Raw genomic sequence first — 144,179 nt, 5'->3', positions numbered from 1 at the left:
AAAGACCCATGTGTTAAAGGCTTTGCCCCAGGGTGTCACGACTGAGGGTGGTGGAACCTTTGGGATGTGGGGCCTAGTGGAAGGTCCGTAGGTCCTCAAATGTGTGCCCTTGGAGTGGATTTTGGTATTCCAGCCTGTTCAGTCTCTTTCTTTTCTTCTTGGATGATGAGGTGGCAATTTGGGTCTAAAGACATTTCCACCATGATATACTGCCTCACCACAGGCCCAAAGCAAAGGGGCCAACTGAATACAGATTGGAAACTTCAAAACTGTGAGCTGAAATAAACCTTTCTCTTTATAAGTTGATTATGTCAGGTATTTTGTCATAGTAATGGAAAATATCTAATACAAGAACAGAGAGCAGAGAACAATTCTAGAAGGAGAGATGCTGGTGAGATTGTTTGTTCAGTCGGTCTAAGAGGCATAAAATACATGTTCCTTGGAATTTTCAGAAATCATGGAGAAGTCTTTGATACTGAGTAAAATTATGATCCAGGGTTATAGTTTATGCACTGCTTATGACAGAGGAGTGTCCTCAGCTGGGCCTCTGACTTATTCTATTAAAGTAGTGCATTTTTCATTTAGTAGCTTATTTCTGTTTCCAGCCATATAAATAACCAGTTCCTTTCATTTTTCTACTTCCATGGTAGAATCTGTGTATTGACCAGATTATTCTTCTATCCATGAGATACCTGTTGTCAAAGTTGATCAAATATAGTGTATCCCCCTTGGTTCAGTTCCTAGCACCACATACAACACACATACACAACACAGTGCATGTATACACAAATACAGAGTATATATTCTTCCTCATCCTTTCTCTTTGATATTACTTTATGTGTTTTTCTTGGTTTTTATATTGTTATCCTATAATCTCAGGGATATGAGAAATATTTTCTTTCTTTTTTTAACAACTTTTTTTTTTTTTTTGTCTGAGTGCTATTCCTACCTAACAGGTAAAAATTAAATTGCAGCCATTTTTAAGGTTGTGTCAAGGTTCTTGGGGCTTGTGACAGATTGTCAAGGTAGGGGTGAAGCCATCTGGGTCTCAAGTCATGGGTGTGTCCTGGGAGGTCCATTGTTCCCCTTCATGTGGCCTTTTCAACCCTGTCCACTCTCTGAATTATCCCTGTTGCCTTCACATACTGGACTCGCCCAGGCTTCCTTTGATCCTGTGTGTCTCAGAGTAGCCTTGTAACCGGGAGTGTGCTGCTTCTCTGGGCAGCTCAGGAAGTGGGCCCAGAAGCCCTCTGCTCTAGGATGCAGTCCCACTGTCTCCTTTCTCCAGTGGGGGGAATGTCTTCCTTGCTGGGATCTTTCTCCCACCAGGTTCCCAGACATGAACTTTCTTCATGATCACCAATACTCTTCCCAATCTTAGGACTTCAACTTTGAAAGTAAAATCAGAAGAAGGATTTGGGCGACTTCAGTTGTCTAGGCCTGGAGTTTTCTTTATGGAAAACTCTTTAGCCATGCGCTCAATGTCTGTAATAGACACAGAGCTATTCAGGGTCTCTCTTTCTTCTTGAATGAACTATGATAGTTTCTGTCTTTCAAGGAATCTTCATTTTATTGAAGTTGTCAAATTTATTAACATAAATTTGCTTATATTCCCTTATTATCCTTGTAATGACTTTAAAAATCTTTTTTTTTTTTTTCAGCCTCTTTCCTGGAATTGATGCTTCTTTTTTTTTTTTAATTTATTTATTTTTTTACGTTTACATAGGGTAATGATGTTTATTTTTTTTCCCTTCCCCCCCACCCCTCCACCCTTTTCCCTCTACACAGTCCTTCTTTCCTTCATTCTTACCGCTCTCCTTAGCCTAACTCTAAACCTAACCCTAAACCTAATGCTAACCCCTCCCACCCCCATTATATGTCCTCATCCGCTTATCAGCGAGATCATTCGTCCTTTAGTTTTTTGAGATTGGCTTATCTCACTTAGCATGATATTCTCCAATTTTGACCATTTGCCTACAAATGCCATAATTTTATCATTCTTCATTGCGGAGTAATATTCCATTGTATAAATATGCCACAGTTTCTTTATCCATTCATCAACTGAAGGGCATCTAGGTTGGTTCCACAATCTGGCTATGGTGAATTGAGCAGCAATGAACATTGATGTGGCTGTATCTCTGTAGTATGCTGATTTTAAGTCCTTTGGGTATAGACCAAGGAGTGGGATAGCTGGGTCAAATGGTGTTTCCATTCCAAGCTTTCTGAGGAATCTCCACACTGCTTTCCAGAGTGGCTGCACTAATTTGCAACCCCACCAGCAATGTATGAGTGTTCCTTTTTCACCACATCCTCGCCAACACCTATTGTTGCTTGTATTCTTGATAATCGCCATTCTAATTGGGGTGAGATGAAATCTTAGGGTAGTTTTGATTTGCATTTCCCTAATTACTAGGGATGTTGAACATTTTTTCATATATCTGTTGATTACTTGTACATCTTCTTCTGTGAAGTGTCTGTTCATTTCCTTAGCCCATTTGTTGATTGGATTATTTGTATTCTTCGTGTAGAGTTTTTTGAGTTCTTTATAGATTCTGGAAATTAGCGCTCTATCTGAGGTATGGTTGGCAAAAATATTCTCCCACTCTGTAGGCTCTCTCTTCACATTTCTGATAGTTTCCTTTGCTGAGAAAAAGCTTTTTAGTTTGAATCTATCCCAGTTGTTGATTCTTGCTTTTATTTCTTGTGCTATGGGAGTCCTGTTAAGGAAGTCTGATCCTAAGCCAACAAGTTGAAGATTTGTACCTACTTTTTCTTCTATAAGATGCAGGGTCTCTGGTCTGATTCCAAGGTCCTTGATCCATTTTGAGTTGAATTTTGTGTAGGGTGAGAGATAGGGGTTTAATTTCATTCTATTGCATATGTTTTCCAGTTTTCCCAGCACCATTTGTTGAAGAGGCTATCTTTTCTCCATTGCATATTTTTGGAACCTTTGTCTAGTATGAGAAAATTGTATTTATTTGGGTTTGTGTCCATGTCCTCTATTCTGTACCATTGATCTACCTGTCTATTTTGGTACCAATATTGTTACTATTGCTTTGTAGTAGAGTTGAAGATCTGGTATTGCAATACCCCCTGCTTCGCTCTTGCTACTGAGGATTGCTTTAGCTATTCTAGGTTTTTTATTCTTCCAGATGAATTTCATAATTGCTTGCTCTATTTCTGTAAGGTACATCATTGGGATTTTAATTGGAATTGCATTGAATCTGTATAGCACTTTAGGTAGTATAGCCATTTTGACGATATTAATTCTGCCTATCCAGGAACATGGGAGATCTTTCCATCTTCTAAGGTTTTCTTTAATTTCTTTCTTTAGTGTTGTGTAGTTCTCATTGTAGAGGTCTTTCACCTCTTTTGTTAGATTGATTCCCAAGTATTTATTTTTTTCGATGCTATTGTGAATGGGGTAGTTTTCCTAATTTCTCTTTCTGAAGATTCATCACTTATGTATAAAAATGCATTGGATTTATGAGCATTGATCTTGTAACCTGCTACTTTACTGAATTCACTTATGAGTTCTAAAAGTTTTCTGGTGGAATTTCCAGGTTCCTCTAAATATATAATCATGTCATCAGCGAACAGGGATAGTTTGAGTTCTTCTTTTCCTATTTGTATCCCTTTAATTTCTTTGGTTTGTCTGATTGCTCTGGCTAGAGTCTCAAGGACGATGTTGAATAGAAGTGGTGAAAGAGGGCATCCCTGCCTTGTTCCAGTTTTTAGGGGGAACGCTTTCAGTTTTTCACCATTTAGAATGATATTAGCCATGGGCTTAGCGTAGATTGCCTTTATAATGTTTAGGAATGTTCCCACTACCCCAATTTTTTCTAGTGTTTTGAGCATGAAGGGATGCTGTATTTTATCGAATGCTTTTTCTGCATCTATTGAAATAATCATGTGATTCTTAACTTTAAGTCTGTTGATATGGTGAATTACATTTATTGATTTCCGAATGTTGAACCAACCTTGCATCCCTGGGATAAAACCCACTTGATCGTGGTGCACTATCTTTTTAATATATATTTGTATGCGATTTGCTAAAATTTTGTTGAGAATTTTTGCGTCGATGTTCATTAAGGATATTGGTCTGAAATTTTCTTTCCTCGATGTGTCTCTGTCTGGTTTAGGTATCAGGGTGATATTGGCTTCATAGAATGAGTTTGGGAGGGTTCCCTCCTCTTCTATTTCATGGAATAGTTTGAGGAGTATTGGAATGAGCTCTTCTTTAAAGGTTTTGTAGAACTCGGCTGAGAACCCATCTGGTCCTGGACTTTTCTTGTTGGTAGGCTTTTGATGACCTCTTCTATTTCATTGCTTGAAATTGGTTTATTTAGGTTGTGTATGTCCTCCTCGTTCAGTTTAGGTAATTCATATGTCTCTAGAAATTTGTTGATGTCTTCGAGGTTTTCTGTTTTGTTGGAGTATAGATTTTCGAAATAGCTTCTAATTATGTTTTGTATTTCACTCGTGTCTGTTGTGATGTTTCCTTGTTCATTCCGAATTTTAGTAATTTGAGTTTTCTCCCTCTTTCTCTTTGTTAATGTGGCTAAGGGTTTATCAATTTTATTTATTTTTTCAAAGAACCAACTATTTATTTTGTTAATTTTTCCAATTGTTTCTTTTGTTTCGATTTCGTTGATTTCGGCTCTGATTTTAACTATTTCCTGTCTTCTACTACTTTTGGTATTGGTCTGCTCTTCTTTTTCTAGTGCTTTGAGCTGTAGTGTTAAGTCGTTTATTTGTTGATTTCTACTTCTTTTTTTGAATGCACCCCATGAAATAAATCTTCCTCTAAGTACTGCTTTCATAGTGTCCCAGAGATTTTGATATGATGTGTCTTTGTTCTCATTTACTTCTAAGAATTTTTTTATTTCCCTCCTGATGTCTTCTGTTATCCATTCATCATATAATAGTGTATTATTTAGTCTCCAAGTATTGGAGAAGTTTCTGTTTTTTATTCTGTCATTTTAAAAATCTTTAGAAGTATATTTTCTTTCACTCCTGAAAGTAGTGATCAGTCTTGGTCATTCTAGCTAGATGTTTATCAATTTTCTTGGTCTTAAAGAGTTGCTTTTTATTTTATTTTTTTCTGCCACTTTTCCATTTTCTATGTATTGGTTTTCACCATTGCTTATTTTAGATTTTATTTGCTCTGCTTTTTAAAATTTCTTAATGTGGGAGCTTAGATTATTGATTTTATTTTTTTATATTTTACTATTATTTGTAGTGCTAGGTATCAAACCCAGGACCTTATACATGCTATGCAAGTATTCTATCACTGAGCTAGGTCCCCAGCCCAGATCATGGATTTTAGATCTTTCTTCTTTTCTAATATAAGCATTTAAGGTTGTAAAAAGTTCCTTGTAGACACAACTTTACCTACATCCCACAATCAAAAAACATACTTTGATTTCTTTCCTTCGAATTTGTGGAGGATTATATTATGGTCCAGAATATAGTCTTCCTTGATCTAATTTCTCTTTATACTTCAATGTGTATTCATACGTTTTGTGCAATGTTTTGTGGTAAAACGTTATGTGCATGTTAATTAGGGCATGTTAATTGACAGCATTGTTTGAGTCTTTAATGTCTTTAGTGATAGTTTAGATTGGTTGGTTTTGTAATTGTTCAGAGAGGAGTGTTAAAATTTCCAGTTATGATGGAGAGTTTGCCCATTTACCTTTTCAGTTCTATTAGTTTTTCCTTCATGTATTTTGGAACCTGTTGTAGGTACATACAATTTTAGAATTATTATGCTTTCTTAAGTTAATTATGAAATGTGATACTTTATACACGGTAACATCCCTTATTCTCTCTCCTATTTTGTCTGATACTGATCAGGACCCTTGCGTCATAGTTTTGAGTAACTTTTTCCCTCTGTATTTTACCTGTCCTTTTACATTCAAATAATCTGGGCCTTTGAATTTAATGTTACTTTCTTATAGTCAGCACAATGCCATATCTTGATTTTTAATCCAATTCAATAACCTCTGTCTTTTAATTGGCGTGCTCAACAATTTATATTTGATGTAGTTTTCATAATGGCTATTTAAATCTGTTATCACTCCATTGTTTCTAGAAAGTAGAAACAATATCTCCTCTAGAGATATTCCTTGACTTACTAGTGATATCCCTCTAGTTTTTTTAAGTGGTGCTCTGGAATTTACAGCATACATCTGTAACATCACTTACTAGCTAATATTATATCACTTCACATAATGTAGAAGAACCTTCCAACAGCATGTTTTTGTTTCCCCTTTGTCTTTTTACTATTTTCATGTATTTTACATCTACATATGTTATATCTCCTAAATATGGTTGTTACTATTTCTGCTATAAACAATTATATTTTTTTCTTGGCAGTGCTGGGGATTGAACTCAAGGTCGTATTGTACTAGGCAAGCTCTGTACCTTCTGAGTTCTATCTCTACTCCTGGTTGTCTCTTCAGTACATTAAAATTAAGAAAAAGGTATTTTATATTTAGTCACATATTTCACATATTTGCCATAACCTGTGCTATTCATTTCTTTGTTTACATTCAAATTTCCATGTGGAATCTTTTTTTTTTTTGATCTAAAGAATTATTTTCAACATTCATTGTAAGCAGAGATCTGTTACTGATTAATTACTGAAATTTTTTGTTTATCTGAAAAGGTCTTTATTTCACCTTTAACTTTGAAAGATATTTTCTTTCAGTATAAAACTCTAACTCCAAGAATGCCAAAAATGGTGTCCCTTTATCTTCCAACTTCTACTGTTTTGGGTGAGAATTCTGCTGTGGTCATTCTAAAATTTGTTCTTTGCCCATAATGTGATAGTTTCCCTACAGTGACTAAAGGTTACATTAAAAATCAAGTCCAAATTTTGTAAGTTACATGGGAAACTGGCTTCAAGGGCTGTGAAGTCTCCTTTGCAGATTGGGGATATGGTTCAGTGGTAGAGTGCTGGTCTAGTTCACGTGCACACACACACACACCAAGTCTCCTTTGCTGACGTCAGGACACTGGGAGTGACCTGGGGACATTTAGGTGGGTACACTTGATAATAATAGGGTATCAGAATCTGTTGAACAAGCCAACCAATAGGAGTAGCTCCTTCCACAGACTCCCACTGCCTGGTGACCATGCAGAATTGTCACCTGAAGCACATTGCACAATGATGCTTATCCATCTCAAAATCTGCCTTTGTTTGTCATCATTGCTTCTAGACATATAAACACATTTGGTTCTTAGAAAGATCTGAACGGGAAAGCAAAGCATTGTCTCTGGAATGAGATAAAAGTGGATAATCCTCCTTACTCCCAAGCCTGTAGAACTTGGGTAATATGTAACAGTCAAAATTAGGAGAGCAAGCATAGGAGTGAATATGGAAGATATTGTGTGAGTGGGCAGGGGAATGGAATGAAATCTGAACAGGGGAGAGTTCATAGATACGGGGATTCACATCAGTATGAGTCTTCCATGACTCATGATTTAACTTCCTGGTCAGAATGACTGTGGGCAATCCAAATATACAGCTGGACCACATCCTTGAAACTTAGAGATAATGATGGCCCAAGTGAACTGAGATAGTTTTTAAAACTGACAGACACAATACTGGAAAGAGTTCCACAGGTTTAGAATGCTAGAACAGACTCACCATATAGGACTTGATTATGATCGCCCACCGCCCGGGGGGACAATCACAACGCGTACGCTCTTCTTGATCACAGGAACCAAAAGGAGTTTATTCTGCAAGTCTCAGACTTATATCAAGAACATCAGCCTATCAGAGAGTAGACTACCAGGAAAGTCAGCCTATCAAGGAACAGTCTCCAGGCAGATACCAGGATTGCCTCATGTACAACAGCCAACCAGAGTTACTTCCTAAAACTTGTTTATGAGTGCAGCTATGTCTGGCAAGCTGCCAGGCGCCATCTTAGAGATCAGGCCAGGGTGTGGCTCTGGGGCCCTCAGAGCCCGCCCCTGACACCTGATGACTTGCCAGCTCACTATGTTCTCTTGGAGAACATTCCCTTCTCCAAACTGATAAGAAATGAAAGCATTTCATAGGAATCACACTGAGAAGTACACATATGGAAACATGCTCTATCAGGTTGCAAAGATTAAGATAAAAATGAGATATAACTGAATATATCATAAAACTTTATTCATAAAAAGTCTGACAATCCCTTTTGTCCAACCATACCTTAAATCTTCCTATGATCTTTTTTGCCCCCAAATTTATTGAGGGACAGTTTTCAACTGAAAATTTTTTATATTTATAAGGTATACAACTTGATAATTTGATACATGTAGACTTTGTGAAATATTGACCACAATCAAGCTAAGTAACGTCATAACTTCATATAGTTACCTATGTGTGTTGAGAAGACTTGAGACTTACCTTCTAAGCACATTACAAGTATGTAATATTGTTGACTATAGTCACATTGTTGTACGCTAGATCTCCACAGCTTATCCTACACACTGAAATGCTGTGCTCCTTAACCACCCTCTCCCCATATTCTCCTCCTCCCAACCCCTGATAATCACCGTTCTACTCTCTAATTCTACAAATTTGACTTAGTTTTTCAATGCTGGAGATTGAACCCAGGGCCTTGCACAAGTTAGGCAAATGTACCACTAAGCTACATCCCCGGCCCCAAATTGGACTTTCTCAGAATCCACATGGTAGTAAGATCATACAATATGTGTCTTCCTGCATCTCATTTATTTGACTTATCATTATTGTACCAATTTGCATTCCCACTAACAGTGTTCAAGGATTCCTTTGTCTCTGCATTCTCCCAATCTGTTGCTATCTTTCATCTTTCTGATAACAGCCATTCTGAAGATGTAAGGTGGAATTCTCTTGGGATTTTGGTAGCATTTTCCTGATGATTAGTGAGGTGGAGCAAATTTTTTCATAGGTCTGCCAGTCATTTGTATGCCTTATTTTGAGAAATGCCTTACTGTTTTTTCTAAGTTCAACCCCTTATTAGACATATGGTTTGCAGTTTGCCTTTTCATTCTGTTGATTGACTGTCTCTTTTGCTATGCATAAACTTTGTTTTTTTTGTTTTTGTTTTTGTTTTTTGGTTTGGGACTGTACCCTCTCTCTCTGTATCCTTTTTTATGTTATCTACACTTATGGTGTTACATTAAAAGAAATGCCCAACTAATGCCAAAAATTTTCCCTTTATTTTTTTCTAGTAGTTTATGGTTTTAGGTCTTATATTTAAATCTTTAATCTATTTTGAGTTGATTTTTGTATATTGTGTGAAAAGAGGGTCCAATTTCATTCATTTGCACGTGGAGAACCACGTGGAGATACCCTTTACCATTGTGTATTCTTGATACCCTTGTTGAAGATTAATTGAACATAGATGTGTGTATTTATTTCTGGGCTCTCTATTCTGTGCCATTTGTCTATATGTTTATTTTTCTGACAGTGCTGTACTGTTTGGGTTATGGTAGCTCCTTTTTCTGTAATATATTTTGAAATGGGGAGTGTGATGCCTCTAACCTTGTTCTTCTTTCTCAAGATTGCTCTGGTTATTCAGCATCTGTGTGCTTTCACATGAATCTTAGAATTATTTTCTCTATTTCTATAAAGAATGCCATTGGGATTTTGATAGTGATTGTGTCACATCCATAGATTGCTTTGAACAGTATGAACATTTTAAAAATATTATTTCTTCTAGTCCATGAACATACAATGGCTTTCCATTTATCTGTCGTAATGTCTTTCATCAACATTTTGTAATTTTCAGTTTATAAGTCTTGTGCATCTTTGCTCAATTTTATTTCTAAGCAATTTATTGTTTTTCTGCTACTATTAATAGCATTATTTTATTGGTTTTTATTCTTTCTTTTTTGGAAAATTCTTTGTGTAGAGAAATTCAATTGACTTTTTAATGTTGCTTTTGTATCCTACAATCTTACTGAATTTATTTATTGATTTAACAGTTTTTGTTGTTATTGAGTTTCAGAGTTGTCTACAAAGAAGATTATGGCATGTGTAAACTGAAATAAATGTGCATCTTGTCTTTCAGATTTGGGGCCTCCTCTTTCTTTCTTTTTTTTTTTTTTTTTGGTTGTTTGTTTGCTTTTTTGGTTTTCATTTAATTGCTCTGGCTAGGACTTTGAGCAGTACGTTGAAAACAGTGGCAAGAGTATGTACCATTGCCTTACACCAGATCTTTGTAGTGAAAACTGAAAAGTTTTTCATTTTCCCCCACTGATTATGATGTTAGCTGCATGCTTTTATATATATGGACGTTGGCATGTTGAGACAAATTTCTTCTATACCTAAATTGTTGAGATTTTTAATCATAAATGAATGTTGAACTTTGCAAATGTTTTTTCTGCACTTGTTTATAGGGTCATGTTGCTCTTGTTCTTTTTCCTTTCATTTTGCAATTGACTGATTTACCAATGTTGAACCATTCTTGTATCGCAGTTATAAATCCTACTTGGTCATGGTGCATGATCCTTTGACTGTGTTGTTGAATTTGATTTGCTAGTATTTACTGAGGATATTTGCATGTATGTTCATCAGATTGCATGTATGCATGTATGTTTGCATGTATGTCCATCAGGAAATATTGGCCTGTTTTCTGTAGTGTCTTTGTCTGGTGTTGGTGTCAGAGTTCTGTTGACCTCATATAATAAGTTTGGAAGTGTTCTCATATATTTTGGAAAAGTTTAAGAAGGCTTGGTATGAAGTTTTCTTTGAATGTTTGGTAGAATTCGTCCCTGAAGTCATCTGATCCTCAGATTTTCTTTATTGGGAATTTTTTTTAAAAATTGATAATTCAATCTCCTAGCTAGGTATGATGGAGCATGCCCGTAACCTCAGCTACTCAGGAGGCTGAGACAACAGGATCACAAGTTTGAGGCCAGTCTGGGCAACTTTGCAAGACCCTGACTCAAAATAAAAAATAAAAAGGATTGGGGATATGACTTAGTGGTAGAGCTCTTGCCTAGCATGTGCGAGGACCTGTGTTCCATCCCTGGTACAAACAAGCAAATACATATATAATACATACATACATACATACATATATACATACATAAATCAGTCCTCTTATTTGTTATTGATCTGTTTAAGCTTTCTATTTCATCTCGATTCACTTTGGGGAGATTATTTCTCAGAATTTATCAATTTAGTCTAGGTTATGCAGTTTGTTCTCATCTAATTCTCAAGTTCGTCTCTTTGCCTTTTTTTTTTTTTTTTTTTTTTTGCAAATTTTCTTTGATAATAAGCAGTTAGCTCTTTTCCATGCTGATGGCAGATCTTTGAATGTAGTAACAGGGCCTTTGGTTTCCAAACCATAGAACTTGTTTGGTGACTCTTTAAGCCTCATTATGTTTCCTGGACAATCATACATAGCTAAAATTTCTTATTCCTTTGGCCCAGAAAGCTTTGTTAAACCTGGTATCAGTGTGCATATCTGGAGTCCCCATCTCCTTCATGGCAAATTTCTAGATCTGAGTGCCTAAGGGAACACGTTTTGAAGTCCACTCCGTTGCTGTGCTTGTGAATGGTGATGGTGTGTTCTCAGGTCACTACCTCAAGGGTGGCATAATGACCCTTCTCACCATCCATTTTTTTGGGGGTCATTCTGCCTTACACAGGTTGAAAAAAAAATAAAGTTTATGTTTCTTTTTATTTCTGAGGTATCCATTTTAGTTCATTCTCTTTTATTTCTGATATTTAAAATTTTGAGTCTTCTTTTTTTCTTAGTCTAGCTAAAGGTTTGTCAGTTTCATCTTTTAAAAAACCCAACTCTTGGGCTGGGGATGTAGCTCAGTTGGTAGAGTGTTTGCCTCACATGCACAAGGCCCTGGGTTCAATCCCCAGCACCAAGAACACCCAATTCTTTGTTGATTTTTTTCTTTTCTTTTTTTTTTTTTTTTTCATTCTCTACCTGATTTATTAATGCTCTCTAATCACTGTTCCTTTCTCTATTCTGAAGAGTTTGGTCTTAGTCTGTTGTTCTCTTTCTGGTTCTTCGAGGTGTAGTTCTTTGTGCTGCTTGAGATCTTTCTTTTTTAAGTATTTATTACTCTCAACTTTTGTCTTAGTACTACTTTTGTGCATCCCATAGGTTTGTTATGTTGTGTTTTCAACTTCGTTTCAAAATATACTTTAAATTCTCCTTTGAGTTCCTCTATGACTCAATAGTTGTTCAAAAGTTTGTTGGTTAGCAGAGTTAATGTTCTATGGAACAGTGGGTTGACTATAGTTCTCAATAACCTATTATATATTTTATGAATAACTAGAAGAGGGGAGCTTGAAGCCTCCAAAGGCAATGTAGTCATAAGGAGATAGAAACATTGATTACCTTGATATGATCTCTTTTGTTCTTGACTTTAGACAATTGGACTCTAATGTGTCTTGAGGAAGATTTCTTGATTTTCATTCTAACTGGGGTTCTTGGGAATCATGGATCTGGATATTTATTTCCCATCCTAGTTTTAAGATGTTTTCAGTCATTGTTTGTTTAAATAAACTTTGTTTCTTTCTCTTTCTATGATCATTCTGGAACTCTCATATTATGTATTGTTCTGTGTCTTACAAGTCATATAGGTTTATTTCAAACCTTTTTCATTTTCTTTTTGCTTCTCTCATTGGATACTTTCAAATGATCTGTTTTCATTTTTGTTTTTGTTTTAATTTACTGGTTCTTTCTTCTGCTTGATCAGGTTTGTTGTTGAAGTTCTCATTGTATTTCTCAGCTCCAGAATTTTCATTTAGATATCTATCTGTGGTCTCTTGTAGTTCACTGAGCTTCTGTAAGATAAAAATTGTGTACCTTTGGTGATAGCATGTTTTCTTGATTTTATTTCTAATAGCCTTGCATTGATGTCTGCATATTTGAGGGAACAGTTGTCATTTCCAGACTTTATGGACTGGTTTTGGTGGGGAAGGAACTTTACCTATGCGTGTGAGTAAGGGTGCTGGCTGCGTGCATGTAGCAGTTCTGACATGTTCAGAAGCATTGTTTCCACGTAGCTGTATCAACTGAGGTTATTGTTTACAAAGATTTTGGAGCCAAAGCTGAAGGTGTCCAAGACAGTGACAAGAGCTACTGACATCCTCAGAGGCAAAGTTTTCCATGATATTCCTATTTTCTTTTTTTTTTCAGTGGGGAGCAACTGTAGCTTTAGGAACCAGGACACAGGTTTAAACATGGCAGCAGTGACTCTGGAAGTACAGTATGCCAACTGAGGCAGTGGCATCAGTTTCTGAGGTTTGGATGCTCATGAGTAGCAGTAGACTGGGGTCTGGAGTAAAACTGTGTGAGAAGCAGCTGTGGTTCCAAGGTCCAGGTATGCACATAGATGCAGGTAGTGTGCATGTGTACAGGGGTGACAGCGCTAGCCCAGAGTAAGCCAACAGTGGCTCCTTCTCCAGAGAGGTACAGTAGCCTGTCCTTTTGAAGTGGAGGTTCATGGCAGTTGACATGGCTGTTGAGGCTCTCAGTGCCAAAGGTTGCCGGGGTACCCTACAGATCAGGCTACTGGGGATTGCAGCAGTACCTGCTGCATGGCAGATACGGTAACTTATCCTTCTTTCTTCCCCCAAATTCTGAAGAAGCTGGTTATTCACTCTATTCTTCTTTTCCTTCTGAGGGGAACATATGGGTCAGGGGTTTCCCTCTCAGCACTGAGCAGTGCTAGCCTACAGGATGGGATAATGAATGCAGTTGAAATGAAGCTGTTCTTACCCTTTCTTTAGTTAATTTTCTTTTTTTCTCCACTATTGCTACAACATTTTATCTGGACTCCTGAGCTCTCCTAGAGCTTGTTTTGTTCATAGATATCTGTCTGTTATTTTACACGGGAGAAATAAAGTTGGGATCTCCTACTCTGCTATCTTGTAGATGTCACTCAAATATTCCTGAGGTCTTTGCCAAAGGTAGTAAAGTCACATGTTTGATTCAATCTTTACATTCAGGGCATTATTGCTCACTTGAAAATCTTTTGCAAGATGGAGAGATATTTTTACTTTCCATCCTGTGAAGTCCTGGTTCCTCTATATTTCCTCTAACTTGTGTTTTTGTTTTCTTTACCTTGTCATGCATGACTTGAAGGTAACAGACATTTTCAACATTCTGTCTTGAAACCTCCTTAATCATATCTGAATTACATTTGGTGTTTTTTTTTTTTTTTCTCTTTCAAGTCAGTGCAGGAGATATTACTGCCCATTGTTTAGTTGCTGAATAACATGGGTCATCATTTTTTCCTGCTGCTATATAGCAATTTTCTCTTTGCTCCACTCTTCATTAACACTTCATTTGCCACTTTTTTGAGCTTCACTTGCAGATTCTTTACTACATTTTCAACCTCTGCCTACTACCCAAATCTCAAAGCCTTTGCCACTTATTTTGAGTTTTTGTGATGACATCTTAACACTTTTGGTACCAACTTATATATCAACCATCTATCACTGTCTAACAAACATCCCTAAAATCAAGTAATTTCCAACAACAACCATTTTAGTTAGCTCAAAATTCTGTACATCAGCAATTTTAGCTGCATGGTCTTTGTGGTTTGGGGAGGGCTCAGCTGTTCTCAGATGGGCTTATTCGCATATCTAGGTTACAGTGCTTGACTCGACTTGGATATATGGAGTATCTGGATCTTTTGCTCAGTTTCTCAACTTCTAGTAGGCTAGCTTGAGCTTGCTGTTACAGTAATGGAAGCATCACCAACAGCTAGAGGGAAATTTCCAATATACCACTTTTTCTTGTCTCTGCTTCTGTCAAGTATGTTATTGTCCCATTCCTTAAGTCACATGAGCAAAGGAAGTGAATACAAGGATGGAATTATAGTGGCTGTGTCTAAACAATCTACTATAAAACAATGTTTATCTTTGTAGTAATAATCTGTAGGACAATTTTTTAAATCAGGTGAATGTCCTTTTTTTAACCTTCATACCTGTTGGTTGTAGCATCCATTAATAATCTTTGGTTATATTTATTATTACATTGGGAGTTCCAAAGTGGTGATTTTCTCTTTTTTTATTTAAAATATTTTTTTTAATTTTTAATTTGTTCTGCATGACAGTAGAATGCATTTTGACACATTGTATACAAATGAAGCACAACTTTTCATTCCTCTGGCTGTACATAGAGCAGAGTCACACTGGTACTGTAATCACACATGTGTATAGGGTAATAATGTCTGTCTCATTCTACCATCCTTCCCATCCCCACACCACCACCCTCCCCTCACTCACCTCTGCACAATCCAAGTTTCTTCATTCTCCCTACCCCACCACTACCATTATGGATCAGCATCTGCTTATCTGAGAAAACATTCAGCCTTTGGTTTTTTGGGTTTGGCTTATTTCACTTAGCATGATATTCTCCAGCTCCATCCATTTACCTGCAAATGCCATAATTTCATTCTTCTTTAAGGTTGAGTAATATTCCATTGTGTATATGTACCACATTTTCTTTATCCATTCATTCATTTAGGGGCATCTAGGTTGGTTCCATAGTTTAGCTATTGTGAATCGAGCTGCTATATATAACATTGATGTGGCTGCGTCACTGTAGTATGCTGATTTTAAGTCCTTTGGCTATAAACTCAGGAGTGGGATAGCTGGGTCAAATGGTGGTTCCATTCCGAGTTTTCTGAGGAATCTGCACACTGCTTTCCATAGTGGTTGCACCAATTTGCACTCCCACCAGCAATGTATGAGTGTATCTTTCCCTACTGTGCCTAATAGAAGAAAAAGTAGGCCCAAATCTTCATCATGTCAGCTTAGGACCTGACTTCCTTAACAAGACTCCTAAAGTGCAAGATGTAAAATCAAGAATCAATAAATGGGATGGGGCCAAACTATAAAGCTTCTTCTCAACAAAGGAAATAATAACGTGAAGAGAGAGCCTATGAAATGGAAAAAAATCTTTACCACATGCACCTCAGATACAGCATTAGTCTCCAGGATATATAAAGAAGTCAAAAACCTTAACACCGAAAAGTAAATAACCCAATCAATAAATGGGCTAAGGAACTGAGCAGACTCTTCACAGAAGAAATACAATTGATCAGCAAACTTGAAAAAATGTTCATCATCTCTAGCAACTAGAGAAATGCAAATCAAAACTATTCTAAGATTTCGTATTCAGTCATAATGGCAATTATTAAGAACAAGCAATAATAAGTGTCGACAAGTGGTGATTTTCAGTTATCCTTCCTGCTACATTTACTAGCTGGTATTCAGTAAAGAAAAAAAATTCTTCATTTTACTTTCTTTTCTCTATCTCTTTGTATGTTTATCATTATGTACTCATGAATTAAGAAAATTCAGTGAGTTACAATCCATAACTTTTCTTTCTTTTAGTTCCTATTTACTTATTTATTTATTTTGGTGGTTCTTGTTTTATTTTTGCCCAAATGTCTCAAAATTTGAAGTGGAATTTCCTTCAAACTGGCTTCTCTTTCTTTTTGACATGATCTCATTAGACTTTGAGCTCTTCTGTCTTTTTGGAACAAATTATTAATGTTTCATGTTTACCTTTGACTTTCCCTGCCTTGGGTTCTGGGATCAGCCAAAGGATTTCTAATTTCTCCAAGGATCCCCAATTCTTTTTAATGAGCAATGTTATTTAGAAACCAAGAGCTGGGCATTAGATATATTCAGTATTCTGGAATACTGTTTTTAGGTCCTTTCTGTAGATGGAGCTAGGAAACAAGCACACACACACAAACACACACACATACATCAAGGATTTATACTGAAACCTCCAACTTAAAATGGACAGGATTCCTCTCCACTTTCCCCCATTTCATATCTAAGCACATGAGGGAATTTAGTATGTGATAAAAATAGTACTTCAGATTTGTGAGGACAATATGGTTTATTCAATACATCATATAGAACATTTGGCTATCAATTTCAAAATAAATCTGCACTTAACACTAAACAAATTCCAAACTGGTTAAGGAGCTATGAAAATAAGGATTAAAAGTATTAGAAGGGGTGGGAGGAGTGGGGGAAGGGAAAAAATAACAGAATGAATCAAACAACATTGCCCTATGTAAATTTATGATTACACAAATGGTACGCCTTGACTCCATGTACAAATAGAGAAACAACATGTATCCCATTTGTTTACAATAAAATAAAAAAGAATAAACAATATGTCCCCAGTTTAAAAAAAAAAAAAAGTATTAGAAGAAATAATGGAGAAAGACATACAATCTTGGAGAGGGAAAACCCCTCCTCAGAAAGATAAAATCCAGAAACAACAAAGGAAAAGCTGACAGGATTGGTGATGAACATCACTACACAATATTCTTGTGCACAGGTGCTAGAGAATCCCTGGTTCAAACTCATTGTGGGTTTCCATTTTTGAGACAGTGCTGGGTTGCATTCCAAATAGGAAACACGTGTTTAAACTTAAAGAAAAAAAACCACCAGCAGGTAACTAGGTGTCTCCTTAAAGGTCTTGAAGGGACCAAGGGACAGATTCCAGACAACCACTTTAAAATGATGCAGAGCAAGATCTGCATGCAGCTGGCAGCAGGGGGAGTATCCTGCAGAATTAGTTGACCGTCCTCTGGTGTCTTAAAGTCTTACTCCTGTTCCAGGCCTTTGTCACCTGTTCAGATCTCAGCCTCTAGGAATTTGAATATTCTTTCCTGAGTCTGCTCAGTATCCCTGGAATGGAAAAGGCTTTGGGTCCATCACAGCAGCTATAGGGAGCTGAAGGCACAGCACAAAGGAAATACTAGAGATGCTGAACACATTTCAGAGAAGGAAGATGGAATCCCCCCTTTTTTATTCTAACAGGATCAGCCCTGGGTTGAGGTAGAGTGATGGGACCTTGGAACCCATGCCAACTTGTGCCTGTGGCCAAGAATCTACAGGACATATGGTGGTTCCTCAAAAAATTAAACATAGAATCACCATTTGATCCAGCAATGGGTAGGACATTTTAAGTTCTTTTAAATGAGGTCTGGAGCTCTGCTGTCACTGAAAGTCCCCCTCCCCAAGAGGGGGAAAGAGTGAAGAAAAAAAATGTTTGCAGCTGGAGCCTGAATTAGCAGTTTTGTCTCCCAAGACAGGAAAACACCTGGTCCCAACAGACTTTCTATTGAATTTTACACAGCTTTCAAAAATAGACTAATTCTTAGCTGACTGGCAAGAGTTAGTTATGTTTGGTTGTCTTCCACAATTTTATCTAAGCTCAAGCAATCACACAATATTTTATTTTATTTTTTTTAGCAGGAAGAGGGATATACAAAATTACTTTTTTATCTTTCCTAGATCAAGTTGTCATTTTGATAACTCAGGAAACTTATGACAGCAAAGCACATATGTTTTAGTCAACTTTTATGTTGCTGTGGCCAAAAGACCCTAGAAGAACAACTTAAGGGAGACAAAGTTTATTTTGGTTCATAGTTTCAGATGTTCCGTCCATAGTCATCCACCTCCATAGTTCTGGGCCTGTGTTGAGGCAGAACATCATGGCAGAAGCCTACGGCAGAGGAGAGCAGCTCAGAAATGACACCCTGGAAGCAGAGAGCTCTATTAACCAATGACAAAATATAAACCCTAAGGGTGTGCCCCCATAACCTTCTTCCTCCAGTCACACTGTACCTGCCTATGGTTACCACCCAGTTAATCTGTGTCAGTGGACAGATCCTTTATTAGGTTATACCACTTATGATCTAATCATTTTTACTTCTGAAAATTCTTGCATTGTTTTACATGAGTTTTGGGGGGACACTTCATATTTAACCCAATATTAGAAAACACTTGAAGCAGGGTACACAACTGAAATGGACTTGAGACCAGGCAACCCTGCCAGTCGGAGCACCGCTCTTGTGCTAGTAGCATATTCTGTTAGAAATGCACACTCTTCACCCTCAGCCCAGACTTGCTGAATCAGAACCTGCATTTTAACAAAATACCTAGGAATGTTCATTAAAGTTTGAAAAGGACTTCAGATGTCTCTCAGCTGAATTGCCTGAGTACTTATTAAAAACATATTTTCTTGGAGTCTGCCCAGCACCTGTGGAAATCACCTCGCATGACTCAGACAAATGAGCTTGGGAAATGCTGCTGTAGATGTCTATTTAAAAAGCTACTCTGGTGATTCTAATATCTATTCCCATTCCCTTTGGGAACCACAGTTCTAAGAACACGAGATTTCCCGATAACCACAACCTGTGGGAGAGCTGACTAAGAGAAGTGAAACCCTCTGTGCTAGTGGGACTTGAGGGGCCTCTGTCTCCCCACCCCTAGGTCAATAGGGATTTTAAGGACTGTCTATCATTCTCACTTCATTCTTTTTGTCTCAATTTCTCTTTCCTCCTGCCAACACAAATATAATAGAGTTTCCACAAGAAAGGAACTCAGAGGAAGACAATTTTTGCACTTAAATTTTCTGAAGGATCACCTCTGAAGTGACATGAAGCTAAGACCTTTCACCTGGCTTATCTCAGAGTAGCTGCCTGATGTGTCATCAGAACTAGGTGTGGCTCTAACGGCTTTCGCTCTCCTGTAAATGACCTGGCAGCTTCTTCCTGCAAGGGTTAGCTTTGGATAGCAGCATATGTGTGTGATGACACCCAGAGGCCTGGGGAAGAATCTCTCACTGGCTCTCAGTCATGTCTGCGAGTCCAGCACTTGAGCGCTCTGTCTCCAGGTTTCACACTGGGCTGGGTGGATTTCTGGGAGCACCACTCTGCAAGCTGTGTCAACTAACACTGTGATGGGAATGTGTTGATTCAGGTCTTTCTGATCCAGGAACCTAGTGGAGAGCATAGTCCTACTGGCCTAAAGTAAAGGTCAGGAATTTTGAGAGAGTGGCTTGCAGCATTGGGATACAGGGACAGAAAAGGGAAAAGGAGTGAGAGATATCGCTTACTCCTTAGGGTCTGAAAATCAGCTTTGGTAGGTTTAGATGAAGGCAGGTAATGGAGATCTGATCTCCCTACCCCATTTGCTCCAACTACCTGTGGAACCTGGGTAAATAGCCTAAAGTTAACTGAACTGGATGCTGTAGCTGGATGGGACTGTGTATGATGTGTGTTTGTCCTGCCATTTACTCTGCAGATGAGGATCCTGAATCCCTCAGAAGGCCAGGCAACCTTAATGAATAGAGTGAAATGGTGGGGTCTGTCTAGAACTATGACTCTGAACTCACAATGCAGTGTTCTCTCAAACACAACTTTCTTTCTTCAGCTAGGAAGCTAGAAAACTGGGTCCGTAGGAATAAGTCCTAGTCTTGCAAGTTATAGTAAACTTTGTATCTATAGCCACATCACAGGCAGCATAGTATATTAATTAAAAGAAGAGCTGCTATAGTTGATATCTTAAATATCCTTCCAAAGACAGTGTTAAAAGCCTGGTCCCCGACCCATGGTGCTTTGGGGGAAGTGATGGGATCTTTAAGAGGTGGAGCCTAGTGGAAGATCTTCTGGTCATTGGAGCCGGGTCCATCTTCCTTTCTCTTGGCTTCCTGGCTGCCATGAGATGAGTGTCTTGCTCCACCACACATTCCCTGCCATGATTGCTGCCTCCCCTAGACCCAAAGCAACAGGGTCAATGTAGCATGGACTGAAACCTCTGAAACTGTGAGCCAAAGTTAACCTTTTCTCTTTATAAGATATTTGTTATAGTAATGGAAAGCTGACTAACACAAAGGGTTTTAGTGTCAGATACACATATGTTTATGGATTCAAATAAGTCCTACTTATTTGCTCATGGATTATACAGCAAGTGATAATTCTGAGTTTCAGTTCCTACATCAGCAAAGTGAGGATAACACTATCTGAATTGCAGTGCTGTTGGAGGATCAATGAAGTTACATGAGTAATGTTTGGCATCTCAAACTAGAATGAGCTTATGAATCACCTGGGGGTCATATTAAAGTGCAGATTCTAGATTAGTGTTCTTGTGGGATTACTGAGGATCTATCTGCATTTTCTCAACAAGTTCCCAGGTACCTACCAATTGGGAGACTTATATTTATTATTTTTAGGTTAACACTTTTCAGTTTTGAAATACTTTTGTATGTGTAAAGCAGTTGGAAAGAGGACTGGGGTGTAACTTGGTGGTAGAACCCTGGATTCAATCCCCAGCACACACACACATACACACAAGGAGGAGGAGGATAAGAGTTGCATAAAATATAGTACAAATAATTCCCAGAGAACCTTCACCCAGCTTCCCTAAATGTTAACATGCTAGATATAATCATAGGTCAATGATCTAAACAAGGAAGTTGGCACTAAAACAACATCATTAATCTTCAGTCATTTTTCCAATTTCATTAATTTTCCCACTAATGTTAGTAGTCCTGTGATCCCAGTCTCGGATCTGGGATAGATTTCAGTGAAAGACACCTATCACAATAATGATAACTTGGATTCCTTACACTTGTTTGAATTCAAGTGGTTCTCAAACAATATTCTTAAGACTTACCCAAGGAGCTTATTTTACATGTTCACTCGCAGAGAAACTTACTCTGTAGGGTTTGGTGATGTTAGAGAATGGGTGATTTACTAGCATGCCAGGGGATTCTGACACCGGTGATCAGGGGACCAGGCTTTGAGAAGCCATGTTCAAGAGTGTCTGGCAGAGCATTATAAACACCTGCTGTGATCTCTCCTTCCTCAAGGACAAACTATCTCTTTTTTTGAAAACTCTTCCTGGAGGCATTACATGCCCTGGTAATGTTTCTAGAGATAGTCTGTGTCTCTCCCTACCTATCCCCAACCACCTCTAAAACACAAGTGAAGAACAACAGCTCACCCTGCTTTGTCCTTTGCCATGTTGCCTGACATATTCTTTCATTTTCCACCTTTTCTGAACATCCATGTGGTTTAGCACTTTCCGGGTTTGCCACTAGGGGGTACCCGTGCTGTCCTCCTCCCACTAAGTGCTTACTGAAGTCACCAAAGTAGCAGACAGTGAGCAAAAGCTTGGAGAAAGAGAGTCTTAGAATGTTTAATTAGCCAGTTTACCACGTTTGGCCTCAGAGATCTGGGTCTTTCCCCTTCTGATTAGGATGAATTCCAGAGCTGCCGATTCAGGGCCACCTTTCTATTGCTGATTATTCAAGAGAAATGGTTGCATGCAGATGCCAGGTGGGCAGGCTTGGACCAGGCCTGGGAACTTCTGCACAAGAGGTTTGGTCTGAGCTGTCCTGGGTGGAAAGGACAGTTCCATGACCAGCGCAGCAGCTGTGTCAAGGTTGGAACATAGAACTGCAGGCTTGACACACTTCCCCCACCAGGTCTTTGTGATCCTTTTTGCTTCCTTTTATCATTTGCATCTGAAAAGTCCCCCAAAGACTCATGTGTTGAAGGCTTGGTCTCCAGCATAAAAATGTTCAGAGGTGGGGCTTTTGGAAAATGATTGGATCAGGAGGGAACTGACCTCTTCAGTGGCTAAATCCATCAATGGATTCATAATTCTTATTTTTTTTTTTTTAGTTGTAGATCAACACAATACCTTTATTTTTCTTATTGATTTTTTATGTTATGCTGAGGATCAAACCCAGTGTCTCATGCATGCTAGGTAAGCACACTTCCACTGAGCCACAACCCCAGCCCCCGGATTCATAATCTGATGGCTTTAATAGGAGGTGCTAGAAACTGTAGAAGGTGGGGGCTGTTGGAGGAAGAAGGAGGCATGTTACAGAAGGCGGAAGGGTATCTCTTGTCCCTGGACTGACTTTCTCTCTGTCTCTCTCTCTCCATGCTTCCTGGATGCCATAAGTTAAGCACTTTCCTCTGCCAAGATCTTCCACCATGATCTTCTGCCTCACCTCAGGCCCAAAGCAATGAAAGCAGCTGCCAATGGACTGACACCTGGAAACCAGAAGCCAAAAATATTTTTTCTTTAAGTTTTTTCCTCAGGTATTTTGTCACAGCTTCTTTTAAGCTTTTTACTCTAAAAAAAGCCAGTGAACAGAAAATCGAAAGTGCTCATATAAAAAGGGATTAGTTTACCATTCAGTGGTAGAGAGGATCCAAACTTAAATCTATGTGATGTGCTGGTAAATGTTTAACAACCAACTCTCCAAACAAACAAGCTGTTTTTTGTGTTAACCAATTTTTATAGAGGTAAATACTCCCTTCACACTATCAAAATGATGTCACTGAATGCTGAGCTGGAAAGAGAAGTACAGAAATCTACCGGGTGTCATTAATCCCATCTACATGAGGTGAATTAAGTTCAGATTGCATACAATTCCACTGGGACAGTGAATCCAGTGTCAGCTGAGAGGATGTTCAAGTATTTCAAATGGAATGCTCAAACTGTTGATTAGATCCAGGTTACAGGTTTTGTCCAGAGCTTCAGCCTGTACTAATGTCCTTAGAAAACTATCTAGTTTGACACCCCCAGCTGCCATATCATTAGGCATATGATCAGGTACAAAAAGACCTCTCCCTAGCTACTGCTTTGTCTTGTCACCAACTTCCATGATATCGGTATTCTCCTGTAAGAAGGGGCCACTGGATTGATGCTGGAGACCAGAGTTTTAGATGATTCTTCGGCACACTGTGCTGTACTAACGTCAGTAGCTGGAGGGTGACCGTGGGCAGGAGTCTGAAAACTATTGCTCTTGCCATTAGACAGGCAGCCAAACATGCAGCCCAGTGTCCCCAGGAACTTTGTTTTGGCCCCCGTCTCTGTTACCTTCTACCTGCAGAGGGACTTGCCTGTTTTATATGATAAATCTACTTTTAAGTTTTTGAGAAACTGTCATACCATTTTCCGTAGCAGTGATGCCATTTTACATTCCCACCAATAGCATAGAAATGTTCTAGTTTTCTCCATCCCCACTAACACTTATTTCATCATCCTTTTGTTTTTTGCTTTTGTTTCTGTTTTTAAACAGTGGCCATCCTAAAGGGTGTGAGGCAATATCTCATTGTGGCTTTGATTTGTATTTCTCCACTGATAGGAATGTTGAGCATCTTTTCATATGCTTTTGCCATATTTTCTTTGGAGAAATGTCTATTAAGGTCTTTTGCCCATTTTTAAAAATTGGGTTATTTTGCTTATGATAATGATGTTGAGTTATAGGAGTTCTTTATATCTTCTGGATATTAACCATTTATCAGATATATGATTTGCAAATGTCTTCTCCATTTTTGTTAGTTGTCTTTTAACTGTTGACTGTGTCCTTTGATGCATGGAAACTTATTTTCAAATGTAGCCCAATTTATTTTTCTTTTATTGCTTCTGCCTTTAGTTTCATTTCTAAGAAATTGTGCCACATCAAAGAAACTGTCCCTTTATGTTTTCTTCTAAGAGTTGTACATTTAGATCTTTGATCCAATTTGATTCTTTCTTGTATACAGTGTAAGTTCCAAACATTATTATTTACTAGCACATACACACACACACACACACACACACACACACACATAATTATTCCATTATCACACTGGTTTGATGATTGTTAGTTTATAATAAGCTTTGAAATCAGAAATCTGAATCCTCCAAATTGGTTCTGTTAAGATTGTTTTGGCTATTTATGGTCCATTGAGATTTATTTCTATTTCTGCAAAAGCTGTTTTTGGTATTTTGCATTAAATCTGTGGATCACTTTGAGTAGTGTTGACATCTTAATGATAGTAAGTCATCCAGTACTCACATTGTTCATGAACATGACATGTCTTTCTATTTGTGATTTGCATAATTTTTCCAAAAATGTTTTGTAGTTTTTAGTGTATAACTCTATGATGTCCTTGGTTAAGTTTATTCCTATCTTTTTTTTTTTTTTGGTACTATTGTAAATGGGATTGTTTTTGATATTTCCTTTTCATATAATTCATTCTTGGTTTATAGAAACACAACAGATTTTGTGTTGATTTTTTTTTATCTTGCAACTTTGCTGAATTATTAGTTCTATGGCATTTTTTAAGTTTTCTATATGTAAGATCATTTTATCAGCAAGTATAGATGATTTCCTTTTTATTTCTAAATTGGATGCCTTTTATTTCTTTTTCTTTCTGGATTGCTTTGACTAGGACTTCCAGTAATTTATTTTACTGTAAGTTTATGTAATTCACTTCTTTTAAAAAAATAATGACTGCTTACCAGTTTGTAAAATTCCTGAAAATTTAACAATTTTACTCTCTGATTCTCAAGAGTAAGCTATAAGCATGCTACTGGTTGGACTTTTCATGTCTCTTGTCCTTCTGCAACTTGAACCTGAATAAACTGAAAGAATCACTTAATTTCTCATAATGATATAAGAACAGGAAATGAAGGATATATACAGCCATAACAATTTACTTGGCAAAAACACAACAAATTTTAAACTGTGGATTACTTGTTTGGTCCCCATCTGACTGCGTTATCTCACCAGCATGAAATTCCTTTTCTGGAGAAAGACACCATGGTTGTTTTGGGTTGTAGTTTGTTTTTTGACATTGGCATGAATGAGTACTACTTGCATATTTTCATTTAATCCTCCCAACATTAAACAATATAGTTATTATTGTTTTCCTCATTTTAGAAAAGACACTGATGTTTAGAAAGGTTGACTAATGCAAAAGCACACACCTACCTAGTCAGTGGTAGCTAGGACTTGAACCACACAGGTCTGGGCCTCAGCTGTCATTTGATCTCACTTTGGCACATACTGGAGTATTCATTGCTCTGTCTGATCTTTGGTTGCTGATACAGAACTGTGTTCTTTGCTTCAAATGAAGAGTCTCTACAGTTCTGGCTCCATCTAAGCTGGATTCACACTCTTAGAAACATAGGGACAATTGTGGCTGCCTTTCAATGCCACCCCTGGGTTACAGGCAAACTATGTAAATACCCCAGGCATTAGTCATCTAGATGTACCACACAGTGATTTTGGGGTGATTCTCAGTGGGTTGTGATGTAGTATCCTTAGGATACATTATTGTAATTGATTTGTTAAGAATTACAGATTTTTTTGTATTGACGTTTATGGTCACAGTGGTCTGTACTCTATTTTTTCCCTTAAAAAGAAAAAAAACTTTCATCTGGATGGAGCTTTATTCATTTGTGTCTTTGAAGAATTCTTTGTCAAATTTATCATCATGACATTTAAAATATTTCCTTATCATTTATTTTAATTTCAGTAGAATCTATAGTGATTTCTCCTCTAAGATTCTCAATGTTGGTAAATTGTGTTTTCTTTTTATTCTAATTAGCCTGACTATAAGTGTATCAATCTTAATGATTTACTGAGAGAACTAGCTTTTGGTTCCGTTTATTTTCTGTTATTTTACTTAAAAATTTTTTCCTGATTTTCATTTTGATCTGATTTCCATTCTTCTACTTTAGATTTAATTTGCACTTCTTATTTTAGCTTATTAAGGAGGTTAGAAAGCTAGGTCATTGATCTTTTTTCTCCTGCTTTCTCTCCCCCTGACTCTCTTTCTCTTCCTCACTTTTCCACTCTCTCTAGCACATGCCTTTTCTCTTTTCCTCTCATTTTCTCTCTTACCCTGCAGGGAGATGCTCTGTTTGCTTAATAAACTCCTTTAAGTGATTTCCTGTGTCCGGCGTGGTTTTTGTGGGATTTCTTACATTGGTGCCGTGACTCGGATGGGCTCTTCCACTGTCTCTTAAGCAAGTGGAAGCCCATCTGATGCCCCAGTGACCCCCGGACACAGCCTCACCTTCCATTTTGCCCGGACACTCTGCTCTGCATCCATCACCGGACTTCAGATTTGTATACAAGAATTTAAAGCTGGAAATTTATCAAGCTGCTATTCTCCAAATTAACCTTGTCTGTAATGAAGCACCCACCCCCAGATATCTTTACAACCTGCTCTTCCCCAACCAGACTTCTATCATGGACCCCTCGATTAACCCAATTTCTAAAAAGGGAACTCCAAACTGCTTGCCCCATGCTGCCCCCTTCCAGCTTGAAGAAGCCAAAATGGTCATCGCACCCTTTCCCTACAGCAGTAAAGGAGCTAAGCCAGAATTGGGTACAGGCAGTTAGTGTAGAAATCGGGGATTAGTTAAATTGAGGAAATGAAGTCCATGAAAACTATCTGCCTCTGGAAGTCTGGAAGATGAAGACTGCCCCTGGGAGAATGGACTTTTTACATCTTACCTGCAAAACCAGCCCTAGTCACTTAGGCAGGAAGGAGAGATAAGGTGGGAAAGAACCGGAGAACAAAAGATTTTCTTATAAAAACAGAAACGTGGGAATATAATGTAATGTGAAAAGCTGCTCTTTCCATTGCAGCCATTTCCACGCCTCCCAAATACTTATCAGTCTGTGAACATCCTAGCTAGCTATCGGTTCATCAGTCAGCTTTGCAAGTATCCTTCTCCGTTATTGGTCCCCTGTTAGCCCAGCAGAATTCAACTGCTTACTGATAGCACCCCCCGCCATCTTTTCTCTTGCTTTCTCTCTCATACTCACTTACTTTTCTCTCTCCTTTTCGCTTTTCCAGTCTCTCTAGCACATGCCCTTTCTCTTTTCCTCTCATTTTCTCTCTTACCTTGCAGGGAGACACTTTGTTTGCTTAATAAACTCCCTTATGTGATTTAAAAAAAAAAAAAAAAGGCTAGGTCATTGATCTCTTTTTTTTTTTTTTTTTTGTATTTTTCTGTAAATTTCCCTCTAAGCATTATTTTAGCTATATTCTACACTTTTGACATTTGAGCTTAAATTTAATTAAAAATGTTTATTGATTTCTTTTACTCATGTGATATTTATAATTTGTATTTAGTTTCCAAATATTTGAGTATTTTCTAGACCTCTGTTTATAATCCTAATTTCATTATATTCAGAGAAAATACTTTATATGATTTAAATTCTTCCAAAATAATTGAGACTTGTATTACTGCCCACAGTATATCTTGGTTTCTGTGTCTTATGCATTTGAAGCAAATGTATATTCTGCACTTGTTGATAGTATTTTATAAATGTCAAATCATAGTGGCTGATACTGTTGAGTCCTCACTGATTTTTTCTCCATTGTTCTGTTAAGCTGTATTAAAATTTGCAATTGTAAGTGTGGATTTGTCTGTTTCTCCTTACAATTCTATGAGGGATTTTTTCATATATTTTGAATTTGTATAATTAGGTGCATAAATGTTTATGTCTTCTTGATAAAATGATTCTTATGTCTTCTTGATAAAATGTCTTCTTGATAAAATGACTCTATTATCATTATAAAATTACCTTCTTTAATCCCTAGTAATGCTCTTTGCTTTGAAATTTACTTTGGCTGATACTAATATATCCACTGTAGGTTTTTGAGTAGTGTTAACTTAGTATATCCTTTTTCATATTTTTATTGTAGGCAGCATATAGATGGGCATCTTAGTCTATTTTGTACCACAAAATGTCTGAGACTGGATAATTTATGTAAGAACAGAAATCTATTTTTCACAGTTTTGGAGACTGGCAAGTCAAGATTAAGGTGCTGGCAAATTTGGTTGCCTGGTGAGGGCTGCATCCTCTAGTTGGGAGGACTGATGTGTCCTCACATGATAGAACGGCAGAATAAATTAACCAGATGCTGTGTGAAACCTCTTATAAGGTCCTTAATCCCAATCTCATGGGAAAAGCAAATCTTCTTGGCCTAATAACCTGTGAAAGATCCCACAACTTATGCTATCACTTTGGCAACACCTGAATTTTGGAGGGGCCACATTCAAACCTAGCTATGTTAGATATGAGGTGTCCTCTGAAAGCTTCTGAGACAATGCAGGAATGTGCAGAGGTAAAAATAAATCGATTATGGGAACTATAATCAGTGGTTTGATATATTTGATAGATTAATAATTTGGATTAATGGGTGTTAACTATAGGCAGATGGGGTGTGGCTGGAGGAAGGAGGTCACAGGGAGTGTACCCTTGGGGATATTTTTCTGGGCTCCTTGCATACGTGTTCTCCTTACTTCCTAGTTGTTGAGCAGGTTTCCTCTGACATTCCTTTTCTGCCATATTCTTTCTGCCTTACCTTGGGTTCAGAGCTATGGAGTTGAATGACCAGGAACTGAATCTCTGAAACCATGAGCCAAAATAAACATCTCTTCCTATAAATTGTTCTTGTCAGAACTTTTGGTTACAGTGATGAAAAGCTAACACAAATGGGGGTTCTCTTTTAGTCAATGTGACAATCTTTTAACTGAACAGTTGTAAACCATTAATGTTTAATATTATTATAGTGGGTTGGATTTAAAACTATCATCTTCATATTTGTCTCCTGTTTGCTCTAATTGTTCTGTTTCCTTTTCTGCCTTCTTGTATTATTATTCAGTTTTTTAGTTGTTTTGGGGGAGAAAGTAATACTCTTTACTAATGCTTAATGAAGCAGATCTGCTTTTATCTGCTCGATATATTGATGTTCTATATATGAATTATTTTAAAAAAGGGTTCTATATTTTAAAAGATTTTGAAAATAACAGTAAAAATAGGGGAATGAATAGACAAATCGTACACTGATCCAACAAATGTATAATACATCAGGCTCTTTCACTAACTTGATTCCTCTGATTTCTCATTTGTGAATTATAGAGGGTATTAATTTACATGGAACCACATAGCCAATAGTAGAACAACCTATACAACCATATGCAACAGCCTTGATTGTAAGAATTACAGGAAATAATATAAAGATCTGAGGACCGAATTGGCATTTAATAAGTTTTCAATAAACATTAGCTGTTAGTAGGGCTGCAGCAAAGTAAAGGAGAGGGGATTTCCAGGCAGGCCCTGGATGCAAACCAATTTCTCACAGAAGGGCTGAGGGAATTTTGAGATGTAGAGAATGCAATGTGAAGATAGAGATTTGAAGAATGCATTTCTAAACGAAGATAGCAGGCAGCCACCAGGAGTTGAAAAGATGAGGAGCAAATTGCCCCTAGAACCTCCAAAGGGGATGAATGTGATTCTGCTGACAACTTCTTTTCAACTCGGTGACATTAATTCTGGACTTCTGGCTTCCAAAACTGTGAGAAGATATATTTCTGTAGTTTTAAGACTGTCAGAAACAATTATATGTGGTCAGAAATAAAGCCTTCAGTAAACACCAATGATCCTAAATACTACCTGGCTTGGTTTTTATACTACATACGTAAGGCAGACCATTCTGTAAGACTGGATTCTCTTTAAAAATGTGCTGTTTCACATTAGCCTGTAAGAAATTTATTTTTTTTAGCTTTTCAACTATTTGTTCAGAATACACTGTAACTGTCATCTAGTTCTTTCAATAATGGATTTCATAAAATAATTTCCAAGGCTGGACAAGTGTTTACAATTACTTTCAAAATCCCAAGTGAGATGGTTCAGTTAGATATTGTATCTAATGTTAGTTCTAACTGTATTATATTTATTTAATTTTGCCTAGCCTATCTTTCAATGCATATCCTACTAGAATGCAAGCTACATGGAGGCAGGGACTTTGACCACGACTATGTTCATATATCTGCAGCATTGCCTGGCACAGTTAAACACATTTGTTGGATCAATATACCATGTCTATTCCCCTATTCTGTTATTTTCAAACTTAAAAAAATAGCAGAACCCTTTTGTTGAAAGACTTAAGTAGAATAAAGTAGATGTGCTCTTCTAAGCATTACTAACATGTTATACATTAACAGCCATACAAAAACTAAATTTGTAGTTCACAAAAGTTTAGAAGAGTTTTTTGGAAAAATGAAATTTCTACCTAAGTAAAAGGTATAAACAAAAGGTATAAAACCTTCCTTGGGGAGGATTTTTGGATTTCTGCCCATGAAATGGACAGAAACATAACAATGCCAGAGTAAAGGAATTAATATCTATTTTGTTAGGAACACAATGGGAGGAAAGGTTACTAAGGAAGCTATGTTCAACTTGTTTATCTACAAAATAATGGCAGAAAAACTGCATCACCCTTGGAGTCTGGCAGATGCGAGTTCAAATCCTGAACTGTCAATTACTGTATAACCTTGCATGAATCTCAACTGTAATATGGTGATAAACCTAGTAGCTTAAGTGGGTTATTATAAGTATTAAATGAGATGACTATCACAGGGTTTGTTACATTATAAATAGTAAGTGGTAGGTAGGACAAAGATCAGGTTTTCCTGATGATCTATTTTTTACTTTCCCTAAGGTTTTTACGTTGAAATTGCTCTTTTCTATCAAACCCTTTACTGCAAGCTGTTATAACATTGGTAGCCAAGTATATGGCAGTAAAATATATGGAAAAAAGAGAGGAAATTTAGAAGCCATAAATGTAGTTTTGAGGAAATTTCCTTATTTTGAAAAATACATGGTATTAATTTGTTTTCTCTGCATCTGAGTCAGTGTGGTCAAATAAGAGTAAGTGCTACATGAATGTTCATTATCACTTGCCTGTCACTCAGTCCCAATTCATACTCATTTTTCTTGTTCCCCATTTGTAAATTTGCCTGTGGACAGCAGGCACACTAAACAGACTCTGGGGATCCAGGACTCATTCTCTCTGTGAGGTGTCACTTCAGAAATTTTACTCCTAATCTTAATTATTCTTGAGTACATTAAAACCAGCAGTTCACAGTTTAAATTTTGTAATACTGATCAGTCACTAGAACTGAAAGGCAACTTTTTAATATTTTCTCTTAAAAAATGTATAGCAGTACAAACGAAATTAGCTATCCATGTTGGAAATTCACACCTTTGTGGCAGGGGATTCTCTTAAACATAAGAATTCTACAACACTCCGTCATTGACAGCTGTATTTCAGATTTGATCCTACTCTCTTGGGTGAGGCTCATGGCCCTAAACTTCAACTGTAAATATGACTCTCAAGTTTTTATCTCCAGGTAAACCTTTCCTCCAAACTCCACACATTTATGTACTACTACTTATTGACATCTCTGGATATCTAGTGGCGATATATCACTGTTCCTTTAACACACTCCTACTTCTGTCTGCCTGGAACATTCTTCCTTAACTTCAGGTCTGTGGTCAAGAGCTCTTGGGAGTTCTTTCCTGACCACTTATGAGAATCTGCAACCTCCAGCTCACGTGGCACTGCTTCTTCTCTTCCTTGCTTTACTACTTCCTATTACTTATTTAATATTTTTAAAATTTTAGTAATTTCTCTTCTTCCTTTAAATTATAAGCTCCACGAAGGCAGAGACTTTTTTCTTTTCACTGTTTACTGACTCTACAACAGTCCTAGGCAGAGTAGTCATTCAAAAATAATTTTTGAAAGGAGTGAATCTGAAGGTATCACTTTCCACTTCCACACCCCACTCCCCACAAACTACTGAATGATTGTAATCAAAGTCACACAAAAGTTCTCAGGTTGAAAATAAAAGCAAAAGACCACTACACATTAGTTTGTCAACATGTAATGCCCTGGGTTTATTTTGTGAGAATTCTATCACAATTTTTCCAGGTGGGATTAAAAACCTTAAGGATAATGTATGCCATTGGACTGGGCATTCAGACTTCGGTACTGACAAAGCACTAGTAGTAGTCTGTTAAGTACCATTCTCTTCACAGAAGAGAGGTCAAAAATTTCCAAAGGAAGGCACCCGATATTTGTGGTTCTGGCCTTGCAGCCTTCTGGAGAATCTTAAAAGGAAAAAAAGCTGGCTGGCTGTTTTTAGAAACTGGAATGATGATACACGTACAGCAATTACTGCATTCTTCTCCCTTATATCCTTTTTTGTAAGAACAAGTAAAGAATGAAGTCTTTTAAACAATTCGACAATAAAAAAGTACATTTTTTTTTTTGTGCTAAAAAAAGGGCAAGACAACATAAACTCCAGTTGTAAGGACTCCATTTGCATACTTGATTTAACACTTTTTGGTGTGGAAGGAAATGGGACTACTGGGCTGTTTGTAGAGCAGCAACATAACATTAGTGCTTTAAGTACCAGAAACCACCCACAGCTCTGTGGGCCAAGTGGGGATGGGAAGATTCAAGAGACTTCATTTTTAGCTTGTTACTTGTCCTAATGATAGTAGACCAGGAAGATCCCCATTTAACAGTACATTCCCCATTTTTTAAAAAACTGATGCCTTTTTTTTTTTTTTTTTTTTTTGTAAAATTCTGTATGTATGTCACCATTTTTTTCACATGATACACAGAAAACTCAAGGACCCAGAGGGGAACCAAGTTATGTTATACCATTTACAAAATACCAAGGAGTCCACAGCTACCTAACACATTTACTACAGCACAGGAACCAATGAAGGTACAGTGTACAAAAAACTGTAAACACGGCACAATAAATAGATAAAACAGCAGGTTCCGCACCATGCACATGATGTGATGACACTTCATCTCTATACAATCTCACATCTCACACTCTTTGTTGCAATTTATTTCCCCCCACCCCCCACCCCCAAGTGCAAAGCATCACAAATGAACATTTCTGTATTCAAGTAACATATATACAAGGGTATTACAAATATGCAGTACTGTACAGATAATTGCTGTATTCTTAATTTACAGATGTTGATTTTTTTTTCCTATTAACAGTAAGAAAAGAAAAATTGAAGCATGAGAGATGAGCATTGCTGTCAAGTCCCCACAGCTGCCACAGAAACGCATGTGCTGCATTCCATCATCCCTTGCATTCAAAATGCTACTGATGCATAGCACCTAATCAAGTCCCCAGGCTGCAGTTCCACTCCTGAGGAAGCTACGTCACCTCCATTGCCACTGTATTGTCTGCTATGTTGTTCAGTGCTGGCTTTTCTGATTCATGATTTTCCCTGTTGGAATAAAGTTCAATTACTTATTTGCTACAGATAAAGACTATCTTCCCAATAAAAAGTTTATTTTTAATAACAAGAAGAAATGATTATTGGAATAAGAACAAAGAGACGAATATGACTCAGTTTATTTTCAAGAGTATACAGTCAGAAATCAGGTTGATGTCAACTACAAATACTATGGTCAACTATATCACCAATAAAGCTGTCAAAGCACCCAAGAAATCTAGATGTTAATTACACAAAAAGAATTCCTAAGTTTAGGTGACTATAGTTTCACTTTCCTATATTAAAACTTTTATGAGAGTTTAAAAGAGGAACAAATATGACTATCATGTCAGGACTTTAACAATGTCCTAATACATGCTGTTGAGTGGGACAGCTACTGAGCTAATAATCAGAACACTAGTTTTCTAATTTTACAAGAGCTAAGAATCTGCCGGATCTGTTTTCTACTTTTAAACAAAGGGACAGGGACATAAAAAGCTTCATATACTATAAATGTTCCATGGTTATACAATTATATAGCAATAAAAATCAAGATGATATACACATACACACACACACACACACACACACACACACACACACACATATGTATGTGTATATATATGTCTGTGTGTCAGAACTATAATTGACTGATAGCTTTGAGTTGACCTAATAAGAATGAACTGGTGTTCAGCAGGCAATGACTACTGCTTAATTTAGAAGAACACAGAGATACATGAGTTTGGAAACTAAAGACTATGATCTGTTGCTTCAAAACTTTGCTCCTTCCTCTGCGTCACCCCTGGCTGAGGAAGTCAAATGTCCATCTGCATTCAAGATGCTCCAGAGCCTGGTCTTTCCCTGCCATTCCAATGTCAACCACTAACCTTCCCAAACCTCTAAGAAAAGAGTTTACTTATTAACCATTAAACAGTTACTTTCCCAACTTAGTATTTTCATTTCCCACTCAACCTAACTGAAATGCCTTTTCTTCTTCTTTCCTGATACTATTTTGTAGGACATTCCCAGAATTCCCCTGCAATGAAATGATTTCTCTTTGTATTAAAATTATACCCATCATCTGTATACCTAATTTGATAAGCATATAATGCTTTAAGATACCTCTAGAACAATTTTTTCTACATTAACTTTTCAAACATTAAAGCTTATTTTCTAATTAAACGGAAAACACTTGTCTTTCTCTTTGTTTCTCTTCTAATATCTTATAAACAACAGAATTTCAGTTATCACTGATATTTAAAACAGAGACTGAGCAAAAATTCTAAAATATTGAAATCCAAGAAGATAAATGAGCCCAGGAAATAATGGCTTGATTAAAAATTGATCTGGCATGCATTCTCTAAATCATCAAGAGCAGTTTAGTATTCTAATAGTATTCTATCGATTCTAAACTATTTACACAAGAAGCTATGGAAACAAATCATAAACAAAAGGAACATTTTAAAGAGAGCATCCAAAGGAAAAAGAAAATTGAGAACATTATAAGCTATTGTTATCCTAAGAAAGGGGTACTCAAATCACATATGCAATATACACTATACAATGTTTCAATTTCATTAATATTGAACTACAACATTCATCTGCTTAGTCCCTGAATCAATTATCATCTACACAATATATTTTTTTGGGGGGGGTGTCACTAGTGACTGAACTCAGAGGCATTTTACCACTAAGCTATACTCCCAGCCCTTTTCATTTTTTATTTTGAGACAGACATTCATTAAGTTGCTGAGGCTGGTCTTGAACTTGTGATCCTCCTTCCTCAGTCTCCCAATTAGTTGGGATTACAGGTGTATACTACTAGGCCTTACTTTATCTGTACATTTTTAACATATAACAGGAAAAGAGCAGAGAAAATAGAGAAACAGGTAGAATTTTTAGGCTTAAAACAACTGCTCACCTTGGAACTGAATCTACAGAGGATGAAGATGGGACCTTGGAAACTTGACAGTTTGCTGCGGCAGCCAGCTTTAAGGCAGATGATGGAACAGCACTTAAAGTCCTAGGTATATGTCGTGCATTTATTGGGGCAATAGCGTTTACAGGGGCAACTGATGAAGGTACAGTTAATCGAATCTTGTTCCCAATCAGAACCTGAGTTGTTGCAGAATTGGCAGCAGTTACTTGATGACTCAGTGCACTGTGGGAACCTGAAGTCTGTGTAATATTTGAAGGCTGTAACAAAGTTGAACCTGCTGTTGATGGACTTGTATGTACAAGTGCTGTTGGTGTAGTACTACTGAGGTGTAAGCCCTTGTATACTCCTGCAGAGGAAAAGAAAAGAAGTGTATAAACAATATGCAACTTTGTGGCTTGTATTATAAATATGTTACAAACATAATCAAAGTCAAACTTTTGAATGTCTTTTTATCCTTACCTGAGGCTGGAAGGACGCCATTCACCCCAATTCCAAGCACCACATCATCCTTCATCTTGAATCCCATCAGTTGTTCTGATGTCATCAAAGCAGAAGCAGCAAATTGAGCACTAGCAGAATCCAAAGTCTTAGAAACAAAACCCTAGAAAGTCCAAAAGAAATCTAATCAGTGTAAGCTACAAAGGTATACCAAAATCCATTTGATTATAAATAAAAATGGCAAACCACTGAAATCTCTTTATCTCTTTTGACAAACATTCAGAGAATGAAAAGTCTAACTTGAGGGTTATGAATTTTGAATTTTGATTTTATGTAATAATATATAATACATATATGTACAAGTCAATTACCAAAATGGCCTTTTTATAATGTAGCAACAGTAAACCTCCAACCTCCAACCCAAAATGCTAGACAAGAAATATGCCACTAAAACATTTCAGTGATTTGCAAATACACATAATGAATGAATGAACGAACAAATATGTAAACATCTTTCAGCTAACACACTCCGCCACACACAACCAAAGGCACCTTTTGGATAATGAGATAACTACCTCCTAAGAAATGGAGGTAAGAAATGATGGCATCATGATTTAACCTAAAAATTGAGAAGCTTGTTGAATTTTTAACAATGAAGTTTTTCTGAAAGATGCTTAAGAGATTTGAATCTCAGTCTTTTAGGCTTAAATGTGTCTAAATGGAAATATTTATCATGCTTAAAAAAATGATCTCTTTCAAGAGTAAAAGGGTCATTTTGGTGTAACATTTTAAAGTCTCAGTAATTAAAAGGTCTAAGATAATGAATTGGGTGGGATTATATATTAAAGAGGTACATTAACAGACTACAGGTCAGACTCAGAGAGCATCTCCATTTCATTGAACTATGCTTTTTATTTTACTTTTTAAATAGGGAGCAGAGGCAATAGCTTCCATACTCACCTGAAATGTTCTTTCTAAACCCTGTATATTCAGGCGAAAGCCACTTTTCTGCTGGTTAGATGCAAGGTTCTATGACAACAGTTGGTAATTAGAGATGAACTCTGGTGGGAAACAATGAGGGATAATCATAAGACAGACAAATCCCTCACCTGTGAAGTGTTGGTGGAGGAATTACTATTTGCTTGCTGTTGCTGAATTTGTGCAAGCTGCTGTTTCTGCATTAGTGCCAGTTGCTGTTGATGTTGCTGGTATTGTTCGGCTGTAAATGCTGAACATAAAATGAGGAAACATTTAATAAGATATTATACATCTAACAATACTAAAATAAATCCAATGTTAAAAAAGTTTCTGTGCAAAATTAAAGCATTTGATAAAGGCTCATGATCCTATTAAAGATCACTTCCAAATGGAAATTTCAGCATTTTTGTTACCACATTTAATGAGAATGGCTTTTATTTAAAGAAAAGAAAATTAAGCTTCCTGATATAAATGTAGGAAAGAGAACTGCTCACTTCCCAAGTTTCAACGCCATTATTTTTGTAAAGCTGTGACGCTTGTGCTAGACAGTGTAGAAAAGTCATATCAGCTTTTTTAATTCATAGATTTGGAATTCAACTTTGCAATGAAATTGAGAAGAAATCTGATAATTACCATTTGGCTTCTATTTTATCCATATTACCTTTTCAATGCATTCAGATGATCCCTAATAGTTTTGTGTATAAATACTAACTTCTACATATTTTCTAATTTTAATTATTACAAAGATTTCCTCTACATGAAAGGTAAGGTTGGTTGTTTATTACCTTTTTTTTTTTTTTTTTTTTTTTTTTTTAAAGAACCCATTCTTTTAAGTTTAACAGGAAGAAAAGAGGTTCCAATGTTAAGGTTAATTAATTTTCCCCACCCAATTAACCCACCTGGAAAAAATCCAGTCAATAAGAACGGAGTTGTTTATGTTGATTTACTGTACAGAATGATGTCTGAGGAAAGACACTGTGTTATGCTACTTATGTTTGTCTATGGAGAGCTCAGTTCTAAAAAAACAAACAAAAAATGTTCATTTATTACCCCCCAAAAAAGTGTGTGCAGTTTTTAAAAAGGAAACCTTTTTCTTTTTTAAATTTTTTGCCAATTAAAAAAAAAAAAAAAGAAAAAAAAAGCACATACAATCACAATACATCTGATTTTAAAGGCTTCTTTAAGAAGCCTGTCATGTCTGAGTAAACAAAACAAAAAGAGGTTATCATGCATCCCTGGTACCAGGGAATCTATAAATCATGCAAATTTCCTCAATCTAAAGTTTGATGTTTTCAAAATACTTTCCCTAATTTGCTGTTTACTGATAATTTAGTTAAAATATCACTTCATCAAGTTTTGTAATTTTCACTTATAACTCGAAGAATCTTTTGCTTATCTCCCAGGATACTGTTTCTGGTACAACTAAAAAATGTTTAGGTAATAAATTCCATAATATTTTGAATGGATCAGAAAATCATGAAATAGAATCAAGGAGACTCATAAGTTATTAGTGTCTACCCAGGTTTTTATACTTGAGCTAAACTAAATTTTTGGGCTACAAGAGCAAAAAAATTATTTCTTGTTCCAAAAAATCTACTGTTGGTTTTCTTACTGTGTGTCTATAATATAAATCTGTTTAACTGATAATCTGTACTTTGATTAATTCCTTTCCCACTACACTGTAATCCACAGACCTAAAATCTACAGCGAAGACTTATTGATATATTATATGATTACTGACAGAAAAGTAACTTCATCAACATGACCATTCCATATAACAGGCACGTTTGGGTCAAAACTTAAACTACAAAAATTAATGTTGCCCTGAAAGAATGTTCATAATTAATATAATTTATACTTCTAATTCAAAAATCCATAAAAAGTAATTGCTTAAACCTAACGATCCTTAATTCATTAGATATTTTACTGTTTTTGAGATTCACACTTTTGCTTCCCAAGTCTGAATCACTTGTCTCAGCTGTGACTTTTCTGGTAAGGAATGCTCAGATTTTTAAAAAAATAAAACATTTCTGGAAGGTCAGGTCATTACTTATCTAGCAAAATAGTAAACACTGAAAACCTTCACACAAAATTTCATTTACAAGAATTAAAGTATTCTTTTGTAAAACTGTTTGTGTTTGTGTTTTAATTAAAAATTTAGTGATAATTATTTGGAAATCAAAAAAGAATAAAGTTCCAAATATTTTTGTACTATTTTAAATTAACAACTTAATGAATCTTTTGAGAAATTTAATGAATTTCATTTTTTTAAACAACTGTTAATTTCCTGATACAGGTTTAGAAATAAAAATGCAAGCAACTTTAAATCACAAATTACTCAGTATTTTAGATTACTGTTAGTCTATTTCTTAGATATTGTCATTTTGTCTACAGAGTCTAGTTATGAAATTCTGACTAATGTTTTTGCTAAATGATCTAAAAGAAACAAAGCAACATAGAGACTGATAGGGAAGGTAATAAAAAACACTGGTTTAGGGGCCAAGATATTTGTAGTTCCCAGCTCCACCATATTTGGCTGAGTGTTTTTGAGAAAGATATTTAATGTTTTTTTTGTGATTCAGTATCTTCATTTAAATGTGAAAGAGATTAAATTAGGAGACCATTAAGGTTCTTTTCAGCTATGAGATACTATGATTTTACTTTTTTTTCCTTTGAAATACAATTCCAAGTCAAAAGAAGGATATATGAATAAGTAGAAAAGCTTGGACAAAGGTAAAATAGTAAATTTGGGCAAATATGATCTGAACTAGATTTTATATTATTATGGCTACAGAAAAATTACGCAGTGCTCAGTTGTTATAACTCAAAAATCTAAGCTGGGCATGGTGGCGCATGTTTATAATCCCAGCAGCTCAGGAGGCTGAGGCAGGATTGCAAGTTCAAAGCCAGCCTCAGCATAAGTGAGGTGCAAAGCAACTCAGTGAGACCCTGTCTCTAAATAAAATACAAAATAAGGTTGGGGATGTGACTCAGTGGTTGAGTGTCCCTGAGTTCAATCGCACCCCTGCGCCCCCCCCAAAAAAACTAATTAAATGCTAAGTAAAAAGCAAAAATGACCATACAGCCCTAAATCTCTATGAATGCACTAAAGTACCAAAGGTAAAAAATTTTATTGTACATTTGCCTCCATATATTGGTGTGGATGTCAAATATATAATTCACACAAACAGGGTTATTACGAACAGATCACCAAATCTAGAAATAGAACTGTTTCACAGTATCAAAGAAACAAAAGACTGAGATCAGGAGAAACCCTTCGTAATTTCTGCCTATAATTTCATGTTAGACAGAGATCCAGAAACTTCCCTGAGATCAAACAGATATTCAGTAGTGGAAGAGAAAAATAAAAAAATCCCATCAAATTAACTGAAATTTTAAATTTAAAAACAAATATACAAAAATTCTGTTTTAGGTTTAATATTATTTTCAAGAAATAAACTTTTTTAGGTACCAACAGTATGAGTCAAGTGCTTTAAAAGTCATATATAGAGTATCTGACAAACAAGACTCTATAGGGCAGAACAGTAATGCAGGCTACAACTAAAAGCTGAGGATGCCTGAGTATTGGGACTAGGGAAGGAAGCATGCCAGGACTTTCATATCTGAAGGGCAATATGATGTTGGAGAGCAAGTATACTCACTCAGATGATTCCACAAATAAAATTCAAACCTGTAGGTTTAAATTTAAGGAGACAGTTTTTTGGTTCAATATATGGATAAACTTTCTAAACTGTCTAGAAAGTAGATAGTTTTTCCCTCATTAAAAATACAAAGGCAAGGGCTGGGGATATAGCTCAGTTGGTAGAGTGCTTGCCTTCCAAGCACAAGGCCCTGGGTTCAATCCCCAGGACCGCCAAAAAATAAATAAATAAATAAATAAATAAACAAAGGCAAAGACAGAAACCACCTTTGTTTTGGTAGCCTCTAATTAACCAATTTTCTGGGTAGGAACCTGTGTGAAATCCCCTGACTTTAGGAGTCTGCTCTTTACGCAAGGAAACGATGCTGTGGCCCCGCAGCACCTGTTGCCCAGTGGTCATATGCCTATTGCTGGAGCAATTCTACTGAAATGCTCAAATTTGGTTGGGTGGGAAGGGCAACAGGTGCTTGGAAATAAACAATTTCAAAATTCAATTAGGGAGTCTAGATTATCAAAAGGTCTACTTTTTTTAGAGACAAATGGAACCCCAAAACCTATTTTAAAAGACACTGCTTTTAGAAATTTATTTGAGCAGTACACAGGCAAAAAATTATTTTAATATAAGAAGGTAACTTCAAAGAGTTGAATAAAGTGAAATGAATCCAGGTAGTTTATTACTAAAGTAAGATCCCATAGTTAATGAGCTTGAATTGATAAGGTTCATGAGCCCTTTTCAGTCCTTTAGAAATCCAATTTGAAACCCAAAGTTTGTTGATACTCATTTGGTGGCAAACTATGATCAGACCAGAACGCATTTGACTGTGGTTGACCTGAACATGAAAATTATTTGTAGTAAACATTCCTCTCAGTGTGACAATTCTTTGATGTAGAACTACTAATGCATTTTTACTACAGGCGCTGTTTCACTCTGCTTCTAATGCTATACACTAAATATATTTTCTACTGTGAAAAATATGTAATTTGGTAACACTGGAGTAACAGGTCCTGTAGATTTATAAAATATAACAATTCAAATATTTAGTCCTCAAATCTACAGTTCCTTTTCCACAATAAGATTAAAATTTTGTTACAAACTGAAGTAAAGTTGCACTGTTAAACCTACTGAGACTTAGAACAAGATTCTAGTCACATCTTTTCTTTACTTATGAAAACAAATCAGATTTTTAGTACAGATATGTAAACTTAGAAAAATTATATGCAGTGCTGTTGAAATTTCATTGGAAACTAGGAATTAAAATCTTGAACTTGATCATTCTGGTTTAAATGTCATTTTCTCTCTTCAGTTTTTCTGAATTATTTTAGGACTCTTACGTAAGCATTCCTTCTAATTATGAATTAGGTATTAATGCTGTTAATTTGATATCCCCCAAACTCAAACACACACAAATGAATAATGAGTCACTGAACAAACACAAAATTTTCAAAGGTGCAACTATAGATTAAAAAAAAAAATAATAAGAATTAGATAACTGTATCTGAAAACTGTCCAAATAACATATTAACTATTGTTTTAAAAAACATTTTGGTAAAAAAATCTAGTCCTAGAAATTCTAAATACACATTTAGGAGGTCTTTCCAAGTTCCTCAACACTGTGCTATTCTGCTACACAGTATGCAGAGGACCAAGTACTCAATAACACCTGGATTAGGAGACTACCCAACACCTGAGTCATCAGCATATCCTTTTGCTTACATAACTGCAAAATGGCAGAGACTGGGAAGCAAACAAAAAAGATTCTGAGCAATTGAAACAGAGGTTATAAAAGTTGGTCTGTTATAATTTATGCACTTCAGTAAAATAGACTGCTGATATCTTAGTTTAGTATTTTCTACTTAAAAACAAGTGCAAAGAAGACCTTAAAAAGGGAGTCAAACCAGAGAGCAACACTAGTGTCATCACATAAATATACATTTTAATATTTATAATAATTGAATAATCAAAAGATGACTAAAATTGTAATTCACATGAACTTAAGCACATATGCTTAAGCAGCAGATATTAAGGAACTCATATCTGATATAATGTGAAAGTCAGTACAGTCAAAATAAAGCCTTGATAATTCCTTTGGAATATGTGTCCTGATGGAAACTTTTCTTTCAAAAAACCCAACACAGTATTTTCCCTAGCATCAGACCAAATCAGGGTTTCTTTGGTTTTAAGTACCAGATGAAGAAATTTGGTTTCTGTCTGGGGGCCATGCTGTAAGAAAAGTATTTAAAAAAAATTTTTTTAAACTACAATGATAACAAAAGAGGTGAGATGTTTAATCTATGAATGAAGTAGCATATAGGGACACTGTAAGAGAATAGCAAATAGATTCTCTTCTCCCATCCTAGGCTCACTCTGGAGAATCCATTCAGCAGAAATGCTTTAGAATTCTATATAACATGTAAAGTGCTAAATTTTAGTTTTTTTCCCCAGGGGCCTATAGTTGAATTCACTTCTGTAAAATACACATATGATACAACAGCATTGTACTTTAGAGTGTAAAAAGAAAAGTTTTTGGTCTCTGCAATATTCACAAATATGAAAGAACAAATACTGTTAACCTATAGTAGTCTGTAGGCATCTATTCTCTAAGCATATAGGAAACTGACAAAATTTAAGAGAAAACTGAAAAGAATAGGAAAAAAATATATCCATCTTTCAATAAACAAAATAGATAAATTCATCTTTAAAAACAGTTATACTACATATCTAGGGGAAAGAAATATGAACTATTACACAGTCACTAAAATTTTTTCAGATAATTTTGGTAATGTTTCATGTTTTAATGTTCTTTGACAAACAAAATAAGGAAGTTTTACAACTGACATTCATATGTCTTTGTAAGCAGAACCCAAATAACCTACATAAAAAAGATCATAATAAAATCTTTAGAATAATTATATACTTTTATTTATCTATTTTAGGGATTAAAGAAGATGTGGATTGATGAAACATGGCTATTTGAGAAATCTCAAAGAGTTTTACACAACTCAAATAGGTTAATTATCAGAAACTATTATGAGTTTACACTTTTAAAATCTCCATACTCACACTGTATGTAAGTCTTCATATTGGAAAGTTTTCATTTTTGTTTTTAAGCCTATATAGCAGGAAAAACTGGCTTTTTGTGATAAAGACATTAAAATTAATGGAATTATAAATAATGTTAGGCCTCAGAGAAACTATCTTCTAGTTGATTTCTGAAATGTGATTATTTTTCTCATAAGCTGAAAGACTCCCATTTCATAAAAGTATTTCTTTGTAACCACCAAGTTAGTTAGTTTTTGAAACATTTTCTAAAAGCCTTCAAGAATAAGGGCAAATTCTCATATTTATAAAGTATAACCTTAACAGATGAATAGGGAATAAAGACATTTATAGTACTTTCAAAAATCTGTATTTAAATTACCTTAAAGAATTATAGTGACAGTGAACTTCTATAATCTGTATGTTCCAATAAGGCAGACTTAAACTTTAAAATCGAAAGCCAAAATCAACAGAATATTTTAAGTGGAGAGCATTAATTTTACGTATGTTTCACAATATAGGCATAAGTCAATATGAAGTGAAAATACTTTTAATATACTAAAATAACCTTTTAACTTAAATATTTTTCTCTGAAAATGCAGTTTCTCAAAGTTTTCAAAATTATTGTGTTAGCATGTAAGTTATACATACCTATTGTCTATTCATCTTTAAATTTAAGCAGACTAAAAAACTAGAAGTATTCAAGCATAAAACAGTTAACAACTTAGGCTCCATTTTTTTTTTCATATTAATTGAAAATGACTGATGAATGTTGTGGTTCACAGACTTCATTCAGGAAACAAATATCACACATTCAGTAGCAACAAACCATTTTGTATGTGTGGGTAAATGAAGACATATACCTAGGGATTACAGCAAAGGTATGACTAAACATGATTCAAGTAAGTACTCATTTTTCTTTAGTCAGGAATTTAACAGACTATACACTCAAAAAAATGGACAAGCCCAACACCTCCATAAAAATGTATATCATAAATAAACATACCAAAGTGTGCTGAACCACTGCTACTTTTACTTTGCGTGGAGGTACTGCATGTCTGGGTCCCAGGTTGTGCTGTTCCTGTTCGATTTATACTCCTATATAATTTTCTACTGGAGAGTTCATCATTGTCACTGTCATGTAGGGATGGTGTCCGAGGCCTAAAATGCCGCCATCTACATGATTTGATATTGACTAGTATCTGACTGAGGTCTTTAGAGAAAGATTTGTCCGAGGTATTTGTTTCTGAGGTATTGGCAAACTGATTGACTGGAGAATGTTGTGGCGAGGAAAGCATTTCCAAATCCAGATGGCGAAACAAACTGTCATATTCTGAATGAGCTCTGTCCAGTAAGACCCTATTAAAAATAAGACATGTAATGTTTATTCAAAATAGCAATTCAGAGATAGTATAAAAGAGATTTTCCTTTCTTTCCCAACTTCCAAAAGTGGAATAAAAATATACTAAGTATTTAAAATCTATACAGTTGATTATTTCAGCTTTTGGCTCTTTTAGGCCAAAATCTCTTTTTTTTTTTGGGTACTGGGGATTGAACCAGGGGTGCATACCTACTGAGTCACATCCTCAGTCATACCCTCATCCCCCTTTTATACATTTTTAAAATTTGAGACAGGGCCTTGCTTAGTTTCTTAGGGCCTTGTTAGCTTGCAGAAACTAGCCTCAAACTTGCAATCCTCCTGCCTCAACTGCCAGAGTTGCTAGGATTATAGGCACATCAGATTCTCAGTTTTGATAAAGGTTCTTTTTTTCAAATTGGTTTTGAACCAAAGAGCTTATTGTTCTTTGTTTTTATGGACTCTGCAATTCCTTTCTTCCCCCTATACAAACAACTCACATAAAGGTCTTTAAATTATATAGGAAGAAAAATTAAATCCTGACAAACTGGGATGTCAAGATTGGGTCACATACAGATTCTTTTAAGTTAACAAGTTAGAAAAACCATTACCCTAGTTAACAGGACAGTGTTTGGTTTATTTAAGTCCTTTCTTTCAGAACCCAACATTTTTTTGGTAGTTTGTTTAGCCTAATACAGCATGTGCAATAATGACTCTAATTTACATTTGTCTTTGTCCATTGCCTTTTCTTAGAATTCTTTCCCTTGATAATTTTACTAAGTTATTCCATCTTGGGAAGAAAAGTAAATCCATTTGGGATTCATTACAGTTATACATCATGTGAGCTATGGCTGTGTAAGAACAGTAGCAGAGAGGCAAAAATATTTCAATCAACAAATCAGTTAAGAATAGCAAATAGTAACTGGTAAGCTGTTCAGAAGACTGTCTCACTTTAAACTTTGAATTTGATTACTTCACTGTCTAAAATATCCTTATACTGGGAATGCTGAAATATCTTACCTTCCACCGCGCCCAACCCGTCTTCGTGCAAATCCAATACACCTTTGGGGTACGGTTAGAGTAGTTAAGCAGTATCTGTATCGCACATCCCCTAATCCTCCATCTTTAGGACTAGTCCAAGGCCAGTTGCCAGTTTGGTCTAAGTGAGGCTAAAAGAAAGTCCAAATTATTTTATTTCACCAGTTAAATGCAAATAGATTGTTATTTACAAATAAAGTCTGAAACTTACAGCATAGTACTGACAGCCTGCTTTCCTACGGAAAGCAAAGGGACCATCAGGATCATTCTCTTCCTCAGCTTCTGAAGAGCCAGACAAAACCTTTAATATAAAATAAATACAACAGGTTAAACATGTGGCTTCTTACATTTCTCTCCTCTGTTAACAGAGACATTCTTATATTTACCTGGGAGAGAGGTTCTTCATCTGAGCTGGGAAAGTCATACTGATTTAAATCTTTAGCATTAAAGACTGGCAGTGCAGCAGGACTCGTCTGTTGAGGAGTAGCAGCAGCAGACGATGGTAAGACTTTGGGCTTCTTTTCGTATTTCCGTTTCGGTCGGATAAGATCGGTTTTATCTTGCTGCAACAAAGATGTAAATTAATTATACACTAGAAACCATGTTCTATAAAACTGTGGGGGTTTTTTGGAAGTTAGAAAAAAGGAAGTTTATTGCTATAATGAAGTTGTTCATATTCATAAAAAAAGACTTTAATGTCTGGTCATCTTACATTAAAGTTGGTCTCTGGGAAAGCATGAAGGAATATATCCTACAATGTAACATAGTCCTATAAATTATTCTGTTTCAAAGAAAGTATAAAGAGAGAACAGAAGTTCTCCAGCTTCTGAAGTCCTATACTTGCCACTGGCTCCCCTAATATTTCTTTAAGTTCTATGGAAATTCTGGGAATTGGGGGAGGAATATCTAGTCCTTAGCTCAAGCAGTAACAAATCAGTATAGGAAAAATAATAATGAAAACAATTTTACCTATACACAAAGCAAACTAAGACAACTGTTAACAAAGTGGTAAACAAAAATATAATGTTGAGAACTTATAAAAGTAAACAGTAAGGATTAGATAGCTGAACAATAACAATGAAGTAAGTCTTTCTGGAGTGTTAAGATTTTGAGCAGTACCAAAGGATGAAGATAAAACACAGTCAAGAGAGACTAAGTGGATGGAACACAATGCATGTTAGAAATAGGGATGTTAGATGATAGCAAAGATTAGGATAAGCATGAATTTGATATGCAGGCAACAGGTAAAGAAGATTAGAGCGTTATATTTGTTAGGAAGAAAAAAGTGATGGCAAGAATTATGGTATGTAAACACACTAAGAATTTGTGTTAATTCTTATATAGTTCATGGCATTATAGTTTACTGGGAAAAGTTAACTATTAAACTATCAAGTATCTTTCTACAATTTCTACTGTGGTGCTGAAAGACCTGAACTGAAAGCTAATTACAAAGCAAAACATTACTCAAAAGTTATTATCAATGGTCTCATATAACAGTGCTTTATATTATTAGCTACTGCTTTTCTTACAAACATAATTCAAATCTTGATCTTATTCAATAAAATCTGGGATCCAAACACCCTATAATAAAATGATCAACATAATGAAACAGTCCCTTTAAGAATTCTGTCTTAATTCAGAGAAATTTAAAGTACCTGCAAGTGTGAGGGCTCACATTTCTGGCACATAAAGAGAAAAGTAACAGAATAATTACAAGAGTTTAATCTAGAAATACAACTGAAGAGTAACACTGGATTCAGATAGGGGGAAACCACACAGAGGTCAGATAGGGGGAACCACAGATTTAAAATACTAAAAGTAGAAAAACATTTATTCAATTTTAAAGGTATAAACTATAAAAGTGGAACATAAAATTTAGATTAAGTATAAAATTTAAATGTCCATGGATCATATGTTTATGAGAAAAAGAAAAAATTCTTGTATAACCCTCAATTTCTAGATTATCAAAATTAATAACTTTTTATTCAGCTTACTAATTTCCCAACACTTTTAAAAATAAAAATGTCCATTATTTTCTCATAAAATGGTCCCTTGGCATTACTCTAAATGATGGGGGAAAAATATGGAATGCAGAAATCATTACTCTAACTGGGATGGCAAGATGACACTCAGGTGTGAAGATTAGTGTCACTGCAATTAAAAAATTGCAGAAACATGGTATTAAACAATATGGGGGAGATAACAAAACTGATTGTGATGTACCCACTAAAATGGAATTGTGAGTTTTAAGTTTCACGATAAATTTCATATAAAAAAATACATAAAATACCTTTTCCCTAGATGCATAATTTTCAAGAAGGTGCCACTTACCTGACTTCCATTATTTTCCTCAGTTTCCCTTCACTAATTTTATTTTCCCTCACCAACTTCAGTCTTCACAAATTGTGGAATTTTTGGTTTAAATTCTATTTTTTCAAAATATTTCCATTTCTAAACCACTATCTATATTATAAACTATTAAAAAGATTACTGAACTATCACTTATATTTTTCATTTTGCTTACCTATAGATGTGTACACAAAAGAAAAATTTCACGTATTTCTCCCTAAACCTTCATATTTTGTTTACATTATTTCAACACTGGATAATCCTACTACTAGTAAAATACTCTTTTTATCAGATACAGTAACAAAATCTTCCCTTTATAAGGTAATAACCAAAATAAAAATAAAATTTTAATTACAAATTTCTACTTTTTAAATAAGATACAGTAAAGTTTTGCAGCACACTTCCTGGTAGGGTTTTTTGTGTGCTTTACCTTTTGGGGCGGCGGGGGGTGGGGGCGGATTAAACTCAGTGGCACTCAACCCCTAAGCCACATCCCCAGCCCTATTTTGTATTTTATTTAGAGACAGGGTCTCACCAAGTTGCTTAGCGTCTTGCTTTTGCTGAGGCTGGCTTTGAACTCGTGATCCTCCTGCCTCAGCCTCCTGAGTGCTGGGATTACAGATGTGTGCCACCACACCCAGCTGTGTTTACTTTTTATTCTTATTCAAATGATAAAATATCATTCCATTATCTGACACTATTATCACAAAAAGTTTAATCACCTTATTAACTTTAAACTCCTTCACATCCATTACTTCCTGATGTTTAAACTGACTGCTGTTAGTAATAGGGATGATGGGGATGGCATAAGTAGGTTTCATTGGCTGTCTCTGTGCCATAACCTCAGACATGATCTCTCCATTGTAGTCACCCAAATTATACCTGAAATGATAAAAAAAAAAAACAAAAAAACACAAAGTTTAAAATTATATGCAAAGAGCATGTGATGTTCTAATAAATATACACTGTGAAATGATTACTACAACCAAGCTAGTTAACATATCCATCACCTCACAGTGTTACCTTGTGTGTGTGGTGTGTGGTGGGAGATGTGAGATTTCCTTGCGCATATTTAATTATACAATACACTGTTATTAACCATTCTGCACATTAGGTCTTCAGAACTTATTCATTTTATGAATACAACTTTATACACTCTGAACAACATACAAAAATGTACAATTTTTATTTGTCAATTATACCTAAATAAAGTAGGGAGGAAAAGAAAATTTTAAAATCCTTATGACCATTAATGACTGGAATATAATTATAAACATCAATTGGACATAAAGTAATTAAATGTAGTTAAACCTTAACTATTTGCTGAATATCTATTAAAATTAAATATTAAATAATCATTTTGTTTCTTCCTTCTACTTTTCTGTCTCACAGCTTTGTCTTCGCACATAATGACAGTGGAAAAAAAACAAAAGTTGGAATTTTATCTTAACAATTTTGGTGAAGATTGGTGGAAAAGTTGAAATGAATACATAAAATGGTGTTGCGGAATTTCTAACTGGAATTGTCTGTACTAAAAAACTAAAAATTTTTCTGGAAGAAATCACAATAAATTTAACAGTGATTTTCTTTGGGGATAGTGACTCATAAATAGGATCATGAGGCTTGAATTTTTTTGTGTACCTCACTGAATGGGTTATTTAACTGTTAAGATTTATGGGCCAGTCCCCCTCCTTCTCTTTACTTTTTTATCAAAACACTAATAATTTTATGGGCTGGGGATATAGCTCAGTTGGTAGAGTACTTGCCTAGCATGCACAAGGTCCTGGGTTCAATCCCCAGTACCATAAAAACAAATAAAATCCAATTATTTAAAAAGCGTGTATGTACAAATACATGTAAATAATAGTACTATCAAGTGAATAAAACAAAAACCACAAAACAGATAAATGTTCTCTCTCTCAAAGCCCTATACACAACTCAAGTAAGAACAAAAGAGGGGATTTTCAAAATGAATATATCTGATATATTTCACTGTTAGTGAACTCGGTCACTTTTAAAGAAAATAAAGACAGGACTACATGAAAAATTATACAAACAGTATCACACCACATATTTAAACAGCTTTTATTATTAAAAGTAGACTTTTCTGTAATTACAGATAATTGCTCAGGAAATAAATTAACTCAATCTACAAAATGCTACTGGTACCACACTTTCTAACACTACTAAAATATACTTTACCTCTTTTCCATAATTTCCAGTGTTAAGTGCAATAGCTCCCTTTTACTTTTTTCTCTTCTTTTTATCATTTCTAGAATAGTAACAGCCCGACTTAGATCTCGACGCAGCTTAAGCATTTTTTCGTAAGAGGCTTCATCATTTTTGCGATTCTGCAAATATTAAAGTTGCTTGTTTAATGTCAATAAGCACTCCTAATTAGTAGCGCTGGGGGCCAACTTATTGATTCCTAAGAATGTATACATTTGAAGGTTTAAATTGGAATTTAAAGACTTGGAAGACAGTATGGATCACCATGAAATCAATTTTGTTTAAGAATTTTAAGTGGATTAACATTAAAATATACCAGTAACAGCCCCACAATAAATCTTAATGTCAACTTATTTTCAATTATATCTTCCATTATAATTTTAAAGAGTCACATTTAAACAAAAAGTAAAGATATTACTATAAAGAATTTTTATAGAAAATTTTTAAAAATCCACAAAAATCACTTACTTTTCGAGTCTGCATTTTTTCAGTGCGTCTTCTAAAAGCTACATAAGGATCATTTGTGCTGGAACCATCTCGCTTTTCTTGTTTTACTGATGGGATAAGAGATGGCCCTCGACAGTTTTTTCTCTTTTTGATCCAGTATTCATAAACTTCTCTAATTAATTCATCATCTTCTTTTAGTAGTAGTTTGGCTTCCTGCAGACTGACTGGCTAAATGTAAAACCACTGTGTCATTTTCATATAATATATAGGGTTCAAAACTGTTACTTCTCAATTTAAATGACAATAATCAAAACTAAAACAGTTTTAAACAATAGGAAACTTACATATTATAACTTATATACATTAGTCACTGAGTTAGGTGCTTTAAACACAGTCATCATTTTATCTAATTTTCACAATAATCCAGTGAAATTTATCATCTATATTATGGAAGAGGAACTGAGGCACAGAGGAAGATATTGCTCGAGATTACACAGGTTAATAATAGACAGAGATGAGATATGAATTCATGCTTTTTAACTCTAAAGCCTGCTCTCTTAGCCCCCTTCAGTATCACATAGTTTTAATGTAATATAGACATTTACACAGAATAGTACATATACACATATGTAAATGGAATTGTACCTGTTGACCACTGCCTTTTTCTAGACGGTCAATCATTTCCTCAAACTGCAATGGGCAGATGTCCATTTTCTTTTTTAATTTATTCACAAATACTTCATCTTCAGAATCCAAATCATAATCAGGCTGTTCAGCATCCAAACTAAAAGCTGACAGAAGAAACCATAAACAATCATTTACTGTGTGAATTCATCAACAAAAACCTCTCACAGATGTCTGGATAAAAGCAAGACCTGGAATTATAAGGAAAAGGAGATTTTTGGATTTTACTTCAGAGCCATCAACAATCTAAGCTTACCGATACATTATTCATACTTATCTTTACTATAAATACAGACAAAAGTAATAAAAGACAGTGGATAAGATGCCCTCCACCCACTCTAAAAGCAAATAAACTGGAAGTACTTCACTAAAAACATAAAGATATTATTAAATGTGTCTGGTTGAACCATGAGAAAGTGCCATTTTTGTAGCATGAAAACCACATAGCAGGAATTTCAGTTTGCCCTAATATAAAATGAAAAGGTCTCTATTTAAGATGTTTTCCTAGCATACTTAAGCCCTATCTTATAGATTATTAAACTACTTTACCAAAAGTTTAGGGACTGATAGTTAAAGATGAAGTGTTAAAAACCACTACCAATAACAGAGACAGCTGTCAGTGAGTGCATTCCTGACAAGGAGATTTATTCCCCTTGAGAATCATTGTCATGATGATGGAAATATGAGGTTTATTTCATAGATCCGTCATCAAGAATCACTTGCCCCATCCAATTATTTATCCAAATGAAGCTAGGGTGATAATGATATAAGCAAAAATATTAAATAGCTTGAGATCAAAACCTTTCCTATCTTTCTCTTAGTTAATTCCTTCTACCTTAGGGTCTAAACTTAGAATGGTATGAGGTTCTTTTTACCTAGTCTCTATAACGTCATCTGTGCTTTATGATCCAGCAATGTCAAAATTTGTGTATTTCATAGAGTGTGCTATTTTATGACTTCAGGCTTTTATGAATAGTCTAATAAAAAACCTAATTAGGTTCTGTCAATTAAAATAAGACCTACCTAGTCAATTATTGTTAAATAATAGAAATGACTCTTTTTAAAATACTGATGGCGATAAATTTGGATACACGTATAATTTTAAAAAAGAAAAAAGAAAACATGCTGAGGGTGTAGCTTAGTGGTAGAGTGCTTGCCTAGCATGTACATACAAGGTCCTGAGTTCAATCCTGAGTACCACAAAAGCAAAACAAAAACAAAAGCATCCAGTATTAGATGTGATACACATGTGTAGGAAAATCTGTTATAAAAAATAAATCTAAGGGAAAAGAATACAATAGTACATAAAAATTGATTAGATATTTTTAAGAGGAAATAAAATTTGGTACAAACCTAGTACTGTATGTAGTCCCTTCTTATCCATTGGGAGATGGCCCCTAGGGAATGCCTGAAGCCTTGGACAGTATACAAACCATATACTTAATGTCTTTTCCAACTTAACTAAGCACTTATCAAGCACTGTGGTTCTAACTTTTGCAGAGTGAAGTGCCATAACAAAGCTAGTATGAATTTCTTCTTCCTTCTTCATAATTTCACAGATAGAAGATTCATTCTTACCATACACTTCAGCCACCCCAGCATGTGTTTTTTTTTAAAGTTGAGTACTTTCACCTTTTCACTTCAAGGAAGCACTTTACTTACATCTTCTCTTTGGCATATCTGGTACCACTACTCTTGTTCTTTGGGGCTTTTATCAAATAAAATTAGTCAAAAGCACAGATGCTGTGACAGTTGTTTTGATAACCTATATAACTATGAGTAATGAAGAGGTAGTATACACAGTGTGGATATGCTAGAAAAAGGGACGATTTGTGTCCTAAGAAAAATGGACTATAGTTTAAAACATATGATTTGTTTATTTCTGGAATTTCCCACTCTATATTTTCAGAACATGAGTGATCATGAATAACTGAAACCACAGATAAGAAGGGACTACTGTAATTAGAGTCTAATAGAGGTGAAGTGTATATAAATGTCAATGTAACAAGTGCCACTTATGGGTCAAACTAAGTGTACATTGGGAAGGTATGTCCATAACTCTAAATAACATTTTGAAAATGCAAGACACAAGCAGTGAAAGGATATTTGGTTCAAGAAATAACACAAAATGTCGATTAGGAACAGAATATAATCCCTGAGGCTGAGGAGGAATTTCTCATACCAGTTTTGATACAAACAAATAATAGAGGTGAAATTTTCCAAGTTAATGTTTGATGAAATGTTAACATATAACATGTAATAAAGAGATCTGAAAAATGATGGATTAAAATTAAATAAATTGGATATCCCAGGTTATAAGAGCCTATAAAACAGTACTAATATGCATTATGACTCTGGGTGTTGGGAGAGAAATAAAAAATGCAAATTCCCAAACATTTAATCATAGCCTTTTCAGAGAATACAAATTTCCATTTAAACACTCCAAGCTTGTATAACATTAGTTTAGGAGCAAACTGGAAATTAGGGTACTTGAAATGAACCAGTTTGGTCATTTAGGTAAAGTTCCTAAAGAATTCAAGAGTAACTTACTAGATCACTTAAGCAGCCTATATTCAATTTTACCTTTGTAAAAATTCATAGCTCAGTTGGTAGAGTGCTTGCCTTGGTTCCATCCCCAGCACCGCCCCCCCAAAAAAAAATTCACATTATAGCTTTTCCTTATTTTAGTATATTAAGATGAATACCACTTTAAAACATATTAACATAATTTTTATACAATTTCTTCTAGAAAACAGAAGAGTAGGAACACTTCCCAGCTCTTTCTCTGATGCCAGTATCACTGATACTGAAATCAGACAAGATAGATACTAATACCTTTCATGAACTGAGATGCAAAAATTCTTGGTTAAATCTTAGCAAAAATTCTATCTAACAATGTATAAAATAAATGTATGAGATATATTCCAAATATGGAAGTCTGGTCCAATATTTGAAAAACAGTGTAACCTACCATATTAACAGGCTGAAGACCTATAGCTAACATCATATTTAGTAATGTAACATTGAATTCTTCCCTCCTAAGACTAGGAACAAGGCAAAGATGTTAGCTCTCTTGCCACTCTTATAATTAACATAGTACAAAAGTGCATGTTATTATAATAAAGCAAGAAAAGAAATTAATGGCATGCAATTAAGAAAAAAAAAAGGTCTCTAATTGCAGACTATGATTTGATTGCCTACATAGAAAACAGCAAAGAATCTACAAACACTTCCTAGAATAAGTAATTTTAGTAAGGCCATATTCACAAAGTTGTCAACAAAGGACAAAAGACCTAAATATCTGGAACTGTCTTCAGAGCCTGACTCATATAGTAAAGACGTCAAATTCTTCCTAAATTGATCTATATATTTAAGGCAATTTTATTAAGATGTTGGTACATCTGTCTACAGAAACATACAAACTTAATCTAAAATTCATATGGAGAAGAAAAGGCCCCAAAACGTTCAAAGATTTTTTTGAAAAAGAAAAATAAATCAGGAGGAACCACTCTCCCTGATGTTAAAGAATACTATACAGCTGTAACAATCAAGACAGTGGTACTGTCTTGGGATTAAAAACAGGGATCAATGGAACAGAATTGTGAATTCAGAAATAAGACCTACAATATATGCTCAATTATTGACCAAGAAACAAAAGCAATACAACAGAGAAAAGAAAGTTTTTTTTCAACAAATGGTACTGCAGTAACTAGAGATTCAGAGGCAAACAAAACAAAAACAAACAAATGAAAAAAACCCTTAAACTTTATACTTTATATCAAAGTTAACTCATAATGGAGCACAGATTTAAATGTAAAATATGAAAGTGTAACATTTCTAGAGCAGAACATAGGAGACAATCTTTGGGGTTTAGGACAAAGCAAAGACCTCTTAAACTTAACATCAAAAGCATTATCTGTAAGAGAAATATTTTTAAAAAATTGGATCTCGTTCATTTTAAAAAACCCTCAAACTTCAACAGTTAAAAAAAGAAAAGAAAATACACTGGGAACTTGGCAAAAGACATGCATAGCCAAAGGGAAAAAATAACAACAGAATGAATCAAACAACATTACCCTATGTAAATTTATGATTACACAAATGGTATGCCTTTACGTCATGTACAAACAGAGAAACAACATGTATCCCATTTGTTTACAATAAAAAAAAGACATGCATAGCCATTTGACCAAAGACAATAAATACACACCACACACACGTGCAACAAAAAAAATACAAAATAATGTTTTGTATTTATATTAGCCATTTAGGTAAATGCAAATTAAAAAATACAGTGAGATATTACTGTACACCTATTAGAATGGCTACATTAAAAATTAATAACCCCAAATGCTAAAGAATATACAGAGAAACTAGGTTATACATACATAGCTAGTGATAATGTGAAAAGGTTATTCAATCTGAGAAAATGTTACAGTTAAAACTAAACTAGAATGATCTAGCAACCATACTTCTGAGTACTGATCTCAGAGAAATAAAAACTTACATTCACATAAAAACTTGTATGTGAATGTTCACAGCAGCTCTATCAGTACAGTCTAAAGCTGAAAGGTATCCAATGTCTCCCAATGGCTAATGGTTAAATAAAACTATGGTTATAGATGTATCATGGAATACTACTCAGCAATATAAGAAATGAACTACAAATATAATAAGCAAAAACCATAACCTCAAGGATATCATGTTGAGTTAAAAAAAAAATCAATCTGAAAGGATATATACAACATGATTCCATTTTCATAACATTTGTGAACCAACATAACATCAAATAGATGAAAAATGAAGAATGAATTAGTGGTTGCTAGGAATTGGTGGGATGGGTCTTCTGATGGTTACATAGTTGAGTATCTTCGTTGAGATGGTGGTTATACGAGACTATATAAGGCTACACATAACAAAAAAAAAGCACAGAACTGCACATACAGACATATGAATATCTAGTGAAATCTGAATGAACAGTATGGATTGTACAAATGTCAAGTTTTGTGGTTTGAAATTGTACTATAGTTGTACCTGAGGTTAATATCAGAGGAGGTTGAAGAAGAATATAAAGGACTTGTAAGTTTTTTGCAACCTCCCATATCTGCAGCAGCTAACACAAATTTAACTGCACTTATTTTTACTAATACTACAATGACATCTTTCCAAAGACATGATACGTTAAATCTGTACTGATTAAAATTTTTTCATCCCAAATAAGCAACACTTCTGCTGCCACTTTATTACTATTATTATTATTATTATTGGATTACCATGTTAGCAGAGTCAATTCCTTTTTAAATATAGTGCCTTTTGATTTTTTTTTTTTGGCCACTTCTAATTCACTAGTTACCAGCAAAGTGTGTACTGTGGTAATTTATCATCAATAAGTAGGTCTCTGTTAGAAGTACACTCAATTATTTTTCTGACAGTAATGATAATGTAAATCAATTAATGTGATTTTTTTTTTATCCTATTCAATCTTGCTTTAATGTAAAAACATGATTTTATAAGATAATACAGTTTGTGGCAGTGTATTAGGTGTGGCTCTAATTAGCAAATTTAGGGAGGACCAGATCTAAGTAACTTTCAAATCTGAACTGACATGATTTTCTAGAGAACATTATAGATCCTGATATCAATCATATTTGTTTAGAAAGTATCAGTCTCTTTTATTATTATTATTATTATTACTATTATTATTATTCCCATTTTTATTTTGGCATTGGAGATAGAACTTAGGGTCTCTAGTATTGAATTATATCCCTGGGTCCCAAAATAATTCACAATTATATGGTCAGAATTTAGTGTGTTGTCTCTTTTTTCATTTTTGTTGTTGTGACTGTTTTGAGACAGGGTCTCACTATGTTACCCAAGCTAACTATGAACTCCTGGGCTCAAGTTATCCCCCTGAATATCTGGGACTACAAACACATGCCATGAGATCCTGTTCTATGTCTTAAATGTAATTAAACATCAGTGCACATGTAAATACAAATTGCTGTGGTTTACTATGAAGAAACTCTCAGTAAACTGGATAAATTCTTTTTCTAAAGGAAATAAATACTATTAGGCCAAAGAGTTAATGATGAAAAAAATCACAAGTTAAAAAAGTATCAGAATGCCAATAAATAAAAGCCAAAATAGACACTAGGTCTACTTTTGGATCTTATATTTAAGAAACTGTGGAATTAGTGTTTATAATCCAGGAGATAAAAATCTGAATCACATAGGAAAAGGTTAAATGAGGCAGAAAACTAATGAATTAAGAATTAGTTAAAACTGGTTCTCAATGTGCTCACATGAATTTTATAAGGAAAAACACACACACACACACACACAAAAAAAAAAAAACCCACAAAAACCCTAAAGTAGGGCTGGGGTTGTGGCTCAGTGGTAGAGTGCTTGCCTAGCATGTGTGAAGCACTGGTTTCGATTCTCAGCACCACATATAAGTAAATAAAATAAAGCTCCACTGACAACTAAGAAAATATTTTAAAAACCCTAAAATAAAGATATAGTAATATATAAAGACATATTAATATATTATCTTAATGCTATAAACTCTGCTGTTCATCATCACCAAATATGGTAGCTATCTACTAAAAAAAAAAAATCAAGTGAAACAAATTCCCAATTAGAATATTAAATTTCTAAAAACTAGCATATCACTCTGCTGGCAGAAAACACAGACCAGGTTTTGGCAATAGGACTCCTCTGGCCTGCCACTTATTTTTATGAATAAAGTTTTATTGGAACACAGACATGTTCATTTGTTTATGTATTCTCTATAGCTGCTTTGGCACCAATAGCTGTCCCAGAGAATGAATGACCCCCAAACGTAAAATATTTCTTTATCTGACCCTTCACAGAAAAAATTTGCTGAATCTGACTTAAGGGTTAAGACTATTAATATTATTAATTCTGATAAGAAAGCTTTCCATTCTGAGGCACAGGCTTTATCCTACTTGTCTAAGGCAGCCTAAGATCCCACGGTGGAATGAAACTAAAAGTCCATGATGAAATATGCTGTAATTTTTGGTCAGATATCTTAAATACCATTTTAAAAGGAGAAAATGTGCTCAAATAACTCTCAAGTTGATGTCAATAAAACAGGTATCTGTCAAGTTATATAAGATAAATATGGAAAAACAACAATCATTTTAAAAAGTAACTACTTACGCTGTATGTGAATGAGCTGCTTTGGCATCTTAAATTCCCCAGGATATATAGATTCATAGTAAGCAATATTACTTTCTGCCTCTGGGACTGGTATGACCATGTTATCCCTCTTCTCGCCATACACCTGCTGTGCTGAAATAGCCCGCTGAAGATGATGTTCCTATTAAAAAAGGGGGGAAATATGTAAGTATATGTATTTAAGGAGCAGCAAACAGAACATACAGTCATACAGAGGTTTTTGCTCATTTGTTTTTAAAATAGTGGTATTTTAGTAGTAGATCTTGAAAGCATGCTGTTAAAAATATTAGTGATAAAAACATTTTAGGTAGAAATGAGATTCTGCTACAAACACTTGACTCATTTTTTTGCATCTTTACTTAAAAGGTACTACACCAAATGGAGTTACAAAGATTTTTTTAAAAGTTTACCAAAACTGTTAAGGCTTGCATTTTACAGGAGATAAAAAATCTCTGAATTTACTAGGTGAAGAAAGCAAGCTGTGTGTAAAAAGTATTTTATTGACTCAAATCTGTTCCTATAGTACTTTGTAAATCTAGAATTTTCTTTTAAACAAATCAACTAATAGAATCTTTTCAAAAAGAGGTAGAAATTATTATCTTTTCCATTTTTAGTTTATGAAACTGACAGACTAAAATCCTGGTCATTTGTCTTTCTTATCAACTTTCAGAGTCTTTTCTGGATAGCAACAGAGTAAGTCCAGGTGCTAGAAGTGTGTGCCCTTGGCTCAGGCGTCTGGATTAGAATCTAACTCCAACACTGAAACAAACTGACTCCTGGCAAGAAACTTCAGTCTTCTAAAACTGTTTCCTCTAGTAAGAGATAAATACAATCTACTTTATAGAGTTGGTTGGAGATAAATGTGAGTAAAATGTAAATAGATGCTTAAATTTTGGTTGTTTTCACCCAGAAAGATTTTACCAGTTTGATACTACCAGCTGCCATAAAAACATTGTTCCCACCCAGTTCTATCAACACTGAATTTTGGCATATATCTTTATTAAGCAATTATTTGTATGTGTGTGCGTATATATATATATCACTAATGAAAAACATTCCAACAGTACAAAAAGTTCCAGTCTTCCTATGCAGCCCCAGTTAAGAATACATATATTCTTTTAAATACTTTATGTGTATATGAATGAGCATAAATGTATGTATAATCCTACTAAAAAGAATATAGTATAGTGTTTATTTTTAATGTGGTTAAGAACATAGCTTCTGTGGGGTTTGGTAGTGAATGCCTGTAATCTCAGCAGCTTGGGGGGCTGAGGTAGGAGGAATGAGAGTTCAAAACCAGTTTCAGCAAAAGTGAGGCACTAAGCAACTCAGTGAGATCCTGTCTCTAAACAAAATACAAAATAGGGCTGGGGATGTAGCTCAGTGTTCAAGTGCCCCTGAGTTCATTCCCTGATACACTCACCCAAAAAAACCATGGTTTCCATAAAGAATACCCTGGATTTGAACAATGGCTCCACAGTCTACTAATTCTATGACTCTGGGACTTGTGAAAAATTATTCTTTCCCAGAAACACTTTTATTATCTATAAATGTACATTACGTGCCTACCACAAGGGATTGTGGTTAATAAAAAAGGCCTAAGACATAGTAAGTACCCAATACCTGGTAGCCAATGGATACATTGCCCATATTAGTGAAACCAAAGTTTTCTATATGCTATCATTTATGCTTACTTATGTTTACATCCATTTTTTATAACTGTAAAATAAAACTTTTGCTTATCAATATTTCAGTGAATACTCAATGCTTTAAAAATCTTATTTGTGGTTTTATGTTGTATCATACATCTCACACAAGTAACTTCCTCATAGTTTTAACAGTCAAGAAAATAACCTCCCCTTTATATATGGTATATAGGGGAAAGGTGTCATAATGTATGAAACATACTAACAGTTCAATAAAAAATGCAATATTCATCAAATAAGAAAGAACTGCAAAATATTAACCACTGCAGAATCTGGGTTGGAGGTAAGGAGATGGTCATTGTACTATTAACTTTTCTATAAATTTGAAAAATTTATAATGAGAAAAGGAAGAAGAGGGTCCTATATATATATAATACACAGGAAATTGGTTAAGTCATTCTGTTTTAAAAAATCCTCAACAATTAAGATAACTAATACTCTATATACAATTCACATTTACTTCCTCTGAAAGTACTAACAAAATACATGAGAAAGGGAGGAGACCAAATAGAGACTGTCAGTGTGGCTGGAGGATGGCGAGGTGGGAGAATGACAAATGTATCCACATGGGGGTTATGTGCCAGATTATGCACTCTTAGGAGTCATGTCAAGGATTTCCTCACACACATACACACAAAGAACAATATTTAATGACACTGATAATTCCATAAGTAAAATGGACTAATCTGAAAATTGTATGCTAAGAACATCTAATATTTTAAAGACACAATTGAACATACATATATGTAGGGAAAAAGTCTGAAAGTACACACATGCACAAACTAATCCTCTTTTTTATTTTTTTATTGTAAACAAAAGGGGTACAACTTGTTTCTCTGTTTGAACTAATCCTTTTTACTTTTAATCCCTTCCTTGCTTTACTTTTTCACTGCACTTAATCTTCTAATATGCTGTACAGTTGGTTTGTTTACTGTCATCACCTACCTGTCCCCTTATCTCCAATCTAAGCATCATGAAAGCAGAGGTTTTTGTCCATTTTTCTCTGCTATAACAACACTACCCTGAAATGGTGCTTGAACAGAGCATGGTGCTTAAATGAATATGTATGTATACATAGATGTATGTATACCCACATAAATATACATGCATACATACACATAAAATTTCAAAGTATATACACCAAAAGCTTAACAGTTACCACTGGGTGGCACAATTTTGAAACTTACTTTCATATTTCTCATATTTTCTAAAAGATACTTGCAATACTTTTTTACACACAAAAATATGAATTTATTTCACTAAATGATTTCCTAAAATACTGGTATTTTCTAAAAGGTATACTTTACATTCATTATACTTGTAGTTTTCCAGATAAAATATTTCAAAACCCCAAATCTATATATGTTTATTTCCATGAAATAGCATTCAATTTTAAGTGAAAATGGGACTATTTTTGTAGGAAGATATAAATTATAAAGCCAAGTAACAAATCAACTCAATACTCAATTCAGTATTTACTGAAAGCCTTTACTAAATATCTAGGATGATATAACTCTAAAGTACAATTACATAAAGAGTTCAGAAGATCCTTGAAGACAGCACCTATCAGTGAAATTTTTAAAGCAATCTATTCACTGTTCTGCATAGGCTAGCACTCCCTAACTGTGCTCCCTGGGATACTCATTCGAATTATCAACAGGTAGTCTGATAAAGGTTTTGATAGTCTTAAAAAAAAAAAAAAAAAAAAAAAAAACAAACTCTAAGCCCCCTCCTCCTTTTTTTTTAAACTTTAGGACTTCTGAATGCTTTTAATATGTTTATGTAAGGGAGGCTACAATTGCAAATCTACGACCACAGAACCATTTTTCTAAAAGATTTATCCATTAATAGTTCATACAGAACTTATATAATACAGTTAAGAAGTGCTTGTATAGAAAAAAAGCTAGAGATACAAAGCAGAACATCTGGGTTTAAGTTTGTTCTTTAATTAACAGTATACGTCTATTGAGTGTGCTAACTTGGTGCCTCAGGACACACAGTAAGTAAAACAAATATGCCTTATGTGTTTATACTCCAGTAGGGAGGTAAGGTGTAAAATTAGAGTGCTATGAAGGAAAAGAGCAACACATTATAAGAAATACTAATAGAAACAGACTTGGGGCTGGTATCTCTTTCACTAGTGCAGAAAATAACATGTAGGTTAATATCTGTGGGAATAAGAATTAGGTAAAAAATTGTTTTAAGAAAAGGGAAGAGCTGTTAGAAGAACATTTATTAGCTTATGATACCTTGGGGTTAGTTTCTTCACACTATAAAATACTTTCAGTAAGTACGTTCAGTTGTTCTTTCAGAGTTAATTATCAAAATACAAAGATCAACTTCAGTTTTTCATAAAATAACTATGTATAGTCTCTCAAACCAGCCTGATTTTATAGAACAAAGCAAATAAAATCATTTAAGGAATCCTTTAACACACAATCTTTAAAAATGAAATTAGAGAAACAATTTATGATGGAACAAATTATTTTAAAAGCCTATAGTTTACAAAACAATAAAAAAGCACATCAGAAATGATTGAACAACAATCTTGAGAAAGTTCAGAGGCACAATGTCACGTCTTCATGAACCTTGCTACTATGGCACTGACCAAACACATTCACTTTCGTTCCTTCAGTCTGCCTAATGCAATGGCAGTTTAGGCTTTGGAGACAAAGAATCAAGTAGGCATTTAGAATCCTCATCTGAACCCAAGCCCCGCAAGTCACCTGCCATGTATTTTTATTATGTGCATAATAAATGTATTTTTTCTTACATCTTTTTTTTTTCTTCTTTTTTCTTTCATTCCCCTCTGTTATTTTTGCTTACCCCATGAAAAATACTGCCTTTTCAGGTGTCTTTTATGGTTAAAGGCATGGGTAGTTACTGCAAAAGAGTTATTAACTGGTTCTAAAGGGGCATATCACTAATATTTGAGAAATCAGGAAACATCATTCTTGTCCTCACCCACCATGGGAAATTCCCACTCTTCTTCCAAGTTAATCTTAAAACTATATTTTTCTGAGGTAGGATTTCTTCCTCATTTGTTCTACTATTATAATGTGACAATTGTTTACATACTGATTTATAAAATGTGAGCTCTTTAAAATTAGAAATTATGTTAAACTTACTGTTCTATCTTTTCCTTCAAAAGATTTATTCTCTTAATATAAATCTTTTAGGACCAAATATCTTTGTAATCTACTCAGCATCTAGTATAATATTTTGGCTTATTGCCAGTGCTTGATAAAAAACATCCCTAAAGAAAGAAGGACCAACCAAACACATGAAAAAAGTGAAAAAGTCATTTCTACTTGTTCTATATTAAATTCTAATATATATTACAAAACTAAAACGAGCTATTCAAGGTTATATTTTGCAGTTTCCAAAACAACAATTAAATTATACTAACTTGTTAAATTTTTAAAGCAAATAATGACTTTAACATAGCCATAATGACAATTAGACATTTAGACCTTTTTTAGTCACTGAATTAAAAACAGCTCATTAAAAGCAGTAATAATGTAATCCATATGCACAAATAAGTGATGGCTAATTCCATAAAAAAAGCTACTTAAGATTTAAGAGGTTTAAATTCAATTTTTTATACATATTGAGCTAGACTCCACTGCTAACAATGAAAAGGTCTGAGCTAAATTATATTCCTTCTGAGTTGTTTTCAAATGGTATTTCCAAGAACTGAAACATTAACTCTAATTAGGAAAGGAACATTGCTTTGGCAAGTGTTCCCTAGCTGTTCTTCATCCATATATCCAACTATTGCCTGGCTCACTACAATAGCCTCCTAATCAGTCCCTTCCTTCAGTTAGATTAATTCTGTTACATATAAGTCAGATCATAGCATTCCTTTACTCAAAATCTTCCAATTATTTCTCATGTCACTCAGAATAAATGCCAAAGTCCTTAAAATTACTTACAAGGTCCAGTATGATTTACATTCCCTTCATAGTTTTTTCCTTAAACTTTTTGATCACAAGTCCTATTATTCCTTACAAATTCTCCTACTATACACCCACCAGAATGGTCAAAACAATATCAAATGACAGTGAGGATTTGGAACTAGAACATACACACTGTCAGTGAGAAAAAGACAAAGCAGATTTTACAAACCAAACATATACAATTCACATGTCCCAGCAATTTTACTCCTAAATATTTACCCAACAGAAATGAAAACACAAGCTCACAAAAAGACCTGGGTAAGAATGTATAACGTTTTATTCACAATAGCCTCAAACTGGACAAACTCAAATGTCCATCAATGAAATGGATGAATAAACTATAGACTAGTCAGTCCTCAACAATGAAAATGAAAAAAACTCAATGAAATTTTGGCATCTGCTAATAAGTGGATGAATCTGGAGAATATCATGCTAAGTGAAATAAGTCAATCCCAAAACACCTGGGCCAAAAGTTTTCTGATATGCAGATGCTAATTCACAATAAGGGGGAGCAGGTCTAGAGAAGGAGAGTTACTTTAGGTAGAGGGGAGTTAAGGGAGGCGAGGGGATATTGGAGTAGGAAGGAGAACAGAAAGAAATACATTATTACCCTATGTACAAATATGACTGCACAACTGGTGTGATTCTACATTATGTACAACCAGAATGAGAAATTATACTCCTTATGTATGATATATCAAGGTGCATAAACACATTCTACTGTCATGTGTAACTAATATGAACAAATTTTAAAACGTTAAACATCAAAAAAGGAACAAAATACTTATACATGCAAATAATCTTTAAAAAAATTAGTGTGTATAAATAGTTGCACACAAAAGAGTATATACTGAAGTCCATTTATGTGATGTTCTAAAATAGGGAAATTAATCTTTGGTGGAAAACAGTTCATAATAAATCCCTCTGGGGAGTAGAGATGGAACTAACTGAAAAGTGGAATGAGGAAGTTTTCTGGAATGATGATACTGTTTTTTACCTTGATGGGAAGTTGGGTTACACAAATATATGATTTTGCTAAAATTCAGCTAATATACACTATTTGTGAATTTCATTGCAAGGCAATCTGACCTCAAAAGGTGTGAAATCAGTAAACAACTGTGTTGATAATATGCATATTGTAGTACTTAGGGAAACATGAACTAATTTTTGCAATTTACTTTGAAATACATTTTAAAAATAAGATCCACTGATGGGTGGAGAGATGGACAGATGGGTGATAGAAGAAGCATAATAAAAGATTAATAATGGTAGAACCTACAGTGGAGTACTATGTGTGGGTGGGTCACTGTAAAATTCCTGAAACTTTTTATAATAAAAAGTCTTAAAAAAAAAAAAAAAAAAGAATCTCTCCCCCTCTCAATCCCAGAACACCCTGCTCCCCTATCCTGCTTTATTTTCTTCTGTAGGACCTGTCACCTCCTTAAAGAGAACTTTTTTTTTTTTAATCACTCTCCTTTCATCACAATGTAAGATTCATGAAGTCAGAAGCTTGATTTTTTTGATTTACTTTACCCCAGGTATAGAATCATGCCTAACACATACAAATATCCAATAAATATTTGTTGAATAAATGAACCAATGAATTGCATCACTTACTTAAGGTCCAGAAACTATTATGGTTTGAAACAGACTTCATAAAAAACTAAGATAAAATTTCATAAAAGAAAAAAAAAACAAAAAACAAATAAATAGAAATACTTTACTTTTACATTGAAAATACTCAGGGTAAATAGTTAAAATAGCTAAATAGATAGAACATTTGGCAACAAAAAGCAATTTAATATTATTTTCCCCAAGAAATAAAGGATAAAAGACCCTAAGACTATTGCTTGCTCTCTATTCACCCTCCCACTTAAAAGTCCAATATTCTGAAATTATTTTTAGTTTTAGAAAATGAAATAATAAAGGAAGACCTTTGCTAAAGTATAGATAAAACAGTGCAGTTTAAAATTTTTTTTAATTTTAAATTGTAGATGGATACCTTTATTTTATGTATTTATTTTTATATGGTACTGAGTATTGAAAACAGTGCCTCATGTGTGAAGCAAAGCGCTCTACCACTGAGCTACAACCCAGATCTACAATAGTCCAGTTTTAAAATTTCATTTTAGTGACATATTTTCCAATTTGCTACTTTCTTTGCAAAATAATCAGGACTTAGAAGTTATGCTGGACGTAGTATAGTGCATGCCTGTAATCCCAGTGGCTGGGGAGGTTGAGGCCCTAAGCAACTCAGTGAGACTCTGTCCCTAAATGAAATACAAAAGGATGGGGATGTGGCTCAGTTGTTAAGTTCCCCTGCATTCAATCCTTGGTACCAAAAAAGAAAAAGAAGTTACTAAATAATACATTTCAAGGCAGCCCTAAGTAAAATTAAGTTTAATTTTGATTCTTGCCTTCTCAAGTCCCTTATTTGTAGTCCTAACATCCCTCTAGACTTGGGTTGTTTGTGCTGTGCTTACGAAGCACCTACATCCTCCTATGATATTTGGCAATGTCAAGAAAAAGATGAGTAAAATTATACTTTTTTATTTGGAAATGTTACAATCCAACTGGAATGTTTCCCCAAAAATTACATTTAAAAATTAACTTTTAAAAAGGCTCAAAAAGCTGTTCTGCTGTTGTTGTTGTTGTAATCTTCATGTGACTGACTTCTAGGCACCCCAAATAGGCCTCCCTCTATAGCTATCAGTGGTCTTTCTAAAACAGTCTGAACACATCACTCATGCTTAATCCTTGGCTCTCTACTGCTTTCCTGGTGAAATTCGAGTTTCTTGGCACGACAAACAGGGCCCTTTTATCATCTATCTCCAGCTCATTCTTCTAGAATACACTACCACTTTTTACCATAAACTTCAAAATTCCCCCCATACACTCCCTATTTAATTCCATCTACACCCTTCTCTATTCTTTATAATTTCACTAGAGTACCTACCCTTCTTTTAAAAGATATTCAACAGCTATTATGGAGTACTATCACAATGGTAACACAGAAGCAGAGGTGATTTTAAAAACATCTATCTTTGTATTCAGTCAAAATCTTTATGAATTAAAAAACTAAGCCAAGTCAGAATCCAGAAAAAAATTCCCTGATGATGGTGATTTCATGCTCCCAAACTACATGCCTCACATAAATCAGAAAGGGCAAGGCATGGCAGGTATAAAGGAAAATAAAAGAAAGACCAAGTTTAATAATAATATATTTTTGTTGTTGTTGTTGTTTTTAAGCAAAGGCAATCACCATGGGTAAAGTATTAATCAACTTTGGGGAAATTATTTTGTGAAGTCTCTGTCAGCTTTGGTTTGTGAACACGTAGGCTTTATTATTAAGCCTATTATCCATATTCCCAGAACTAAAATAAATAATAGCAGCTGACCATTTATTACATGTCAGATCTGAATATCACATACCTTATTTCATTTAAAGCTCATAACAACTTAAAATACAGCAACTATCACCCCCCACTTCACAGATTAGTAAACTTGCCTAGGTTCTTGCGGTTAGCTGGATCCAAACCTAAGTATGACTCCAGAGCAAGAGCTCTTAACAATTTTCCTATTTTAACTCTCAAATACACATAGACTGGTCATTATCTGTTGTAAGGGGAAAAACACTAATTATATAGGAAAAACTGAACAATGCTTTGTCGAAGAGATCAAAATTAACATTACCAAAAAGGCACAGATACATATTTGATGCCATGAAGATATGACAGATTCCCTATGTAATATTCTATCTAGGAATGCAAAACTTCAATTTTATTGAGAAAATATCAGACAAAGCTAATATAAAATCAGTCTATGAAAAAAAACAAAAACAAAATATATTCTTCAATACACATCATAAAAAGATTAAACATCCCCTGAAGTAAATATTTCGAGGTAAAGGGCCATGATGTGATGATATAGATGGCCACCCTTTAGGTTATGTACTCTCAAGTGATTTGAGAAAAAAAAAAAAAGCATGTGTGTGAGAGAGAGAAAGGGAGGAGGAGGGAGAGAGAGAGAGAGAGAGAGAGAGAGAGAGAGAGAGAGAATGAGAATGAGTATATGTGAGAGAAGGGACCAAATTGGGGTGGAAGAGGCAGGAAGGAAGGAGGAAGAGAAAGAAAGCAATAAAGCAAATGGAGCAAAGAGTTAAGAATAGTTTTACCTGGGTAAAGGGTATATAGTGTTCTATGTACTATTCCTTTTCTTAAAATTTTTTTGTAATTGAAATTATTCTGAAATTTTTTTTTACATAAGAGAAAAAAGAAAAAAAAAATTAGATTCCATAGGTAAGAGATACAAGTACTTCTTCCAGAATTGTTGCCAAATAACTACATAATCATCACATCAGTGAATATTTCTCACCCTTATTTTCCCTATCTCAACTAGATGGTTTCAGAACATCATCTTTTGAAAATTAAGTTTCAGAGACATTAGGTTATGTGAGAATTTCTATGCTTAAATAATCTTGGCAAATGCACGAACAGAGGGATAAACAACACTGTACAATTTCTTTATAGAACAATCCTCATATATTTTACATTAAAAATTCACTAGACTGAGGCAGGAGGAATTATGAGTTCAAGGCCAGTCTTGGGAACTTAGTGAGACCCTGTCTCCAAATAAAAAGAAAAGGTCTGGGGATATAGCTAGGTGGTAAAGAGCCTCCAGGTTCAAAACCTAGCATGAGTACATGCACACATACAACATTTTTCTTGATTACTGTTAGTGTGATGTTTTTAAATGTTTCATGGGACCCAGTGTTTAACTTAGAGTAGTAAAAAGTATGGTAAGCACACTCTTCTACACAGACTTTATCAAATTTTGGGAAACACAACCTTGTGCCTCCTTGTATTGTTAACTCGTAATGAGATTATTTTACACTATTTTTTTCAAAAGGGGGCTCTGTTTTGACTGAACTCTCTAACACTGCAAATAATTTTTATGGACAATGATATAAATTAGAGGTTGGCAAAACTATAGCCTGGGGGTCAAATCTAGCCTACCACCTGTTTTTGTAAATAATTTTACAGGAACATAGCTATGGTCAATCATTTATATTACTTCTACAACTGTTTTGCCCTATACCAGAGAGAGTTGAAGTTGAGTAGTTCTGACAGATTGTAAGGCCTAAAATATTTACTATCTGATTCTTACTTATATAATGAAAATGACAGAGAAGAGAAATATCATTTATTAATTAAAAATTTTATCATTTAATCTTCACTCTGAATATTTATTTATTGTTTAGTACTATCCCCATATTATAGGGAAAGTGGAGCTCAGTAAGATTAAGTCACTTGCCCGAGGTGGTAGAAGTAGGATTTGGATTGAGGTCTGACTCCAGAACCCCATGGTCTTTCTACTGTGGCTTAATTCCTCCTTCTTGTCTTCTTTTGCTTTTCCCATCTAGGGCTGAGTTGTGGTTGGTACAGAATACTAAGAGAGAAGCAAAAAGGAATTTAAACAGCTGAAGAGGTGATCAACAGTATCATGGTACAAGGACCATGGGGAAGCTACAATCAGTCAATTTAAGGAATAAGGAGCAGATTTGCTAACTCATGTACAGTGTTCTCTTTGAAGTACTTCTACTTGATTAGAACTCATAAGGCTTAACTGCTGGTAATGTCCAGGCATCCTGGATATGAAGGGCAACACTGAGAAAAACCAAGTCATAAGAAAACCAGTCCAGGTATATAACGATTTATATGATGAACTAATTAAGTTGAAACACAGTGTCAAATTAGATTAAATTTGACCTTGCCCTGGTTCTTCTATCAAAACAACAAAAAACAGATTTTTTGATTGTCAAAACAATGTTACAAGCATGATTTAGCTGTTGTTACAATTATTCTATTACATACTTTGTTTTTCCACCTAAAATCAAGTTGTTAAGGTTTGTATGAATGCTAAGATTTGTGCAGGTTAAGCAGAATATTGTAATATAGAAAAGTAATAGTTCATACAGAATACTTGGTAACTTCAGAATAAAACTGAAAATAATCTTACATAATTTTTTTTAACTTTCACAAAGTCTCTTGGTTTCAATAAAAAAAAAGAAATCCTGTGTCATTTCTGATAGTTTTAACAGAAGTAATATTTTCCTGTAGTAGTTATAAAAGGGGCTCTGTCTCAAAAACTTTGCTGTTCAATTATGTTTTCCTCATTTGCTCAAACTCATCCTCTTATACTAATTGACACAGTAGATGAAAACAAATCATAATTTGTTTTCAAATCATAATTTCAAATTATTCTAATTTGCTTCACATTTAGTACCATAAACTTTTTAAAAATATAAACAGTGTGCATGGAAATAAGTTTCTGAGACTATATTTGAAAACTCTTATCAAATAGAAAGGCATATAAAAAGTATCCTATTTAACAGCACACGCTGATCAGAAACTTGGATTGGAATCCCAATTCTGCCATTTATTAATTGTGTATTGATTCCTCTAAACTTCAGTTTTCTTTCTAGTTAAGATCAGTTAATTGTCATAAGGACAGAATGAGATAATAAGTATACATAAAGCTCAGCACAATAGATTTGTTCTTCAAATATTAAAAGCAATTTAATGTCAGAAAATATCACCTAATTTACAAGGTTGCTCAGGGATTAGAAGTTATATCCATAAAGCCTTGGTGTATTTATTATTCCAACAGGCATACTACAAAAAATAATGACCTAAAGTATTAACAGAAAATTTACTGATTCTAAGAATAAAAACTAATTCCAAATTTATGCTGTTTCCTTAAAGCTATCTTTTATCCTACTAATCTTAAAAACAAAAGTATTTTAAACTTCAGTTTAATTTTTATTAGCAGACCATCACTGATCAAAATAACTGTTAACCTCTAAAAATTATCAAATCCTACTGTAGAATGTAACAATTTTACATGACAGATCTAATCCAGATTATAGAGAGACTACAGTCAGTCAGATTAGCTTTTACAAGAGAATGAGCTTTCTCTACCCACTTTAAAACATAAAACGGGAAAAAAGTGCATAAAAGCCATAAGGAAGTCTTGTCCTTGAATTTTTCCTGATCAAATTGAAGTTAATGGCAGCAATTCATGTCACTGTTGTTATATCATCTACCTCATCCCAAATGGATATGATAACTCGTAAAAACATTTAGGAACTTTGCTTCTGAATGAAATAAATCCCATAACCTCTTTCTCATGAAAACAGGACAAAATTCATAATACTTCAATCTGGAATGGAAGAGGTGAATGCTTGCAAAACCTGAACAACGTACCTATAGTAGTTACAGATCTACTCCTAATACGTTTAAATCATTATCTCTTTAGTTGGTTATTTAAAACCATAGGATTGCAATTACATTTTTTTCTTCTTGCAAAGGTCCTTTTTTTTTTTTTTTTTTTGTGGTGCTGGGGATTGAACCCAGGGCCTTGTGCTTGCAAGGCAAGCACTCTACCGACTGAGCTATCTCCCCAGCCCCTGCAAAGGTCCTTAACAAAGACACCACAAAAAGTCCTTCTAGCAAAAAGAGATAAACTACCTTAAGTAAATAAAGATTCCAGATAATATGTAAGACTAGTTTCTCACAAAAGTATTAAGTAAACCATGCTAAGTCTGGATCATCTTAGGAGCTGCCTGAAATTTGGTCAGAATAAATCTACATGTCTAAATAAGAAAAAAGTAATCACATGTCATTTCATCTCAAGAAGCAATTTATGGCAGGTAGTACCAATTTTTATTTTAACTCTTTAAGGGCAAATTAATGTTCCAATAATAAATGGTGGCCAGTGGACTGGTGTTACAACACCGACACTTAATTAGGAGTTTATTTCAGTCTGTTAGTTATCAACGCAGCATGCCTCCTAGTAAGTGAATCGTTATTGATCTTTATATTGAAATCTAATCAAATCATGGTCAGAATACAAAACTTTTTGATATAAGTCAGAATAGATTAAAAACAAACAGATAAAACATGGCCCACTGAGAGTTGGGTACAGTGGTAGATACCAAATTAATTCCTTGTGACTAGGGAGACTGAGGTAGGAGGATCACAAGTTTGAGGCCAGCCTCAGCAATTTAGAGACCCTGTCTCAAAATAATAAATAATGAAAATTGCTGGGGATGTAACTCAGTGGGTAAAGCACCCTGGGTTCATTCTGCAAAACCAAAAAAAAAAAAAACACTTGTAATCTTTTCACAAAAGTTCTCAAGAGGACAGTTAGTACACTGCCGATAATGCAAGGAACTGTAGCATAAAATCTACATCTCATCTTTCCTAAACCAAAACACAGAGAGGAATACTGAAAAGTGCTATTCAAATATTTCTGGAACAATTCTACCTTCTGTCTCTCCTGTGGCTGGGTGAAGCTATAAGACTAATTCTGGTCAATGTATCATATCAAAGGGACCCATATTACATGTGGACCATAGCATTTAATTGCTAGTGAAAGATGTGAAATCTTTCAAAGCATTCTTTTGAGTCACCACTTTGGAGAAGTTAACTGTGGCACTGGCCTGGTTTCCCCAGCTGACCCATGATGATGACCTCAAATGTGACATGAACAAGAGATAAACTTTGATATAAATATACCACTGAAGACTCTGAGGCTATTTTTTATCACAGTATAATCTGACCTCAGCTAATAAATAAAAATTACTACTCAGAAGTTTCATAACAAGAAAACAAAATAAAAAACAATAACTAAAATATAAGCCATTGGTTTGAAGACCAGTAAGCAAGGAACCATTTCAGAAGATAGGATGGCAAACCACATCATGCAGTGCAATTTATCTGGTAAAAGTCAGTTATGATAACTGGAAAAGTAGATAATGTATTTTAAAAATCTGTAGCCCTAGGGAAGGAGCTTTAAAAAAACAATAACGCTGGACATTAAAATGATGAATTTGTGTTCTGAGTTTGATATTACAAGAAAGGGAGGATAGACAGAGCCAGAGATAGTGACAGAAAGACAGACACGAAGGGTGGGTGTAGCTCCTCCAGCAAAAGTTCAGTAGGCTCATGGTAGCAGCATTTAGAAGACACACATATGGGTAAAGAATACTAGCACACCAAGCTCAATGGTTAGCACGTTAAAAGCCTACAGAGTTGTGCTGCCAACAAACGAACCAAATGTCAAAATCTTGATTGATTTAGATAGTATGTTTAGGTCTCCAACTTTTTATAGGCAAGAAGTAGGTTATAAAGTGTTTTAGTTCCCCGAAAGCCACATTTTCCAAAGCCTACTTCAGATTCAACTAAGAAAGATGATGGAAAAGGCAGATCTAGCTATTAATACCAATAGTGCCAAACACACACAGTGAACTGGGTAGCCTCTTCAGGAGGGCAGACTTAGTATCTAAACAAGAATATCCCCCACAGCCAGGGTTGGGGGTCATTGTAATGACAGCCTGGTTACCTTTTGAATTGTTATGAATCAGTGGATCTCTCAATCTTCCTTATCCAGATGAAAGTATTTATTGTAGTTATCCTAGCCCTGTTATTCCACTGTATACTAGGGGAGAAGAGAAGAGGAATTGCAGATAATCATTCACAGATTTCAAGATCAAAAGGAAAAACATCCAGATCTAATAAACAGAATAATGTGTGTCACTTGGAAATCCAAAGACTTCAAGTTTGATGCTATCATTAACTGGGACTTTTGAGTTTGATTCACTGGGGAGAAGAGGAGTATATTTTGTCTATGGGAAGAGTGAGCCAATTTTTAGATTGACCAGAAAGACAGACCTGTCATTACTATTGTTTGCCAAGAATTTTTGTTTCACCCTTCAGTCATATGCTAGGATTATACCTCTTGGTACCTCTATGATTAGGTCTATATTACTCTAGCCAAATTCTGACCACAGCATTTTAGTAGCTGATACATAATAGGAGATCTACAAGGATTCTTTCCTCTACTATGGCAATGTTCAGGATGGAGGCTGCCTGGATCCTGGCACGAGTGAGACCACGTAGAACAGAATCCCCAAGTCAACCTAAAGGGGAATGCTGTACTACAAATACAACTGTCACAAAGTCACTAAGATTGGGGGATTATATGGTTATAGTCTGATCTTTTCAGTATATGCAAGGAAACCCTTAAACTCACTGAACATTCAAGCCAGAGGCAAGTTTATAGATTGCCTTTAAATTCCCTGTTAGGTGATAAAAGTGAGGTTATGTGGTATAAAAGCAGGGTTAAGTGGTTATGAGAGCTGTCCAATCACATAGAAACCACATGACAGAATCATTATGTTCATGTAATCCTAAATTACAATAGGAATAATGCTCTTAATCTCTAAAGATAGCCCTGAGATAGACATGAACAAATTGACAATAGGCCAATCCAGTCATTCATTTGATAATAGAGGCATTAAATTTCAATGCTAGAAACACTTGGAGCTTAGAGTTCTACAGTAAAAGACTATAATCAAATAACGACCTAGATGAAAATGGAAATTTACAACATGAACTCATATGAAAGATGAGAATGGACAACTAAAGGAGTGATCTTGTGCTAGGATCTTAAGGATTCCTGGGAGATTACTAAATCAACTCAGGGGAGCAGTCTTTTAATACACAGAAATAAATAAGAACTGATCCTGAACTTGAAGGCTTTCGAGGAACTAAAAAGAGGCAGGGAGGGAAAGAGGTAGAGGACAGATCACAGAAAGCCCAGGAAACTTCCCACTTCGAAAACAAAGAGAAAAGGTTTTAGCAGGAATGACACAATAAGAATTGTTTTCAAAGGACCACTGGTTGTGTTAATATTGGGGAGGTAGCAACTATAATCTTGCAAGAACTATTTAGAAAACTACTGTTAAATCTAGGCAAGAGAAGATAGTACCTTGAATTACAGAAGTAGCAATGGAGACAATAATATGAAAATATTTAGCAAATTACTTAAAATACCATTATACTGGATTTTAAATTTTTATTTTAAACTCTTACCAGTCTATCTATATTTTCATCCTAGTTCTCTTTTTCACTGGGATATAGAGTAAATCTGAATACATTAAGAACAGAATTTATATCACAACATCTCTAAAAAGCCCCAGCAATCCTTTTACTTTTTGTGGCACAGGGAATTAAACACAAGGGTGCTCTACCACTGAGTTACATCCCCAGCCTTTTTTATTTTTTGAGAAAGAGTATAAGTTGCCCAGTTTTCATAATGAATGTACAACTAAGAAAGTTCTCTAGAGCTGGGATCTGAAGGAAACTGACTAATAAACTAACCCATAGGGGAGCAATGTTTCAATAATATATATTCGTGATCCTCCTGCCTCAGTCTCCTCAGTCACTGGGATTACAAGTGTGAACTACGACCACATCTGGCCCCAGCAATCCTTTTAGAAGACATATGTGGTCATCTTGTTTTATGCCATTTCATTTAATAAACATTAGATTACATTCCATTACTTCCCAACCGATGAGACAGGATGCTTAGTGAAAACTGTTTATTTCATCACTACAAAAATTATAAGGAATTTCTGAAGTCATGTCTATTGTACAAAATCATAGCATAAAAGTTCCAAGCAAAAGATGAAACAGAACCCCATGGGTATAGTTGGATCTAGTGGTGCATGCTTGTAATCCCAGATACCTGGGAGGTTGAATAAGGAGAACTGCAAGTTCAAGGCCAATCCCAGCAATTTAGTGAGACCCTGTCTCAAAATAAAATGGGTTGGAGATATGGCTGAATGGTTTAAGCACCCCTGGGTTCAATTCCTAGTATCAAAAAAACAAAACAAAACAAAAAAACCTCATGGATATTTTATATTAGTATTAGTGTATAGAAAAATCCAAGACAAATGAATCAAGGACTATATATATTTAGGGAGTTGATTCTATAAAATTCCCTGGTATACAGAAAAACAAAGAAACACACCCTACACTTTAGTGGAATTGCATTTCAAAGAAAAAATTCAGAAAAAGGAAAATTCATACAGAATTCTTATGTATAGTACACCAAGATGCCACTACGGTAGATGAAAAAGAAACCTCAAGGCAGATAATAAATAAGGTAACTGCAACCAAAATCTTCATTTTCAAAACTTTCAAATAAGAGAAAAAGAATGTTAATGTAGAAAACAAATTAAGAGTAATATAACTGATTTTTATTTTACCTAATTTATTTTACTTATATTTACTTTAAATGGTTAAAAAAAAAGATTACTTTTCAGGCACTAATTATTAGTAGTTGGCTTACACAGTTTTATTAGACTCTGAGTGGTAACATACAAATTATTCAAAGTGAAAATAAATATTTCTGATCTTTACAACAGTTTAGAAAAAAAAAAAAATCGCCTCAGATAGTCTTATTTGCCATCTGAATTATAAACTCCCTGAGATGTGTGTGGGCCCCACAGTGTTTATTTAGCATTATAATTTGAAAATTTAAGTTCACAAGTATTTCATGTATGAGTCATCTCATATACCAACACAATATTCAGTATGTACTTTTAGTAGTTAATTTCATAAAACATGCTTTTGGAAAAGGTCATGAAATTTTCTCTGGCTTAAAATTTTAGTTTATTAGTACTACTCATATCCTTCCCATAAGACATAGCTTAAATCCTATTTGATTAGCTTCACTCCAAAACTGAAGGGCAAACAAAACCAGGTGTTTGATTATCACTTTAGAAGTCAAAAGTTATCATTGAGTGCTTGAAATTTAAAGGAACATTTGTGTCTCTGCAATATTAAACCTTTAAGAGACAGTAATGCTTTTATTTTCAAAGGGCTTATGAAATAACCATATAAATCAATTTGTTTTCTAAAGTTCAGGAGCTATAATGAGGCTTGGAAAGAGCTCACAATAAATGGGTTTGCTGAATGAATATAAAAAAAGAAAAGAGAAAAAGCAACTGGGGTAAAGAGGGACAGTGTAAATAAGCAAAGGCAGGTGAGAAAGTATGCTCAACTAAAAAAACATCAAGTATGGTAATGGTTCAGTTCACTGAGAGGACTTGTGGTAGCCAGTCTCCAAGACAGTACCCAGTGACATATGCCTTTTGGTATTCATATCCTCAGGTAGTTTCCCTTATGCACTGTACCTCTGTTGGTCCATGATGGATAGCATAAGGCAGAAGTGATGGTATGTCACTTCAAAGATTAGTTAGGCCCCAGTACCACACACACACACAAAAAAAGATTAGTTAGGTTATAAAGACTGTAGCTTTTGTCTTGGGTGTGCTCTTATTCTCTCTTTAATCACTTGCTCTTGGGAAAGCCAGATGTTGTGAGGCCTGTGTGATGAGGACAGAAGCCTACAGCCAACATTGTAAGCCTGAAAGTAGAGTCTAAAACCAGGGTTGACAACCCTGAAGAGCATTTCTGAACCTAAGCCAGAATTCTCCAGTAAAGCTGCTCCCGAATTCCTGATCCTCAGAAACTGAGAATACAGATGTTTTGAGCTGCTAAATTTTGGATAGTTATGTGTTTACATATGTTGCTATTGAGTTCACATCACCATTACAAAAACTAATATATAAGAATGGTCCTGGAACCAGATCATGGGCTTTGAGGACTATTAATTAATTAAGAAGCTGCTAATAAAACCTCATGGTGTTTCATATGGCTGAGGTGAGGGTAGAAAGTGAAGTCTATGTTATCTGAATTGGAGAAACGCATATCCCCTGTTGGGAAGAGACATATAATTTAACAACACTGATACCTTTAATTATGTGAAAAGTGGCAACTTTACCTAATGAACTGGGTGACTGAACTAAGGAAATACTTCAACTACAGTAACAAGTGCTGCCTTTTTTCTGCAATATATAGTGAATAATAAGAATAAGGTAAATCAAGAACTCTTAAAGAAAATTTCAGTCTCTCTAGACTACAAAATATGCTAAAATTTAGAAATTGACTCTGAGTCAAGTCAAATCCAAGGCCAGAAAAACATGGTCCATAAATTCAGCCAATGGAGTAACTGCAAAATCTTTTTTTGGTTTAATTTTTTTGGTCCTAGGGACTGAATCCAGGGGCACTTAGCCATTGAGCCACATCTCCAGCCCTTTTTTCATTTTTTATTTTGAGACAGGGTCTTGCTAAGTTGCTGAGGATGGCTTTGAAATTGAGATCCTCCTGCCTCAGCTTCCTAAGCTGCTAAGATTACAGGCTTTTGCCACCAGCCCAGCTGCATCTGTAAAATTTTTTAAGACCTCAGAAAGATTAAAAAATGGTGCCTCACAGTACTATTAGACAAACAGCCTGCTCAAGAGAATTATATGCTTCAAAGACTCTCTCAATCAAACAATAGAGAATTGGGGAAGTTAAAGAGTATTGTATCTTTTACTAAAGTTCTGCTGAGAGACAAGTCAAAGAAACTTATACATATGGTTTCAACTAATATGGGTAGACCTCTAAATATTCATAAAGAATGCACAAAATTTTTGAAAAAAATATAATTTATTGAACTAAAAGATAAGAGATACAGAAAATGAAAATGAGCCCAAAATTTGGCCAGAAGCAAGCTAAGAAAAGCACTCAGTTATAAACATGTGCTACGTTTTGTGAAAAAAAAAAATTCAGAAGGTAGAACTAAAAGCCCAAAAGGCAAAGCTGAGAGCCATGGGTGAGTTATACCTAGGATTTGAGATTCAACCAAGGAACTTGGCAATATTTTTCAGAATGGATTTTAGAGTTGCTATGCACCAGGAACCTCCTAGTACCTACCATCCCTTACACTGCCCATCCCACCTTTGAAAAGAAATGCTTTGCAGTAGCTTATTTCACCAGGGTTGATCTAAGTTAACCAATAGTAGGCCTGGGGATATAGCTCAGTTGGTAGAGTGCTTGCCTTGCAAGCACAAGGCACTGGGTTCAATCCCTGGCAACACACACACACACAAAAGAGCACCAATAGTATATATGCCAGAAGTGATGGTACATAACATCTGAAATTATAAAAGACAATGATTTATCTGGCTTTTCCTCCCTTTCTCTTGGAGCTCTTGTTCTAGAAGAAGCCAGCTACCATGATGTAAGGACATCATGATAGCCAGTGGAAAAAATTCATGTAATGATGAACAGAGGCCTTTAGCCAGTAAGGAATTGAGGCTTGCACCATGTGAATTAACCTGGAAGTGCATTCTCCAGAACCAGTCAAGCCTTTAGAAGATTGAAAACCTAGGCAAGAGTGAAAGACTTAGGGCCAGTATCACCAAGATAAGTCACTCCTAGATTCCTAGCTTTCAGAAACTGTGAAATTGTGTTTGCTGGCTTAAGCTACTAAATAATCTGTTAATATAATCTGTTATATAGTAATAATAACTAAAAGAGACTTGAGAAAAGGGAAAACACTGAGAATGGAGCCAGAAATCAGACCAAGCAGGACCCAGTAAATCCTACTGAGGAGTTTCTATATTTTAATCTATGAGAAAAAAAATGAACAACTTAAGAGGGAGCTGAAACATTTGAATAGGAATTCTTAGATTTAAAAGCATTAAGTGCCAGAACAGCCTCAAAAACTTAACAATTACATAAATGTACAGACCTTACTAAAAGGTGTAAAACCACCAACCCCAGTCTACAGCTAATAGTCTTCAAAACACATTTTCTATATCCTATGCATCCCACTGGAAACCGAGTATGTATCTGAGAAAACAATCCATTTGAACTGGTCCACATAAGGCCATGTTTTTAGATACCTTATATCCCACTAAATGATAAATAAAACTAGACATATACAAAAATCAGTATCTACTCATATTCAAACAATCTATAGTCAATATCATGTTATGATGAAAATTTGTTGAAATTTAACCTATTAAAAAAATAGTTCAAGCTGGGTGTGGTGGTGCATCTCTAATCCCAGTGGCACAGGAAGCTGAGGCAGGAGGATTGCAAGTTCAAAGCCAGTCTCAGCAACTTAGAGAGGCCCTAAGTAATTTAGCAAAATCATGCTCCAAATAAATAAATAAATAAGATTAGATAAGATAGATAGATAAGGCTGGGGATGTGGCTCAGTAGTTAAGCACCCCTGGGTTCAATTCCCCCATACCAAAAAAAAAAAAAAAAATTTAAAAACCACTACTAGTTCGATCCTTTAATAACTAAAAGCAAAATTGAAATAAGTTTAAAAGACCTGAGCACTTACTACATGTAAGGCAGCATACTTAAAAAGACTTATGGTAAGTAACACAACCAGAACTTTAACTGAGGCTAACTCCACAACTCATGTTTTGAACCCCATAAAGCAGCTATTCTCAGACCCATCAGACTCCATTGCTCACTCTTTTAAAATTCCTTCATTAGCCTACTTAAACATATATTGTTAAAATAATAAATTCAAGGACCTACTTGTAAAATAGAATAGAAAAAAATGGGAAAGTAACATAATATGTATTTTAACTTGTAAATTATTGGGTGACCCAGGAAGACAAAATAAAATAAGGTCCTCACAGAGGCTTACAAGTCAATAGAGAATTCACTGTGAACTAAACAATTAGAAAACCAGATGTCACACATACCACAAATGTTGTTGATGATGATCAAATAAATCCTGCAAAAATTCTAAACAAAAAAGTACACTATTCCCTTATTATGTACTAGATGCATTCCTGAAAATGTTAGTGTATGTAAAACTTTAAAAAAAAAAAAACTTCACATATAAAAATGAAATTAGGTCCTAAGCTCAGTTAATTTATAAATGGAAATTTCATCTATTGAAATGTTCTGTGAAATAGTCTAAAGTCACACTGGCAATTCTTCCTTTTGTGGGACTGTGTTTTGCATGGTGGGACTTGTATCACTCCAAGTCCTTTCCTGCTACTAGCCACTGGCATCCTTCAATACTTCCTTTTTTTTTTTTTTTTTTCTGGGGGGGGGAGTGCTAGGGATCGAACCCAGGGCCTTATGCTTACAAGGCAAGCACTCTACCGAGTGAGCTATCTCCCCAGTCCCCCTTCAATACTTCTGATGATCAAAAGTGCCCTCACAAATTTCCAGAATGTTTCCAGAGTGGAAGAATAGAATAGCCCACAATAAGAACCACTGGTGTTCCAAATGACCTTTAAATTCATTTCCCAAGCAGTAAAACAGGTGTGCTATACAGAAATTCTTTGTAACAATATTTATACTACTGTGCAGTAGAACAGATAATCACTAAAGTTCAAGGGGCCACCAGTTTCTTCCTTAGTGGTGCTGCCCTTCCTTCAGGTTTTCACATCATCTCTAGCTACAGGATTATTTCTTAAAGCTCAGAATTCAGGTATCTTGAACTATTTGTTCACTTGAGGTTGGCTGGATAAATTTTATCATTTTTCATATTCATTACCAACCAGTCTGAGATGTAACAGGATTGCCCTGGCTTTTATCACCAATCTGATCTCAGCATCTTTCAATCTGACCTAATCTTTCACTTTTCCCCACCATGCCAAACTCTTATACTCTGTTCTGTAGAGTATAACTACTTTCAATGTTTTCCCATCTTTTTACTCTACCTAAAGTCTGGTAGTCTCCCACAAACACTAGGTGTCTCCTCATAGCTTTTCTCTTCCTACATCCTTACAAACTAATGCATAGGTTAACTATTCATCTTCCTTGCTTCCCACTGCTGGTTCTGTATTATTTCTTCTGTTGTCCTTAGGAAAAACAAAGAAAAAAAAAAATATATATATATATACATATATATATAAAACCCCTCATAAACCAGTACCATCACTTTCTTCCCAAGTTGTCATATGCATTCTCTTGGTCACAGTCAGTGAGCTCACCATCTTCTCAAACACCACACTTCTGGTATTCATTCTTTATGACAATATCCACTTAGATAATCATCTAATACCATGACCTTCAAACCCACACTGATCTCCTCTACTCCATTTCTGCCACCACTCCTGTGGTTATACTCTAAATCTTGTCTTCACTAATAATTACACCACCTCTGACATCTAAATTCAAGCATGTAACCACCATCCACCCTCCAGACTTGTCTTGCTCAGTTAATCACCTTAATAAGTGATTCCCCTGAGCCTTCTAATCCAAGGAGTCCTATGTCAATTTTCTACTACTCATCAGCTCCATGATGCCTTTTTCCCCTGCTTACCCAGTTTAGATTCCATGGTCCATCACAATAATCTACCTCACAAATACTTTTAATGTCTTCATCTTTGGATTCCTCCTTTGTACTTGCTGGACAAACCTTAACCCTAGACAAACCCTACTATCTATCTACTTTGTATTAGAAATCAAGTTGAATACCTGATCTCCATTCAACTCCCCCAATGAGCTGACTGATCCGACTTCTAAATAATCACAAATACTGCACCTTCAACAAGTTCATCAATCCTTCTACCTTTTTCAAGAGTAAGCTTTCCCATACCTACCTTCCTTTCTCTTAAGATTCCTTCCTCACTCTCAGGTGATGACCTCACCTCCTACTTCATAGAGAGTAGAATCATAGAATAAACCACTTCATTCTCTCATTAACAATTCCACCAACCATTATGCATTTTTTTTCTCATACAACTTCCCTCTTTTCAAGAGGGGAAAAAAAGTATTTCTTCCCTAATTAGTAACCAATCTCTCCATAAAACTTATCCAAGAGAGACAGGAAATAGTTATTGGAACAAAGTTCTTGAATCAGAGAAGGAATGGGATTATATCATCCTTTTAAGTAGTTCTATTATACTAGTTCCATTCTTTTATACTAGTTCTATTATCTTCTTTTTAACCCTTTTAACATTTTAATTTACTAATTGTATTATAAGGCTTATTGCTATGCCTTTTTCTGTTGATTCATTTTTTTCTAATTATGGGCTGTATTTTTCTGCTTCTTTTGCATGCCTGGTAATTTTCATTGGCGGCCAAACTGTTGTATGCTGTAGAATATTTATTCCTTCAAACACTTTTGGTATTTGTTCTGGGACACAAGTTGATTGAAATTTAGATTCTTTGGAGTTTCCTGTTCAATCTTTATTAAAACAAGTCCAGAAGTATTTAGTGTAGCACAAATTTGACCCTACTACTCCAAGAATAACCCTTCTGAGGACTCTCTTTGTTGCTGTGTCATACCAGCCCTTTCCATTCTGAACACTGGGGATATAAACATTCCCAGTCCTGTGAGCTGCCAGAACTGTTCATATTTGTTAAGTTTCCACATATGCTCAGATCAGCTTTAAGCCAGACTCAAGAGAACTTTCCACTGTTTCCCCAAAACAGTCCAATGGCATACAGCTAATCAAATTAAACAATCTCTTCCCAGTACTCATCTCAGTGAACAGAGCTAACCAATGTCCTTCCTTCTTCAGACACTTTTATCCTCATTTCCCTCCTGAGTCCTAGAACACAGTTTTAAATACCAACCATATGTTGACAACTTCCAAATCATACACTTTAGCACAAATTGCTCTAAAGTACATTATCACATGTAACTAAATTTGAACAAATAAGAGGTTTTTCAAACTTAAGGAGTCTTTCGTCCTTTGTGTACCATCCCTCCTCTAATTTTCCATATCTCAGAAAGTAGCCCAATCATCTATCCAGCTGCTCAAGTTAAAATTCAGGGACTCATCCTCGATTCTTTCTCTCTATCTCTGAACACATCAGTACATTCAAATCCATCAGTAAGTTCAGTTGGTTGTACCATCAAAATGTTCTCAAAGTCATCTGCTTTTAATTTGTACCATTACCACTCTTCTTAAGGCCATCTTCTTACCTAATATGACTCATTCCCCACATGGTAGACTGAGTGACCTTTTAAAAAATGTTGGATCATGTCACTCCTTTACCTGAAACTAATGGCTTACTTCATTTCCAAGCAATGCAAGCTTGTTATGGTAGCCTACAATACCTTACCTGATTGTGATCCCCTCAATGCCTGTGGGTCCTCATGTCATACCAACCAACCCCCTCCTCACTTTGTTCTATTCACATGGGATTTCCTTTTGTTTCTACCTCAGGCTCTCTGCCTACAATTTTCTTCATCCAGATCTTAACGGGCTGGCTCATTCCCACCATTCAAGTCTCAAGTCAAATGTGCCTTTACCACTTATGCAAAATAAATCCTCCTCTTCCATGGATCTGAAAGTATGTATGTCTTGTTCCACTGCCTCATAAAGTCATGTTATAATTTTACGTTTATTCATTTGGTTTTTTTTTTTTTTTTGTCTATATTCTCCCATTAGAATTCAGTTATTCAACTAAAGAAATACTGAACACCTACTATATGCCAGGCATTATTTCAGGTGCTGAAAACAATCAGTGAACAAAGTAGACAAAAAAATTTTCTACCTTCTAAGCCCAGAGTCTAGAATGTAAAATCCATGAAACAATCCGTTTATTCACTGTTTTATCTACAGGGTTTATAACAGTATCTGACTCATAGCAAATAAGCAATAAACATTTGCTACAAAAAATAAAAGTGAATTTATCTGTATTTTCTCAGTCTTTGCACAATGTACCTCACTCAAATTTTTCCACTCAGCTATTAGAACAATGATGAAATGTTTGCTTTAGTCTTCAATTAAGTTATATTTTATTTCACCTCTACACACTATTATCTTACAGGTAAAAACATCACACCACAGAGTTTGGCTCTAATATCGAAATCTTTACAATACTGTTACTGCATCCAATTGTAGTCTTTAAATCCTTCAGAGCTTGGATTTAGAACTTGAGCCTTCTAAGACTAAACCAATTATCCAAAAACTTAAACTATCTTTACTTCTTTGTAAATCATGTTCATATAACATGCAAGTGAAATCATTTAAGGTTTAATGACTTATTTTGTAAGCACAACACACATTTGAGAAGACAAATATATTATCAACACAACAGGCTGACTGCACGGAGATAAAACCATTTCTTCATTTTTCAATAAAGAAAATGTGGGTTTGTGGGAACATGTACATATACCTACATAGCATGAGAGGCTATACTAGGACTTATGTCTCATAACTCCCAGTTTGATGCTTTTTTCAACTAATAATTGCCTAAATTTAAAGATAGTATTTTTTACATATATGTTATAGTTTTAATGTAAAACAAGCATATCACCAACTGGATAGTTTAAACTTTGGGGTATCTTTGCCCCTGGATTTACTCTAAGGCTACAACTTTATTCAGTCAATACTTGCTAATACTGAAGGAAATTCAATGAAAATAACTGCTTTAATAATTCATTGCAAATGGAAACAAAATTTTTAAAAATTCATTGCAAAATATAGCAAGCTATATAAGAAAGCATCATCAATGCTGAACCAATTTTTTTTTTCCTCCTTTCTAATACTGAGGATTGAACCCAGAAGCACTTTAACACTGAACTATACCCTCAGTCCTTTTTTTTTTTTTTCCTAAATTTTCAGACATGGTCTTGCTAAGTTGCCTGAACTGGACTTGAAATTGAGATAGTTCTGCCTCAGCCTCTGGAGTTGCTGGGTTATAGGTGTGTGTCACCATGCCCATCTAAATCAAACATTTAAAAGATAATCTCTACTGTATCTTTAAAATAACTCATTTTTGCATTCAGCAAAGCTAAAATGAAGGTAATGCGTCACAGATATATTAAGGTCAGCCAACTTGTTTTTCATCTACCTACAACAGCAGGGCTGGTAGATGAAATTTACTTAATTTATTTAAAGTTGCGTGTCCACCAAGTTTAAAATACTGTAATAGTGCAAAAGACACTGTCTATAGAAGTCACTGATTTTAAGTTAGGAAACTCAAGAAAGATTTGTAACAATTTATAAACATGTTGAAGACAACCACAGTTGGGCATTAAACAATCCTATCAAATTGTTTAATTCATTGAATTCTTACTGACTTCCCTAAAATTTGATGTATTCTTATCAGTTATATTAATGTCACATTTTAATGAACCAAAGTTTAAGACATACACTCTAGTTCTGTCTTTAAACTATTTCATGCTTTCATACCATTTTTGTACTTAGAAACTCACAATTTCTTCTTTTCTTTTTTTTTTTTCCAGTACTGGAGACTGAACCCAGGGCCTTGTGTACATGCTAGGCAAGCTACATTCCCAGTCCCTCACAATTCATTTTATTCCAGAAGTACAATATAAAATTGTCATGGCCTTATGGGTTTTCTATTTCTAAAAGGCAGAATCACAAACTACAAACTATACAATTATTCCATATTATTATTCCCTTTAAAATGCTATCTCCTGCTTTTAAACTGCTGCTAACAATTAAATTCCCTTTTTTCCATGAAATTGAGTAATAAATGTAGTCAGAATCCACATTTTCATATATACAAACTCTTGTGATTATTTAGTAAGTACTTAAAAACGCTGTCATGTGTGTGTTTTTATAGGGCTTCTGTAATAGAATGAAAAAATGTAAAACACAAACCCAATCTGTTTTTAATAAAATAATAAGAGTGGTTGGTAGAATACTTAATTCTGTACCCAGAATGATGAACCTTTAAACATGGCTGTTTACCTTCTGCTTACTACTATGTATATTAAATGGTACTTTTAAATTTTTGAGGTGAAAGTTTAGTAAAAATTCCACTAGTGATCATGAAGCACCCACAAAACATCTTTAGATACATAAGCCCATCAGTTTTTTATTATTGCTAAGACAACAAAGCCTAAATATAAACTAATCTAAAATTCAAAATATTAAAATATATGCTGAAATAAAGGTTAACACTAATACTTTAGATACCCACTTAGATTCTCAAGAGATCCCTTTTATTGTTAAGTCTTCATGTCTTTCTGGGTTGCCTATACTTTTTAAATATTTCAATTCTCTTCTTTCTAGTTACTGTCAAACTGAGTCAAAACCAAAAGGACTCCATTCAAAATTTCTAGAGCAGTCTATCTTAATTCTGAGCTTTCTGTCCTGACCCATTACCATTTCCTTGAGGAAATTATAACAAGTATGAACCTTCCCCCTAGAAAAATATATCACCAAATTTTATATGCATATTGTGGGAACTCACCAACTTCAAGAACTATTACCACTGTAACCCTCAGAACCAATCCCAGCTTAGGAACTTCTACTCAAAAATGTCTTGGACAGGTAAAAAGTTGAAATCAGATTGTTATTTCTATTATCTTTGGTTTTATCTGTTTGTTCTCTAAAGCAAAAACCCTGAATATTCTCTTTTCCTTTCTAATCCAAACTATCTATATGTTGTTAAACTTTCTACTATCATTGAAATTTCAGATATTTCTCTTCACTTCCAAGAGAGTGGACAAAATGAAGAAGTCTGTACTGATCTTTATAGTTCCAGATGGAAGATATTAAAAATCCTGGCATAGAATACTAAAGGTTAAAAGAAAAAAGTTCTTTCAAAAAATAAGAAATCAAACTTTCAAGCTTATCATTTACTTTAAACTTGTTTTTATGAAACTGAAAAAGTAGACTCTCTAATACAAATTCTAAAATTTTGGGAATATGTACACATTTCCAATTTAGCCCTCATTAAAACAAAACAAAAAGAAACCTACCCACTTTATAAAGTTCTTAACTTGGGCTTAATAACACTGTTTATTGGGGCAGTAATAAGGTGAGAAAAGGTAGTAGTGTTAGAACTTTATAAAGGCAAGCTGTTAGGTTATGGTAGCTAGACCCTGCTTTTATATTGGTGTGGTATCATAATTCATCAAATGCCTTTACCCAAACCAGTTTACTTAACCTAAGAAAGGTTAAGTCTCTATTCCTCACCTATGGAGACACACTATCTAACCCAATGAAAAAGTTAAACTGAGAATAAATTGCTCCAATTTGTTAAACACCACTTTGGAGGATTTAACAATGTAAAGCTCCAATTTTAATCAAAATAAGTTAAAAAAAATTGAAGCTGGGCATGGTGGTGCACACCTGCTATCCTAGGGACTCAGGTGGTTGAAGCACAAAGGTGGCAAGTTAAAGATCAGCCTCAGCAACTTAGAGAGGCCCTAAGCAACTTGTGAGTGAGACTCTGCCTCAAAATAAAAGATGAGTTGAGGATGTATCTCAATAAAGCCCCTCTGGGTTCAATCCCCAGTACCAAAACACAAATGGAAACAAAATCTCACAGTACTAATCTTTCTGGTACACCCTTTCAATTAAATGTAAAGCTGTGGCAATAAATAGCATAAAAATTAAAATTAAATTTATGAAGTTAGAAATGATAAATTATAATGGGACATCTGCCCCCAACTTAATATTTGTTCCCCCAATACCCAAAGGAACTCATTTATTTTGTAAAGGTGATGATGGTTCACTGTTTGCCCATCACTTAAAATTTATATCTGTAATTCCAGGTTTTCATCACGTTACATTTTTGCTTAACAACTTGCAACTTACTTCACTGAATGAATTTTAAAATTTAAATCCCTAATATCTTTGTCTAGTTAAGTCCTTCAACTGATTATAATCTACAGATTTTTGCAGATGTATTCCAATCATTAAATGCTGTCTATTAATAAAGTGATACGTAAAAAACTATCCTCATCCAAATCTGCCATTTTTCATGACCAAAATAAGATTATATACTTTTTCTAAATTGGACAATCAATTACAGTTCTAGGCTACTGGGATCTAAGAGAAGGCATACTAATGTGTCAAGAACAGAAATCTGTTTTAATTAACTCTTCCTCTTCCTAAATAAAAAGTGCTTTCAGGGTACTATTTAGTTTTGTTTTTCTAAGGTGTACTTAGAATTCAATTACCTTTATGTTTACTATACATTTTCAATAATGTATAAACATGCTTCTTTCAAAACTGATTTATATGACCTACCATTAACAGAATGAAACCAAAGGATTGTAGAGCAGTTTGTTTACCAAGAACTTTTTACATTCTTCTATTAATTAAGTTCAGTACCTACTCCTGAGGTCTATGCTTCACTAAGCACACATAGTTTTGTTTGGTTGGTTGTGAAGTGAAAACTTTTAAAACAGGTGATGGAAAAAGGTAGCCTGAAAGAAGAAAAAAAAAAATCCCTATGTCCCTCAAAAACAGGGGATACACATGCTATGACCTAATGATAGACACCACAATTCAGTGAACGAAACTTAACCGTAAAATTTAACATGCACTGATACTTCAGTTGAACTCTGCTCTCATTTTAGGCTGTAGTTCTTGGGACTGTCCAAAGTATTCATAGAAGCAAGATTTAACTAAAGTTCTAATGCATTCTGTATTGCTGTCTTGCTTTAATCGGGTTCTCCCATTCCTTGGCTGCAAAACAAGAACTACAAATTAATTTCCAGGGCAGAGTAACACCAACACCCTAACATGAAAGTTATTATCTGTAAAACTTATAAAGAGGAACAAAAATAAAACCAAAAGACAAGATTCTGCAGTCACAAGTACTTTAATTTTAAAAAACAAATCACTTATTTAAAAATAAACAAATGGCACCATTCTAATCTAAGTTCATACAAGTAAAAATAAAAGGTACTGTGCTCATAAGTAATGTGCTTAAAGTCAGTACTACACTAGACAATCTCAACTACTACATACACTTAGCTTATCTGTAAAGTTGTATGCTACTCTCGAAAAGTAACATTCGACTGTCGGCAACTACTTTACTTTAAAAGGTTAACCAACCCAAAGAGTTTAAAGAGTTTTATTTTCAAAAACAATATTACAGAGCATAATTTCTACATTAAAAATTCTTACAATACCAAGAAGTATTACAGTACAATATTCCACAACAAAATTGTAGCAAACAAGTCCACGCGAATCCTTGACTTCCTTGAACTGTCAATACACTGCACCCTGTTTAAATGGCTGTACCTGAAAACCAAGGTATGCAATTCCTTAGGATTAGAAGTCATCAAGTTATACTGTCAAGGATCTGGGGGAAATGAGAGGAAGATTCTATTATCCTTATGTCTGAACCCAACTTCCACAACAAGGTAAAGCCACAGCTATGATTGCCAATTAATTAGCTGTAAAGTCATTTAAATACTAAAGCCCACCCAATTTAGACATCTCAATGTTAAGATCTCTTTGAACAAATTCACTTAAGTTCGGTTATGAATTAGAAAAGACCCTCTTTCGGCATTTACGTATTTAACATTTACTTAAATCAGGCCTTTTCTCTCCCCTTGAGAGACCTGAAAGCAGGCTAACTTAAATTTATTTTACAGAAAAATGAGTAATAAAGTTGCAGGGCTTTGAAAGAGTCACGTAGTCCAAACAAATCTGCAACATAGTCTTCAGGATCAAAGAAAAAATCAGGGATAGTCGTTTACTACCCTCCGACTAACAGGCACTGGGGATGGATGAACACGGGCACAAGTCCCAGGAAGGATACTGCAAAGAGTAAGTCTTCTATGAAAGTTAGGTCGTCTGGGCAAACACTGAGCACCCCGACATTTCACTGATGGAAGGGGAGGACACCAGCCTCAAATGCCTTCAGTCCGCCTGGCCCGGCTCTGAGGCTCCACGTGGGGTTGCACTGAGCCCAACACGCTGTCCAGGACACCGGGAAGTGAAACTCCCGGCCTGTGCGTAGAACCTGCGCTCACGGGCGCCGGCAGCGGCGCAGAGGCCGCGGTGGCCCTGCAGCGCCGCCCAGCGGCCCGCGGAGAGGCTGCAGGCGGGTCCGCGGCTCCCGGCTCGCCGCACCCCCACCGCCACCCAGCCCGTTCCCCTCTCCGGATGCACAAGGCCCAACCCAAGAACTGAGACCACAAAATGGCTGCCGGCAGCCTCGTCACGTGACCCCTTTGTGCCTTTCGGGCCCCCGAACTCCGCGGGACCCGGGTACAAGTGACCGGGGTCGGCGGGTGGCCTTCGAGGAGGGCCCGCCGGGCCGCGACGGCCAGGGGTCGTGGCCCAGGAAGGCGGGGTAAAGGCCGGGCCGGCGACCAAGAGTCGGCGGCGAAGAGAAGATGGCGGCCATTTTGTGTGGGTCTGCTGCTCCGCCGCCGCCGCAGGCAGCAGAGAAGCGGGGCCTGGCGGTGGGTCGGACAGGGGAGTTAACACGTACCGACTCCTCTTCCTTCTCCATTCCGGTGGGCATCTGCGGCACGGCCCGGTTTATCGAGGCGTATTCGTGCAGGTCGGGCAGATCCTCACAGCGGAAAACCGGCAGCGGCTTCGAGGCGTCTAGCGCCCGCGCCCGAAACGACAGTTTACTCATCTCAGGCGCAGCAGATACCTCTCCGCTCTGGGGAAACGGCCCCGGCCAGCGGGATCATGGAGAACCGGGGGTTCGGTCCCCACTCGCCTACCGCTGCCGGGGACTTGAGGGGCGGAGCGCAGAGCCCGCCGTCCGGGCACTAACACCAGCCGGGAGGGTGGGAGGCTGTGCCGCTCCGCTCCTCTCTCGCTCGCTCTCTTCAATACGCCATGGCCAACATGGCGGACATTAAAACTCCACTGTGCGCTCTTCAGCCAACCCCAGCCATTCCCCACACTGCATCGCGCAGCGGCGCGGGCACGCGGGGGGGGGGAGCGCGGGCTCGAGGCCGGCGCCGGCACGGAGCGCGCGTCCCGCCAACCCCCGGCGCCCGCCGCCTCGCTCCCCGCGCCGGGCTGCCGTGGCCCCCGCCCTCCGCCGGCCCGGGGGCGGCAGGCCGAGGGGGCGGCGGGGCTGGCGGGCGCTCGGACGCCAGGAGCCGGCCTGCAGGTCCCGCTCGCCCGCCAGCGCTCAAGCTGCTCCCTCACGCTCGCTCCCTCCCAGCGCTGTTTTCTGACGGGCGAAGGTGCCGGAAAACCGTCTCCACCCGCACGCCGGCTTTTGGAAAGGCAGCGGGGGAGAGCTGTTCGGCGGTGCTTTTGCCCCGGAGTCCCCGGGCTCGGGCACCGGTGTCACCCCTGCCGGGCGCTTCGAGGGGCCGAGGCCGCTGTCGCCTGGCGTCCCAGGGGCGCTCCGGAGGCTCTGCGTACATCTTACTGATCGCGGCAATTTAGGACTTTAAAATAAAAATGCAAACGAAATTAGGGGCAAAACGTTACTCTGGGTAAACTTTACCAGCAATTATTTTTATGTCAAATGAAACTTTGGCTCATTTAAAAGTATCATTTAAGTAGCAATGATACTTGATCACTGGTCAGGTTCCCACCCCACTGGGCTCAATATAAATGGTATTCTATTCAGCTCCAAAGTAATTTTCTCCCCTCCAGGTTTACATTTTAACTACTCATATATACTATTTTATTGTAACTGATGCAAAGGATACGATGTAACCTTTAGAGAGAACATTTGAAGCGCGGCCTTCAATTCTAGAGTGAGTCCTTTATATCTACTTGGTTTTCTATTTGTATTGGAGGAAAATGCTGCTTCGACATTGCCACGGATATCATCTGTTCTCTGAACAACTTGACAATATTTAATCATATACAACCTGTAATGCAATCGCCAATCCCTCCACTCCCCCAAAAAGGAAAAGCTGAATTATTAGGAAAGATTAGATGATATGATAGCTTACTAACATTTGGTTTATATTATACATGAAAATGGGTATCCAGAGATCTCTTTCCAGTGGGTTCAATGAGTTTGGCAGCAAAATTTCAAATGTTCACCAAGAAAAAAAAAGTGCTTTTCCTGCTAGGGGCTACACAGTAAAAATAATCATTATTCTTAAATACTGGTTTTTATATGAGGTATTATTAGCTTAGGACACACAGGTAAACTCTCTTCCAGGTTGGTTTCTAGGTATAATTAATTATATCTTTAGTTCTGCAAGAACACATTTGGGGACATTCTAGTGTACTACTACAATTCACCAGGGGGGAGATGACAAAGAGGTCAGATTGCTGTACTCCAAGATTATTCTAAAATTCCAATATTGACAACTCACTTCTGAGGCACAGGGGCTTGCATCTGCCTTTCCTATATGTAGACCATGCATTTATTCATTCAATGAGCAAACATTTATAGAGTCATTATAACCTTCTGAGTGTGTTGCTAACTTGTCACCCACAGGACTCCTGGAGGAACTCACACAGTGGGGAGAAATACAGGTGGATTTTCATGAAAACCCAGGCCATTGTGGGAATAGGCTGGAGTGGCACCCAAGCTAGGGCAGTGACTCTAATGAAGTAGTCAGGGAAGAGTTTTTGGAGAAGATGATATCTGAGTCAAATTATGTGGGAGAAGTATGGGTTAACGTTGCAAAACATGAAAGGAAGAAAGATCTCTTAGGCAAGGACAGTACCATGTGCAAAGACAGCCTCGAGCATGTCACATTCTGGGAACCTTAAGAATTGCCAGCTTCACTGGAGGAATATGACACCTATTTAGCCAGGTTTAACAGTTCTGAAAATACTGGCTGATACGATAACAGTCATCTCCAGCCTACAATATTACATTCCTGAAAATCCTAGTAATAGAATTTATGTTTGAGGAATTTGGATTTCATAGGACAAAACAGGGTCTTAAGGTATGAGTGAACCAAGAAGTGAATTTTTTTTTTTTAACTAAAATAACAGCATGCAGGAAACTTTTCACATTTGGTTCTGAAAGATGGCAAAGAGCCCAGCTAGTAATGGGAATGAAATGGTAGAAGAAAAGGTATTTGTGGGAAAACATAACTGTTAAACAATTGTTAATAATAGGCACTGTACAAATAAATTCCTTGTTCTCTAGAAATTCTAAAATCATCCTCTGTGGTAAATTCAGAGATGTTCACAAATTCAGCAGGTCTTTTGCAGATCATATACCATCAAAGGAACATTGTCTTTCTCATTAATTCTCCATCCAGCTTCACATTGCCCTGGATTTCCTATTCTCAGTACCTTCTAGGTTCCCAAGGACCCAAAGGTTTGAGTCCCAAGTCTCTCCTATATCCAGTGCATGTCTTTCCATCCTAAAGGGCAAGAGTATAGCTATAAAGGTTCAGGTTTAATTTTCTTCAACATTCTTTACCTAACCCAAATATTCCTTGGGAAAAAAATAGTTAATCCTGCCTATTTTTAACTTTCCTTTCTATTCCCAACTTAAAATTCCCTTTTTCTAAGTATCCCCAACAATAGTGACTTAAAATTCTTACATAAACCTTTCCTCAAGAGGAAACATGTATGGAAAGGGATTTGCAATGTTTAAACAGTTCAGTTCATGCCACAAATGTATTGAACAGCGAGGTATACAGTGCTATCATTGCAGGGGATACAAATAAGGTACTAGTAAATGGACAGCCAATTAATAAAATGACAAGCAGTGTAGTGAAATGCAGTGCTCTAGAAGTTTCAGCTGGGTTGTTCGGAAATCATAGAGAATGGGATTTGATTCTGAAAGATGGCAAAGGTTCCAGCAAGTAAAAGAAATGAAAGGTAGGAGAAAAGGTATTAATGGGAGAAAACACAACTGTATGATTCAGCTGGAGGGAGGAGCAACTGTCAGGTAGCACTGAGGATGGGGAGGTTTAGGTAGCCAGAGTTCAGCAGGACACTCCAACAAAAATTCCATCACACGATGAAACTACTAAGAATTTGAAGGGACAAAGTAGGAGTAGAAAGTAGAGACATAAGTCTTAATCCTAATAATAATTAGTTACCATGTTATTCTAATGAAATGTGATTTGTTTTGATATGAAGAACACAGTACACACCGTACCTTAGCAGGTATTCATAGAGCATGTTGCCAAATCAAATGTGCCTACAACCCTACTTTCATTCTATATCCCACCTTCCCCAAGACATATAAGTGTTCTTTAGTTTTCCTATTAGTAAAGCCAGATTCAAATTAAAGGCCTCCTATAATTTTGCCTCACTCTCTCCAACATCATTTCTCATTATTGGTTAAGACTTTAGATGTTCCATCCATCTCATCTTCCCTGCCTCCAGAGTTTTCTTTCTCTTCTCTCCTCTGTCCAACTATAACCTGTCTACTTCTAGCTACTGAAATCCTATTTTACAGGAATGTCCTGAAAATTAAGTAAAAAACTCCATGAGAAGCATTTAGAATGGTTTCTGCCCACTGTGAATACTCAGTAGATGTAAGCTACTGTTTTTATCCTTCAAAATCCAACCCAGATATCACCTCCTCCATGAAATACTGACTATTTAATAAGTCTGGGCTCTAATTTCCTAATTTGAAGAACAAGGGAACAATTAGATGAATTCAAAATAGTTCCTAAACCTACATGAACCTTCCTCATCTCTGAAATCCGATTACTAAACTTTCCATCAGTAAAAATATTATCTACTATTCATTGAACACTTACTACATGCCAGGAGATGCAGAAGTGCTTTGCATTATTTCATTTGTTTTCATGACAACCCTAATGTATGTCCTGTTGAGCTTAGAGAGGTTGTGTGATCTGCTTATGTTCAGGAAACTAAGGAGAGGCATTGCTGAGATGAGAATCTAGAAGAAGCCTAAGATACCTGATTAAAGTTAAGTCAGAAGACAGAACATAAAGTAAGAGTGGAGAGAGATTTTGAGAGGTTTGGCAAAGGAGGGAGTACAGAGACAGACAAGTGGGTAGCTATCTGGGTCAAAAGCTTTGTGGTTTTTGAAAGTGGGAGTGATTCCGGCATGTTTGTAGTAAAAGCAAAGAATCATTTAATTGGATTAATTTTAGAACTCTCTTCCTATGAGGCAGGAGGAATGAGGGCAAGAACAGATGGGGTTGCTAAGGGTTAATTTGTCTTTGATGAGACTATAAGATTAAGAATCACAATACCAGTTTAGGTAGCTGGAGTTTAGAGTTCTCATTCCTTTAAGCATTCAACAAATATTTACTGAATTCAGAACTATGCAAACTGAGAGAACCAATAAGAAAACATGATAACTTTAACCCCACAGAGTAAGATACTGTGTTTGTATTTAATTGGGAAGATGTGAAATTAATGCCTCTAAAACATGTCTACAGAATAATGTCAACGTTAAAAAGTGACAGAATGCTAGAATTGAAAGAACTGTGCAAAAAGCAACACTAGTTAGTACATTTCACTCGAAGTAATCATTTTTCTCGTATTTTTATATTCATAAAGAAATGTTAGTAAATAATTCTTGCAACATAACAAGTAGGAAACTAGGAATCTTTTATTGCATTTTTAATCTAACAAATGTTGAAAAGAAAATGTTACAATTTGCATGGTAATATATTTTAACAAAAACAATATCTGCACTACTGGAACTGATTTCTTTACACTGTGATTTATGGATGGATTTCTGTACATAATATTTAGGAACTACATTTGATTTAAATATGACCATTCAAAATATATGTAGAATCTGTCTTTAATGGGCAAGTTATCAATCCAGCAAACTGAAGCAGAATGGATTCAAAGTATTTCAGTTTAACTTCATGTTCAATATAAATATTAACCAAAAAAATAAATGGAAGAAAACAAGAAAGAAAAATACATGACAAAAACTTTGAGAATGAATTTTTAAAAATCCATACAATGGTTTTGGCAATCTCGGGATTAAAAAAAAAAAAAAAAAAAAGATAGTGACATATAGTACATCTTATTGTGTGATGTAAACCCTAAAGTTAAAGAAAATTTACTTTTGAGCACTGTAAGGATTTTGCCAAATTTTAGAACAACCTTCCAAACCGCAAAGGGTGATTGGGTTAGTTTGACTATTTTTAAGACTTGACTCCTTCAGTTCTTACAAATCATCTGATCTTTTCCTCATCATGCAGGTAGGTAATTGAGACCTCTGAGGCGATGGCTTTTTAATTAGGGTACTACCAGATACAATTGAAGAGTGGTGAGCAGAATAAATAGGAAACCACTTGGAACTTGACCTTGAACAATAACAATGTGGTAGCTAATAATGGAGAAATTATTCCATAGTCTCTTCCATGTCATACATCATAACAATTTGCCAGAAGAATAAAAGTCCAACTTAGAAAAATTAGAAATTTAAGAATTAAACCATATTTAAAAATTTGATAGTGTGCATTTAAATTGACTTACATTAACCTATTAAACCACTGACGGGCACTGCTATGTATAGATCAAGTGCAAGGACAGGACTCTGAGAGGCAGGAGGATAAAAGCAGAGGGAGGAAGGGAGACAAGATGAGAAGAAAGGGAACCACAGAATGACCTTTAGATGCCTATCATCTTGAGTAGATGGAACATACTACGTGAACATTAGTTTTACTAAGACGCACATGTACAAATCTATAGGGTATAAATGGTACATAAGGGGCAAAGGAATGAAATTTAGAGGAACAAGAAAAAACTGTTAATAACATAGAAACTGAAGTTGAAAGATTTAAGTTAAATTTATTAGTGGGTGGCAGACAACGGAAGGTTGATGGCTTATAATGAACTATTGCATCTATATTCCAAGGAAGGAAATTATTTCTAGTTTTTGCTTGGGACAAAGAAACTTGGGGCAGAGAATTATCTTTCTTACCACCAAATAAGTCACTATTGGTGAAATAAAATGTTTCACTGGATTTATTTTCACTAATCCTTTGAGTCACACTGAATTCACTCATTAGTTGAGCACCCAGAATCTGGTTCTTCCTCCCTTCCAGCGAGGGGAAGAGAAAGTGATGATTTCAAACCATGGAGTGAGGTTGAAAGTGTGAAAATGACCCCAGCAGTGAGAGGAGGAGGACATGGAGAACAGAGTCCCAGGGAGCACTAACATCCAGGAGGCAGCAGAGAGAGAAGAGACTGGAGAAGCCTGGGCACAAGCCAAGTGAGATCAGCACTTCAAGGACCAGCAAGGAGAGGCAAAAAAAATGAGGTTGTTGGAGCTCATGGCCAGCAACATTTCCATAGGATGCTGTGAGCAGAAGATAGATTGAAGAGTGGAGGGGCGAACTGGAGAAGTTAATCATTAACCTGGCAGATCAATTGCAAGTAAAAATTTGAAGTGATTTTCCAGGAACCTCCCATGATAATTTTGTAGATTCTTGCATAGAGGAGTAAGACTACCTTGAAGTTAAAGATCAGGTTAGCTTCAGGACCCAGCCAGGGGTGCAGGGTAGCTATTCTTATCAGCACCTCCTACATTAAAAGAGACTACATTTCAGTCTCACGAGCCTCTCCATCATCCTGGTGATAGAGTAAAATATACTTGTATATTTATAGTTGCAGAAGCTGGTGCACCAAAGATTGCTGTTGGGTCTCTGAGTTACTGACAAAGGTATGATCTGCATCCAACATTTCTTCTGAAAGAAGGTTCCCAAACATGAGCCAAAAACCAAGACAAGAATACTGTGGTGGTGCACGTTTGGATGTGATGATACACTTTTGGTGATTCATTCATAAGGTTTACATTTTGATATTTTCGTTTCTGCCAATATTTTCTGGCTTTCTTAGCTTTTATTTTTTATTTTGTGTGCTTATTTTACAATGCCAGTATAATACTATATATTCTGTTTTGTGGCCTTTACTTCTCAGTATAATTTAAGAATGTTTCTAACTCATTTAATATTCTTCTGTGAATATTTTTTGAGAGAGCAACTGATCCTGTGTATGTACCAAAATTTACTTACACATTATTCTTTTATGGAATACTGACTTTTATTATAAACAATACATATAATTTTGATATAATTTTAAAAATAAAAATGATTTAAAATTTTTATGGTTTAAGGCACATGTTTTTCCTGTTGTTCTTTGAATAATGATTGGGTCAAGTTTACACAAATGAAGGTTGACAATTTTATTATCCATCTGAGTAGATGGCAAAACCTAGGTTTTAAAAATGAGTATTTCTTTCCTGATATTCATTCAGCATTTTCCATAAGTATATTTCTTAAAACACTAATCCCAGATATTCTGAGACAAGAGTTATATAAAGAGTAATATATAAAACTAGTAAGGGTTGGGGATGTAACTCAGTGGTAAAGTGCAGGTACAAGGCCCTAGGTTTGATCTCCTGTACTACATCAATCAATTAATCAATCAATATCTAATAAGTTAGGGAAACATTGCATGTTATATCTTCCTCTTTAAGATAAGTACAAGCTCATGAAGATAGGTATTGGCTCAGAGAATCCTGTCATTCACTGATGCTTACCACATTATTTTTCAAATTTATCTTAACATGGAACCCCTTTATATGGATCATTACTTAATAACGTCATTCTATAAAAGCATATTTTGGGAAATTCTAGTCAAGAGAACTTAAGGAAACAGAAGATTTTTCTAATCAAATTGTCCATCTAAACCTCGAAGAAGACTGAAAATATATAACATAATGTATTATATTTATTGTCATTAAGATTTTTACCCTGCTAAAAAAACAATGTGATAGGAGACATTTAAATATAAAACTGAACTGAATTCTAACAGGTACCTAGCATTGAGCAGATTGCTGAACTTTGGCAATATATTTCCTGGTTAACACCAAATTATCTAGAAATATTTAACTGTATTTCATTCCAAAAATTTCTCTAATGAAAAGCCCACATTGAAATTAAAAAATTTTCTGACTCTAATTAAAGTTCTTGGAGCTGTAGTTTCCCCATTCATAAGAATGGTAACAATCTATCAGCTAGGTTGTTACAAGGATTCAATGAATTAATTAATGCACAGAGCATAGAAAGGACCTGATACAAAAGTCATGCTCAATAAACAAGTTATTTTTTAACTATACTTGTACTTTCCTCCTTTCAATAGATCATTTTTTTGTTTGTTTGTTTTCTGAGTTTTATTTTTTGTTACTTGTTTTTTTCCCTGTGGTGAAGGGACTGAACCCAGGATCCCATGCACACGAGACAAGTGTCCTACCACTGAGCTACATCCCCAGTCTTGAGCTTTATTTTTTTTTTGTATGTAAGGTATACATAATATTGTTTGCATAATATTGTTTGTAAAGGCTTCAAAACTCTTAGCTAAAGAAATCAAGAAATCCTTAAATGAAACCAAGGACCCAAGAGTTTATAAAACTATCATAAAAATTTATTATTCATCTTCTAGAATTTTTGGGTTTCCATTTAGTTTTGTTTATCATTCGTATGTTTACAGCCACAAGGAAACCTGTTGCCTCTTTTCACTTCATTAGCAAATGATTCATCATCATCAAAAGGGTGTCCAGTGACTGCTCAGCTCCATCTCCAGATCTGGTCAAGCAAGCTCTCCAGGAGTTCAGGGCCTCTCTGCACAGGTTGCTATTGTTTGCCTCAGGGTGACTGCTTTGAATAAAAAGTCAGATGGCAAGCAACAATTTGCATTCAAAGCAGCCACACAGTGTAGTGAGAGTGATATGAGGTACAGCAGGGAACACTGGCTTCCAAGTTTGAAGATCCAGATCCTAATCTAACTCCTACTAGCAGTATGACCCTATAGAATAAATGGTTCACTTGCTGGGCTTTGACTATCTCACTTGTACAGTCTGAAGAACACTTATTCTCTTCCCTCTCGAGCTTATGGAGAACAAAGAAGATAAAATGATGGAACGTCTTTGGAAATTCCAAAGGGCCATCCAAATGTAAGGAAGAATAGTTTATTTCAATTTCACTATAGTGGTTGAGAAGGTCACATATTCTCCAAATAATACACCAAAACATAAAATCCATGACCTTTTCCAACTCATGTACTTAATCGAAGAAGATTGGATTGATAGAGTAGGGCCCTCTGCACATTTTCTTACATAGGTAATCTGAGACAAATCCAAAATTCACCCATTTTATTCACTTTTTAATAATCATGTTTTTCACTCCTTTTAATGCATCTTGCCACATTTCTATAATATACTTTAGAGAATGTAATGTACAATGTAAAGGTCAGGGAATCTATGATAAATTTGCCTAATTTTAAAATAAATTTACCAGAATTATATTTTTTACTAATAAAAAAATTTCAACAAGCAGCCTCTTATCACTGACTGTAGAACAGAAAAAAACGATAAAAACATTTTCTTCCTGGATTTTCTCTGCTGACAATGTCTCCCATTTTTAAAGCAGCAGAATGAATGTTGCTAGCAGATGATATGCAGGAGTCTTAAGAAAACAAATTGCCAAAAGAGATAGTGTAGTGTAGTCGCTAAAAGTTTGCCTCTGAAGTAAAATACAAATTGGGTGTGAATCTGAACACTTTTCTACCGCTGTAAATTCGAAGAAAATTCTTAGCTTCTATGAGCTTTAGTTTCCTCCTCTGTAACATGGAGATAATACAGACCTCCAGGTATTATTTGGAATAGAAATAAATCATCCACATAACCAAACTTGCAAGTTATTACTTTGCAGTGGATGCTTTACATGTATTATCTCATTTAATATATAAGATCTTTTAAGATATCTTCAATGTCTGTCATTATAGTAAGATTTAAGTATTAGATATTATTATTATTATATTATTATTGCCCCCAAAAGCTGAGCATTTTTCTTAAAGATTAAGGAGTGAAGGGTGAAAAGTCAGTTGTCCCTTCATCGGCTAAACCAGGTCTTAAGTATCTTCATCTTAACATAGATGCCCATGGCTGTTTATACTGGCTGTTCAGTCCTTTCCTCTGAACAAAACACTCAAAACCATACCTTAAAACAAAGAAATGATATTCTAAATTTAAAAAGTGTTCTTTGCCCCTCCCCTCCTCTTCCTCCCTCCCTCTTTTCCTCTCTTCCCTTCCTCCTTCCCTCCCTCTTTTCTTATTCTTGGTGCTAGGGTCTGCTAGGGTCGGAACCCAGGACTTCATTCAGGCTAGGCAAGCTACATCTAAGCTACGCCCCTAGCAAGTGTCCCTTCTTTAATAATTCCTCAAATCATATCCTGTGTCCTTCCATTTAGAAAAAACAGCAGTGCACACACACATCCACCCTGGCTTCTTTCCATCAGGCTTTACAAGTATTCTTCCCACATCTAGTTTCTCTTCTGTCTTAACAGAACTCCCTTTGCCTTTGTTTCCTTGAATTGTTCCAGTACCTGTGCTTTTGCAAATAACTAGATATTCGTAGTCTACTCAATAAGCAATGGCTCTTCCACATTAATTTTGGGCTAGACTCTGTATAATGATCTTTCTTAAAATTCTCTTAATTCTCAGTGGGAACAAAAACAATTTTATAAAGTGTCTAGTTTTAGGTAGTCCCTCCTCATGTTGGTTTTAAAGATGATTTTTAAAAAGTAGAAAGCTTTCTAAGTCATGTGACAATTTTATAAGAGTCATCAATGATCTAAAAAATAATATATGCCGGGCTACTTTACCCATATGAAAGAGTAATTCACAAGCATCTTTTAATTTTAAAAGATGTAGATTCCTTCCTGGATCTACCACCAACCAACTGCAGGATTTTAATCTTAATCTCATTGGCCTCCCTCTCTTCGATTTAGAAAAGAAAGACTAAGACTTGCTGCCTTCCAACTCTTTTCTAATCTGCAACTTTAAATTTTTTTTAAGTTGAAGATGGACACAATACCTTTATTTTATTTTTGTTTATTTTTTTGCGGTGCTGAGGATTAAACCTAGTGCCTCACCCATGCCAGGCAAGTGCTCTACTACTGACTACACCCCCAAACCTTCAACTGTGCAACTTTATTGTTATAACTTTTCCGTAGTTTGTAGAAAAAAATGGGGATAAATCAAGTTTTGTTTTTTATTTTGGTACCGGGGATTGAACTTAAAGTCACTCGGACACTGAGTCACATGCCCAGTCCTGTTTTGTATTTTATTTAGAGACAGGGTCTCACTGAGTTGCTTAGTGCCTCACTGTTGCTGAGGCTGGCTTTGAACTCTTGATCCTCCTGTCTCAGCCTCCTGAGCTGCTGGGACTTACAGGCATGTGCCACCGTGCCTGGCAAATTAAGTTTTTTAAATGTAAAAAACTAAGAAAAGATGGTTTATTTTGAAATAGTGATTTCTAAAGAAACCATGCCTTTAGTATTTCCTCACTGTAGGTGTATAGGGAACACTTCAAGAGGAATCCTCAGAGCAAATAAAGTCTTAGAAGTTATACCCTAGGGAGCATAATTTCAATGCCTGACACTTAAAACATTCTTTTGGGGGCTGTCCTACTAAGCACGCACTCTACCGCTAAGTTATACCACCAACCCCCCAAAAGGTCCTTAAAGGATGGTTAGTAAGTAGCATTGTCCTAAGTGTGGCCAAATGTGATTTGAGAAATCCAGGTAGCTTATAATTATGTCATTAAAACTGGAAAACAAGAAAGAGCCAAACTTCAAAATGAAGGCTAAAAAATGATCAAAATAATTGTTTAGAAATAAAAGATTGACATTAGTGTAATATTCTCCCTGGAAAAGAATAGGGAATGTCTATGTAATAAATTCAGATAATAATTAACACAATAGTATTGTTTAGGCGCTGAGAAAAATGCCAAAAAGCAACAATAGTAGCACTTTAACCAGTTTAACAATTCAAAACATGTAACAGACATATGAAGAGTTCATTTAAATCTAAATTTTAAAAACTTGATTATGTTTCATAAGTTTTCCTAACATTTTGTTTATTAGATCTTACCTCTGTGCAAGAATTGTATTATGAATCATGAGCGATACAAAAGATGTAATTGATCTTAATAAATTCAGTTCCTATAAACACAAATAGGGAGCACCCTGTTTATATACTATGGTCTGAAAAGTATAATTTGATATATTTATATTCTCAAAATTATAAATGTAGCTATTAAAATAAAATACACAATGTTTCATAAATTTACTATGTAATTTACTTTCATCTCTTTTGATGATATTGAAGAACTAATTTTCATGTTTAAGCTTAAGCCAAAAGCTTATTTATTATTTCAGATTTTCCCTAATAAAAGTGGAAATCAATATTCAATAATTATGGAATAGTCATCAGTTTATTTGCCTATTTAAATTGACAAGTATAATGTATATCAATGTACACAGAAAGAAGTCTTTCTAATAAGGTGAAACATGGTAACAGAGACCAGCACATAAAGGCCAATCCATATACTGATCACAAGCTCCAGAACATGTACAATGGCCACTGAGAGAACCATGAAGCCACACAGAGGCTTCTTCCTAAGGGTACAGAGTATGAAGCAGTATGACACCATCTTGGTGTGGGAGGTGGGGGGCGCGGGGATTTCAAGTGGGTTTAATGTAGTATTTACAAAGGTAAATCCTGGAGCTTAAAAAAAAATCTATGTGAAAACTTCTGGTTTTGCACTTTTAATATCATTAACCATTCAGACACCTAAAAAAAAGGTTAGTGGGAGGTGAATTTCACCGGGAAAATCTGATTAAATGTAGTGCAGATAGCTTTGAATTTAGAAACTCAGATGTACTGTAGATAGCTTTGAATTTAGAAACTAAAATTTTTTTCATTTGACAGTCTAAAATTTCATAATCATAATCCCCTAAATTTTAAATTCCATGTACTTTCCATGTAAAATAAAGTGTATATTAAAATTGTAATTCAATATTAACTACAATTTTATTTTGAAGAATTTCTCTATTTTTTCACTAATTCTTTTAACACAATATAGTTGAACAAGTGTTACTTTTAAGAAATGCTAAATATTAGAATCATATAAAGCTGTGTTTTCCATAGAAATATAGGCATTTCTATTGAACTCTGAATTCCTATTTGTTTGAAAGAAAATAATATATACATGACTATTTCTAGCCTCTCAAACAGCAATGCCATTCTGCCACTTGTTAGCCTAATTGTGTAGCTGTTACTTTTCTTTTCTCTATTAATTTCTATTCATTTTTGGGAAAGGAATACTGTTATTAATATAAGCTGCTTCATACATGTAAACAAATAATTGTCAAGAAATGTTACAGAAGCAAAGCTCCATAGTTTCAAGTTTTTGGTGCCTTCGTGCTGCCCCCTGCTGTCCAATGTCCACATTTACAGAAAATGTACTAAACTTCAAACATTTCTACTGCTTTATTCTTCCCATCGAAACTTAGAAATTTTCAACACAGGAGTTTTCCTCTAAGAGGCCAATGGGTTAACAGGTTAACATCAGAAAGAGGCAGTTTCCTCCTTGTAATCCTTCAAACACTATGTAACCCAAGCATTTGAGCTGGTGTTCTAGGGGCACTGACTGATATTCAGATTCCCTGACTTGGGATTCTAAACCCTCTCCATGCTGGTTCCTCATCCCTGCTTATTCTGCTCACACTGCAGTGCCAGTTGTCTCCAAACATCTCCTGTTTTCCCCCTCCTTGCCTTTTCTTATGCTGCTTTCTCTACTTGGGATGTCTTCTCTGAATTTCTGCGTGTGGAAAGTCCACCCATCCTCCAAGGTGCCAGGCAAAAGCTGCCTTCTTTATGAAATTTAGCCCCCCTTCACCAAACCTCCTCTTCTTCTGTTCCCTCTTTAATTAATTCTTTAAGGCTCAGCGCGTTGTTTGTTTTTAATGTGGTACAAGTTCAATAAAGTTTTTTTTTTTTTTTTTAACGAGTTAAAAGGAGATAATAAAGAAAGTCTATCTGAGTTATTGACTTTTAATAGAGTACCTGGAGAAGATAATGATCGAGTCCAGGAAACCTCTTAATACTACAAAATGCATACACCTAAATGGGGTGAGGGTTTTTTGTTGTTGTTGTTGTTGTTTGTTTTGTTTTGTTTTTAATGATACTAGGATTGAATCCATGTGTCATGAATTTGAGACAAGTACTCTTACCATTGACCTCCAGGCCTGGGGTGATCTTTTAATTGCCATCTGCTATAGTTTGGATCTTAAGCGGCCACTGAAGGTTCCCGTGGTAAAGCCTTGCTCCCCAGGGTGGCACTATTGGGAGGTGGTAGAGTCTTCAAGAGGTAGGCCTAATAATAAGCAGTCTTAGGTCACTGGGGACATGCCCTAGACAGAGATTGTGGGACCCCCGCCCTTTCTTCATTCTGTTTTGCTTCCTGGTCATAGGTAAGCAGTTCAGCTCTGCCAAGGCCATCCAGTACCTCCAACAGAAGCCTAAAAGCAATGGATTCACCTAATCAACTAGAATCTCCCAAACTATGAGCCCAAACAAACCTTTTCTCTTTGTAAGTTAATTATCTCAGGCATTTGTTTTAGTGACAGAAAGCTAACACTGTCACACTGCATAAGGTGTGTTGTGATCTCTGAAGTTAGGAGTATCTATGAAAAAATGAATGTAGATCGTATGTTGAGTACTTATAGCAAGTCAGACACAATTGTAGGCATGTTAGATGTATTAACTTATTATATTCTCAAAATATTCATGTGAGGTAAGTAATATCACCTTTTCTTGGAAACTGAGGGTCTTGACAATTAAGTAACTGGCCCAGGGTTATACCAGGAGTTCAGAGGGGAGCAAGGAACTTGTTCCAAAGCTGTGAACCTGAAGTGTACTCCTGTCTTCAACAGGTGTGTGTATGGGACTTCTGATCAGTTATTCTGGAAGTTAAAAAACTTTCAACAGAGGACCCTTGGAAATTGTGGTCACAAGTCACACAAGGCCAAGAGAGAGATCCAGAGGCTATGAAGCATCTGTAATATGTGCAAGAGTTGATCTTCCCACAAGACCAAATATGAAGGACTATGGCATCCTGCCAAGTTCAGAGTTCTCCACATTTAGATAAAAAGACAGTTATATGTTCTCAAAGATTAAAAAGTGAAAAGTCCAAATATTTGTCATTTGCTGTACTCACTTGTGTGGTGACCGTTGATTCTAAACTGACTTGAAAATAGGTAAAAAAACAACTCAATATCTAAATCAAATAGGCCTTGAGAGTACCTTTTAAACAAAAAATACAGTGATAAAAATAAGACTCAGCACATTTCACCAGTATCTTTTTTTTTTTTTTTTTTTTTTTTGGTGGTGCTGGGGATTGAACTCAGGGCTTTGTGCTTGCAAGGTCCACATTCTACCAACTGAGCTATATCCCCAACCCATCTCAGCAGTATCTGAGACAAGAACCTGCTTAGGGTTTCAACCCAAAACTCTGCTTATCAAGATGAGAAGGCAGACCAAAAAATTCACTTTGGGGAGGCAGCACCCAAAATTGTTTGAGAGGACATAACTGTTTTCCTGACAGGTAAGTATACTTTAACTTCATCAAGACTTGGAATGTACAGTAGAAAGCACAGTAAGTACTTTTTAAAGCAAATGTAAATAATTGTACTGTTTAAGAACATTTGCTCGAATGGAGTAATAGGTCAGCATATGACACTTTTAAGTAGACCTTCTAATTAAGTTTATGCATGGTACTGGAACATTAAAGAGAACTCAGAAATCACCATGTGCAGAGGTTAAATTTCTTAGAGATTTAAGATTTTCTTAATTTTTTAAAAATGTTTCCTAAGTACCAAAGAAGGCATTTGTTGAGAGTAAATTTATGAATTCAGTATAAGAAGTTGGGAAGTGTTTAATTAATTAATGCTATAAATAGACCACATTATTATTTAAAAGACCATGGCTTCTAATACTTGCAAGATTTAGAAATATGGCAAGAGTCAGACACTATATTTTAAATATAAGAAATGCCTTTGAATATGTAAATTTAAAAATTTTATATTACTTCTTCAAAAACTCATATTAACTTTAGAGTAGTCCTTCAGTATACAAGACTCACTCTTGAAGTCATCAAATAACTTATAACCAAAAAGAAGTTATAAGATTGTTTTTCTTCTACCATTAGAATTTATTTTAGTGCTTCACTCCACAAACTGGTTTTTGAATGTTCAGTTATTCTCTTTTGCAGGGACTGTGGGGTACCAGGGATTTAACCCAAGGGCAATTTACCACTGAGCTAAATCCCCAGCCCTTTTAAATTTTTTTTTTAAATTTCAAGACAGTGACTCACAAAGTTGCTTAGGGCCTCACTAAGTTGCTAAGCCTGGCCTTGAACTTGGGATCCTGCTGTCTCAGCCTCCTGAGCTGCTGGGATTACAGGTGTGTGCCACCATATCCAGCTAGTTATTCTTTATTTAGGTTTGGACCTCCCTCATTTCCTTTTTCGCAAGATGGGGATGAGAAACAGAAGCACTAGTCTTGACACCCTCTCCCCAAATTTGTAGGAATGGTTAGCCTCAATTGTCATTAATCTGTTGTATAATTTAGCAATTCTCAGTTCTAGCTACAGATTAGAATTTCAAGGACAGCTTTTAAAAAACACTTATGCCCCTAGGGCCCATCCAGGCCAATTAAATCAGAATCTCTTGGGGTGGGGCACAGGCATTTTGTTTTTAAGTTTCTGGGTGATTCTACAAGCAGGCAGAGGGCTTGGAGGTGTAGTTCAGTTGGTAGTGTTTGCCTAGCAGGCATTAGGTTGTGGGTCTGAGTCCCAGCACACAAAAATATGAATAAATTCATACATATATACAGGTAGAGATGAGAACCACTGGTGCAAGAATGTGAGCCTACCACCTTCTGAAGGACCCAGGTCTGTTCTAGACTAAGGCTACCCAATAGAACTTTCTACAATCACAGACACATTCCATAAATCTGTGCGTCCAATATGGCAGCCACTAGCCTGGTGTAGCTATGGACCACTTGAAATGTGGTGAGTGGGACTGAGAAATGGATCTTTAAATTTTAAATTAATTCAAACTTAAATGTACATAGCCACATGTGGCAAGTGACCACTGCATTGGAAAACAAAGTTCTGGAATTTTAGACCACTTAAAATTATCTGAGTCTGTTATTAAATAGGTGCTGAATGACTTTTTAAGACTAGACTGCACTAGCCCAAACTTGCTTCTCATGCCTCTTTGGGGTACTACATACCAGTTTTTTGACAAGAATTCCAGTAATATAGAAATGTAGTTTGAAGTTTATAATGGCTTCTGGGGAATGTAAGGACACCGAATTTGCTGGTTTCCCCCTCATGCATGTTGACAATTTATTTATTGAAAAATGAGTAAAGGCCTTCAGAACTAAACATTTCTTAAGTCTCACAGCTTACTAAAGGAGCAGAGAAGCAATTACACTCTTGGAAAAGGCCCTCTTCATTCCTTGGCATATTCTAGTGTTTTTCAATTGAGGGTTGTGACCTGTCTTGGAAGATGGAGAGATTCCAGGGTGCTGTGGCAGTGGCCCGTGTTTCAAAGCTAAATATAGGTCACTGGCATGGCACCTCCCTTTCTCAGTCTCCTCAGAGCCAGGTCCTGTTGATGAATGTGGGGCATCAGTAGTTAGTTGGTGGGATCGAATCTTGAGGGAAAAAGAAAAAAAAAAAAAAAAAAAAAACCAGCAAAATGACTCAGATACAGGAGTCCTTTTCAGATGGAGCTTCTATTTAGCAAAACTAAATCATATGTTTGCTTACTTTTAAAAATAACTTGTAAATTATGGATTGCTTTTTAATTTTCATTTTTTTTTTTTCCAACTTAAAAGAGTTTACTAGAGCAAGAAAAAGTCCCCAGGGCTAGGGCTGTAACTCCTAGTAGAGCACTTGCCTAGCAGGCAGGAAGTCCTGAGTACAATCCCTAGTTATGCAAAAAAAAAAAAAAAAAAAAAAAAAAAAACTTCTAGACCCAGACAGCACTCCAGACCTAAAGTGGTTCACTACTTTTTTTAAGTTAAAAGCACAAACCTATATGAATTGCTGATAAATAGATCTCAACTGTGATATGAATACTGAAACATTTAACATTTATCATGGCAGATACCATCTGATTCTCTAGAGCTATATTCTCAAAGAGCTGGTCTTGGACTAGCAGCATCAATGGCATCTGTGAACTTCACTTAAAAACACTATTATCAATTATTAGTGCATATTAATTGTTAAAAAATGGGTTTCTGTATGATATTTTCATACATGCATAAAATGTACTTTGATCATATTTATGCCCCCTATCGCCCTTCCCCATTAGTTCTTCTACTTGTATGTCCTTTTTTAAAATTCCCTAAAATTCCACATACGAGAGAAAACATAAAATTTGTCTTTGTGAGTTAGGTTTCTTTTGCTTAACATGATTTGTAGTACTATGCACAATGGCCTACTCTTAAAAATGCAAATTCTCACATGTCCCCACAGACCTTCTGAACCAGGAACTCTAGGACTGGGGCCCAGCAGCCTATGTTTTAATAAGGCCTCCAGACAATTTCCATGCACCCTGAAGTTTGAGATCCATTGATATAGAGCATAGTAAATCTCCCAAAAATGCCCGGAGGGAAAAGCTTCCACATATCCCAAAGTTGATAAAGATCAAAACATAAAATTGGCCTTGTAAGTTGTGAAATAGAAGTCAATATTTTATTTGGACCTAGAGTTATCAAACATGAATTTACCTACTTCAACAAGGCTTCGATGAACCTGTTGGATACTTCTTAATTTAATTTCCGAAGTTTATAATTTGTAAAAATTTAGCTTCTGTATTTCATGAGATGTTCTCAACAGATGAGATGCAGTGCGTGTATACTTAAGTCAATTCAACATGCAAAATTTCAGAAGCATAACACGGATAAATTAAGAGGACCATTACTCACTCTATGAAGATTATTAGATATATAAAATAATGAATAAATTCACTGGAGGATTTAGTAGTAATATCATATGGTGCATTTAAGATGCATCAATTTACAGAATACAAATTTATGTGACAGTTGAGAAAAGGAGGTAAGAATACAAGATCTAATCTCAGACTTCCCAGGTTCAAATGTCAGGTTTTTCATCTACTATGTGATGTGGGCCAAGACTCAGCTGTGCCAGTCTCTGTTCCCTTTTCTGTAAAATGGATATAAGGTCCTATCCCTTTCCTGGTGTGTGAAGATTTAAGGAACAAGTAGAGGTGGCATTTAGGCCACAGACTGGAATGTAGTAAGCTCTAATTAAATGTTGTTGTTTTGTTGCTTTTTACATTACCCTACTTGTGACTAGTCTGATCACTATGAAAATACATATTAATGTTTCATCAGGCAAGAATGTTTATACAAAGCTGTTAAAGTTTATACAAAGTAAATAAGAGCTAACCATATTGAACATTAGATACCCAGCAGGTATTTCGCCTTTCCAAATGCTCTTCCTTAGCCAAACCAATCATCGTGATTTCAATTTCCTTATAGTACTGGTTTAGATTTGAGCAAGTCCTATCAATCTGGACAACGAGTTCTAAAAAAACATTGTGTTATGGGGCTTCTGAGAAAGGTTTTCTTTCCTTTTAAAAACATGAATAAGGGGCTGGGGAGATAGTTGGTAGAGTGCTTGCCTTACAAGCACAAGGCCCTGGGTTCGATCCCCAGCGCCGTCAAAAAAAAAGATGAATAAGAGAAACTCCTCATTTCTAAAATCGCAGTATCAGGATAAGATGCCGGGATCTGCAGCAGCCATCTTGTGACTATGAGGGAAGATATCACTGACATTATGATGTTGTGAAAGAATGGAACCTAACAAGGAACTTCATGATATTGCCGACCTATTAAGATAAATCTAGAACTGGCTTGCCTCCTGATTACTACTTTTGTTGAAATAATAAATGTCCTTACTATCAATGGATTTTATGTTAGTATGAAAGCAAACTGAATGATATAACACATCTAGCTAGTATGGATTAATTGGCTCTGTAACAACCTGGGACTTTATTCCTGAGGTCATCTTAAATCACATATGTAGAATCCTTAAAAAAACAGTTTTTTCTCCTTCAATTCTTCTTTTTTAGAAATAATGGTCTTACTTTCCTGCTCCATACCTTAACTAATTAACCATTAATTAAATGTCTGTTGGCTTCATATATTAAAATCTTGGTTTTCATCTTAAAACTTTGTTATGCGTATATAATTAGAATTTATTACAGATTTCAAAATAAAAATATTTTAGCTCTGATATAATCCTTCAATACTAATTGTATTTCCCTGCTTTATCTTCATAGTTTACATTTATTATGGACAAAATGTACATCAAAGAAAGGTTTTGGGCCTGAGGGTATAGTTCTTTGGTAGAGCATATGCTTAGCATATGCAAGGTTCTAGGTTTGATTCCCAGCATCAAAAATAAATAAATAAATAAATAAAAATTAAAAAGTTTTCATGAAGTGGACCTCAGAGAGATATGCCCCGAATTCCTACTGCCAGAGCAATCCTCTAAATTTTTCAAGCAAATAAGCCAATATTCTATCTTTCATTTTGTAATAGGAATTTGCATCAGGTAACCATCTCTTTGTGCGGTGTCTATTCGGACTGTAAATTAAACATGAGGACTGTTCCCACCCACCTCCTCAGTTTGCAACTATTAGGTAAACAAATAATGGTCCTTCAATGGAAGGACACTGGTGAAACCCTATGTAAATATTAAAACAATCTTTTCTCTCCAGAAATCTTATCTGGCCTTTATTCCTGAATGGGAACTCAACACATCAAAGACCTTAGATTTAAAGTATCTTTAGAGCTTTGAACCATACTGGGCTATAAATTGCCTGAGAACAGGGATCTTTTTTTTCCTTAATCTTGCAACCAGTGTCTTATAACATCACACAATAGGTGGGGGAGGAGTGGATCTAGAACAAACACCAAATAAAGATAAATGTTGAACAAATCAAGTTTAAAGGATGTTTTTATTTTTTTCAGAATGAAATCATTATCTTTGCTTAACTTTCCCTTTAGATTCTCCATTTGAGAATCATTTTGGAAAGATCAACAAGAAAGTCATAGCATAAATACCCATTTTGTGTGTTATTTTCCTCTTCCTTTGCAAAACCATGCTGGGGATTCTAGGATATCTGCATAGTCTTATGGAAAGCAGCAATATGTCCAGGAAAGAACAGGGAAGTGGGAAATACACACAAGAAATGAATAACATTGGAAGTGAATACAATTTCAGATCTGTATTCAACTTGTTTTTGAAAGGATAAAATTTTTGATTTTTTCTTCTACTGAAAAAGTTCATGCCAAGGTAATATTAGATGGTCTTGGCTAACATTTTCAGCATTTCATGTTAGATCATCTTAATGTCTCTAAGTGTTTTTTCTTTGTTACCTCATCCTACCATTACCCATTACCTAATAGTTTTGGTTAACCTGAAATTTCCTTAATATTTAGCAACACTCATGACTATAGATATATAAATTAGGAAATTATTCTGGTTCATTACATTGTCTTAATATAATTTTCAGTTTATTTCTAGTATTAACCAAGCTCCATAATTTGAAGTTCATTTTTCTGAGGTTTATTGTTTAGAATTCGATTTAAAAATTCCTTGGCGTCATTTCTTTCTTCTTTCTGCAACCTGTTTTTTGGCCACTCCACTCTTCATCAACCCCTCCCTTCAGCAGAGGGATGGGCAAGATGAAAAAAATGACATGACATTTCAATATAGTCAATTTTGCTACTTGCTACTATCACTGATAAAACATTGTACAAGAAATAAACAAGTGTATGCTTGTTGACCAAAATGACATTTGAAGATTTTTAAAAATCTAATTTTTTGTTGTCCATGGTCTAGCAACTGCTACCCTGAAAAACTGAGTTGGTTCTCCATACACTCGATTAATAAACATTTTTTTACATGATTTAAAAAATGTGACTTGCTATTACAATTCCAATCAAAATCACATTAAACTCATGAACTAAATGCTTTTCTAAATGTTATCAATTAAAAAAAAAATTAATGTCCAAAGAATCCAGAGCTAAAATGAAGCACAAGGTGGATTTTAAAATGGAGAATAATATAAAATAGTGCATTGTTTTTGCCTCACAGATTTAAGCCTCCTTATTTGCATAGTGATGTGAAAGTCACATATGAAGATTATCTTTAATATATATAACTGTGGATGATTTTTAAAAAGTGAAGATTTAACTATAATGGTTACTTCATAATCAATGATGTAATAGTCAATGATGTAGGAGAACAAAGAGCATATGGACTTCGTGGCATCAGTTTGTTTTTGAAAAGGGGCTGCATTATATAAGCATTTTTAGTTTTCAGAGATCAAATAAAATGAGAAAATATAACCATTCTGAATAACAGAATATTTTAGCAGTAAATGTGTAGGAAAGTATATTTTATTCAGGAGATCAACTTCAGGGAACTAAACTCTCTAGCTTAACCAGGTTAGATAATAATATTTATACCTGCAGTATTTCATCCTATAAAGAATCCATAATGTTCAAAAACTGATTTCAAAGTGGCATTTACATTCTATAAAGAGATAAAACATTACAGGGGACATTTTCAAATCTTTATAGCAGAGTATAAACAAAAATATAGGCATAACAATTATTTGTGAAGTTCAAGGAAAGAGATTCACAGATGATAGGAAATACTATTTCTAGTCATTTTCACATATCTTTTACTTCAAGCTATTAAATGATTAAATAGTGAGATGAGCATGTATGTTATTTCAAATATGAATAAAGACATTTAATAATTCCTCAAATTTGCACTCTTTGAAGAAATAATCTATTCAGTCATATGGAGAAGATGATCTTAAAAACTATTCGCTGTTTTAATTTTATTTGGCAAAATAATATGGTTCAAGGTATAATCACTGCTTCCCCCACTTTCTTTTTGAACTAAGGGCATACTTACTATCTTCATAAACAACTAAAATGTTTACAGACACCAGTAAAATCTATGTCATACTGTAACACATTTTTGTTCTTGGGAGGCTTTGGGCCTAAATGCCACATTTTCTAATGAGATAACTCCCAATAAGAACAAAGATGGAAAAGATATTACCCTGAATTTAGCCATGTGAACAGGAATATTTTTAAAGTTAGAAATTGCTGTGCACATATTCTTAAAAAATTATTCCAAAACATTTGCTCTTTTTAAAACAAGGCTTTACATAAATTCCATTAAAATATCATTTCAAAATCAAGCAAATAAGCAACAATGTCAACATTATTACATGGCAAACTACTAGAAAATTCTCAGGAGAGACTCTGAATAGTTATTTGAGAAATTCCTCGGTTCAAAACGAAATTCAACTTTTACAATGTTCAGGGAACTAAAACTCAAACGTTCTGTTACATTGAAAAGACACGTATAATTTTGTAGTATAAGGAAAATATAAAATGTTACTGAGAGGAGAGAGAATAAACCCACAGCTTATTATTGAAGAAGCTGATATAGAGATAATCAATAAGATCAGATAAAACACAACTGCAAACTGCATGCTGTCCCTCATGTCTCCCGGACTGGTTGTGACGACATGTCTGCTCTCACCATAGTTCACAGTTCACAGAAAACATTTAACTAACACAACCAAATATATCCACTGACCAAACTGAACTTTCTTTAAGAAAATAAAGGAATAAGATAATAGATAAAATCTTGCCCCACCTCTTTTTTTTCTTCCTTTTTTCTTTTAGTGAAACTGACATAAATTGTTAAGGAGCACTACAGCGCCACCAACACAGATCAATGCAAAACAAAAAAGATCTCCCACCGTGTGCAAAAAGAAAAAAAAAAAAAATTAGAAAAATGCCCAAAATCACAAAATGTCTCCCAAATGTACCTTTTGGAAGAAAACAAGATAGATTTCCAAAGATTTCCTAATGAAGAGCTTCCAAGAAATAATATCATAGACTACAAGTTTCGATCTGATCAGCAAATAAAAGATCCACTATTTAGTAACAGCCATAACTTAATATAAACCCGGTTATGTCAATCTCCACCTTCATTAAACCAAGGGCAGCTTTTCTGTAGTTTGCATTCAAGTAATCCATCAGGAGAACCAAAATAAGCCTATTAAAAAAAAAAAAAAAAAAAAACTACATCCACAGTTTGCCTCCTGATAATTTAGTTCTGGACAAATTAGGTAATACATAATTTTTATAAAGAGGATATGCACATATTTGGCATTACCAACATTGCTGGCACAAAACAAGTCCATCTTGAAATATTTGAGTTCCCCTGTAGTTCACAGCAATTAAAGTATAATTTACATTATACATATTTAGCTTTAACAATGAAAAAAAACTATTTTTTTTTTCTTTTGGTAAAAATTAACCACACAAGATTAGGTAAACGTGCAGAGATCAAAGCTAAAGAAAAATACAAAGATTGGTTTTGTGAGAAGAAACACAATGAAAATCCTTTTTATCTGGTGGCTCATTCAAAGATTTGATCCCAGAAATGTTTAAAATTACAAACTTACCATTAGTGTAGGCAGAGAAGAAGCCAGTTCTTGAAAAAAAATTGTAACAATATAGGCAGGAGACTTGTGTCTCCAGAAAAAACAGCTTCCAGGCAGCATATGGATCTTCAAACATCTTTAAAATATTTGGTAAATAAAAAGTAATACTTTCTTCCATGGTCGGTGGCCGAATGGGGTGGCTTCCCCCAGGATCTGTGGGCGTTTGGGGAAAATCGGAGAAATATCCACAGAAGATTAAAAGCAGAGGAGGCAGCGGCAGCCAGAAGACTCTGGGGTTAACAACTTTGCGATGGCAAGCAGGCGCGCGCTGATTGGCTGGGAGGGCAGTGTCCCTACAGTCTGCACTATCCCCCGCGGCCCCCGCCTCCTGCAGCTCGGAAAAAAATGCAGTGTGTGTGCCATTTTACACTGGGCTTTTAAAAGCACAGCCACCCGAATGACAAAAGTCGAAGCTCGCTATTAAGTGACACTGCAAAACAATAGCACCCATGACTGCCTGTGAGCTCAGGAAAATGCCCAGCTCTGCATAGCTTCAGGAACACTCTTATCTGGATTGTACGTGGGTTTTTACGGAAGGGAATTGTTGGTCTTAAGCAAATTGTTGGATCGTTTCAAAAACACCCATATATGATCTAGATACCAACATGGCCATGTAGCAACTATTCCCTTCAAAATACGTTTCATTTGCTATCCAGGTATGTAAAGAGGCCAGTCATCCTCGCACCAAATTCATCACTCCCTCAGCTCCCAAGAGCTTTCATTCTTTGAAAAAACAAAACAAAAAAAAAATTTTAGCCATAATAGTTACCATTTGTTCAAAAAGTAAATAAAATAATGATTTCAGTGATTAAATTAGAAACAATAGGCACACTCCCTCTCTCCCCCGCTTATAATTTGTGTTTCAAAAACCTTTTCTGGCTGACAGAATTCTACCACTCTGCCTTACAAACAAAATGGCTGTGGTACTGAGTTTTTTTGGATCCTCCCACTGTGCCTCCTCCCGGCCTCCAGGAAGTGGTAAAATTCCAAAATAAATATAGTACTAAAAGTACATTGTTGAGTCTGAACTCGGGGCAAATCTTTGGTAAGGGGGTCTGCTGCTTTTTATTAGTTTTTTTTTCTTTTTTTATTGTTTTGAAAAGAATATCAATCACTAGAGATTTACTTGACTGTAATTTGAACTTCCTGCTTTACATATTTATAAGGTCTTTCACCTATCTTGGCAGGCTTTCAAATTAAGTGGGCTGGGAAATTTGATGCTCTGTCTCTAGTTGTGAGCAGTCAGGTATTTGGAGGCTGCAACTGGCCTTTTAAATAAAGGCAAAGTCTAAAAAAAATTAATGTGAAACGAATACATTATGATTGATTGTAAATGTAAAGTCACTGAAGTCAGAAAATATGAAAATATGCCAAGTACTGCATATATGTATTAATTGAACACATTCAGTATAAAATTTTTGTCAACTACGTTTCTAATGAGTGAAGGACTTAACCCTGTCTCAAAATGAAAAAGGGCTGGGAATGTGGCTCAGTGTTTAAGCCTCCCTGGGTTCAATCCCTGGTACCAAAAAAAAAAAAAAAAAAAAAAAAGAATTGAATGAAAAAAGGGGTTCCAGTCTTCAGAACTTCACACACACACACACACACACACACACGATTAGTCTGGCATCCCTGTTTGGCATTTAATTGGTAAGTAGTATTTTTAAAGCTGGGTTGGCTATATAATTTACACAATTTACCATATATAACAGGATACTTTGAGAGTGAAAGGGGAACATGTTGCTAATCCTAGAATGACTGGAATAAACAGGGTCTGTCCATGATAAACCAGAAAGGAGAAATCACTATGTATTTAGAGAGATGTCTTGGAACTTTTGCCAGACAGATCACCCACAGGCATGGGGCCCAGGTCAATTTCAATAGGATGAGAGCTGACCCCCTCCCTGGCAGTATCTACTGTGCTTCAACCAAAGTAGATAATCCAAGTAGACTTGAATTCAGATACATTTGATGAACAGTAATAGTGAGTAAAATGTTTATATATATTTATGTTCATATATTTACCCATACATAGGAATACTTTTATTATCCATGGATTAGATTATCCTGTACACTTTGAGCAATACGTATATTTATTTTTAATTATATGCTTTCCTATGGGATAATTTCTTTGGAGTTTTTGAGACCATATTCATGATATACATGATTTTATACTTTCTTATTTTTTGTTTTTGGAAAGATACAATGTAGAGTGAAATGTTTTAGAAAAATTATCACAGAAAGATGTAGGAAAAATAATTCTTGTGTCATTTAGTCACACAGTTCTTGAGAACTTACTATGCATGCCATGCATACATGGTGCTACATATATTCTACTGAACTAGCAGATGATTTATCTCCTTCATGGAGTTTATAATCTAGAGGGGAGACAGACAAATAGCAAGCAAACTAATATATAATTGAGAATTATGATGAGTACTATTAAGGAAACAGGATATTTTAGAAAATATTTAGATTAAGGATATTTTAGAAAATATCAATATAGAAATGACAAAATAAGGAGGTACAGAAGTTGCCTGTAAGCAGGTGACATTTATACTTAATTCCAAGGATGAGAAAGAACCAAACTTGAAAAATACCTGAGAAACAGGAGACTGGGAAGAATTTGCAATGTGCGTTAAGGCCTGAGGCAGGTGGAGATTGGCTGTGTTCAGGAAAAGAAATGAGGCCGATGTGGCCACAGCATGTCAAAAAAAAAAAAAAAGGGAAAATGGCATCAGATGAGGGCAGAAATGTAGGTAGGAATGATATTATGAAAAGGATTGCAAGACACAGAAAGGAGCTCAATATCTAAGCAAGTGAATTATAGACAGAGAAAAATGTTAGAATTTGAGAGTTTGGAAGTTTTGATGATGATAATGTCCAGAGAAACTTTGGCAAAGTGGAGAAAAAAAATTAATACTAATTTTAATTTACATATTGACATCTCAGAGTTTTGGTATTTTTTTTTAAATGTCTTTTAGTTGTAGATGTACATAATACCTTTGTTTTATTTATTTAAATGTGGTGCTGAGGATCAAACCCAGTGCCTCACACATACTCGGCAAGTGATCTACAACTGAGCTATAAACTCAGCCCCAAGTTTTGGTATTTTTAAAATCCGCATTTCTTCCACATAACCACTGTTATGACTTAGTTCATAAAAAACTATGACTAAGAGACAAATCTCAAGACCATTTATATTACTAGTTAAAGGAAAAGGAAGAATTCAGGTAGCTATTTGCCTCAATTTTCTGCTTCTGTTTAATAGTGCTGATTTTTTTTATTAAAAATTATTATATTTTCTACATGTTGAACAAAGCTCAATAGTTTTTACAAATGATGCAAGACATGATTAAAACTAGCACTTAACATAATTAATTGTAATAAAGACCTTTTTTCCCCCTTTTTCAATTTGGTATGTGGTTTTTACTGAACCAAATTCTATTCGTATATAGACAGAAACAACATGAAACTCTAAATATATCAAATTGTGTACAAATTAGTTTAGTGCACAAGATCTCTAATCTCACAGAATTGTGAAGGGAGGGAAAATATTTGGAGTTCAGATCAACTTTTTATTTTTAAAAAGAGTAAAAGAAAATTTTATTCCAATTAATTATGTTAAATTCAAGCTTTAAAAACGTTGAACTTTAAGCACAAGGCCCTGGGTTCAATCCCCAGCACCGCAAAAAGACAAAACAACAACAAAAAAAAGGTTGAACTTTGTTCAGTATCTAAAACTAATGTTTTTAATCTTGTTTTAATTTTTTAAAAAGTAATATGGTACAGTCTCCACAATCAAATTTATTAAATTTTTTGCAGTGAAATACATGACCCAATATATTAAATAGATTAAAGATTATAATTGCCCCACCTATATCAATTCAAGTAGACTTTTGCCACTAAACAGACTACTGAAACTTGCCAAAAAACTTTTGGTTTTCAAAGATTTTTGGTATTCATAATTGTGGCTAAGGGATTGTGGATCTGTAGATTTTAGTCCCATTCAGTTATTCTAGAAAAAAAAAATCCTTAGTTTAAATCAAAGCTCATAATCCTAATGATTCTGAACAATTACAATTTGGAAATGGTCAGCTTTCCACTTGTGGGTCCTAAGGTATTAATGTATTATTAAATTTTGCATGGTCTTGGGCAAATTCTACTAACTTTACCCTTTATGATTTTCCCCATATGTTCCTTAAGAAGAGTGAACTTATACATTTTTTGCAAAAGTATTTTGCAAAAAAAAAAAAATAATAATAATGCTTCATTATTTTCTAAATGTTTTATTTTCTTTAGCAGAGATGATAAGTATATTTGCTTTAGAACTCATTACCTATTGTGAGGTGGGTTTAGATTGCATTGTAAGTTTATCCATTGCAAGCAAAGTGGCATTTCCAAGAAAGGTCATTCATGGAGCAATTTGTGATCATTGGTGTGGCCAAGACTGCCTCCTGACTAACCAATATCCTTCCTCCCTTTCTTTCTTGTCCATTTTATTTTAGTTTAGTTTCACCACCCAAAACTGTGTTGTATGACACAATTTTAACTAGTGAGATGGAGCACAAATCATTTGGTGGGACTTCCAAGCCTGCCTTAGAGAGGGCTGACTCATGAGCCCTGCCTTTTCTTTTCCTCACCTTTGCCTTTCTTCCTGCTGGCAGCAGGGGATCCCACACCTGGGTGGAACCTGGCACTATACTGTGACAACCAAGGGAAGAGTTCATGGTTAAGGGTATGGAGTCTGTTCTTCATAGCTAAGTGTAATTCCTAATAAAATTAGTGTGAGTAATCTTCAAAGTATTTTCTCTGTAAAAATCAGGAGCTCTGTTTTTTCTTTTCTTCTTTTTCTTGGCAATGATGAGGGTTGAACCCAAGGCCTTGAAGATGCTAGGAGAACATTCTACCACTGAACTACACCCCAACCCCAGTACCCCAGTCTGCTACCTTTTAACTGCTGAGTAGTTATTAGACTTAGAAGGGGAACAGGGGATCTTATGGGAAATAAGAAATCTTCTGGGGGGCTGGGGTTGCAGCTCAGTGGTGGGGTGCTTGCCTAGCAGGTGTGAGGTTCGACTCAGCACCACATATAAATAAATAAAATAAAGGCCCATCAACAACTTTAAAAAATGGATTAAAAAAACAAAGAAAAGAAATCTACTGGGTCTCCATCTGGGTTGTGGTTTCATATGCGTATATGTAAATATGTGTCATGAAATACACATATCATATATGAGAATTATTGAGCTGAACATAAAGATCATTGCACTTTATTGTAAATAGTATATTATTTACTTTATTGTAAATATATTATCTCTTAAAGAAAGCTGTCTAAATATACACAGAGAATAACATTTGGTAATTTGAACAAAGACATTATAAAAGAATTCTTTTTTAAAATATTCACTATTCTCTTTGTTTTAAGTGCTCTATTATGTGGAGTACCTAAGATGACTTTCCACTTCTTCCACAAAAAAAGTGGTGCTTCTGTGTTTTTGTGTTTCCCTGTAATCATGTTGCTGTCACTCATTGGACTAGAAATGCATATTACATTACTGTTCTCCCTCTCAAAAATGTTTTCCCTCATGTCCTTATTTTACAGCTATTCACATACCTTCCTCAGCAGCAGTCATCTAACTTCAATCTATGAGTCCTACATCTCGGGTGACCTCCGCTGTCTCTCAGGTTAGGCACACTGGTATGGCTTATTAGAATTCTACTCTGTGTGGTCACCGATCTATTGTGAACCTAATGGATGTCAAGTGATTAAACCAGCAAAACCCTAGATTGGGGTTTTTCTGTAGTATTGTATGGACCATATCATAGCGAAAACACGATAAGGGGGAATTCTGCCCTAGTATTCAATAGGAAGACTATTATTTTTGTATTAAAAAAAAATCAAGACTACATAGAACTCCTTCCTCTTGCTGCTTCCACCTCACCCCATTCTCCAGAGCAGGGTAGGAATGATAAAACTCAAAAGTTGACAAGCCTACATTGGAGAAAAGACAGCTTTTTAAATAAATGGTGCTGTGAAAACTGGTTATTCATGTGTAGAAGACCTTTATCTCTCACCTGCACAGAAATCAGCTCAAAATGGTTCAAATACCTAGGAATTAGACCAGAAACTGCAACTCCTAGAAGAAAATGTATGTCAACATTCTAGCATACAAGCAACAACTTTCTCAGTTGGACCCCTAGAGGTTCCCCTCACCTATAGAATGGGAGAAAATCTTTGCTAGCTATTCTCTGACAGAGGATTAATATCTAGAATATTTGAAGAACTCAAAAAAACTTTACACCAAAAAATCAAATAATCCAATTAATAGATGGGCAAATGAATTAGCAGACACTTCTCAAAGGAAGAAATACAAAGGGCCAATAAATATATGAAAAAATGTTCAACATCATTAGCAATTAGGGAAATGCAAATCAAAAGTACCCTGAGGTTTCATCTCACACCAGTCAGAATGGCAGTCATCAAGAATACACAATGAACTATTACTCAGCCATAAAAAAGAATGACTTTATGACATTTACTGGAAAATGGGTGGATCCAGAGATTACTAAGCTAAGCAAAATCAGCCAATCACTAAAAAAACAAAGGTTGAATGTTCCCTCTGATATGTGGATGCTAACACACAACAAGGGCCAGGGAGGGGAAAAATAGAAGTTCAGTGACTTAGACAAAGGGGAATGAAGGGAAGGGAGGGGGCACAGAATAGGAAAGACAGTAGAATGATTCCGACATACCTTTTCTATGTACATATATGAATACACCACAGTGAATCTCTACATCGTGTACAAACACAAGACTGGGATCCCAACTAGAATAAGATGTACTCCATGTTTGTATAAATAAATTATACTGTGATGTATAACTAAAAAGAACAAAAATTTAAAAATACAAATAATAATAAATGCTGGAGAGGAGAGGATGTAGAAAAAAAGAAAACTGTTACACTGTTGGTGGAACTGTGAAATAGTACAACTGCTATAGAAATCAGTATGGAGGTTCTTATGTACAACTGTAATGCATCAATTAAAGGTGGAAAAAAATTGACAGGCCTTGTTGCTTGAAATTTTAGTATTTCATGGATTTAAAAAGAGAAGTTAGAATAGCTACTGTAATAGGAATAGTTGGTAGAGACTCTTGCTTAAAAGTATAAACCTTGAACAATTACAGAAAGGGAAACCAAACAATTTTCTGTAAGATATTATTAAAGCTTCCATATAAGAAACCTGGTTTACTGTTATTGAATGTGAATCATTATTGGAACAAAAAGGAAGTCAGCAAGTAATTCAGGCCTAGGATGACAAAGGAAAAGGAGTTTAATAGGATCAAATCATAAATAATTTTCCTTGCTGTATTTAGCTAAGAGTTCTTATAATTCCTTAGTGGGAGAAGGGAGATGAGGTTGATGTCGATATCAGAATCTACACAGGTGGTCTATTGTGCTCTTAATATTTAGTCAGTTATTCTTAACAAACCCTATTGTTATTGTACTGTACTGCACTAAAAGAACACTTTCAGCATTGTTTTAACCTAGATTTTGAGACTGAATAGCCCTCAACTGACAATTGCAATCAAAATTTTGGTGCTCAGAGTAGGTGGTGCAGAGAAGCAGCATACCTAACAGAAATGTGCTTTTAAAAGACTTTCCTGCCTGGCTAGGTTAACACCTTACAGGGCCACACACTGGGAAGCATGGGCCTTTATATTGCCTGTAAGGATAACTAGTAAAATGGAAGCAGTTCCTGAGAAGCTGAATCTCCAGAGTGATGATTCACTTCAAATTTTTAATCATGGAAAGAAACATTATTTGGTGTGTGTGTGTGTGTGTGTGTGTGTGTGTGTGTGTGTGTGTAATATAAACATCTATTTATTTATTTATAGCCAGTAGACTATTAACTGATGCCAAGCCTAGCTTTCAAATTTTCTTATTTGTAAAAATAACTAGAGTCTAAAAGACTTACTTTTTTCATATTATTCTCTTCAATTATATTCATTTTCCAGATGCTTATTTGCTTATAGTGAAATAAACTCATTATCAGATATTTGGATAATAAGAAAATATGCAATAAAGAATATCCTAACAATTTGTAACCCCATTATTCTGGATCTCTTTCTAATATTTTTTCCTGCACTTCTTTTCGGGTTGGCAAACTTTCAGAATAAAGGGTGCCAAGTCAGCGATCCCTATTATGTAACTGAACAAGTATATATAATAGCAGCCACAAAAATAACTCAGACAAGAGTGATTACATAATTAACACAATTGCACTCTACTTTGATAAAGTCCAGAGATTTTGCAAGTGGCATTAGAAAACTATCCCACTCTATAGTTTCAAGTTATTTGTGAAATCATAGCACACATATAGACAACTTTAAGTGGAATAATAAGTTTGCTTTCTTGCTTCCAAGATCATCTGAGCCGAGTACATGGAGTGATAAGGGAGAGAATATTGAATAACTTTGGAGCATAAAACACTTAGAACACAGGGAAAGATACATAATGAACAAAAATGAAGATATGGGATTCCTAACAAATGAGGAAAATGAAGTTATCAGAAAAAGAGAGATGCAACGTGGGCTAGTGCCACAGATAGTGTGATGAGATAATTTATAGTAAAATTCGGGATATTTTCAAGAGTGAAAATGGCACTCTTAATAATTATACTGGGCTAGTGGTGTAGCTCAATGATATAGTGCTTGCCTAACATGCATGATACTTGGGATTCAGACCTTGCCCTGCAAAACAAAACAAACAAACAAACAAAAACCTCAAACATTTCAATACCTTTCCTGGGACAATGGATTTTAAAAAATCAGGGAAATTGGTGACTTTACATACAGGGAACATCAGGAAATCTGATCCCTTTAAATTAACTTTTTAATAACAATCCTATAGACTTGATGGCTACTTTCACATACTACTTGATGATTCTTTTGATATTACCAACCTTAATTTTTGTCTTGCCATCATTTACTTCTTATTGCCTTTGGCTAGCAAAAGTAAATGCCAGTGAACACTATTTGTCTTCCCTAAGGATTCTTTAGAGATCGCTTATCCAGAAGTTAGTGTACAGTGTTCATGAGGCCCTGATCAGGTTTCGGTCATCCTGAGAGTGAGCTAGCTTCACTCTATTTTAGGGTCCAGACTTCACTCTCAGACTGCTAGTAAAGGTCTGTGTCAATGGTGGTTCATTTTAAGCTAAAAGGTGGGACACTTTGGTCTCTCTGTTGCAATATATCGGTGTCATCATTGAAGTCTTAAAATGTAGTTTTCATTAACTAATATCTTAAATTGCATTTTCAAGTTAGTTTGCTGTGTCTGTTGTATCAATTTATAAAGCAAATAAATCAAACCTTAATTTGCACACCATAATTTAGGGGGGTATTTATAAGGAAACAGGCCAAATTCTTTTCTGTTTTGAACCAATCCTAAAGCAATATTTCTGAGCCAACTTTTACCCTAGGAAGTTGATGTATAGGGCTGAACTAATTGTTCACTGAGAGCTGCAACCATTGGGACTTGGGAATCTAGGGAGCTGGGAATTAGCTGTTGGCCAAAGAACTCGTATGAAAGAGCCCCCTGCCATTCTGAGGTCTTTTGGGCTAGCATGTGACCCTTGGTACCATACGGATTTATTATAGCCAAATCCCTCCCAATGTTCCTCTTTCCCCAGTGGTGAGTATCAAAATAGTACACAGACTAGCTGGACTCTGTATTTCAAGATGACCAAAACCTGCTGGGTGATGTGGTAGAAAAGGACAGAAGTTTGAAGGAGCATGGACAGTACTTGGAGACGTTTTGCTGTCACTAGCAGGGGCAGGGGGCTCTAATGCTTCCTCTTTGGCAATAGCCTGGGTTAACATTGCCTATTACATTTTAGCAAGATGACTGGGGATTATAGTTCATTGGTAGAATGCTTGCCTAAGATGCATGAAGCCCCGGGTACTATCATCAGCACTGCAAAAAAAATTTTTTTTGTTTCTTCAGAGAGGTTGTCTGGTTACCCACTTTGTAGGACTAGATTTGGTGGATCCTCAAACTGGAGATATGGTGTTTGTGTGCTTTATTTGAGAATTTTTGAATTTTCATTTTAATACTAATTTTAAAACAATATAAGCATATCCTGAATCATCTAGATGACCTCTGAATAACCAAGAGACCCCCTGAGATTTTAGGCTTGTGTTTGTTTGTGTTTATAATCAAATTAGCCCAGTGCATTTCTACTTTAATCAGACAGTGGATGAGAAAAAGAAAAAAAAAAGAAGACTTAATATGTAAGCAGAGGCCAAGTAATAACACAACAAGCTGTGTGAACAAATAGTTTACAACAATTCGAGTGGAAAAAAGTGCTGGGGAATTGTCATCTCACAGTATCTGGTAGTAACCTGTGATTGTATCAAATTCATGCTACAGTTACTGATGAAGCAACGATATTGTATGTCACACAAAATTAATACTTTTAATAGAAATGTGTTGGTTTCATTGCTTGGTTTAATTCCAATTTATAGATTTGTGTTTTTCATAGCTATGCAAGTGCTGTAAGCATAAGAAGTTTATACCTGGTCGAATGTGTGCACAGGGACAGTTAAAGGGCATGGACACAGGGGCACCTCCAACTATTAGCTGAGTGATCCGGGGACGATTACCTAAGCTCTTTGCTCCCCATTTCTTCATCAAATTGAAGATGATAGTACCTATTGTGGGTGATAATTGAATACATGTTAACTATTAGAATAGTGCTTGTGTGTTAGCTTTCTATCACTGTGATAAATATGTGAGAGAACCAACTTATAAGAAGAAAATATTTGTTTTGGCTCAATTTGAGTGGTTTCCATCCATGATTGGATGGCCCTGATGACTTTGAGCCTGTGGTAAGCACATCATGGTGGAGCAAAATCACTCTCTTTGTGGCCAGGAAGCAGAAAAAAATAGTAGAAAAGGAAAGGACCAGAGTTCCATTCCCTTTCAAGGGCATGCACCCAGTGACACGAAGGTCTCCCACTAGGCCCCATCTCTTAATGGTTCCTTTATTGCCCAAAAGTACCACCCTGCGGACCAAGCTTTTAACATGTGGGACTTGGGGGGATATTCCAAGTCCAAACTACACAGCCTTGGATTGCTCAGTATTCTAATGGTAAAAATAATGTATCTCAGTAATTTATATGAGCACCCATAAATATGAGAAGAGTGCTATATTGTGTGAATTAAGGTATATAGAATATTAAGTAACAATTACATAGCACAGTAAGTTTATGAAATACATTTTCATATTCATTATTCCATTTAAACTCTAACATCTACCCTGAAAGTCAGGTAATATTTTCTTGTTATAAAGGTGAGGTGATTAAAACTTAGAGAGTTGAAGTGATATGCTCTCAAAACCATATATTTGCTAAGAGCATTTAGTATTTTTTTCCCTCAGAGAGAATGAATGAATATTTTGTTACTGAATATTTTCCACATTTCTTATGGGTTGCCAGGAAGCCCAGAGCTAATTTTATACTTTAGTACACATTAGTACTTGTGTAGGACTTATTGGTCTGGGTATTCACATTAGATTTTTCTACTCTAATTTATAATTTCCCTAGTGTCTGAAATTTTATGTGTACTTTTTAATTGTTTCAAATCCTTATAATCTGTTTTATGTACATTTTTGAGCACCTAGTATGATCTGGTGTTTTATATACATTCTCTCATGCAACCTGCCCACATTAATTAGTGTGAGTTAGGTCAGTTATTCTGTCCTCATTTTCAGATGAAGGTCAATACAATATTGTTGCAATGTCTGGTCCTAACAATGGTTCTTAAACAAAAGTATGAACTTCCTCTTCTAAATTCTGCCCTATTGTTAAGCCTCAGGAGCCAGATCTTTGTTATTTCTCATCCCCCAGGAATTCCCATCCACCAAGTGAGCTTTTCCTCTTATGACTTTGCCAAAAGTAAACTTCATCATTCTCTCTATTCCTAGCCAGCTTGTCTGTTTCTTTGTTTGGTTCAGTTTTATAGACTTGAAGACTGTTGCTCTGATGTGCTTCTGTCAGTATAGTCCCTGGCTATTCCAGCCCTGGGATAGGATTCCTCTTTCAACTGCTAGCCAGTGGAGGGGGAGGTGAAGTGAGCTACTGACTGGATTGAAGTAGAGAAGAAAGCCTGGGTTTGGCTCTTGTCATTGTAACCTCCTGTGTTTAGGAGACTGTGTTAGTCCACTGTTCTTTACTGAACCAAAACATCTGATAAGAATTACTTGGAGGAGGAAAAGTTTATTTGGGCTCATAGATTCAGAGGTTTAGTCCATGGTGGGCTAATTCCACTGCTCTGGGCTTGGGTGAGGGGGAGCACCATGGCGTAAGGGTGGTGGCAAAAGAAAACTACTCAGCTCACAATGGCCAGGAAGCAGAGAGAGGAAGGGGAAGAAGCAGCAGGGAAAATGAACCCTTCCAGGGCAGACTTCAATGACCTACCTTCTCCAGCCATGTTCCACCTGCCTAAAGTTACTACCTAGCACAAACTAGGTGGACTGATTAGGTCACAGCTCTCACGATCCAGTAATTTCACCTCCAAACATTCCTTCTTTAACATAGGAGCATTTGGGGGACATTTCGTATTCAAACCATAACAGAAGCACAGGAAAACCATTCATAAGTACCAGAGAACAGAATAAATGACTCTTGAATTTCGATTTCCTCGCCACTGATTTACACCAGTCTTTGATCTTTCCCAAATAGTGATGCTTCCCAAATTTTGTCATTTGATTATCAGAATTTTTACCATATCTTCATAATATCTTCACTATTATTTACTTAATTTTCTTTATATTAATGACATTTTTCTTTATATTATTTTGAAGGGAGATTTTTTTTTTTAACTGCTACATTAATGGAAAGACAGTGTCACTACTAACTGAAGATAATATTAAGGCCAAATATAATGATAAGATAAATCTATTAAATTCTTTCTAAATACAAGAGTAGTGTGCGAGCAACATAACTTTCTGTGCCATAAGTTTCCCATTTGGAAAGCTAAAACCATTTACTACATTCATTATAGTCCATTATCTGTGAGGAAAAGAGGCAAGATCTCCTGTACCAATTGCAGGAAGTAACTGGAGACTATAAGGCTTTAGATTATGGTATGAAGGAGCTAATAGAACTTAGAAACTACAAATAAAGAGAATCAGCAGTATGATACAGAGCGCACATTGGCAGATATCAAGTTATACAAAAATTTCTCCTGTGATCACAGCTAGAAAGTTGCAGATTTGGAGTTGGAAGATGGGTGAAGAAAAGTAAAAAGCATGGCAGGGTCTTAGAATAAAGGGTTTAGAAACTATTAAGTGAGGTGGAGTGATTGAGGGAAGAAAAAGGACAACAAATGTTGCAGTCATAAGAATTATGTTTTGATTCCTAAGCAAAATTCTGCTTCTTGTGATCATTTCAGATTAATATGTTGACTCTGTAAACATAGGTGTCACATGTGTTGAAAGGTTCCTTTGCTTTCTTATGGGTTTATAAAATTCTATGTGGGTTGATTGGGTAGTAGCTATTTTCACAGATGTGATCAGTCACTGAATGAGTAGAGAAAGACCCAGAAGTCGCTTAGGGAAAGTTTACAGGTGATGAAAACATTGTAAAGATAATAATTCAAGAAAATTCAAATAAATCATTTATTGCCTAAAGTTAAGAATTATTTTAGGATATACCTGAGAATGATTGCCAGAGACATGTCAATGATTCAGCTGCCAATAATGAAAGAACATAGCTTGGTTTAGGGATGAGGCAAGTGGTGATTTATTTTAGAAGAACTGTATGAAGCAAAAATGAAAATCAATGATTAGATATTATAATATTTCTCTTAACTGGGCTGAGAATAAGAAGTGTTTATAAATGTAAAAGTAAAACGGCTTCAAAGATGACAATGTTAGAAATGGCAAAAAGAATGTTTCTTTAAATCAGTTGAGTAAGACATGGGGTGTGAATAACCCCCCCTTTTAAATATCTTATTTTGAGACAGGGTCTTGAGAAGTTGCCCAGATTGGCCTTGAACTTGTGATCTTCCTGCCTCAACTTCCTCAGTAGCTGGGGTTATAGATGAGAAGCAAGATGCCGAGCAACCCTGAAGTATCTGTACACCTTTGTTAAATATGGATCTAGGAAATAGCTAAGTATTTATTACCTTACAATTAAATTGCTCCCTAGAAAAACAAATGGGGGTTTAAAAACTTTTATGTGATTATCATTTTAAAAATCCTGTGGGGAAAGAAGAGATGAATGAATTTTATGTCTCTTCTTTGTCTTTTCAAAGAAACACAATTTACCTTTGCCAATTTAGGTACCATACAACCAGTGTTTGTAGGCTGATATTATTGTAGAGGGTCTGAGTCTCTAGGCCATGGGGCTTTCAAAAAGATATGATCCTTAAGAGTAAAAGATAGAATAAAACCTTAGCAATTATGACTGATAGAGTTTAATCTTAAATTAAGACTTAAGATTTGGTACCAAGGATTGAACCTAAGAAAGCTTTACCATTGAGCCACATCCCCAGCCCTTTTATATTTTGAGAAAGAGTCTTTCTAAGTTGGTTGGGGCCTCCCTAAATTATTGAGGTTGGCCTTGAACTTGTCATTCTCCTACCTCAGCTTCCTGAGTCTCTGAAATTATAGGCATACGCCACCACATCCACCTTAAATTAAAAATTTTTGAAGAGGATGGTTGAATCTTTCTGCCTTTTGGAGCTGTCTATCCATCATGATTAGACATCAGCACCTTTGCAGGGGGCACAGTCTTTGGGTCTTGGCGGTGCTCTGATGATGAATAGGCTCTCAATCACATATTAGCAAGTTTGGTGAGAGTCAGCTTTCTCAGAAATACTGGTATAAGCAAGGATGCTCCCTCATCTCCAAAAGTTCTCTGGCCACAGAATGGTACCCACATGGGCTACGAGGTATCTGGTTCAAAGACACAGAGTTAAGGAAGGGTAGTTGGGGTAAGCTGGGATTGGGAAAGAGGAATGGACTTCTGCTGTGGCCAGGGATGCTCAGACTTCTGTCCTCTGCTGAGTGTGTGGGAAAGTGACTTGTGACACTATTTTTTAACCTGAAAACTTCGGGATACCCTTAAGGACCAATGGTGCTTTTATTTGAGGAGTCTTTTGAGGCACCTTATTTTACTGAATTTAATACTGCGAGAGTTTGGATCCAGAATGTCCCCTCCAAGGTCCATATAAGAGTAAAAAGGCTCCAAAGACTTGTCTCCTCAAATGGTGCTACTGGTAGGTGGTGAAAACTTGAAGAAGTGGTTCCCAGTGGGAAGTCCTATGTCACTGAGGTGTGGCCTTAAAGGGGATAGTGGGACCTGCCCCTTGCTGCCACAGTGCTGTCATCATCTGTTGAAAGAAACAGCCGCCTTCCTCTCTCTCTCTTTCATTCAGGTCATGAGGTAAATGGTCTTCCTCTACCATGACTTTCTGCTGTGAGTGATGTCTTGCCACAGGTCCAGAAACACTGGGGTCAACTGACCACCAACTAAAGGCTACAAAATTGTGAGCCCTCCAGAACCGTTTTTCTTTGAAATTTTATTTATTTTAGGTATTTATTGCAGTAATAGAAAATTGACTACCACAGAAAATGCATATTTAAAACTATATAAATCAAAGTGGATATGGTGGTCTGTACCTATAGTTCCAGCTAGTCAGGGGGCTAAAGCAGGAAGATCCCAAACTGGAAACTAGCCTAGGCTAAATGGCAGAACCCTGTGCCTCAAAATATTGCACGAATCACAAGTGTACAACTTGATGAAACTTTACAAAATGAATAGGATCCAGGTCAAAAACAGAATAGTATCAGAATACTAGAAACCTCCTTTGTGCCCTCTTCCAGTTACTTTTCCATAGGTAACTCTGCTCTGATTTCTTACACTATACAATGGTTTTGTCCATATTTGGATGTCTTATAAACAGAATCATACAGTGTATGTTTTCATCTTTGGCTTCTTAATATTCTGTGTGTAAGATTCATTCATATTGCCTTCATACTTATTACTGTATGATATTCCACCTTTGGATATCCCAAAGCATCATTTTGATCCCTTGTTGGAGAGAGTTGGTCCAGAACACTGACTTTGGGACTTAAAGGAGTAATGTTTTTGAGGAAGTCTAGCACCACATAGACAACAGACTTGTATAAAGAATAAGTTGCTATCTAAAGAGGGATTCACATTATCATTAGAGTTTGCTAAGATTTCCCTAAGAGACAGTGAAGAATATCATTCATGTTTTGGAATTCTGTTGATGTCTTTCTAATCATAACCAATGATTTCTGCTCCACACATGTCTACATCTTCCTAAGTAGGGTTATGTGTGCCCTAGAACTTTATAAGTTGTAGGGTCCATTCTACATCATCACTACCCTGAAAAAACAGACTTTCCTACTCTTTTTCTCTGAAAAGAATACCAAGACCTTGGGCTGGGGTTGTGGTGGAGTGCTTGCCTAGCATGTGTGAGGCACTGGGTTCGATTCTCAGCAGCACATATGAATAAATAAGTAAATAACAAAAACAACAACAAAAATATTTTTAAAAAGAACACAAACATCTTTTCTAGACAGGATAAGGATCTGATAACTCATTATAGTATATTTTTGCCTTTATCTTTAGTCCCCAAGGGCCTGAAATTTGAATATAAATGCTTCCCTGCGGGGAGTAGTTAGTTGGGCACTGTGTAACACAGGGGTTGTGGCATAGTGGCTGATCGTGGATGAGCCTGGAGTGTGACCTGGGAGAAATAAAACCGTGGAACCCAATTGGGGTGACTCTGCTGCACTGGCAGCAGTTTTACTCAACCACAGCACAGAGTCCATTGAAACGCCTCCACAGGACTCAGAGCCTGTTACTGAACAGAAACTCTTGAGTTACTGCAAGGAGCACACCCAGCTGAATACTGACCAGACTCTCTATTTCTTTTCGTACCTGGCATGTGGAAGCAGGATGCAACTCTTGCCTTTGATTAAGCTCTTACTTTTTTAAATGTATGTTCAAGCAGCCTTCAGATGGAATTATTGGCATCTCTTCCTCCTTTCCTCCCTGTTTTTATCATATTGTCATTCCCTTTCAACATGGGGGGAGAAGGTTAATAAATATTAGGATGTTGATTCAATAGAAAAGATTCTATTGGAGTTTGAACTAAAAAGGAAGGGAAGAGAAAGAGTGCGGGGAGAGGGTGGGGTTTATTTCTTGTTAGAACACTGAGGTACCAAGACGCAGGTCAAAACTGTTATAAGTCCTTCTGAGTGTGGATTTGGGCTGTTTGGCAGAATCTGGTAGACAGGAAACTCTTCTCTCCCCAGCAACTGAGGCTCGGGTTTGGTGCTATGAATACGCAGAAAGGGGTGAGAAAAGTAGTCCAGTAGCTCTCCACAGACAGCAGGCTCATGTTCACCATGTGGCATGCAGCTGTTTTCAAGTTCTAGTCCCAGCGTACCACTCTGACTTCCACTGCTCTAGGGTCCAGCCATGCTGAATTACTTGCAATTCTAGAACATGGTATATCCCCTGCACTTCCCTTGAGGATGTGGCATCCTGCCTTCTTCTTCTTTTTCTTCTTAGAATCCCAAATCCTCTGGTCCCGGGGCAGAGACTACCTGAATGAAGAGTCCCTGCATGCCTGAGCATGAGCTGAGTAAGGCCTGCTCTGTATTCCCTGTGGCTAGTGTCGCCACACTCCCCACAGCCCTTGTTGAGCAGCCCTGTGATCTGCCGACTGTGACCATATAATCAGAATACCTGCTCACCCGCCAGGCGGTGAACTCTGGGTTCTTAGCAGCACTTGTAATTATTTGATGTTTGTCTTTAAGCTTCTGAAAGCAGTGACTGTCCTATTTACTACTCTGGTTTTAGGCTCAGTGTAATATCTAGAACAGGACAGTATTCAGTTAATATTTGACTCACGGTGAGGACTGTTCTTCCATTTTTTGCCTCCTACAGTTGGTGGTTTAGCTCCAGATCCCTCCTCTTGCAGTCTGCTCTGCTACCAGGAGAAACTGCCTTACCTGGCTATGTTCTGTGGTTAGACAGCTTCCAAGGTGGTGCTGGAGATCAGATTTAGATTCCCCAAACACTCCCTATAATTTAAAAATGATGGAGTCCTGATAAGTGACCCTGTGATTCTTGTTAAGGTTGAAAAGGATGTTTGGCAAAAGACTCAACCTGATCAAGAGGATTTTAAGCTGAATATTGAAGGAGAGAAAGAGAGAGAGAGGAGAAATAATTTATTAGTAATAGCCACCATTATTCAGTGCTATTCTACTTTTCAAAATTGCAAAGCTTAATGCCTTGAAAAAAAAAAAAAACATTGTGTGACAGACACACAAAAAATTAGTGTTTCTCAGTTTACAGCAACACCAGTAAAACCAAAACTGGTCAGGTGAGTATTGACCTCAGATGCCAAAAATCTAAAATACAAGGTAGAGATAACACTAAAATGAACTTTAAATTTTAATATGCAAGCAAACTCAGTGGATCAAATTATATTCAACTTTTATATTCCCTTCCTGTTCCATGTCTGCATGTGTATCCATAAACATGAGATATAATGTTCAGTTCTGACTTTTTAATTTAACGTTGTTATGACCATTATACATATTGCTATATAGTTGTCAAAACAATTATACCATATTATTGCTTTCATTTACAGTTTCTGTTAACTTGAAGAATTTTTCCATATTTGTTTACAAATTGTATACCCATTACATAAACTGGCTATTCACACCTTGCCCATTTGTCTACTAAAGTCTGTGTGTGTGTGTGTGTGTGTGTGTGTGTGTGTGTGTGTGTGTTATTGGAAGTTGAACTAGTGTCCCATGCAAGCTAGGCATGCACTCTAAGCTTTATCTAACACAGAACTGCATCCCCAGATCTTAAAATCTTTACTTCTTTCTAATAGATTAAAATCTTTAATCTATTCAAATCTTTACTTCTTTCTTGTAAATCTGTTTGATTTACTTTTATATTATAGACATTATATATTGTCCCTCTATTGACAAGACAAAGTTCTATTTTCTGTAGCTTTGCACCATTTAAAAATACATTGCATATATTAAACAAAGACATTATTCATTTTTGGGTAGGTTTGAGCATAGGTTAAACTTATATTTTCAATTTATACAATTATAATTTCTTCAACAATGTTATTGAACCACCTGTAACCCCTCTCCTCCATTTTCAATCTCTAAAAATTATAGAAATAGTAGGATGAGATGCACAACCAGAACTGAAAGACCTATGAACAACTAACATCAGATGTAAAAGATTGGAAAGAATAGCAGTGTATTTATCCATTTGTTCCACAGATATACATTGAGTTCTTACTGTCCTCCAGCTACTATTTTAGGTGCTTGAAACATACTAATGAACAAGGAGAAAATCTTTGCTTGTGAAGTTTACATTCCTTTCAGGAGGAATCAGATAAAATAAATAAATATAAAACTTATTAAAGAGGGATAGAGGAAAACCAAAAAGGATAGAGGGTTAGAAAGTCAGATCATCTATGGAGATTGCAATTTTAAGTAAGTTGGTCTGGAAAGGGTTCACTGTGAAAGAGGAGAACAAAGGCAAGTAGATAACTGATGGAAGAATATCCCATGCAGAAGAAATAGCATGTGCAAAGGGGACAAGAACATGATTGCCGTGTTTGAGAATCAACCAGCAGCTCAGATTGACTGGAGTGGAGTGAGAAAAGAAAGGAGGTTGAGAGAGACAGGGTGTGTCTAAATTGTGTAGGTTCATAGAACTTGAAAAGAAGATTTACTTAAGGATCTGTACATTGGAGCAAGAAACACAGACCCACTGAATTAAAACAAAGTGAGATACAATGTAGATACTTTGGAGCATGTGACAGGCCATCAGGACAAACGCAGGATGTGGATTTCACATTCCTAGCACAGATGTATCATTCTATAGCAAGAAGAACACAGACTTTGAAATGATATAACAGGCCCTAATTCAGAGAGGGTGATCTCAGGAGAGGTGCTGAAATTTCCCAAGGCTCAGCCTCATCATTTGTATTATAAATAAGTACAGTGTTCATACCCATCATATGTAAAATAGGCATAGTATCCGAGGTGGAGAAGTCTTTAGTCAGAAAGAGAAGTTATTATGGGCTACCTGCTTTATTCCAAGATGTGTAATCAAATCTGCTTTGGTTAGCATTTCCTTTCCTTTTCTTAAGGATGAGACTTTGCTACAGTTTTCTCTAGAATGGCATATCAACAGAACGCTTGAGACAACCTGCAGTGCTTTTGGTCATAGAGGACTTACCATCATTTTTCCCCCCCAATTTGCACATAGGCTTTTAAATCATATGTTCAATTTTATGACATGGACGTTCCCAGACTTCACAAGACTGTGACTACAAAATAAAGTCTCATTCCTTTATTTTTAAAATATAACAACTTTGAGTCCCTATGCAACTAATTTAGCCAAGTCCAGTCTTTCTCTCATGTCTCTATGGGGAATGTTGATTTTTAGTGTTCTTTTTCAAAAATAAATTTTGCTGTTTTCACTGGCCTTTCCTGTTCCTGTTTTTCTTCTTGTACAAGACTCTCTACCTCCACCCTGTTCACAGTCTAGTATATGGCCTAATGTACTTTTTTGTATTCATAGATTTACATATAAATATATTTATGCATGTACATACTTTCATTTTTTAAAATTTTACATAAATGGGATATGTATACCTCTAGACAATTTCCCTTCTCACTCAATTATATTTCCTGGCAATCTGTAATCACTGCCAAATTTCACCCATTCTGCCCTTGAAAAGTACCCAGAACACAACTCTTGTTCCATGCTGCTGAAGGACAAGCCACACAACAATTGAGGTGGGGGAGGATATAAGCTATGGATTCTTTCAAGTATTCTGGACACCCTCACAGAGCGACTGAGTCACCTTTCAAACTGTGGCTCCACCTGCCTAAGATCTTGCTGCCATCTGCATTGTTGTGGCCAAGTCACAGATCTGTCTGGTTTGAATCAGTGGGACAGAAGCTCGGAAGTGGTAGCCGTTATGCTACCACTTATGCTCACATTCCCCTGCTGAGAACTTAGTCATCAGCAAGTGAGTTGCCTGATGGGAAGGGGAACTTGGAAGTATAGCCTGAATCCTCTGCCCAGGAAGGAGATGACTGTTAGTGAGCCACTACCTGTCTCCACCTTTCTAGGTAATGTGCTATGTGCTCTGGAGTCCCATGCCCCGCCCCACCTTCTCCATCAATTCAGGACATTCCAATTCTCTATATTCACCTTAAACTTCATTTCTTCCAGGATATGTCTTATAACTAGAAAGATGACCCTGCTCTGCTTCCTTTAATTATGGTTACATATGAATTTCATTTTATTAAACAGTCTTAAATCAGTCAACAAACTTTTATTAATATGTATCATGTGCCAGGCACTATGCTGAGAACAATTCATAAGTGGTAGCTAAGATAGATACAGTTCCTACCCTCAGGGTTTACAGACCAGTGGGGAAAACATATTATTATATATATGATTAAGTTACTAAGAGCACATTTAATAATTTTAGTTATAATTTAAATTAAATAAGAATAAAGTAATTAGAAGTACAGATATAAATCATGATAAGTAGTCTGAAGGCACAGAACAAGGTACCCTGAAGGAAGGTTCTGCTTTAGATTGGGTATTTGAGAAAGGCATGGTGAACATGAATTGACTTAGTATTTAAAATCTGGAATTAAATCTTTTTTGATTTTATTTTATTTTTTCTCAACAAAATCCAAAGAGTTCAACTGAGATAAGGAGTGTTCTAGAGGGACAATGTGGGAGAACTTCTCAAAGAACCCTTGGACAAAGTCTAGAATGCTTAGTTAGAGTGTGAGATGGGAGCAGGATCAGGGAGGGTAGTGCACATTCTGACTGCTTTACATACTGAGCACCTGTCACCCAAAAGAGGGAGGGGGTCCATTCACTTTACTCCCAAGAAAATCCCTAGGAACAATTAGAGGGAACAGAAGAGAATATTTTAGATCAAGTGGGGAAACAAATCAAGACAGCAGACTGTAATAATCCATTAAACAGAGCATCCCAGAGACCTTCTCAGGTGCTTCGTGTTACCACCAGTGCTATCTAAACAGAGGCGAGACAACCCTTTGTCAGGCACACTGCAGAAGAATTCCTAAACAAGATAGGAAACTTAGTAACAAAATTCCTTAAATCCATTCTAAGATTTTTCGTGATTTTCTTGTGCATCAATTAGTAGAGCAAAAACACTAACTGTAGGTGTGCAGAGAGAAAACACTAAATATGAAAATCTTGGAAAATCAAATGTTTTAAAAATTGGTCTCTTCTGATAATGATTTAGAAAGGACTATGCAATAGTGTGGAAATACTGAATGAGAATGATGTATGATCTTTCATTGCTTTGAGGCTTTGAAGAGAGGCAAAAAGGACAGAATGTGAAGATAACTATAATATGTGTCCAGGCTGATACTTCCGTTGATAGTGCTCACCTCCATTTTAGTGAATGATAAATGTGATTGGCAAAGATATATAATCATAGGCAGATTTATTAAGAAAAAATATGTATACAAGAAATTATTTAATGAGATAAAATCTGTTTATAGTGACAATAACTGGTCTATGTAAAATATATTTCCAGAAGATTAATAGATTAATAATTGTTCAGAAAATATTTATGCTAAAACCCACCCCTTCTGTTGACTTTTCCACTCCACTGATAATTAGGCTTGGTCAAATTGCTTCCCTGGCCCATTGGAATAGGCTGGAAGTGACAGCATGCCAGTTTCAGGTATAGTTTTTTGAAATGTTATGGTTTCTGTATTTCCGCCCTTGTGCTCCTAGCATACGCATGCTCAAAGTAACCATTAATCATTTAACCTGAGTTCTAGAATGTGAAGCACACATGAACCTGTCCTTCAGATTGAGGCTACACTCCTAACCAGAGTTCAAGAGTGAAAAAAAAATGTTTATATTATAATCCACTGAGATTTTTGGAGCTGCTTGTGATGCAGCATTATTAGAGCAAAACCTGACTCATACAACATTTCCCAACATTTGGCAGTATCTTTTGTTTTCTTTCTTTTTTTTTGGTTTGTTTTAAAATTTGCTGTCCTGGGGATAGAACCCAGGGGTGTTCTACCACTTAGCTGCATTCCCAGCCCTTTTTAGTTTCTATTTTGAGACACTAAAGTTGCTGAGGCTGGTCTAGAACTTGTGATCCTCCTGCCTTAGCCTCTCCAGTAACTGGAATTATAGGTGTGTGCCATTCTGCCTGGTTCCAATGTATTTTTATAAAAAACAACAACAACAAAAAGTCCCAGAGGATTTGCTTTAGGTGTTAATTGACCCTTAAAATTATTTTTGCGTATGACCTGTAAAATTTTAGTCAGTGTCCATAACTGGATGCTTTGCACTGGTAACTTCACTCTCCATTCTTCCACCTTGCTCTATGCCTTAGGAAGCTTGAAGTAGGAATTGGTCAATGGGGAACACTGGCAGGAGATTAGAAAGAGGAAGAAAGGAGACCAGGATTGCAAGATTCAGTTTCTGGGCTCTCATCCTGCTGGGTCACTGGAAACTGGCTTCATTCCCTGACCAAAAGTCACAGGATCAGTCAGGCAGTCCTCTCTCTGAGTTTTAGTGGTAGCTCACTCCCTTTGTTCAGTTTTTGGGGTGGTTAAGCCCTAAGGTTACTAGCCCCCAGGTACTAACCTATCCTTGAAGGATTCCTTCTACCTTGCTCATATAGTCAAAAATAGCCCATTATTAAATGTTCTACAAATTCTTCAGTTAGAACAGTCAATCCATTTCTCCTTGTGTCTTTGACTTATGCAATTTTCCTGGTTAAATTATATAAAAGCATTTATTAAATGGCAGAAATCAATTTAATCTGGTATTCTGACTAAAACACTTCATTAAAAAAAGAAAATTTAAACATATGTTAAGTGAAGCCTGGCTCCCAACCTTAATTTTTTTTTTTTTTTTTTTTTCTTCTGGAGGCTAATTTTGTCCATGCTCATGACACCATTTTCAGGAGATTCTTTTTGGTCAGGTTCTTAAATCCTATGCTGACAAAGTAACAAAGTTTTTTTTTCCTGCAATTTTCTCCCTAAAAATGCCACACTTAGTTTTTAAATTTCTTCTCAGCATTCAGTTAAGTTAAAAAGGAGAGTGAAAATGGGAGGGCAGAAGATCTTTCCTCCCTTAGTCCCTTAATGCTCCAAACTTTGATTGTAAGAACCTCTTATTTTCTAGGAATAGGCAATCAATTGTTTCCCTTTGCTGCTTATCAACTGTGAGAACTCAGGCAACATAACTGTCCTCTTTGTACCTAAATTTTCTCATTTTCAAAGTCAGGAAGAGTGTCTATGTTCAGGCTTAGTCTGAAATTTTAAAACAATAACATATGTAAAAGAATATAACAGTGATGAACCTATAGTGCCCATTTACGTTATTCTTTCTTCCAACTGTAAATATATTCCATTTCACTTTTTTTTTCCTTTTGTTTTGTTCTGGGGATGGAAGCCAGGTCCTCCTGTATGCTAAGCATGTGTTCTACGGCTGAACTACACCCCCAGGCTCACAGATTTTCAAGTTTACTTTAGTTTTTCAGCAACTGCTTTTCATAGTGTGGTTCTTTAACAAACCTTACTCCCCAACCCCTTTAAAGAATTTTTAAAAAATTATAAGATAATAAAACATAGAAATTACCATTTAGTCATTTTAAAGTGTGTAGTTCAGTATTAAGTATATTCACATTGCCGTGTAGCTACTCTCCAGAACTGCAACTTGCAAAACTGAAGCTCTGTATCATTAAACAATGTCCCCCACCTCGCCTGCCCCTGACAACCACTGTTCTATTTTCTGTTTCTAGAGACCTTATTTAAGTGGAATCATACAAAATTTATCTTTTCGTGGCTGCCTTATTTCCCTTTGAATAATATCATTGAGGTTCATCCATATTGCAGTGTGTCAGAATTTCTTGGGGGACTTAACTTTTAAAAACGAGCTTTCTAAATAGTGCCGGCCAAAGTTTCTTTTCATTTTACATTTCTCCAGATGTTGAAAAATAATTATGCACCTTATTACTGCATATTATCATTGTGAAAACTGTAAAAGTGACATGTGCTTCAAAAGAAGCCTCTAGTTGGTAATATTATGCTCCTTCTGAATATCCCACTTTGCTATATGTACACATGGGACTATGTGTTACCCTGAATCAGCCAGTGTTCTCCTCCATAGGCGAAACTGTCAGCACTCTTGTTCAGAGTCACAGTAAAACATTTAATGAACAAAAAGGAATGCTGTAAAAAGCTTACTTCACAAACTTTAAGCATGTAGATTATCTTGATTCTGAAAATTCCCAAGCAACTTGAATTTAAAATGCTCATTTTCCTCACTCATGCCTCCTGTTACTAGATTCCTTTCTGGGCTCCACTTCAAGCCTTGATTTCTGTGTTCTTTCTCTCTGTTTGAAACGTACAACCTCTCAGAGTTCCTGGAACTCTTCCGAATGTGGTGATTTGGGTCTCCTCCAAGACCTTCACTGAATGCAGATGCACTGCTAACTTCCCCGAGCAGGCCCCTTGAACATGGGCAGAAGGCCATCTTGGTGGCTAGAAGGAAATACTTTTCCAGATTAAATGTAGTGCAACTACCACTCTTCCCTTGGAAGCTCATAGGCATTTTTCTTTCCTCCCTCAGCCTCAGGAGGAAATGCCCCTGGGGTGGAGGCAAGGTAGCTGGGCAGAGGGGAGATGCTGGGGTGAATTCTTCAAATGGTGGTCAGTATTTCTTGTGGAAATAGACCCAGTGATTCTCAGCCACGGCTTCTCCAAGTAACGTTTGCGAGTTTTAAAATTTAATTTATTTAAACAAAATTTTTAATTGATGGCCTTCAAGCCAAACTCTCTACTGTATCACTGCTTTCCGTTTTATTCATCTGGAATAATTTATCCAAGTCCTTCTCTACATTCCACAGTCTTCATAGTCTTTAAAAATTCAGCTAAAACTTGCCTATTTCAGGGAGCTTTCCTTGATTTAAAAGCATTGCTCTATATAATGATCTATTTATAAGGAGATGCGTTTTATCTAATTATTTAAGAGGTAGATTCCTGAAATGTTTGCAAATTTCCTTACAGCTACAGCATTTGAATGCATGGGCAAACTCTTAAAAGAACTGTAGTGAATTACTCTAAAATGGGAATAAATTTCCTTGTAATTTCTCTGTTATGTAGGAATGTTTGTATCTATATATATCTTAAATATACATGTATACATAGTAATTCTATTTTTTTTTACTTTTTTATAGTAATTCTAATGAAAATTAATCAGCAGCATTGTGTTTGATACTCTTAATATATGCTTCCTTGTAAATATTTTGGTTGTGATCCATGATTAAGGGCCAGGACTCTACTAATTTTATATTCCTCAGGAGTAATATAATGGGTAACTAGTTGCCCATAATGGGTAACTAGTTGCACACCTTTTTGTTAACAATTGTTTTTTACTTGGATTTTTAATAATGCTCACAAACTAGAGATTTAGTTTTTACTCATTTTTAAAAACATCTTTATTGTGGTATAATCTATTGGCATCAGATCTGCTATTTTGCTGCAACCAGTATTCTGCCCACCCCTACACTATTTTATAACCCAGATCATCAGTCTGCAAACATCCTAGCCAGTCATTGGTCTGCTTGTCAGCCTGTGAACATTCTCCGCAGTCACTGTCAGATTGTTAGCCTGCAAACTCCCCTAGTCAGTCATTGGTCTGTTGTTATTAGCCCATGAAATTTCACTACTTAACAATAGCTCCACTGCCATTCTCTCCCCTCCTCCTCCTCCTCTCTCTCTCTTTCCTCCTCCTCCTCCTCACTCTCACTCACTGTCACTCTCTCTCACTCATTCTTACTCTCACTCTCTCACTTTTTCTCTCATTTTCTCTCTCTTTCTCACACTCTCTCACACTGCCAACTTAATAAAATCTCTTGCATGAGTTTACGTGTCTGGAGTGGTTTTTCTGGGCACTTTTCATAAACCAAATACAAATTTCCCTAAAGTATATAATTTTAAGTTGTTGTTATTATTATTATGTTTTGGTGCTGGAGAACAAACCCAGGGTCTCATGCATGAAGGCAGGTGTTCTACCACTGAGCTAAATCCCCATGATTTGTAAATAAATTCTACTATATACATAAACATGCTCACACATACACTCCAATACACACACATATGTGTATGCATACATTGATCACCCAAAAAGTTTTCTGTGCCCCTTTGGAATACTCTTTCTCTCCTTCCTGCTCACCCCCTATTCTGGGCAATCATTAATCTGCTTTCTGTAACTATAGACTAGCATCCATTTTCTAGAATTTTATCTAAATGGGATCATACAGTATGTGCTATTTTTAGTCTGGTTTATTTCACACAGCATTTGGAAATTAAGTTACTATGAATATTCATGTATGTGTTTTTGCATGAACATATGCTTCCATTTCTCTCGGGTATATACCTAGGAGTGGTATGGCTGGATCATATGATATGCATATTTAAATTTTTAAGAAACTGCCAAGAACTAGTTAAATCATTTTATTTCTCCACTGGCAATATATGAATGTTCCAGTTATTCTG

At 35.7% G+C, this 144,179-nt stretch overlaps 1 protein-coding gene and 3 non-coding genes across 9 annotated transcripts; 3 read left to right on the top strand and 1 right to left on the bottom strand.

Annotated features, from left to right (window-relative positions):
- The first annotated feature begins 11,796 nt into the window (after positions 1-11,796).
- Positions 11,797-11,871, top strand: Trnav-cac (transfer RNA valine (anticodon CAC)). The gene has a single exon. It is a non-coding gene; the product is annotated as a tRNA-Val (tRNA).
- Positions 11,872-33,034: 21,163 nt separating this feature from the next.
- On the bottom strand, positions 33,035-116,712 carry Epc1 (enhancer of polycomb homolog 1). Of its 6 annotated transcripts, none has more exons than XM_047520473.1 (16): positions 116,463-116,479; positions 70,019-70,153; positions 59,023-59,182; positions 51,802-51,947; positions 51,178-51,384; positions 50,683-50,831; positions 49,203-49,362; positions 46,518-46,694; positions 46,343-46,432; positions 46,114-46,262; positions 44,743-45,095; positions 37,170-37,288; positions 37,021-37,089; positions 36,082-36,223; positions 35,605-35,968; positions 33,035-33,695 (listed from the first exon to the last, which is right to left on the bottom strand). In XM_047520473.1, exons 2-16 carry the CDS (start codon positions 70,121-70,123, stop codon positions 33,623-33,625), a joined length of 2,463 nt encoding a protein of 820 aa, XP_047376429.1. In that variant the 5' UTR covers positions 70,124-70,153; positions 116,463-116,479; the 3' UTR covers positions 33,035-33,622. The 6 variants fall into 6 exon arrangements, 5 of the variants coding, with proteins under 5 accessions (XP_047376429.1, XP_047376430.1, XP_047376431.1 ...); XM_047520474.1 differs by lacking the exon at positions 116,463-116,479 and adding an exon at positions 91,597-91,612; XM_047520475.1 differs by lacking the exon at positions 70,019-70,153 and having other exon boundaries at positions 116,463-116,712.
- On the top strand, positions 40,843-40,915 carry Trnag-ucc (transfer RNA glycine (anticodon UCC)). Its single transcript has one exon. It is a non-coding gene; the product is annotated as a tRNA-Gly (tRNA).
- Positions 50,215-50,288, top strand: Trnaa-agc (transfer RNA alanine (anticodon AGC)). Its single transcript has one exon. It is a non-coding gene; the product is annotated as a tRNA-Ala (tRNA).
- Positions 116,713-144,179: the final 27,467 nt, after the last annotated feature.

This window comes from Sciurus carolinensis, chromosome 12 (genome assembly GCF_902686445.1).
Source record: "Sciurus carolinensis chromosome 12, mSciCar1.2, whole genome shotgun sequence".
Lineage (NCBI taxonomy): Eukaryota > Metazoa > Chordata > Mammalia > Rodentia > Sciuridae > Sciurus > Sciurus carolinensis.
Note: the sequence above shows the minus strand (reverse complement) of the source record. Positions and strands in the feature narration are given on the sequence as shown.

Coding starts and splice junctions, on each gene's coding strand:
- Epc1 (XM_047520472.1), bottom strand. CDS start 91,749: ATGAGTAAACTGTCGTTTCGGGCGCGGGCGCTAGACGCCTCGAAGCCG. Junction 59,183..91,596: donor TGGAGAAGGAAGAGGAGTCG/GTACGTGTTAAC, acceptor CTTTTTTAATAG/GAACATCATCTTCAGCGGGC. Junction 45,096..46,113: donor CGGGTTGGGCGCGGTGGAAG/GTAAGATATTTC, acceptor TATTTTTAATAG/GGTCTTACTGGACAGAGCTC.